Source organism: Phascolarctos cinereus, unplaced genomic scaffold (genome assembly GCF_003287225.1).
Source record: "Phascolarctos cinereus isolate Bilbo 61053 unplaced genomic scaffold, phaCin_HiC Scaffold_2;HRSCAF=192, whole genome shotgun sequence".
Taxonomy (NCBI): domain Eukaryota; kingdom Metazoa; phylum Chordata; class Mammalia; order Diprotodontia; family Phascolarctidae; genus Phascolarctos; species Phascolarctos cinereus.
This window is the reverse complement of record NW_027555625.1, coordinates 5,552,657-5,696,245: the sequence shown is the minus strand read 5'-3', so window position 1 is coordinate 5,696,245 and position 143,589 is coordinate 5,552,657. Positions and strand designations below refer to the sequence as shown.

General features: G+C 48.6%; 1 protein-coding gene across 1 annotated transcript; it reads left to right on the top strand.

Moving 5' to 3' along the window:
* Positions 1-61,897: 61,897 nt before the first annotated feature.
* Positions 61,898-142,947, top strand: VSNL1 (visinin like 1). Its single transcript, XM_020967471.2, has 4 exons — positions 61,898-62,234; positions 102,936-103,102; positions 140,176-140,391; positions 141,934-142,947. Exons 2-4 carry the CDS (start codon positions 102,941-102,943, stop codon positions 142,129-142,131), a joined length of 576 nt encoding a protein of 191 aa, XP_020823130.1. The 5' UTR covers positions 61,898-62,234; positions 102,936-102,940; the 3' UTR covers positions 142,132-142,947.
* The last annotated feature ends 642 nt before the right edge of the window (positions 142,948-143,589 follow it).

The following is a 143,589-nucleotide window of genomic DNA, read 5'->3' as shown; positions in this document are numbered from 1 at the left end:
AAGGAAGCTTGGAAGGATTCTGATCTCAACCACCATTCACTCTGATAAGTTTGATCCCCAGAACCTGGCTGTATCTCCCACTCAGGGTTTTAGGGTGTCAACAAGCAATCACAATGTCACAAGACTTATGTGAACACCAGGTTTATTACAAGAGAAATGAACATGGATGTGGAAACGAAAGGGTTCCCAGTCTTTACAGAAGCTTACATTTTTATAATAGCAGGACAAAGGGAGGAGGGGATACCAGGAAGGGGCATGACATGGGAGGAGGAATGGTGCAGCAAAGGAGAAGACCACTCCCCACCAGGAGGAGTAAGGTGATGACAAAAGCCACTTTCTTTTTCGTTGGGAAAAGACTGAGATTGGAGGGTCTGCTTATCTACAAAGAAGCCCTGGTGCCCAAGCATTATCCCAGCCTGGCATGGACTGGCTGGCATCTGTCTTGCCTTCCAAGGACACACAGTACAGCTGGGGTGCAATAACAAATTATATCAGCTCAGGGGGAGCATCATTCTTGACACATTCAGGGCCTCCTTCATACTCTGGGTCCAGCATCTCCGGAAAATGTAGCAACGCGAAAAGACAAGTTCAGGGGACCCCTTAACAGTCTTTAACAAGGGGTACCCCTGAGGAATCAGAGGTAATTGTCTAATATAATCAGCTTGAACCCCCATTGGTGTGCTTCCTGCTCTGTACTCAGTGGGCCTTACTAGCTTGGAGAAAGGGGTATTTACTAAGGAGGGACAGTAAGATGTCATTCAGTCATTTCATCCATGTCCTGCTCTTCGTGACTCCATTCAGGGCTTTCTTGGCAGAGATCCTGGAGGGTTTGCCATTTCCTTCTCCAGCTCATTTTACAGATGAGGAAACAGAGGCTAACTAAGGTTAAGTGACTTATCCAGGGTCAGTGTCTGAGGCCAGATTTGAACTCAGAGAGAGGAGTCTTCCTGACTCCAGGCCCAGCACTCTATGCACTGTGGCACCACTTTGCAGTCCCAGCACAACATGTTGGTACAAGACACCACCACCCTCTCCCTCCCCAAAAAAGTATGTGGCACAGTCTCCCCCAGCATCTAAGGAGTCCAAGGGAAAATGGCTTCCAGCTTGGAGGGTGTGTGTGGCAAAAGGCAGACTCAGCTTTTGGCTGCTGAACGTTCTTTTCTCCCTGTCCTGGGGCGCTCAGGGAGCCCCACTCAAGCACAATGAATCTGTCTTTGGCTCCCATGCAGACACAAAGTCAGCAGAGCCAGGACCGCTGCCATACTGAGAGACTGTGGAAGTGGACACACTCTATGGATCCTTCAAAGCTCCCAGGCCTCCCATCAGCCAAAGGGGGAGGGAGAAGATCCAGCCAAGGTCTCCCTTCCTTAGCCCATGCCCTCCAGGCTGCTGTTCCTTAGGAGGGTGCTGGACAACTGCTCTAACCTCTTAGAGATACCAACTCTAGACATCTGGTAATTTATCAAACCCTCCTGAGGGGTGGCCAAGATCACTTATTCTAAAGCCTATGATTGATTAACCAATGGATTAAATGAGCTATGTTCTCATCTAAGCAATGGATCCAGGCTAAAATGGGGTGTGGTGATTTTGACCTCACTTTTACTCCTAGGAACTCTCTCTCCTCACCTCCACCTCTTGCCTTCCCCATAGAGCTGAACACAAGTAGCACTTCTAGAAGAAGCCTTTCTGGATCTCTCTCCCCCCAGCTGTTTTCCTCTCCCCCATCCCTTCCAAAAAAGTTTGACCATGTTAACTTAACAGATATAGTGTGATGTAGTAGGTAGAGAGGTAGCTAGGTGGTCTCATCATGCACAGAGCACTGAACCTGGAGTAAGAAAGACTTCAATTCAAACGCAGCCTCAGACACTGGCTGTGTGACCCTGGGCAAGTCACTTAACTTCAGTCTGTCTCAGTTTCCTCATACATAAATGGGAATAATAATAGCACCTACATCCCAGTGAGAATAAAATGAGACATTTTAAGAGTTTTACAAACCTTAGTTTTATATACCTTATATATATAGATATATATCTATATATATCTATATATAGATATATATCTATATATATGAATGTTAGCTATTATTGTTATTATTATTATTAGAAAGCTGCCTCAGAGCCACAAAGACCTGCCTCTGACTCATACTGGCCATGTGACTCTGAACAAGTCACTTAACTTCTCAGATTTCTAGACAACCATTTAAGACTATATGTTGCAAAGGAGGTGTCAAGCTGAGTAAGTGAAGGGAGTTTGCTCCTATGGGAGTTCCCTATAGCAATGAAATCACTGGATCAGTCCCTATCCCCTTTTCACTAACTCCAGTGACTAGCACATAGTAGGTCTTTAATATTGTTGTAACTTGACTGCTGACTGAGAGGTAGATGCATGCAATAGGGCCAGAATTCAAAGCAATTGTGCCCTTCTAAAGGCAGCTGGCTCCAGCATATGCCCCAGGTAGAGAGCCAGCTGGGAGTGGAGGCTGGTTTCTCCTGTGAGGCCCCCATTGTGCCCTTAGCTGAAAATAAAGGGACACTCTGCAACAAGAGGACAGGGTTGACCAAAGGTATTTATGAGAAATAATATAAATTCCAGCAAATGGATTCCTTAACAGAATAACTTTAAGAAAAACACAAAGTGTGGTTGGCCTAAATCTGGGCCCACCCATTGTTCCTCTCTCCAAGGGATTGTATTCCTCTTCATTCCTGCTCCTACTCCCAGGTGACTGAGCACAGATGTCACAAAGTTGCAGGTGCCTCCCAGCTTTCTCATCCGTTCAGATGGGGTCACCTCTCTCAAGGTCTTATACAAAGGAACTGCAGATATGGTAGAGGCACCAGCTACTGCTCGGGCCTTCCACCATTGTGTGGTACTACCACCACCTCTCCCTTTCTTCCCTCCTCATTCTTTTTGAGAGTACCCACTAAAAGTGTGGGGGGAAAGCCCACCCTGTCCCCATTGCTACTTCAAATAGAATCAAGCACCTTGGGAAACAATGAGTTCCTTTTCAGTAAAGTTTAAATGTCATTTCACGTGCCTCCCAAACCCCCCCACCCAGCCTTGCCATTTGGGGATATTATAAAGGGCATTTGTGTGTGTTCCGGCACTGGTTGGAGGAATCACATGGCCTCTGAGGGCCCTTCCTGTTCTGCCATTCTATGATTTCTTGGGAAAAAAATACACATTTAATGAGAAACTGCACATCTTCCCCCCAACCTCCACCAAATACCCAATGGCAGATTTAACTGATGGTAAAGGAAAACCTACCCATTCCTTAAATGTTTCCAATGGCAATAGCTAAAAATATCACATTGCTAAAACATTATTTTTATCAGATGAGCGATGAGTACTGGGTAGGAAAACATTTTTATAAACTATGTTGATATACCTATCAGTACATGCAAGTGATACAATTTCAGTGATACAATGGAGAAGTGGTGAATAAAAATCAGCATCTACAATGTTTCTCCTTGATCAATAGTATTCTACAACAGAACTGATGGACGGATGGGCCAGTGACTGAGAATAAACCCGGACCACCCATCGAAAGTCAGAATTTAGAGAATAGTAGTGGTGAGCCTTACATAAGTCTTCTGAAATGATTCCCAAGTTTACAAGCTGCTCCTCTTCTGGACACCCACAGTCTGTCTGCTACTCAGCCTTTTTCTCCTGCTCAATCTACCTCATTAGTGTACTATTATTTGTCTCTGTGTATTAAGCCTGTCAGTCAAAACCACCTCCTAGGCTCGAAGTGTTAGAAAATCAGGTGGGATGCTCAGTTATTCACCACACCAATGGGGGTTCTAATAAATGCTTAGCATTCTACCACAGATTAAAAGATCCTTTGTCTTTGAAATCATAGCTACAGTTTGCATCCTATCAACATTCACCAGAATAGCTAAGAATACTTCTTCAAGAATCAATAATTGTGGACTCCCATTAATTAATCTTTCACAAGTAGCTGACATCTCAGAAACAGAAGAAAGAAAAAACTCAGCTCTGAAAGAACACTGCAATATCTTTAACCTTTGTGGAAAGATTTTGAGAGAAAGGAAAAACTAATCAATCTTTATTATGTATATTTATAGCTAATTTTGACTAGTTAGTACAAGATATAAATCAAAGACATGACTTGAAATTATGACAGCTCCAACCTGACATTCAAACAAGCTACTGATGCTTTAAAAAAAAAAACCGGAAATGGAATGAGGAAAAGTATCACCATCCTGACAAGGTATCACCATCTCCTAGAGAAGTTTTATTGTTCAATCGTTTCTCCATTGTGTCTGATTCTTTGTGACCCCATTTGGGGTTTTCTTGGCAGAGGTACAGAGGGTTTGCCATTTCCTTCTCCAGCTCATTTTACAGATGAGGAAACTGAGGCAAACAGGGTGAAGTAGCTTGCCCAGGGTCACACAGCTAGGAAGTGTCTGAGGCTGGATTTGAAGTCAGGGTGATGGGTCTTCCTGACTCCAGGCTCCATGTTCTATCCACTACATCACCTAGATGTCCCTAGAGAAGTTCAACCAAAGTGAGACAATCATCACAAGGAGGAAGCCAAAAAATCCTAGAAACTGCATTATGCTAAAAACTACTTGATGGACCTCTTTGCCAAATGAATTACATGGCAGTCCAGGGCAACAGCAGTTTAGAATGTAATTAATATGGAATATACTACATTGTAATCAAAACATAACATTATGTCATTTACATAATGTGAGGGAGGAGGGTGGCTGAGGTGTTCGGTTGGATGTTTGCTACCTATATGGCCTTGGGCAAGTCACTTGACCTTGGTGGGCCTCAGTTTCCTCATTTTAAAAATGCAAGGGTTGGGATAAATGGCGTCTGTGGGCCCATCCAGCTCCAGGTCTTCGATGCCATGATCCCGTGAGCACACAATGACGTCATGTCATAAAACAGCAAAGAAGCTGAAGGGGAAAATCAGTTTGCAGAGAGCTCAGCCTGATTTTGCCAACAGCATTTACAGATTTAACTGGAAGGAGAAAAACAAAGAGATGAAAAATAGAAAAGGCCTTCCAGGGCATCCGTAACCAATCTGTTTTCTTTTTTGATGACAGTGAAACCACCGCTAATGCATTAGTCCCTGATGTTCCACATGTAAAGATGCAAAAAAGGTGTGGAAGAAAATGGCGCTGGAGACAACAAGAGAAGCAAACCAATGACCACAGAAGAAATCTGAGCCATTTGTCAAAGTACTGAGGATCTGACTTCATAGAAACTGGAAAGAAGAATATAGAAAATGACTGGGGTGGGGGAACAGGGTGGTAAACAGCACCTCCAAAAAAGGCGACCAAGAATACAGTCACTACCAACATCAATACTTGCTTTCTCACTATCATAAAATCTTCATGAAAATAAGCTCTACATATATCTACATCAAGAGTACCCTTGAAGAATGAATGAAGAATGAACGAATGCCCAATTCTCCGTTTCTTCCCGCATGCCAGGCACTGTGAAAAAAAAAATATGAGAAAGGGACAGACAAGTTTGGCACCTGATCATACTTCACAGATCCAGGTGACCAAAAGATAGAAAGTGTGCATATCTATTATAAAACTCAGTAAACCATAAACTTTTTTGCATCTTAAACCTCTTTGGAAATCTGGTGAAGCCTGTGGACTCTTGAGAATGATGTTTTCAAATGCATAAAATAAAATGCATAAGAATAAAAAGGAAACCAATTACTTTGAAATGCAGTCATCAATTTTTTTTTTTTAGTTTCTGAGGTAGTAATATATCTAGTAATGGAGCCCATAACTAGCTCATGAATGTAAATGATATTTTGGGATATCTCTAGCAACAGTAATGAGATATGAAGAGATCTGGGATTTCTCTTGGTGACAAAGTCACAGGTTTGCAGTTTGTTGCCAGTGTTCATAACCAAAGGAACTATTACATTAGAATTAAAAGTCAGTGAAAATAAAAATGTAAAATTTTTGCCATCCGGTTTTATGGACCTTCTGCAAGCTTTCCACAGACAGCCCACCCCCAGGTTGAAGATCCCCTCATTTAAACACTCTACTAAAAAAAATTCCCAGGTGTATGTTAAGATCATACAAATTCCTTTGCTAAATGCAAGAACATGGGTAGATCTATCACTGGTCCTCTAATTGTCTATTTGAATCAGGGCTTCCAAGAAGTCAATGACTATTCCCCAGAGACACCCCCTCCCCACCATCTGCACCTGGGCTGCTCCAGGCCAAGGGAGAGAAGGACGTCCAGGTCTTGTTTGCAGATGACTTTGTGCTGATTGGGTAAAAGCCTGGAACACTGCCATAAGTCAGAGCAGACCAAAATCTCTGATGAATCCACATTGTGAGGGACCCAAAGGGTAATGAAGAGATAGTGCATGGGTGCAAGTCGGTTGAGGCACATTCCTCACATTCGAGGATGTCTTGCCTGCTCAAAATGAAGTGAAGAAAATGTTTGATTGGGAAAATCATATAGCGCCATCAAGAAGTATCACGGAAACAGAAAATCAGGAAAGAACAAAGCCCAGCTGTTATACTGGCAGCCAAGCCATGTTGAAAGGACAGGAGAAAGTCACTCTCTCCAAGGAGGATGAAGATGATAAATGCAGAGGATGAGCAGCAGAATGGACTGCAATCTGTACCACTGGAAGGAGTTTTCACTTCAGTGAGAACATAGATTCTTTGTTCTACAAGGTAAAGCATAAGGTACAATGGAGGCGAAAGTCATGGACCTGTTCTCATAGGATCATGAATTTTGACCTAGCTGTGGGATAGTTCAAACCCTTTGTTTTTTTTCAGATAGAGCAACTAAAGCTCACAGGTCCTTTAATAACGGCTAGGATGGGCCCTTCACATAGGGCATAGAATGGTGACCAAGGTGATGAGATCAACAAAATGGAATTGGACAGAGGGAGTGTTGGAGAGTAAGACTGTCACTTTTTTGAGGCACAGAAGCAGGTGAGTTATTGATGGAGCAGAAGGGGGCTCCTCAGTCCCTCAGTAAGGATGAGGTTGTCTCCCTCTCAGGCTCTGAGCACACATATAAGATGAGACATTAAAGAGTGGCTCATCAGGGTCCCTTAGGCATGCAGAAGAGCCCTCTGAACATCCAAGGGGATATTTAGGGTATCATATGATATGCCTGCACAGAGCTATGCTTAATACAGAAAAGGGAAACATGCATTGAAGAGCTGGAGGTAGTGAATAAACAGCCAAAGCCACCATCCGCATATGACATTTCTTAAAAGGCACCAGGTTTGGGATGAAAGGACAAGGAATTTGAGAGCTGCATATAGTCTGACTGCAGGGTCTGAGCTGTTACTAATTGGGTGTTAAGCCAGTTAAGGAGCCAGGCCTCCTGATGTCCATTTTAGCAAACATGGGGTAAAGAGACTTTATCACCTTCTGAGACTTGCTATATTCAGAGATCACCATCAGCCAATTCATACTTAATAACTTGATGAAGATTCCCAGCGCATTGCCTGGAACTCACATGGCAAACATATCAGGACAAGAGGGGGACTTTTCTGGAGCAGGTGGACACAGACAGGCTAGGATCTACCCTGTGGGCAACGAGATCGATAAACCCATTGGAGAATGGGTTTGAACTGGACCTGTAATTGCATCAGTAGAGGAAAGTATCCATGGAGAAATTTGATACAGATCTGCCCCTGGGACACATAATGATAATAATAATGATAACAGCAGTTAACATTTATATAGAGCTTACTGTGTGCCAGGCATTGTGCTAAGTGCTTTACAATTAGTATCTCTTTTTTTTTCCCTAACAACAATCCAGGGAGGTAGTTACTATTATTATCCCCAGGAAACTGAGTCAAACAGTGATGAAGTGACTTGCTCAGGATCACATATCAAGTAATTGTGAACTTGGGTCTTCCTGATTCCAGGCTTGGCCCTCTATCAGAGGCAGCACCACCTAGCTGCCAATGTACCTGGACCAGGGTCACACAGCTGGTTTATATCATAGGTGGGACTTGAAACCAGGTTTTAACTCCAAGGAAGCCTGGCTTTTTACTGACTCTGTGAAGCTGCCTTTCTTTGGAGGATAACAACACCTTCTATTAAGGCTAGGAAACATGGAGAGAGCGTTAGACCTGGAGTCAGGAAGTTGAGAGTTCAAATGTTACTGAAGTAGCTATTTGACTTTGGACAAATCACTTAACCTCGATCACCCTCAGTTTCCTCATCTGTAAAATGGGTTAGTAATGACACCTATCTCATAAGTTTATTGGGAGGATGAGATTAAATAATGTATGTAAAAGGGCTTTATAAACCTTAAAGTTCTATATAAATGTTAGCTATTTTTATATTATTCATTATAACCTTCAAAGCTCTTTCACAACTTATTTAACCATCATTTGATTTATTGCCCATCTCCTGTGGGCCCCGTCCTGCAATTAGAACCTTGGCCAATTCACTTAGGCTTCATGAGTCCCGGTGACCTCACCCGTCTTGAATTAATTAATCTCTAATGTCTCATCCCCTGCTATGTGTGTCAATGATTCTACTATTTTAATAAAAGTATAAGCCACCTGGTTACACAAGGTTACACTTGATTACAGGTGGAAAGATGTTCTCCTTTGGAGAAGCTCTCATGGTTAGGAAGTCTTTTTGGCATCCAGCCTGCTGACATCTTCCCCCTTGCTCCTGGTGCTACTCTCTAGGGTCCAAAAAGAGCAAAACTAGTCCCTCCAGTGGAGAAGTCCTTCAGATCCCGGAAGATAACTCTACTGTCCCCCGGAGTCTTCTGCCTGTTTCTTTCGCCTGAACTTTGTAGGATGGACCCAGGTCCTTTCCTGTCCTGGTTGCCCTCTGCTCTTCAGCTCATCAATGTCCTTCAACCATGGCATACCGAGGAGTCCTCCAAAAGAGGGCTGATGAGGGCAAAGTCCAGTGGGACCTTTACCTCCCCACAGCAGAAGGCTCTTGATGCAGTCCAAAATCCCGTTAGCTGTTTTGGCTCATACTCATATTGAGCTGACAGTCCACCAAAACCGCAGCCCCTTTCAGAATAGCTGCTCTCTCATCATGCCTCCTCTATCTTCTCCTTATGCAGTTGATTTTTTTTGTATGTCCACATTAGATATTTAACCCTAGTGAATTTCATCTTATTGGAGTCGACCCAATGTTCTAGTCTCTCCAGATCTTTTTGGATCCTGACTCTATCATCCAGTGTTAGCTCTCCCTGACAGCTTTTCATCTTCTCAAATTTGGTGAGCACATAAGCTATCCCTTTATCTAGGTTATGGCTGAAACTGCTAAATACCACAGACCAGACACAGATCCCTGAGACACTCCCCTGGAGACCTCCAGCCATGTTGACATTGAACTGCTAACAACTCCTCTGAGTCTGGGCATGCACCCAATTCTGAATCCATCTCATTGTATTAGTGGTTACTCTACATATCTCTGTCTTCTCCATAAGAACAACATACTTTATCCAAAGCCTTACTAAAATCTAGATAACCTTTGTCCACAGGACTTCCATCATTTGCTGGGTTAACCATCTTGTCAAAAAGGACATGCCATCACTCTGTCATGACCTGCTCTTGGTGGAGCCAGGATGGCTCTTGACAGTCACTGCTTCCCTTTCTAGAGGCTCCCTTTAATGAGCCTTTCTAGAATTTTTCCAGGATCAAAGTGTAACTTCTGGCCTAGAGTTTACAACCTCTGTTCTCTTCTCTTTTGTGAAAATCAGGAAAATGCCCTTCTCCAATCTTGTGGCATCTTCCTCTTTTCCCTTATCCCAGAAAGCTCCTGGTCTAGTCATCACATCTGGGAGTTCTTCAGTGGCCCAGGATGTGGTGCCTCGGGTCCTCTTGGGTTGAACTCCACCACGTTCCCTAGGGGCTCTCTTACTATCTCCTTCCTTTTCTGGTTGTCATTTCCTGGTAGTCATTTTTGTTCTGTACTTTCCAGTGTAAAGATCATTCTCCTTAGCAAAGGAACCAGAAAACAAACTCAGAATTGAGTGGCCCTGCCTTCTCCCTCTTGTCATCTGTCATGGTCTAATCCATCCCAAAGAATCAACAATGCTTTTAGCGCCCTAAGCTTCCTTCACTTTAGCACTCTTGATGCTATTTAGCAGGACCATCTATTATCTGGCCTTGCTTGCATCTTCTGTACATTTCTTTTCCAAATCAAAGTCAGTTGGTGAGTTGCCTGTGTGTTCACAGCAGTCTCTTCAGACAAATCCCATTTTTTTCCCTTCATTGGAATTGGTTCCCTTTAGGTCTTCAAAGTTTCATCCTGAAGCACTTTGGGAATGACTTCCCCTAGAGCATGTGAGTCCAAGGAATCCTCTCTTTCTTCTGACCCCTTTGAAATTTCCTTTCTCAAAGTAGTGCAGGTCAGATTGTGCCAGGGTTTCATTTCCTTCTGTATCATAAATTCTAAGAGAAGGTGGTCCCTTCCCCCCAGGGTTTCCCTCATTTACACCCCAGCAACCAGATTCATCCTATTAGTGAGAATCAGCTGGATCTAGAAGAGAGTTTCCACTTGTTGATCTCTCCACTTTTGGAAGTATCAAATTATGGCTAAGGCAAGTCAAGAAGTAATCAACTGCTCTACTTGGGGAAGGAGAAGGAGGACAGAGGGAAAGACAAAGAGAAGGAGAAGAGAGAGCAGAGAGGGAAGAGACAAAGAAAGATACAGAGTGAAAGACTGAGAGAGACACAGAGATGTCTAGATAATTGACGTCCCCATCACCACCATATTATGCCTCAGGGCCAGCTTGTGATCTGTTTCCCAAGCTCCTCTTCTATTTCTTCTTCCTGTCTGCATGGTCTATAGACTACTCAAACAATCAAAAACCATTAATTAAACTGTTACTATATTCCAGGTACTGTGTTAAGCACTAGGGATATAAAGAAAGGCAAAAACAGGGCCCCTGCCCTCAAGGAGTTCCCAGTCTAATGGAGAAGACAACATACAGATGACTAGGTACATAGAAGCATAAGGCTTCCTCTGAAAGGGCATGAATGGTCTGGACCTTCAGAGACAGCTGGGCTTTGACATTCTTGCTCATCTCTTCAAGCAAGGAAGTACTGTATGGCTTGGGGCTGGGAGCAAGATTTTAAAAGAGCCCTTGAAAAGAGAAGAAAAGGGTGCAGATAGGTGGTGTAGTGGATAGAACACTGGCCCTGGAGTCATAGAGGACCTGAGTTCAAATCTGGTCTCAGACCAGACACTTGACAGTTACTGTGTGACACTGGGCAAGTCACTTAACCCCAACTACCTAACAAAGAGAGAGAGAGAGAGAGAGATCAGAAGTGTCAAACTCTTGGCCACTCTCAACTGGGGCCTGAACCATATTAAAATGTAACTGGGAAATACCTAATCAAATAAATAAAAATGCTTTAAAATAAATTACATGACATTAAAAAAAGAAAGAAAGAAAAGAGAAGAAAAACACTGAGAAGGGGAGAGAAGAAACCCTTCTGCTTGCGGCGGCATGGGAGCAGATGGAGCAGCTAAATGCATGCTGTTTTGTGACATCAATTTCCCCTCCCCAGGTTAACAGGCAGAGGAAAAGGCTAAATGGGCAGGCAGTGAAGTCTAAGATTGCCGTCATCAGAACTGCTTGCTGGGCTGCTGGCGCTCCTGGAACAAGCAGGGGTGTTGCAGATCTGGATGTTCACTTACTCCACCAACAGTTAGCAGTTCTTGACTTCATCTTCTTTCTCTGGGTGCTTGGCCCAGATGTGCTTCCTGTGACGAGTGGTTCCCAAAAAGAAACAGCTCTGGCAGCGCACAGAACATCCCAGTCTCAGCCCACTGTCTCTGAATGGGAGCCATGACGGAGGCTTGTAATCATAAGCCAGTCTTATATTTCATAATGATGCTCCCAAGGGTAGACCTAACACAAACCTGGGCTGTTTATTTCTGTCTGCCCATGAGAGCAGGAGGTTGACTTTGTGTTTTCCTCTGTCTCTCAAGCTCTGGCTCACTAAGAGCAGGTGGGCTTGGGGGCAACATAGAGACAGCTAGCATTGCTCAGGGTACATCCAGAAGAGAGAGGAAAGCTTTAGCAGCTGTGGGAACCAGACAGAGCTTTTGCAGAAGACAGCATTTGAGCTGAGAAATGAAGGAAGCAGAGACTCTGAGGGGATAGAAGGCCTGGGAGACAGGCTGTTCAGAGACACAGCAGTGAGAGTTGGAGCATCACGTGTGAGGCATAGTAAGTAAGCCAGTGTGGCTGAACTGAGGTGGGTAAAGAGGAGTAAAGTGTAATAAGCCTGGAAAGGGAGGAAAGGTTGGGTTGGTTCTGACACATCAGGCAACCACCTGGGAAAGCGAATACCAGGGGCTAGTCTCCCATAGCTGGGCAGAGGAACTAGAGACTCTGGGATTACGAGAGCATTTCTAGGCTCAACTCAACAGAGTTGGTCTCTAGTTGGTCTAAAGCTGATTTTGTTTTGAGACTTCTCAGATTATGTGGATTTATAATTTAGGAAGATCTGGGGAAGTGAGTGTCCCTATTGTTTGGATGTGGGCACCCTTGGGCCATTCTTTGGCTATTAGTTGGAAATACCACGAATTCAGTTTGACTTTTTTAACACAGCTTCTAATTAAAGAAATAGGATTCTGTGGCATGAAGGCATTTCCAGGAGTTAACTAATCCATCCCCTCTTAAACCTTTTTTGAATATGGATTCCTATGTTTCTTTCAAGATAGGTATTCTTCAAACCCACTTGCCCTCTACTCTTGAATTCCCCATTCATTCCCTTCTTCCTCTCCTTAAAAGAAATCTTGCATACAATGACCCTCTTTCAGTAACATGTCATAAAAGGGGAAATCAAGGCCAGAAGACTAGATGTCAGTTGGGATCATCCTTGGAATCAGTATCTCCACTGGTGGTGACATGACTGTGCAAAACATTTTCCCTGCCTTCTCAGTAGATTATTCCTTCAACTTTTGCCCTGGTGGTACATCGACCACCTTAGTGACATTTATTAAGTCATGATTTAAGCTCAATTGAATTTTAGCAGTTCCCTTGAATGTAATCTGTGTGTCTCTGCCACCATTATCAGGTATGTAAAGCAATGGCCTTACTGAATAAATGCAACTAGGGCCTGGCTTTGGGGACATAACAGAAGAGGATGATTTTTTTTTAAATCTCACTTGGGAACACCAATATACAAGGAATTTTTTCTGGAAATCACAATTACATTTCTGTTCATTTCTTTTCCAATCAGTTCACAAATATTTATGACGCAGCTGGTATATCGATGGCACCCAGAACTGTGCCTTAGCATGTCTCTAGGTAGTGTACGGCCCGCATGATGTGGCTGGCATAGGCCCTCACAGTACATCCCCTTGCATGAGTATTTCTAACCACTCTTTCTCTAGAAAGAGAAGGGAAATGCTCCAGCTCTCTTTCACCAACTGAAATCCACGAGGCAAGCAAACCAGCCCAGATTAAGCAGCAAGGCATCCCAAGGGAGGACAAGAAGCTGCATGTGCCAGGCAGGCCAAACCACCCCCACCACTTTGATCGTCATCTTCCCTTATACCCCAGTGGAGACAGCCTGGAACCACGAACCTAACAGCCTTGGGAATAGAAGAGTCCCCAAAACCACTGGTACTGCTTCCAGCCCAGCCTCCATGGCCATGACTGAGGGAAGAAATCATTATGGAGAAGGGGCCCACCTTCCTTACTACCTTGTTCACCAACTGCCATCCACAAGCAGGTGAGCAAAGGAGACCTAAGAGTGGAAGAGCCCCCCAGACTACCAGCCCTGCTTCCAGCCAAACTTTTGCAGCCATTATCATCCACCCATCTATCCATCCATATATCCATTCATTCATTCATTCATCTATCATCCATCCATCCATTCATTCATTCATCCATCCATCCATCCATTCATTCATCCATCTATCATCCATCCATGCATTCATTCATCCATCCAGCCTTTCATTCATCCATCCATCCATCCATTCATTCATTCATTCATTCATATTGACAGGTATGAGGTCCCATAGAGAGACCACCACCAGCTGGCTAAAACCCAGATTCCCTCAGGGTCCTAGGGGTAATCCTGTTGTGGTTCTGGGGGTTGCACTGCACCTACTGAGTCCATAATGACCTTCCCATTTATCAATCACACTGATGCCACCATTAACTTTTTAAACAGAAGACATTTACTTAATGATAAGGCAAAACCCCTAATAGTCAGAACATCACAATTACTTAATAACTAGCACTTATATAGTGCTTTAAGATTTGCAGAGCAGCCTTCAGATGTTATTTCATCTGATCTTTATTACAACCCTGGGTGATAGGGGCTATTATTATTTCCATTTAACAGATGAAGAAACTGAGACAGATGTGAAGCAACTGGCCCAGGGACACACAGGTAGGAGTGTCTGAGGCAGGATTTGAACCTGGATCTTCCTGGTTCCAAGTCCAAGTCTACCTAACTATATATACACATATATAATCTTATATGTGCCTGGTTATTTACCTCCCCCTCCCATTAGAACATGGTTTCCTTTAGGACAGGGACCATTTTCCCCTTTTTTGCGCTCTCAGCACTTAGCACAGTGCCTAACACATAGTGGGAACTTTATAAATGCTTCTTGATTTAGTTCAACTCCTATAGTCTAGCTACTGGACCACACTGCCTCTACTCAGTGTCCCACTGGACTTTCAAGATATAGGAGCTGTGCTCAAAAAAAGCTAAATACCATAGCTGTCAAATTTGTTTAATTTTGACTAAATACTCATTTTTTTTAGAAGCTAAGGAGGAAACCAGGAAATCCCAGCATTTCCATATCCCAGTTTTGTGTTTCCATCAGAGTACCAGTATCATGTGATGGGCAGAATCTCCTGCTTGCTTCCTTTCCCACTGGCCCCACTATCAGCTGGTGTGTGTGCCCACAGAGCAGGGGGAATAGCCTCTTGACTCACTCTCCGCAAAGAGATGAAGCTGCCTTCCTTATCTCTCTCAGCCACAGCCATTGGCTCGGTTTCAAGAAAGAAAAAAGAAGCCAATTTTAGCCCTTAGTCTTCCAGCCCTAAGCAGAAATTCAATGTAACCTAAAACAGAGAGGCTCCTGTCTAGAGGGACCAATCTGGACAACTTGGCTTTGCTGAAAATGTCACTCTCAAGAATTTTGACAGGCTTGTTTGGCCTTGAATCAATCCACAAAAAACCAAAAAGGTTCTAGGGGTTGGCCCTCTCAGGCCTCACCTGAGCTGCCTCTTCCTCCACAGACATTCAGCTTTCCCTCCCTCCCAGGGATCCCTCACATTTCCATGTATGTGGGGCTGGCTTGAAAGTGCACAAAGTGCTTTACTGAGGACAGCCTGTGAAAGAGGTAACATGACGATGACCACCCGCATTTCACAGACCCCAGCTATAGGTGCCCCCTACCCAACCCCACAAAATAACCAAGCTACTTTGAATCGATTCTTCAGATAGTTCATATTTGTGCGTGCCCCCCCCCAGAATGCAAGCTCCATGAGGGCAGCTATGGTTTCATTCTTGTTTTGTATACTCCAGGCTTAGGACAGTGCCACATATATAACACAAGAGCTTAACAAATACTTAACTGATTGATCTATCCTCATTAGAAGTCATATCAAAAAGCATCCATGGAGTGTCAGGCGCTATACTAAGTACTGGGGATACGAAGAAAGGCAAGAAACCCAGCCCCTATTGGGGCATGCAACCCTGTGAGGCAGGATACAAATATCCCCATTTTACAGATGAGGAAACTGATGCTTGGTGAGATTAAGTGATTTTCCCAGGTATAGTTGGTGACATTTGAACCCAGGTCTTCCTGATTCCAAACCCAGAGTTCTGTCTACTCTGCCATACTTCCTCTTCTACAAGATAAGGGATTTGGATCTTTTCTGATCTCCACCTGGGAGCCTAGGAGCCTGCTCACTTCATACCTTCGTTCACTTGGATTCCCCTCCCTCAGATTCCCTTTGCCTTTCTCCATATCAATCATGCCACATCATATACTTCTGTCAAAGCTAAGGTCATGCGATAAGGCCCCTTAGCCCACTCCCACTCCAGCTCAAAACCCATTTCTTCCATGAAGCCTTCCTCGACTAATTCTAGGACTCACTTGCTCTGAATTTATACTGCACCTGCATGACTTTTTCAGATGTGCATTGCATCTCTCCCAAGCTTGATGGTTTGTGTGTCCACTATGAGATATAGCACACTGCTAGGCACACAAGAGGCAGATAAAAATGTTGATATAACAGTGATGCAGACGAGATGGTTACCCCAAGACATTCGAGGTGCTGAAGTAGCAATGATCGCCTACAACCAACCAACTCGTGCCATACTTTCCATAACCACTTAACTAACTCATTAATTAATTAACCAGCAAGGGAATATAATGTGTAATTGCTTCACCATGTGGCTCTGCACTCAGGCCACCAGCCAGTGGTTCTGTCAGTATCTGCCTGGGGTGTCTGCCTGACTCAAGTCTCTCCCTACTTTCCTCCATCTTCCATAAACTGTCAAATTCTTTCTCAAGACCATGTTACTCCCCTGACTCTAGTAGCTCCCTATTTCCTCTAGCATGGAATATCTATTCCTATTTAACTTTAAAACCCTTCATTACCTGGTTTCTTTCTACCTTTCCAAGCTTCTCCCTTGGCCAACCCAGTGACACCGGCCTCTTTGCTGCTCCCCCACTCCAACTGTTTTCACTGGCTGCCCCTCTCCCCAGAGCTCTCTCTTGCCTCATCTCCACCTCCTGGCTTCTCTGGCTCTTTAAATGCCAGATAGGGTCTCACCTTCTACAGGAGGCCTTTCCCAGTCCTCTTGATGTTAGAGCCTTTCCTCAAAGACGATCTCCAATTGATCTAGCGTATCTTGTAGGTACATAGCTGTTTGCATGCTGTCTCCCTATTAGAATGGGAACTCACGGACCGATTCTTGCCTTTCATTGTACTCCCAGCATTTAGGACAGTGCCTGAGATGTAGTGGATATGGATAAATGCTAGCTGACTGACTGAAAAAGAGTCAAGAGCTTATGCGGTCATGTGGTTGGCCACCTCCGCAGCACCACACATGCCATCTGAGTGTCCTCGGGGTGTACACAATGCAAAGGAATTTGTGTGGAGAGGCCCTAGAAATGAGGGAGATTCTGCTGGAGAAGGAAGGCCTTGAATTGAACTTTGAAAGAAAGAAACTAGGAATTCTAAGAGACAGAGATGAGGAGGGAGTTAATTCTGTCCACGGGTGCAGGACCAGGAGAGGGAGTGCTGTGTATCAGGAATATCAAAAAAGGCCACAGAGAGTGTGAAGGGGAATAATGGATGAGTCTGGAAAGGGAGCTCGTAGCCAAGGCATAAAGGTCTGCAAATGCCAAACAGGGAAGTTTCTGTTGGATTCCAGAAGCATCGGGAAGTCACTGGAGGGTATGGAGTAGGGGAGGGACACGGTCAGACCTTCACTTAAGGAAAATCACTTCTGTACAAAGGATGGATTGGAGAGGGGAAAAACGAGTCAGAGAAACCAATTAGGAGGCTATTGTAAGAGGTGATGAGGGGCTGAGGTAGGGTAGTGATTATGTGTAGAGAGAAGGGGATGAACATGAGTGCCCCTGGAGGAAGAATGAAGGATCAATTAGATTTAGAAATTGATTGGGTGGGGTGGGCCAGAAAGAGTCAGTGAAGTGAGGGGATGAGCCCGGGATACTGGAAGGATGGAGGTGCCATCACTAGAAATTAGGGAGGTTGCACGGGGTGGGTTTTGGTGGGAAAGATAATGAAAGATCAATTTTACAGTTTAACTTTCCTCTGAGCGAGCTGCCTGAGGCTGCTCCACACAGCTCACAGAACTGCAGAACATGGCAGAAGAAAGGGGTCTGCTGGCCATCTCAGCTGACCCAACCATGAGAGAAATCATCTCTGCCACATACTGGATGAGGGGAGAACCAGACTGAGAAGATCTCCAAGGAGAAGAGGAAGGCACCAACTCTGGAGCCAAGCTCTCTGAACAGCTCCCAGGGATAGGGTGTTTCCATGGAGCCTCAATCTGCCTGTTGGTTATTCCTGGCTCTGCCCTATGGGGCCAAACAGAGATAATGGAATGTCTCCTCCACATAAGGGCCTTCACTACTCGAGCCTATCTCTCATGTCCCCCATAAGTCTTCTCTTCTCCAGACTAGGCAGACCCACTTCCTATAACCCTGCGTCCTCTGAGAATGAAAAGAGAAAGCTTAGGGGCACATTCTAGCTCTCTCACAGAGATGAAATGTTCTGCACTCCCCTGCTATGGTCATTACAGACATTAATGGATTTTTAGCAAAAGCTCCGCAAATCTCACACTTTTCTAGCAAATGCTTATCTAACAAACCTGCATTATCTCGAGCTCCAGAAGAGGCTTGTGAAAATGCAGGGTTATCTGGCAGGGGCAGCACACAAGCTTTGCTACTCTTTTCCCTTGGGCATAGATGTGAGGATTAACTCGCTTTAGCTTCTGAAATTTTGAAAAATCAGCTGGAGGGGTGGATGAGAAAGTGGCTTGGCACTCTTTGGAGGGAGTGGGGCTGGGGGAGGAGAGATGAGAGAAAGAGGATGAGCCCTGCCTGATTGGGGATGTGAATACACTGCAATAGAGGTCAGGCTCCAAATACTGAAGCTTCCAGGGTAGTGCCTGGGGTGGGGGAGCACTAAAAGATGAGGAGGCCCCAACCAGGGCTTGCTGCAGAAAGGAGGAGGCCGGAGGCCAGCTGCTGTTTCCCTGCTGTGCCAAAGTGTTGAACCATCCTGTGTAACCTTGCTCTCTTCCCGGCCCTAATTCCTCCACCTTCATCTGGTCCTGCCCTCCTCCCCTGTGTGCAGGTGCATGGTCATAGCTTCCTATTCCCTTTGTTCTGGGCATCCTAGCTCTCTTCATGACCCTCCATTGACACAGTCACCCTAAGGGGAGGTATTCTCACTAAAAGACAGGAGGTGCTGAGGTTGGTGGAAAGATCCCCTCGGTGCATTGGAAGGCCTGAGTGTGAATGACCAATCTTGTCCCTTACAACCCCAAACAAGGATAGATCCCATTTCCCTAGAGCTTTGAGGTTCACAAAGGACTTTATAAATATGATCTCATTTTGGTCCTCACAACACTCTGGGAGGGAGGTGTTATTATTACCCATTTTTTACAAATAGGGAAACTGAGGCTGAAAACAGTGAAGTGACTTGCCCAGGGTAACACAGTCAGAAGTGTCTGAGGCAGGATTCAAACTCGGGTCTTTCTGACTCCCATCCAACACTCTCTGCATTGCTTCCTACACTCTCCTTACCTCTACCTTTAGACATTCTCTAGGCTCCTTTAAAATACAGCTCAGGTGCCTTGCCTACATAACATCCTCTCTGATCCCTTCTCCCTATCTGATAATGTTACTTTCATTTATATTATGTGTGTTTTGTCTATGCCTGGTACATAGAAAGAGCTTACTGAATGCTGCCTGGATTCCAGAGAATCCCCTTCTGCAAATAGAGCTCCCTAGTGATGTCCCTTAGGACTATGACCACCTGGAAGTGGTCCAGGCACGTGCAGTCATGTGGTCAGGCCTGATACTTCCCTCTCAATTGGCTTTTGGGAGACCCACAGCTTGGATGCCTCAGCATCTGCCATATTCCATGACTCACAGACATGCAACACCCCTGGAGATTATTAGTATTCAGAAGATGAGCCTTTTGATTCACAAAGAAGTTTGAGGTTCTTAAAAGTAAGTTCTTAAATACAATCTAACTGCTGCCCTCCTACTCAGTAGTAAGCTCTACTCATCTTCCATCCCCAGTATATTATACTCAACCCTCAGGATCACAGGCTCATGAGGTTTTGTGCTGGGAAGGAAGCCAGCCTGTCTAACCTCTTCCACACGGTCTTCCTTGATACCCAAACATTAGTTATTCCTCTCTTCTCGAAATTTCTTAGAGCTTTGTCTGATCTCTCCTTTACCACCAACCCCCTTCCTCTCTCCCAAGTATTAAAACGTTTTATTTATCTGTGTTCACATTTCATCCTTCAGGTAGAATATAAGCCTGTGGAAAGCCAGATTTGCCTTGTTGGTGTCTTGGTCTCCTCAGTGCCTGATATAGCCCCATGTATGGAATAAATGTTTAACAAATGCTTCTTGAATTGCAATCTACCCAAGGTAGATCAGGTGATTTGACCAAGATCACAGAAGCAGCAAGTCAGAGACCCAGGATTTGAAGCCAGTTGAAGTCTACCTTGAAGCAGGAATGGCCTCTATAAAATCCCCAGTAATACTTTCCGTGAAGCTTAAAGTTGCCCTTCAGCTTATTAGAGCCACCTGAAGCATTGAGACTTTAGGGAACATGCCTATCTTCCCAAAGCAGGTGTGTGCCAAAGACAGGACATGAACCCAGATACTCCAGTCTAAAAGGCCAACTCTTTCTCCATTCTGCTCAGCTGCATCTCTAGGGCCTTCCACCTCAAAGTGTTTCATGACATTGATCACATCTCATAATTCTCTTTTTCAGGCAAAACAATCAATTTGTAAACACTTAGTTGCACTAGACACTGTACTAAGCATTGCTTCTTTAAATAGAACTTGAATGGCAGAGTCATCGGGGTCCCACTTCTATGGACCCTCTCCTTAACACCCTTCCTGAAATGTGGTGTGTGGAAATAAAAAAATATATATATACTCAAAATGCGTGTGACAAGGGCAGAGCCAATCAATACTAAGAGAGTAAAACGATATCATCTAGCACAACTCTCCAAATATAGCTTAATTACATTAGGGTTCGCTTTTTTTCAATTTTACTCTCTCCAACCCAAATAGCCTATGAACTTGAGGGAGTTGTAATTGAAAGGTAATATAATCTACAGCAGTTTAAAAGACAGATTTGGCTTGAGAGATGCTACTATGAGTGTAACTCACTCAAGAGTTAAAATATCCTTGAGGCTATGGGCTAGCCTCAGAAAAGAGCTGTCAATACTTCACTGAAAAGAAGAGGCTGCTTAGCAACTAGAATTCAGCAGAAGACAAACTTGACAGCAACTGCTTAGAAGACACCAACAAACGTCAATAGCCAGCTCATCAGGAACCAGCACATGGCGGTGCAGCTGGGGAAGATACCCAATAGTTGACGGCATCAGGAACTCTGTGGGCAAGTAGCCAGGACTAGCTTTGAATGCAGAGAGATACAGGTATCCCAGTCTAGACACAACCCTAGGAGCATTCTTTGTCTGAGCTTCTTATATTCGCTGTGCGAGTTGCCTTTCCAACATGGATTCCTTTTCCCATTCAGGTTTCTTCTCCCACCAGTGGTATTAGAACTCTGAGAGTTTCTGTGTAGTGCGCATGTGTGTGTGTGTGTGTGTGTGTGTGTGTGTGTGTGTGTGTTGTGTGTACTATGTTCTTTGTACATGAGAATGGATTTTATTCAGCTCTTTTACTATGCTATTTAGTTGAATGTTTTGAGTTAATGTGTCCTCTACTGATAACATACAGCAATGAGAAGGCTGAACCACTTAACATTTATTTGGCTCCTGTTTTCTGTGGAGAACGATTGTGGCTCATGCCTTAAGTACAGTAATGATAGGTTTCTGGCTAAGAATGGAATATGCCTATCAAAGGATGGTAAAAATATATTTGGATAGAAACTTGTGTATCGAATCCAAATGGCTTTAAACTGAAAAGGAAAGGGAGAGGGAGATTATCAATGTATACCTACCAGACAAGAAATCATAATGCAATTAGAATCAATAGAGAAATGTTTCTATATTCATAGTAGATAAAATTTAAGAAAGGAGCTAGCAATAAAACTCATCACCTTGGTTATCTATAGGAAAACACACAAAGTGTAGGCTACAAGCAAAATGAAGTAGGAATTCTGCTTTTGAAGTCTTTGAATAGAGGCTAGCTGGATGGCCCTTTGTTGGGGATATTGGAGAGGGCACTATTGTTCAGATTTGGTTAGACTCAATAGTTCCTGAGATCTCTTCTAATGCTGATGCTTAAAAATTTTATCATTCTGTAGAACGTAAGTCCTACCAAATTGAAGAGATCATCTTACAGGCTGGCAATGAACTGTGAGTCAGGAAGAAAGGGCCAGCCTCAGAGAGGCTCATCAATAGTTTGGTTCCAATGTGATTAACTGTATGGCCACAGCCATGTACCAAGGTAAAGAGGAATTGTAACCTGTAAAATAATAGATTATTGAAGTTGAAAGCAAGACTGAAATCCAATTTCAATCACCAAACATTTTTTTAAGTTCTAATTCTGTGCCAATCACTGTGCTAAGTGCTGGGGATACAAAAAAAAGGCATTAGTATGTTTTTGTTTTGTGTGTGTGTGTGTGTGTGTGTGTGTGTGTGTGTAGTGATGCACCTTTATTATGTGGACACTATATTTACTGAAAGAGTAAGGGAAAAAAGAGATGTATGTGAGAAACCCAGAAAAAAACACTTAAGAAGAAACAAAGCTATTCCTGAGTGTTTGAGAGAAAAACATCCCCTCCAATAAAAGTACTTGAGAAGAGATAGAGATGAGGGAAGAACTGAAAGCATTTAATTTACATATGGCTGTTTTTAGAACTCTGAAGATTGCATCTGGAAAATTTTATATCATAGACTATGGCAAAATATTACAGTGACTATTTGTAACCACATATCATATAGAAATGTGAATTTTTGTTTCTCAGCCTAAGATAAAGACGGGTCAGCACACACAATGAAACCCTATTCTGAGGCATGAAAAGCCACAGAATTAGAAGGTGAATACTGGTGTTAGAAGTTGCACGTACAAGACAGAAGATGAAGGAGCTGAAAAGTACAACTGAGAGCTTCTGAATTGAGGATGACATCGGCAAATGATGTGGAGGGTTGATCTGATTGGAGGGTGTCACTGATGCTGAGAGCTTACTCCTCTCTCATTTGAAGAGTTACCTGGACAAGGATTGCTTTGTTCTCTATTGTTATCTACAATTTGAGAGAAAACCCTTAAGAGGCCAATCTTAATTGTCCTTTACTGTTGTCTGTGGTTCAAGAGGAAGAAAACCCTCAAAGTCCATGAAGATGACCCAAGTAGCTTTGCAGATCCCAGGCATAAGGGAACTGTTTTTCATGGAAAGAGTGTCACACTGCCTCAGCACCCAGCCAAGGAAGCAGGCAAAAGAAGCTCTGCAAATCCTAGGCTTAAGATTTCTGTTGCTAAAAATAGCATAACACTATTTCAACAACCTGAGAGTAGCACTTGCTTCTTCCAGCAAAAGGAGGGAAAGGTCCAGAAGAAAGGGTCTAAGGACAAAAATGCCTGTATTCAAGAGTTATGAGTCACCCTGAGCACATGGGTTTTCCTACACCTGTGCCTCCCTGCTAAGTTTCTGTAAGAGGATTCTCCCTTTTCCCCCATGGGTGCTGTGTACGCTGGTGGGAGAACACGACACATATTTACAGGTGGACCATTATGTTAGGATTATTATCACTTTGCCTCAGTAGATGTTTCATGTTTAAGAGCTAATGGTGTTTTGTTAGCTGATTTGTTTAAATGGGAAGCACACTGGTGAGGGCTCAAGAGTTCAGTTGTAATAGAGGTATAGTTTTGTCCCCTAGGACCCTGAGAGTGAGTTATAGATGTGTTCCTGTAATGACATGTCAAAACAAGCTCAAATTGGGTTGGTAAGCCAGTTCCAGACTAGGAAGAGAGTTAGGGGGAAGGGACAGTCAGTCCCATGCTTGCCTGCATTACTTCTGAATATATATGTATATAAATAATTTTATTAGTTTATATGATATTCCTATTTGTTGTTGTTTTTCAGTCATGTCCAACTCTTCATGACTCCATCTGGGGTTTTCTTGGAAAAGATATTGGAGAGGTTTGCCATTTCCTTCTCTAGTTCATTTTACAGATGAGGAAACTGAGTCAAACAGGATTAAGCAACTTGCCCAAGGTTGCATAGCTAGTAAGTATCTGAGGCCAGATTTGAACTCAGGAAGATTAGTCTTCCTAACTCCAGGACTAGTGCTCTATCCACCATCTATGCACCACCTAACTGCCCAATATTCCTATATAACATCTAACTGGTGGTTAACACACCTATGTTCCACAGCTTCCACAGAACCAGATACAACTACCACCCCAGTCATGGGGCCAATATGCATGCCTTTATCCTCTCCTGCTACAAAACCCAGTATGGGTCTCTGCGGGTTGCATGTTTGTTTTATTCATTCAGAAATCCCTGCATTTATTCATGCTGAAATCTAGTGCCTTATCTAGCTTGGAGAGTCCTAAAACAAAATGGGGTTCCTTTCAGCTGCAGTATTAAAACTATCAATGACCTAATGTTAAATGAACTAACAATATATATTCTCTCCAAGGGACTGATTTTAAACAAACTTAAAAAAACAGATCCATGAATATTATTCATTTTTCAGTTTAAAGAAACTGGCTTCACATCATCTTTGAGACAAGTTGGCAGTATTTTGAAATTTACTGTCCAGAGTAAAGATTTAGGATTCCCAGAATAAATGAGTGAAATTTGCTTTCTCAGATTCCAAAACCTTTGTTTGCATTTTAGACTCATAATGGCTGGAGGTGACCTTGGGCCATCTGCTTTTGCACCTAAATGGGGAAATTTAAAAACCATTGCAGGAAACTAGTCATTGTTGTTGTTTAGTAGATTCAATCATACCTGACGTTGCATGACCCCATTTGGGGTTTTCTTGGCAGAGATACTGGAGGGGTTTGCCATGTCCTTCTCCAGCCCAGTTTACAGATGAGGAAACTGAGGCAAACAGAGACAAGTGACTTGCCCAGGGTCACACAGCTAGTAAGGATCTGGACCAGATTTGAACTGAGGAAGCAGAGTTTTGCTGATTTCAGACCCAATGCTATATGCACTATGGTGCCACCCTAGCTGCCCATGATTCTTCCTCTTTGCAAATGCATCTATTTGTAATGTCTAATGTCAACTTGTCATAGAAACATGTCAACTCCTCTTGGGAGTGACTCCAGTGACACAGTACTAGGAAATTCTGTCTATCATAAAACCACAAACCCTTTGAGCTACAATGAACCAAGTCTCTGCCCATTAGTGAACTCTCTTCTACAATCACCAACAAGCTACTGTCTTGCCTAAGTTACTCTTATTGCACTTCAGGAGTCACCCAGATCATGGACCTAGTTAGCAATATGGCTGGAAGTAGGGGCCCAGCTTCCCCAGAGACCCTGGCCAATGTTCTGGCCTCCACATTCCACTGACTTTCTGTTCCTGAAGCTGGTATTTTTTAAAAAATAGCAATTTTTTTGGAGGGGGAGTCTTTGCAAGTACAGCTGCCAAGAACTAGATCGAGGATGGAATCTGAACCCCTAAAAGAAAAAGACCATGTCTTTGGGATCTGGACCCCAAAAAGGAAAACCCTAGACTTTCCCACCTGGCCAAACCTGGGGAGTTCACCTGAGGCTATAATCCTATCAGCTGGCTTTCATCATAGCTAAACCCAATCTCCAGATTCTGTTCTGTTACCTCCCTATTGCTCCTGGCCACTCCCATCCAGATCCTCCTTAGACCCCTCCTGCAGTCACCCCAGATCCCTCCTGGCCACACCTGGATCCCTCCCATAGTTTTTCTGTACATAAAGTCCCTCTTGTCTCCATTGAGGTGCTCAAATTCTTACAATCTAGCCAATAGCTCACAGATGCTCAGATTCCTTAAGAGTCTGGCTAATATGGCAGATCTTTATTAAACCTTGTCTCTGGCTGGGATAAAAAAAAATAAAAAACTAGACTGAGCAACTGTAACTACTTCCTGAAGTGAAATGAAATAATTCTGTCTCTAACACCACCAGTGGGAGATTGAGCAAATCACCTAACCTTTCTGGGCCTCAATTTCTTTGGCTGTATAAATGAGGGGGTTAGAAGTCAGTTAATAAACACTTAATAACTGCCTACCATGTGCCAGGCTCTATGCTAAGAGCTGGAGATACAAATGCAAAAAGGAGAGATAGTCCCTACCCTCAACAAGCTTACAATCTAATGAAAAATGACACCATACAAAAGAAACCTGCAGGGGTGGGGGTGGGGGGAGGGAAGGTACCCAGTTCAAACCATGATGTTGGTGTTAGTTGTTTATCAGTCTTACCCAGGGTCACACAGCTAGGAAGTGTCTGAGGTCATATTTGAACTCAAGTCCTCCCAACTCCAGGTCTGGCACTGTCACGCTATCCACTGTGCCACCCAGTCCCCCCAAAGCATGATGGAGGAGTTTAAAGTCATGCAGTCAGGTGGGAAATGAAGAGCTAGATGGCATGGGCAAGTGGGAGGCACCTCCACATCACCCTGCAATCAGAGGAACCCCATTGAGGATGTGACCTTGCAGGTTAATAAGGTCCCTGTGATGGGGTAGGGATCTGGACCCCAGAAAGGAAAAACCCTGGACTTTCTCACAAGGCCAAATCTCTGGCATTCGCCTGAGGCTATAATCCCATCAACTGGCCTTTCATTGTGGTTACATCCAATTTCCCAATTCTCAGTTACCTTTAACCTAGCCTAGCCCTCCATTGTCTTACCTCTTTATGTTCCCCCAGCTACTTTTTACCCTTAATCCTCCATTCTCCCTTGGCCCTGTGGTCCAGGTCCCTCATATTCTATTACCTCACTGTCCCCACAAACTATTTGGCCATTCCTAGATCCCTCCCACAGTCTTTCTGTATAGAAGGTCCATCTTGTCTCCATTATGGTGCCCGGATTCTTATAATCTAGCTACTGCTCAGATTTTTATAATCTAGCCAATAGCTCTCAGGTGTTCAGATTCCTTAAGAGTCTGGCCAATATGGCAGATCTTTAATAAACCTTGTCTTCAGCTGAAAGAAGGCTTGGGTCTAATTCTTTAAGGCAGGATCCGTGTGTTGTGATTTTGGGGTTCCAGCATGCCTAAACCTCTGGACCTCATCATACGGTTCTCTGCACTGGCAATAACTGCCAAATCCCAAATTCTTTTCCAGCCAAGACTGGAAGGTATTTAAGCCTTCCCTTCTCCCTAATCCCTTTCTTTCCCTGTGGTTGGGAGGATGATTTCCAAGCACCTAGCAAGACTTAGCTTTGAAGTATTTTTCAAACCTGACTTCTCAAGTCCCATTAGGTCAGACAGCTACAAAGCTGTCTCAGACTCAGCCTAATGCTCTCAGGCTCTGGGTCCAGTGATTCTGTTCGATAATGGACCTGGTCACACCTTCTGATTCCCTATCCAGAAGCATAGGCCCAATCCTCTCAATTCTCTCAGTGCTAGAGAATTGGGAAAACTTCAGGTACTTCTTTGGGCTTTTGGGTTTTTTGTTTGTTTCCCAAGGCTCATTCCCAAATCCTCCTTTAAGGAGGGAGAGACTTCAGCCCCCATGCCAGCAAAGGGTCAATCCTCTTCAATTCCCAAAGATTTGCCTTTGGGCTGTCTTTTACAAAATTGGAGAATATTTTGTTTCTCTAAAGAACTTGAAAAGAAAAGGCTGGTGTTCTTTTGCAACACTATTTGGCCTCAGTATCACCTGGAAAATTATGATGAGGCCCATTTTGGGGACATTATAGTCACGTACTCTCTCAGAGCTAGAAGGATATTGTAGCAGAGAAGGAAAATCAGTGGAGATTCTACATAATGACTTTTATTGAACTTTCTCATGACCCCATTCCCAGAAAAGATTGTAGGATGCTCATAACTGATTCCATACAAATGGGGAATGGGGGTAAAGTAGACTTTTTGGATGACCTTTTCATGGCCCCAAGAGCTAGAGCACTCCCCCTCTTCCCATCTTCCATTAACTCCACTGCCCCAGCTCCTGTCTCCACCACATTCTGCCCTGGCCACCTCTGTTGCCCATGCCCTCGCCTTCCCTTGGTTTACCTTCCCTTTTCCTCTAGCCCACCTCTCTTCCTATCCTGCCTTGTTCACCTTCTGTGTGTTCTAGCCTGCATTTTCTCCCTAGGCCTCTGCTCTGGAGGCAACCCCCACTCAGGCTTTGGACAAGGGCCTTGCCTCTGTACCTTCTCCCCAGGCCCTTTACCCTGAGGTGAGGACTACCCAGGCCCCAGTCTGGGTGGTATCTCCTCTCCTGACACCTTCCCCCTCCTCCAGTGCCAGTTGATTTTTCCCCTTGCCAGCTGGATCCCCTGGCTTTTCAGTCTAGTCCAGTTCAGCCAGCATTTCCAAGTCCCTCACTCAAAGAAGTGGGACTTCCTATCTCCCTTTCTTCCTAGCCCCACTGCCCACAATGCCTTCAGGGCTCTTTCCCCTAAGGGAAGTTCCTGCCTCCCTAATGGAACAATTAGGGTACATGTTCCATTCTCCATTTCAGACCTCATTCAGGTCAAAGAGAAACTGGGGCAATACTCAGAAGATCCCACTAAGTTTACTGAGGGTGTTAGGGATGTGTCCCTACAATTCAAACTTTCTTGGGCGATTTGTATATCCTCTTCACCTGTTGTGCCACTGAGGAGAAGAGGTGAATCTGGGAACAAGACCAAAAATTTGGGGACCATTTGGCTAGCAATGACCCCACAAAATACCCCCCAGGAACAGCTGCTGTTCCCACTACTGACCCAGAATGGGATTATCTGAAGAGTGAGGACAGAGCAAAGAAAGACTATATGGTAATTTGCCTGTTAGAAGGCCTAAGAACTGCATTTCAAAAGCAAGTAAATTTTCAAAAAATTAAGGAAATTACTCTGGGAGAAAAGGAAAACCCTGCCCTTTTCCAAGACAGGCTAGTAGAAGCTATTAAAAAGTATACGGAGTTACATCCTAACCCCATCACCTGGAGAGTTGGTGAAGAGTGAGATAACCAACCTCTCAGGCCTCTTCCAGCTTATAGCCTCTAGTTCCTGGAGCATTCTTGTCCTATGATCCCAGGCAACAATAAGCATTTATTAATCAATCAGCTATAGGAGTTCAGTAATCACACATGTGCCAGGCACTGTTTTCAGTGTTATAGATGCAAAAGTCAAAGTAAATGATCAAAAAGTCCCTCCTTTCCAAGAGCTCATTGTCCAATCAGAAAGCAACATGCAAACATGCCCCTGAAGACAAATAGTAGACAGATTGGAGGTAGTCTCCAAAGGAGGGCTCTATGATCAAGGAGAACTGCATTTTCTGCAGAAGGGGGACTCTAGTTGAGACCTGAAGAGAGCCAGGGAAGCCTGGAGGTACAAATGGGAAAGCAGAGAGTTTCTGGAATAGGAAACAGTCAATGAAAATGCCCAGTCAACAGATGTAAGTCCACATACCAGGAAGAGTGTGGAAGTCAGCAGCATGGTTGCAGATTATATGGAAGGAAGGAAGGCATAAGGACACTGGAAGTAGAAGGAGATCAGGTCATAGAGGGCTTTAAAAGCCAAACAGAGCATTTTTTATTTGATCCTGGAGGTAATATGCAGCCACTGAAATTTGTTGAGTAGAGGGCTCAAATGGTTAGGCTTGTGCTTTAAGAAGATGAATTTGACAGCAGCATGAAGGATGAACTGGAATGGGAGAGGCTTGAGGCAATGAAGCCAACTACAGGCTATTGCAGTGGTCAGGGTAAGAGATGATGAGGCTTTGCCCCAGAGAGGAAAGAAGGGGTCATATCCAGAAAATGCTGTGACCCTTGAATATACAGCCCTGGGCAGCAGATTAACACAGAGAGAGGGATGAGAAAGATTGAGAAGTCAAGGAGGGTGGCTCGGTTTGAGCCTGGGTGAGTAAGAAGAGCATGGTGCCCTCAGCAATAATCCAGAAGTTGGGAAGAGGACAGGGTTTGTGGGGAAAGATAACACTCTGTTTTAGAACTTTTGAGTTTAAGAGATGTACAACATGGCCAACTCAAGATTGCAGGGGATGGATGGATGTTTAAGATCAGAAGGGAGGTTAGGGCCAGATAAATAGATCCAAGAATCATTAGCATAAAGATGACCATTGAATCCCTGGGAGCTGATGGGATCACAGAGTGAAGAAGGCTAGAGGGAGAAGAGAAGAGAATCTCTAACAAGCTTGTGGGAAAGCCACAGTTAGGGGGTATCCTAAGGATTGAAAATTTAGGATGGTTTTCATCTTGTAGTTTACCAAGCACTAGCAATTTGGTCACACACAAACCTGACTTCTCAATGCTGATTCTCACTATTTTAGCATATCCTTCATCCAGTTATACCTTACCAGTGTTTGTGTCAGCACACAAAGTCAAAAAATCAGAAAATGTCAGAGCTGAGCCATCAAGCCAAACTCCAAACAAAAGAAGGCACTCCTTCAATACATCCTTGACAAGGAGTCACCATCCAGCCTATGCTTCAGGGTCTCCAGGGAGTGGGAACCCAACAACCACTACAGAGGCCCCTTCCTCTTTAGGACAGCTCCAAGGCTAGGTTGCTTTTCCTGAAATCAACTCTTTATGACTTCTCCCCCAGACCAGTCCCACTTGTTCCTGGCTCTGCCCCATGGAGCCAAACAGTACAAGTATTATCCCTCTTCCACGAGACACTCCTCCTGGTACTTGAACAGAGCTACTGGCTCTCCACACACATCACCCACACACCCACACATTGACCCTCCTCTTCCCCAGGTCAAACATGCCCAGGTCCTCAACCTGACCTTCATACAACATCATCTCAAGGCCCTTTGCTGTCTTGGTTTTCTTCCACTGCTCCAGCTTATCAATAACCCACCTAAACCAAGGTGCCCAGAACTGAACACAACACTCCAGATGAGGTCTGACCAGGGTGGATGGTGGGGCTCCCACCTCCCTGTTGTCCCATTCCATACTTGCTGCAGCCCAAGACCCCATTAGATTTCTTGGTTAGCAAATTTGTCCTAGCTGAGTTCAAGATACATAAAGTTATTCCCATCAGGGCTGTTGTTGTTTGTCCTTCATTCTGGAAGAGGACCATGACATCAGGAAGATGATGCTCTGACTTGCAAGTGAATTGTATTTCAGTGAGGGAGGGCTGTGCTTCTCCAGAGCCATCTGGGTCCAGTGGCCAAATATAGATCAGGTCAACTAGAGATAGAGATCTCCAATGAAAGAATTGTAATTTGTCTCTGGAATCCATTTCTTCTTCCCCATCTTCTCCACCCTCAGTAGTTCTAGGAACTGTTGAGGGTGATTTGAATAACTTCATGCAATTTCCAGAGAGATTTTCTGGAACTTAACTTGGGAGAAGTCACCAGTGATTTATCAACTCTGAGAAAGAGATGAGCATGAACTTGGGAAAGATGCAGGAGGGACAGAAGGATAGGGAGGGCTGTCCTCTACAAAAAGGATTAGGTCTGGTCTGCTTGGCCTCAGCAGACAAAACTAGAAACAACAGGCAGAAGCCATAGAGAGGCAGATGAGGCCAATGTCAGGAAAATCCTCCTAACCAAGAGAGTCCTCCCAGTGCAGAATGCCCCACCTTGGAGTACAAGGGCAGGCTAGATGTGTCCTGGTCCACCATGAGGCAAGATGAGACTTCTGACTGAAGGAGAAAGGACATTGAGAACCACAGTCACTGGATTTGAAGTCTATGTCAGTGATTAGGGCTCTCTTGGCAATGATCTGGTGATTTCCACTCCCTGGACAAGCTTTTGAGAATTCACAGTTGACACACATATCAACAAAAGGAAAGAGCCTCCTTCATCTGGTGTGGACTGACCAGAGCAAAGCTGCCTATTGGCCTGGGCATGCTCTGCAGAGAGCCCTTTTTGTGGTAGGTTAGCAGTGGCTGGAACTGACCAGTACCACCTGAGGCTGCCCACTGAAAGTGAGAACAGAAAGCATTGAAGGAAGGGGAGTCATAATGAGGGGAGGCGGGGCACTTCTTAATGGGACATGGGCAACACCTGATGGTCCCCAGGACTCCTGCTGGAAGCCTGACCTCCCCAGGACTAAGTGGCTAAGGCTGTCCACAGACCAGGGAAACGCTTACTCACTGGAAGGAGTCATTATTTCTCAGTAACATTGCTGTGACTTCTATTTTCTTCAAGCTTTCAATCACTCTTCTTTCTTTAATTTTATTAACTTCATGCTTGCAGGGGGAGCCAGCTTCAGCACACAACATGGTGACCAGGGATGATTTTCCAAGATCTTGTGGAGAAACGCTCTGGCGGGTCCTATCTGGTTGCCATGTCTTCAAGCAGGAGCCCAGTCAGTAACTGGTTGCGTGAGTGGTATCATGCAAACTGACTAAGAGTGGAGAGGCCCGCTCACCAGATGAATGCCAACTGAGGAAACTGAAGGGATTAGGACAGCAAGTGGATAATTTTGGTAATTGAGGGAACCATACTGGCTTCATCTTGTGCCTCAATTCTAGAGCTAGCTTAATTTTTTATTCAATTATGGGACTAGTCAAATTCTGTCTTGTGATAAAACTATTCAATTGTGGGAATTTTGTAAGAAAACTTTATTGCATCATTTGAACCTAGCTCTGCAAGGCTGGAAGCTGGACCGCCCCTACCTGCTGTTTAGAGACCCTTAATTCAGGACCTTAGCTATGCTGACTAGAAACCCAGTCAGATCCAAAGATTTATGCAAGAAGTTTTTTTTTTCTCAGTTAGACATCCCAAGCAGCCCATGTGGCTTATCTGAAAACTGGCCCCATACTGATTAGTTATTGTTTCCATGTTCCTTTTATTATTTACAGACACTTGGTAGGAGTGGGACACTTCTTTTTCTGAATTCAGGGAATTATACCTGTTCATTCTCCCCCTCATGACTTGGAAAATCTCTAATCTTTCCTCTAATTAGAAATCAGATTACCATTAGGTTATGTTGTTTCCTTTTATTTAATTGACCTTATTTGATTGTTTTTGGTGTATAAAAATCTGTCTCCCCCTGGATTTGAGGAAGTCTACCAGTCTCAATTCGTTGGACATTCGGCATGCATTGCTTAATACATCTATATGCTTGGAAGCACAAACATCTGTTTCCTCACTCATTTCACCTTTCACCCACCACACAACCCCATGATGAGGTTTTCTTGGCCAGGACCCCTAGTGAGGATCATCTCTTACATTACGGCAGACTTGCAATCTGCATCAGAAGGAGGAGAACCAATGAAGGCATGGACCTTCTGAAGTAGTGAGCTACAGATCCTGTTTTTAAGACTCCTGACTCAAGAAGACTGAGTCATTTCCACTGCCTAGAATCCAACTACATTGGCAGGTAAGACTTCTAAAGCAAAGGTCTTGAAAGAAGGCATGTTCCATAGCGCAGTTTAATTCAGGTAGAAGTATCAAGTTGATAAGCTCAAATCATTTCAGGTATTTTGTTAGCTAGTGTCACAGTCACACAGTCTCTGTTTGAATATGCTGCAAACTCTTCCCCAGAATCAACAACGACTCATGGAATTCGGTTAAACTCAATTAAAGAACTTTTTTATAAGGAACTACTATGTCCTAGAGTCTACGCTGGGTGAATCAGCAACACGGATGTGAACCATGATGACAGCGATGACATCTCACTGCTCACCATCACCTCAGAACTTCAAACAGAATCATGGGTCACACTCTCACACCGACGGCAACTTATAGAAAGGCCTCATTTTGTAAATTATTTTCCATAATATAGTATAATTGAAAAAAATGATTGCACATGAAACTGCAAATCTAGTATGTGTATAAATTTACTATTCTTTTAAATATACAACAGTTATCATGTAAATTTCCTTTTTTTCCTTTTTTTCTTCCTTCTCCCTTCCCCAGCCATGGAGATGGCCACTATTAGACACAAATAGGTGTCTAATATTATTCTATATGTACCTCTATTTATCAGTTCTTTCTCTAGATGCATATTATGTCTTTCTTCATATGTCCTTTACAGTTAGTTTGGGTATTTACAATAGTCAAAATTATTTATTTGCTCAAAATTGTCTTAAAACAATGTTGCTATTACTATATACAATGTTGTCTTAGTTCTGCTCATTTCACTCTTCATTATTTCACGTCTTTCCATGTTTTTCTAAGATCATTGAGCTCATCAGTTCTCATAGCACAGTAGTATTCCATCACATTCATATACCACAACTTGTTCAGCCATTTCCCAATTAATGGGCATCCTTGCAATTTCCAGTTCTTTGCCACCACAGACAGCTGCTACAAACATTTTAGAACATATAGGGTTTTTTTTCCTTTGTCCCTAAATCATCTTTAGAAATAGACCTAGCAGTGGTGTAGTTTCTACCAACTTGGTCCTAGTCCCACTTTTGTTCAGCATTGGGCCAGCTAACTAGGACAAAGATAGAGAAGATTGAAGGAAGGGCTCAGATGCTGAGGAGCCAAATCCAGATTTTGAAGCTCTTACCAGACCGGATCAGTGGGCCATGAGTGAGCAAAATGAAATGGGCAACTTCATTGTCTTTGACCTTCATGCACCATCTAACCCTGAAGACCAGCCACTGCTTCTTCTGCCCCAAGTCAGCATTTTTCATATCAGGAATCAACTAGAGTCCTTTCCAGTAAGAACAAGGGTGCCTGTTGTTGCCAGGGATGCAGTATCCGAAGAAGGGAATGCATATATATGATAGACAAAGGTAAAATTGACAGGTTTTTGTAAGCATTTGGATATGAAAGAGGGAGGTGATGGGAGAGGGTGAGAAATCAAGAATGACACTTGAATTGTGAACCTGAGCGAGCAGGACTATGGGGACATTAGGAAGAGGAGAGGATTTGAGGGTAGGGCAAGAGAATAAGTTCAGTTTGGGACATGTTGAATTTAAGATCTCTATGAGGCATCCAATTTAGGGTATCCAATAGGCAGTTGGAGCGGTCAAACAGGAAGACAAGAGAGAAGTTAGGGCTGAAAATCACATGTATTTATTGTTGCTATTTAGCCGTTTCAGTGATGTCCAATTCTTTGTGACCCCCTTTGGGGTTTTCTTGGCAAAGATAGTGGAGTGGTTTGACATTTCCTTTTCAGTTCATTTTACAGATGAGGAAACTGAGTCAAATAGGGTTAAGTGACTTGCCCAGGGTCACACAAGTAGTAAGTGTCTGAGGCCAGATATGAGCATAGGAAGATGAGTCTTCCTGACTCCATGTCTGGCATATGTATAGGGATAATAATTGAATCCATGAGAGCTGATGAGATTACCAAGGAAAATAGTATAGAGGGAGAAAAGAAGGCCCAGAGCAGAGCCTTAGGGGTTACCTACAGCTAGTGGATGTTGCTTAGATGAAGATCTAGCAACAGAGAAAGTGAAGGAACTGTCAGATAAGTAGGAGGTGAACCAGGGGAGAACAGTGTCATGAAAACCTAGAGAGAAGAAAATATCAAAGAGAGGAGTGTGAAGATTTGGCAACTGAGAGATCATTGGTAACTTTGGAGAGAGGAGTTTCACTTGAATGATGAGGCTGGAAGCCAGATTGTAGTCTACACAGATTTTCAATAAGTTTAGCCACAAAAGGAAGGAAAGATATAGGATGACAAGTAGTGGGGATGGATGGGTGGTACAAGCAACGGACTCTTGAGGATGATGGAGACATGGACACATTTGTGCAGAGTAAGGAAGCAATCAGCAGACAAGGAGAGAATGAAGATTAGTGAGAGAAAAGGCCTGTTAGAGGGGATAATCTGTTAGAGAAGAAAGGGTGGAATGGGATCACTTCTGCATGTAGAGGGAATAAGGACTTACTGTTTGGCAAAAATTTCTGGGGAAGCTGGACAGGAGTTTGGCAGAAATTAGGTTCAAACCAACGCTTCACATCAAAAACCAAGAAAAATAACAAATGAATACATTGTCCTTAGCACAATGTTGGGCACATAATAAGTACCTAAGAAATGCTTGTTAACTTGACATGAGATCACAGACAAATTAAAACAAGAAATTGCTTTTCAAACCTATTAATAGGGGAGGAGTTCATGACCAAACAAGAGATATAGGCCAAAAGATAAAATGGACAATTTGGATTACACAAAATTAGAAAGGTTTTGCACAAACAAATTCCATGTAGCTAAAATTGGGAAGGAAAAAATTAAATCAGAAAACTCTTTATAGCAAATTTCTCAGATAAAAGTCTCATTTCCAAGGGCACCTAGGTGACACAGTGCTGTCAGGAGGACCTGAGTTTAAATCTGGCCTCAAACACTTAACACTTACTAGCTGTGTGACCCTGGGCAAGTCACTTAACCCCAATTGCCTCTCTAGTCTTCTTGGAGTGTCAAACACCTGAAAACAAAGAGGGGTGCCTATCAAGGGGAGAAAGGCTGAACAAATTATAGGATGTGAATGGAATGAAATGCTATTGTGATATAAGAAATGAAAATTATTTCAGAGAAACATGGGAAGACTTGAATGAACTGATACAGAGTAAAGTGAGCAGAGCTAGAACAATTTATAACAAAAGCACCATAAAGACAAATGACTTACTGAGAGTTAAGGAAACTGATCAATGCAATGATCACGTATGGTTCCAGAGGATGTGTGATGAAGAAAGTTACTCACATTCTGACAGAGAGTTATTGGACTAATGTAGAGACAGAAACACATACAGGAAATGGTTAGGTTTGAGTACCTTATTTGGCACAGAAGCCTTGTTTGTATATTTCTTTATGTGCTCTTCGAGGGAAGTTGGAGTTAGGAGGGAAAAAATAGATGTTTGATCACTGGAGAAAATAATTTTTAAAAAGAGATGAGAGATCATTGCTTATTATCAGGAACAGAGAAGATGGAAAGGTACTTTATCCCTTCCCATCCCATCCCCATTTCTTCCATGAGAGAGAAAAAAGTACATATCATAATCCCATAAATGCAGAGAAACTAGAGCCACACCATGAAAGAGTTTGGAGGGGAGGGCTGCCTGCTGAGTTTTCAGGGTGTACCATTCCCACTACAGCTGCTAAAAGGCCCTGGGGTGGTTTGGTGGCCATTGCCGGGGGTGATCACTAACTGAGAGCCCTCCCAACTCCTGCACAGCGGCCCAGTTCCATACCTCACTTACACATATCCACCTTCCGCATGAAAGCTCATGCCAATGTGTTCCTGAGGGCATTTTATATATGCTGTACCAGATGCCTTCCTTTTGAATTACTTTGTATATATGGTGTCTAACTTTGTGCCTATGCATTTACAATATATTCTGTCAATATACATATGTATATATTCTTATATTTCTTCATACACATTTCATATGAAAAAGGGAGGCAGCTAGATGGCATGGTGGTTAGTCAGACTTAGAGCCAGGAAGTCCTGAGTTCAAATCATTGAATTGCCATCTGCCTCAGTTTCCTCATCTGTAAAATGAAGATAATAATAGCACCCACCTCCCAGGGTTGTTGTGAGGATCAGATCAGATAACATAGGTAAAGCATTTTGCGAAACTTAAAGTGCTATATTAATGTTATTATTATTATCATTCTCTTCCTATATAGATACATGTTGTTTCTAATAGAACATAAGCAGTTGGGTGGTGTGGATGGCTCATTCGTTATCTCTCTATCCCTGGCCTGTAACACAGCGTCTGGCACCCAGTAGATGCTTAGAAATTGCTAGCTCATCAGTTAATTGATTTGGCTGATCATTTCCCCCAGAACTAGCATACAGAATGTAAACTCGGAGGCATCCCTTGTGACGGCTCTGGCTCCCTGCAGCATTTTCCTAAATCCATCTCTAGAGTGTGATACACACTCAGAAAAGCCCAGCAGGCTCGTCAGCTTGGTTGACACTAAGACACCAGTATCTGCTCCCCCACAGTGCAGACACCTCATGCAAACAGAACACGCTTCAAGAAGAAAGCAAGGCACTAGCCCTTTCTTTCATACAGAAAGCAGAAAAGCCCTAAATTCACGTTAGTTTAGCAGTCAGTCAGTCACCAAGGATTTATTCAGCGTATAACAGGTTCCAGGCATCCTACTAAGCAGTAAGAACACAGAGACAAAAGGGAAATTGGTCCCTGCCCTCAGAAAGCTTATATTCTAAGGGATTAGACAACATGTACATATAGAAATTTATACAAGATTCATACTGAGTTAAGACAAGGACCCTGCTCTCCTGGAGCTTACTTTCCTGTATAGGGAGGCCACAGTAACCATTGATAGATACAGCAGAGAGGGACAAAAGCCTAGGTGAGCAGGAGGAAGATCAGCAACAGAGGCGATCAGGGCCGGCTTCATGGAGGAGGCAACATTTAAACTGAATAGAAATTTAATAGACAAAGAGGGAGACAGAAAAAGAAAGAGGCAGTAATATGAGAGGAAGGTTCTGCCCCTTTTGTCTGTGGACATTTTATATATTGAATGAGGCAGAAAAGGAAAATTTTGTTTGAAACAGAAAATTGGCTTGAGTGCTGAGGTCTAGAGAGAAAACAGTTCCTCACAGACAAAAAGACTGAGAAGAAGTGAGAGAAGGCAGCTCTGAGGCTAACACTGAGTGAAGCCAGAGATGGCTGCAGGGCATCCTTCCCTAGCAGCTCCTTGCAATGAGACTGCTTTCCGAACTTTGAAGTTGACTGCTGAGGAATCTGGAGTCAGAGAACTGTTTGCGGAGTGTGGCAAATTTATATGTTTCCTCTTGGTGTCATATATAACAGAAATGTGGATTGGGGGTTTTGGCCTGTCAAAGGTGGGTCACTACACATGAAGAGATCCTGGTTTGAGGCATGAGACCCTGGGTAAGTCACCGAGAAAATTCAGAGAAGCTGGGCTGGCCACCTGAGATTAACACCAATGCAGGTTGAGCTATTTTCCCTTAAAAAATAATGAGACCATTTCTGGGACTTGATTAGCTCTGGGAATGAAGGCTTTGAGTGGCTGACATTCCTTTCAGGTCACTCACCTGAGTAGAAATAGCCCCAACGGCTGGAGCCTGGCTCTGACCACTGGCAATTCCAAAGCACTTGGGCTGTCCTCGAGGCATATTGTTAACGGGATATCCTTCCATTGTTAGGACCAAGCAAATCTTAACTATGAGCAGCTTATCGAGGTCCAGTATTGAACCTAAACCACCAGAAGACTGGCCTAGATCAGGACCAGCCCAGGCCAGAAGATAAGCTACAGAAGGAAGTCTATGGAGAAAAGCTGATCGAAGAAGCCAAGAAACTTGGAGAAAAGGGGCTGAGAGGTGATAAAAAGCCTTTGCAGGCCTTTGAGGGCTGTAGAAAGGCCAGCTTTTAGTACCATGATTGATTGTTGCTATTGGTGTTTTTGTTATGCCAATGGAGCAGAGAAAATAACACAAGATGAGCTCAGTGAATATCCGACTGTTTAGAGAGTGAGGGCTCTGCAAATGACGTAGAGAACTGATCTGACTGAAGAAAACATTAGATGTTCAGAGCCGCTTGGGAAAAGCAGCATCCCATGGAGTTTGCCTTAGTTTCCTCATGTACAAAATGATCTGGAGAAGGAAATGTCAAACCAATCTAGCATCTTCATCAGGAAAATCCCAAATTAGCGTCACAGAGTCAGACAGAGCTGGAAAACAATTGAACAACAACAACGTGTAATGTGAAGATTTGGATAAAGGACATCTCACTCTCCAGCCCCATTTATAGCTTAAAAAAGGGGAAACCCTTCAAAACCTTGCTCCATGGGTCCAGAGGGGAGAACCCCTCAGTGCCTATAGAGAAAAGATAAGAAATGCTTGGCAGATTCCAGGATTAAAGGAGATTACTTTTCACTGAAAGATTATCACACTGCCTCAGTGCCTCATTCACAAAACAGATTTGGGAAACTCTGAAGCCCCTAGGCTTAAGGCTGATGTTAACTAATAGAGCTAAACATTGCTTGTTCAGCACAAGAAAGGATAAGTTCAGGAGAGGAGCAGGTGATGCATCATACTGATTGTTTCCTAAGATGAATACAACAATCCAGGTCTTTAGGTCCAAATTTGAGAGTTACCCTGAGCACATGACCATTTCTACTCATGTACCTCACTGTTAGTTTTTGGTAAGTGCATGTCCGCTCTCCACCAGGGACACTGTGTGTACTGGTGGAAGACTGTGACCTCAGTTTATGAGTTATCTGTTATGTTCTGATTATTCTTGTGTTTTTTCCTTTTTTTTAAGTAAATATTTCATTTTTAAGGGTTAATGGGGAGCCAAGATAGCAGAGAGAATCCAGGAAGTTGCCCAAGCTCTCCCCAGTTTCCTTCAGAAACAATGTTAAGTCAAGCCTCCAAATAGATTCTGGAGTGATAGAACCCACAAAAAGACAGAGTGAAACAATTTTCCCACTTAAGATGACTGAGAAGAACTTTAGGAAAGGCTTGTCTTACTTGGATGAAAGGGGAGCACAGCCCAGTGCAGTGGTGTCCACGCAAGCCAGGGGGAGGCTTTTAGCCACAAAACAGATAAGCAACTGAGGCCCCTCAGTCTTGGCTCAGCAGACCAATGGCACAGCAGGTCTGCTGTGAGGCCTCCAGCCACAGCCCCAGGCAACAGGGAACAACAGGTACAACTAGGCCAGGCCACCCCAGTGCAATGAGCAAGCCACCAGCACATGAGGATCCAGCATGGAAAGCCAGTGACCAGGGCCCTGGCCCCCAGCACAAGAAGTTTGGGACAGTGGCCCCCCTGTCCCAGGAGCAGAGCTCAACTTTAAAAGCCCTGAAATAAGCTTAAAAAGAAGCAAGAAACAAAAATGCCCTGACCATAGGAAGCTACTATGACAACAGAGAAGATCAAAACACAAACTCATAAGAGGACAACAATGTCAAAATGCCTACAGGCAAAATCTCAAACGAGAATACAAATTGGTCTCAAGCCCAAAAAGCCTTCTTGGAAGAGCTCAAAAGAGATTTTAAAAGTCAAATAAGAGAGGTAGAAGAAAAAATGGGAAAAGAAAAGAGAAGTGTGCAGGAGAGAGTCAACATCTTGGAAAAGGAAGGATAAAAACTGAATGTAGAAAACGATTCCTTAAAAAAATACAATTGGCCAAATGGGAAAAAAAATTCACTGAAGGAAATAACTCCTTAAAAATGGAATTGGCCAAATGGAAAAGGAGGCACAGAAACTCACTGAAGAGAAGAACACCGTAAAAAGTAGAATTGGCCAAATGAAAAAGGAAGTACAAAAGCTAAGTGAAGAAAATATTTCTCAAAAATTAGAATTGGGTAAAAGAGATCATACAAATGGGAAAAGGACCCACATGTACAAAAATATTCATAGCAGCTCTTTTTGTGGTGGCAAAGAATTGGAAATTGAGAGGATGCCCATCAATTGGGGAATGGCTGAGCAAGTTGTGGTATATGAATGTAACAGAATACTATTGTTCTATAAGAAATGATGAACAGGCTGACTTCAGAAAAACCTAGGAAGACCTATATGGTCTGATGCTGAGTGAAGTGAGCAGAACCCAGAGGACTTTGTATACAATAGCAGCCATGTTATGCAATGACTAAGAATGTTAAACTGAACCCTTCTCAGCATTATGAGGATCTAAGACATCTCCAGAGGCCTCGGGATGGAAAATGCTGTCCACATCCAAAGAAAGAACTATGGAAGTCGAATCGCTCTCACTTAATTTTACCTTAAGTTGAATTTTGTTTCATCTTTCTGATGGTTCCTCCTATTGGTTTTAATTTTTACTTACAACTTCACTAATGCGAAAATATGTTTAATGGGTATGTAAATGTAAAGCCTATGTCAGATTGTGTGCCGTCTTTGGGGGGGGAGGAAAAGGGAGAAAAAAATTTTCAACTCAAAAGCATATGGAAAAAAAATTAAAATAAAAATAAAATAAAATTAAGGAAAAAAATTTAAAAAAATTAGAGTTGGGTAAATGGAAGTTACTGACTCTATGTGACATCAAGAATCAGTCAAACAAAATCAAAAGAATGAAAAAAATAGAAGAACATGTAAAATACCTCATTGGGAAAACAACTGATCTGGAAAATAAATCCAGGATAGGTAATTTAAGAATTATTAGACTATCTGAAAGCCATGATCAAAAAAAGAGCCTAGACATGATCTTTCAAGAAATCATCAAGGAAAACTGCCCTAATATCCTAAAACCAGAAGGTAAAATAGTAATTGAAAAAATCCACTGATTGCCTCCTGAAGGAGATCCCAAAATGAAAACTCCAAGGAATATTATAGTCAAATTCCAGAATTAACAGGTCAAGGAGAAAATATTGCAAACAGCCAGAAAGAAACAATTCAAAAATCAAAGAGCTACAGTCAGGATTACACAGAACTTAGCAGCTTCTACATTAAAGGATTGGAGGGCTTGGAATATGATATTCTGGAAGTCAAAGGAGCTTGGATTAAAACAAAAAAAGCAACTACCCAAAAAAATTGACATAATCTTTCCAGGGCAAAGATGGACATTCAGTGAAATAGGGAACTTTTCAAACTTTCCTGAAGCCCAGAGCTGAACAGAAAAATATATATATATATTGATCTTCAAATGCAAGACTCAAGAGAAACATAAAAAGGTAAACAGGAAAGAAAAAAAATGTTATTCAACAAGATTAAACTGTTTACATCCCCATAGGGGAAGATGATACTTGTAACTCTTGAGATCTGTATCTTTGGTAGGGCAGTTAGAAGGGACATACATAGACAGAGGGTGTGGGGACAAGTTGACTTTAATGTGACAATGTAAAAAAATAAAGGGGTGGGAAAAAAAGGATTGTACTGGGAGAAGAGGAAAGTGAGAAGCAGAATTGAGTAAATTACATTACATGAAGAGGCTCAAAGGACTTTTTAGAGTAGAGGGAAAGAAGGGGAGGGTAAGCATTGTTTGAAACACCTCATCAGATTTGGCTCAAAGAAGGAATAACACATACACTCAGATGGATAGAGAAATTTACCTTATCCTATAGGAGAGAAAAGGGAGGGGAAGTAGATAGAAAGGAGGGCAGAAGTAGGAGGGGAAAGGGGAAAGAAAAGGGAGGGGGCTGATAGAAGGGAAGGCCGACTGAGGGAGGCAATGGTCAGAAGCAAAACAGTGGTGAGGAGGGATAGGGTGAACAGAGAGAGACAAGTATAAACAGGGGCAAAATAGGATGGAGGGAAATACCCAGATAGTAATCATAACTGTAAATGTGAATGGGAAGAACTCTCTCATAAAATGGAAAGCAAAAGCAGAGTGGATTAAAAACCAGAAACCTACAGTATGTTGTTTATAAGAAACACATCTGAAGCAGAGAGACACACAGAGTAAAGATTAAAAAGCTGGAGAAGAATATATTATGCTTCAATTGAAGTAAAAAAAAAAGGCAAGGAAGCAATCTTAATGTCAGATAAAGCAAAAGTAAAAATAGATCTAATTAAAAGAGGTAAAAAAAGAAACTACATCTTGCTAGACAGTGAAGTAATATCAATACTGAACATATATGCACCAAGTGGTATAGCATCCAGATCCTTAGAGGAGAAGTTAAGTGAGTCACAGGAAGCAATAGACAGAAAAATTATATTAGTGGGGGAGCCTCTCTCCCCTCTCAGAACTAGATAAATCTAACCACAAAATAAACAAGAAAGAAGTAAAGGAGGTGAATAGAATTTTAGAAAAGTTAGATATGATAGACCTCTGGGGAAAATGAATGGGAATAAAAAGGAATATACCCTTTTCTCAGTGGTACATGGCACCTAAACAAAAATTTACCGTGTATTAGGGCATACAAACCTCACAACCCAGTGCAGAAAGGCAGAAATATTAAATGCATCATTTTCAGATCATAACGCAATAAAAATTACATGTAATAAAGGGCCATGGAAAGATAGATTAAAAATTCATTGGAAACTAAATAATCTAATCCTAAAGAATGAATGGGTCAAACAACAAGTCATAGAAATGATCAATAATTTCATCAAAGAGAATGACAATAATGAGACAACACACCAAAATTTATGGTTTGGAGCCAAGGCAGCACTTGGGGGAAATTTTATATTTCTAATTGCTTACATGAATAAAATAGAGAAAGAGGAAATCAATGAATTGGGCACACAACTAAAAAAGCTAGAAAAAGAACAAATTTAAAATTCCCAATTAAATATAAAATTAAAAATTCTGAAAATCAAAGGGGAGATTAATAAAATTAAAAGTAGGAAAACTATTCAACTAACAAATAAAACTAAGATGATTTTATGAAAAAAAATAGATAAACTTTTAGTTATTTTAATTTTAAAAAAAAAGAAAGAAGGAAACCAAATTACCAGTATCAAAAATGAAGAGGGTGAATTCACCACCAATGAAGAGGAAATTAAAGCAATAATTAGGAACTATTTTTCCCCAGCTGTATGCCAATAAATCTGACAAACTAAGTGAAATGGATAGATATTTACAAAAATATAAATAGCCCAGATTAACAGAAGAGGAAATAAAATTCTTAAATAACTCTGTTTTAGAAAAAGAAATTGGACAAGCTATCATTGAACTCCTTAAGAAAAAAAATCTCCAGGGCCAGATGAATTTACAAGTGAATTCTACCAAATATTTAAAGAACAATTAATTCCAATACTATGCGAACTATTTGGAAAACTAGGCAAAGAAGGAGTCCTACAAAATTCTTTTTATGACACAAATATGGTGCTGTTACTTAAGCCAGGAAGAGCCAAAACAGAGAAAGAAAATTATAGAACAATTTCCCTAATAAATATTGATGCAAAAATTTTAAATAAAATATTAGCAAAGAGATTACAGCAATTTATCAGCAAGATAATACACTATGACCAGGTGGGATTTTATCAGGAATGCAGGGTTGGTTCAATATTAGGAAAACTATCAGCATAATGGACCATATCAATAACAAAACTAACAGAAATCAAATGATGACCTCAGAGATGCAGAAAAGGCTTTTGACAAAATACAACACCCATTCCTGTTAAAAACACCAGAGAGCATAGGAATAAATGGAGTTTTCCTTAAAAAGATAAGCAGTATCTATCTAAAACCACCAGCAAGCCTTATATGTAATAGGGATAAATTACAAGCTTTCCCAATAAGATCAGAGGTGAAATAAGGATGTCCATAATCACCACTATTATTCAATATTGCACTAGAATTGTTAGATTTAGCAATAAGAGAAGCAAGAGAAATTGAAGGAATTAGAATTGGCAATGAGGAAACAAAACCATCACTTTTTGCAGATGATATGATGGTATACTTACAGAATCCTAGAGAATCAACTAAAAAACTACTTGAGATAATTAACAACTTTAGCAAAGTTGCAGGATGTAAAATAAACTCACATAAATCATTGAAATTTCTATATATTACTAACAAAGCCCAGCAGCAAGAGACAGAAAGAAAAATTACATTTAAAGTAACTATAGACAATATAAAATATTTGGGAGCATACCTGCCAAGACAAACCCAGGAACTATATGAACACAATTACAAAACACTTTTCACACAAATAAAGTCAGATCCAAACAATTGGAAAAATATCAATTGCTCATGGATAGGCTGAGCTAATATAATAAAAATGACAATGTTACCTAAATTAATTTACTAATTCAGTGCAATACCAATCAAACTACCAAAAATTATTTTATAGAGCTAGAAAAAATAATAACAAAATTCATCTGGAAGATCAAAAGGTCAAGAATGTCAAGGAAATTATTGAAAAAAATGCTAAGGAAGGTGGACTAGCTGTACTGAATCTAAAACTATGTTATAAAGTGGCAATCATCAAAACTATTTGGTACTGGCTAAAAAACAGAGTTGTTGATCAGTGGAATAGGTTAGGTACATAAGACACTGTAGTCAATGACTGTAGTAATCTACAGTTTAATAAACCCAAAGACCCCAGCTTCAGGGATAAGAACTCAATATTTGACAAAAATTGCTGGAAAAACTGGAAAATAGTACAGCAGAAATGAGGCATAGACCAACATCGTACTTTGTACACCAAGATAAGCTTGGTATGGCTATATGATTTAGACATAAAGGGTGATACCATAAGCAAATTAGAGCAGCAAGAAATGGTTTATCTATGACAAAGGAAAGAATTTATGACCAAAAAAGAGATAGAGAATATTATGAAATGCAAAATGGATAATTTTGATTACATTATTTTTTTAAAATTGCACAAATAAAGCCAATGCAGCCAAGATTAAAAGGAAAGCAGAAAGCTGGGAAACAATCTTTACAGCCAGTGTCTCTGACAAATGCCTCATTTCTTAAATATATAGAGAACTAAGTCAAATTTGTAAGAATATATGTCATTCTACAATTGATAAATGGTCAAAGGATATGAACAGACAGTTTTCAGAGGAAGAAATTAAAGCTATCCATAGTCATATAAACAATGCTCAAAATCACTATTGATTAGAGAAATGAAAATTAAAACAGCTCTGAGGTATCACATCACACCTATCATATTGGCTACTATGACAGAAAAGTAAAATGATAAATGGATAAAATGTGAGAAAATTGCAACACTGATGAACAGTTGGTAGAGTTGTGAACTGATTCAATCATTCTGGAGAAAAATTTGGAACAATGCCTAAAGGGCTATAAAAATCATTCATACCCTTTGATCCAGTAAGAAATCCACTTCTAGGACTGTATCCCAAAAAGATCATAAAAAATGGAAAAGGATCTACATGTACAAAAATATTCATAGCAGCTCTTTCTGTGGTGCAAAGAATTGGAAATTGAGGGGATGCCCATCCATTGTGGAATGGCTGAACAAATTGTGGTATATGAATGTAATGGAATACTATTGTGCTATAAGAAATGATGAGCAGGCAGATTTCAGAAAAACTCAGAAAGACTTAGATGAACTAATGATGAGTGAAGTGAGCAAAACCAGAACATTGCACACAGTAACAGCAACATTGTGCAGTGATCAACTATGATAGACTTAACCCTTCTCAGCAACGCAACAATCCAAGATAATCCAAAAGACTCGTGATGGAAAATGCTATCAACATTCAGAGAAAGAACTACAGAGTCTGAATGCAGGTCAAAGCAGACTATATTCTCTTTTATTGGTTTTGTTTTTTCTTTCTTATGGTTTTTCCTTTTTGTTCTGATTCTTCTTTCACAACATGAGTGATGTGGAAATATGTTTAATATGATTGTACATGTATGACCTATATTGGATTGTTTGCTGTCTTTGGGAGGGAAGGAGGGAGGGAGGGAGAAAAAATTTGGAACTCAAAATCTTATGAGAGTAAATGTTGAAAACTATCTTTACATTTAATTGGGAAAAAATAAAATACTCTTGAGTGGGGAAAAAAGAGTTAATTGTGTCGGGGCAGCTAGGTGGCACAAAGGACAGAGCACTGGCCTGGAGTCAGGAGTTCAAATCGAGCCTCAGGGACTTACTAGATGTGTGACCCTGGGCAAGTCACTTAAACCTGATTGTCCCCAAAAGGGTAGAAAAGAGTTAATGATGTCTACCTATCCGTACAAAAATATTTCTAGCAGCTCTTTTTGTTGTGGCAAAGAATTGGAAATTAATAAGGGGATACCTATCAATTGGGGGATAACTGAACAAGTTGTGGCATATGATTGTGATGAAATACTATTGTGCTGCAAGCAATGATGAACAGGATGAATTCAGGGGGAAACATAACTAGAAAGATTGACATGAACTGATTCAGAGTAAAGTAAGTAGAACCAGGAGAATATTGTGCTCAGTAACTGCAATATTGTACAGTGATAAACTGTGAATGACTTGGCTATTTTTAGCAATATGCTGGCCTAAGACAATTACAAAGGATTCATGATGAAAGATGCTATCCACCTGCGAGAAAGAACTGATGGTGTCTGAATGCAGATCAAAGCGTAATAGTTTTCACTTTATTTTTTCCATGGCTTTTGTGGGGTGGCATCTGTCTTTTCTTTCACAACATGACTAATAAGGAAATGTGTTTTGCATGCTTGCACATGTATAGTCTGTATCAAATTGCTTACCATCTTAGGGAGGATAAAGGCGAGCAAGGGAAAGAATTTGGAACTCAAATTTTTTTTAAAAATGTTTAATATTGTTTTCACGTGTAATTGGCGGGGGGATAAAATGTTATTAAAAAAAGAGTTAATGGTGTCATCAGGAATGACTTGTGTAAATATTATGCACACCAATAGGGGTTCAGGAGCTATAGATGTGAGTACAGGCATGTTTTCTACGGCTACCCCTAGTGAGTGAATGTAGTCAAGTGACCACCTCTCTCATAAGCCATTCTAACTGGCCAGCAGGGTACAGGTGAGGGATGAGCACACCAGCCCCAACCTAGGAACAGAGAGACCCTTCCACACCCTGTGTACCCATTTTATAAGCAAAGGCAAACAGGTTGAAAGGTTGTTCAGGAGGGTTACAGTATGGTCAGGCCTGCACTTTGGGAAGATCCCTTTGGTGACTATGTGGAAGATACATTAAAATAGGTAGAAATAAGATGGAGAAATCGATTAGTCATTCAGTCCATGTTGCTGTCCATCCTTCATTCTGGAGAGGACCAATGGCATCACAGGGTGATGTCTTTTTTCTTTTTTTAGGTAATTGGGGTTAAGTGACTTGCCCAGGGTCACACAGCTAGTAAGTGTCAAGTGTTTGGTCTGAGGCCAGATTTGAGCTCAGGTCCTCCTGACTTCAGGGCCGGTACTCTATTCACTGCGCCACCTAGCTGCCCCCACAAGGTGATGTCTTAACTTGCATGTGACTTGGATTTAAGTGAGGCAGAGCCGCACAAAGTCATCAGCCTCACTCTCTTCCACAGCCATCAAAGTCCAGTGGCAGGATGACCGGTGATGGTAGGATACGATGGATGACCTGGGTGTCTGACCAGCTCTCAGTGCTCCATAGCACCTGTCTCAGCTGCCTTTGTGGCTTCTGGAACAAATTGTCCTCATCCATCTGTTCTGCAGGGTGGGGGGAAGGGGGCAGTCTTTACATGTTTTGGGTAGACATGCCCTAATTCAGTGATGTGTTTGCAGCCACTCAGTTACCCTCTGCCAAAATGGTTTTACTGGGGTGTGGACGCTGTACGTGCTACAGCTTCTTGGAGCCACAGGTGAGAGTTGGGTGACAGGCGGACACCAAAGAAGGATGAGCAGCCCTGAAAAGGGCTCAGCAGCACCCACACTGCAGGGGCTCATCTTCCATGAACACCCCATACATCCCAGTCAGTTAATAAACATTCATTAAGCAACATGTGCTGGGTGCCTGGGATAAAAATGCAAATAAAAAGAGATAGTCCCTGCCCTCAAGGAGTTTATAATCTAATGGGGGAAGCTAGCACACAAGAGAAAGCTGAAAAGTGAGTGGGGAAGAAGGTACCTGGAGTAGGGGCCTGGTGGAAAGCTCCAAAGGAGACAAAGGTGTGTAGTTGGGGGGAAGTAGGGAGGAAAACTGTGCTGAAAACCTCTTTAAATAAGGGCCCTGGAACCCCTGGCCTTGCCCTCAAGATAGAGGGTCCAATCAGAGAGGCAGAGGGACGGAGGAGATGTGAAGACCAGGCATATTCAATCTTGCAGTATGATGAGAGCTCTCAATAATAAGTTTCCTGGGGAAGGCAGGCATGGTAGAGGGATCCAGAGAAATTCAAAAGCAGGGGAGCTGATGCAAAATGGGGAAGGTATTGAAGCAAGAGGCCACGAGGACATGAAGTAGAAGAATGGCTATGTGCCTGGAAAGAAGGGATGTATGAGGCAGAGGCTGTGGAGATGAAAATATAAGACATGCCAGCGTCCTGGGCCTGTGGAATGAGGGGAAGGGAAAGTCAAGGATGACTCCAAGATGATAAACTTGGGGTGCTGGAAGGATGTCCAGGCCTTTAACCGAAACTGAGCCTTCAGAAGGGGGGGTCTGGGCAATGCTGCATGCAGGACAGACTGCAGAGCAGAAGAGGCAGGGCTGAGACAGCAGGAGGAGAGTCAGCGCAGAGGCTGAGTCTTTATTATGAAACAAGATTCAAATATAATACCCACAATCTAGTGGTTTAGAAGCATCTCAGGCATTCTTATTATCCATTCTCAAAAACTCCCTGTTCTCACGTGTGCCTGGAGAAAGAACCTGGGAAACACTGCACCGCAGGTGGATTCCCGCCTTCTTCTTCCCCTCCTCCTTCTGCCTCTCCTCCTCCCTCTGCATTCATTCTTACCCTGCTGCAGGCCACCTGTGCAGCAAATTCCATCACAGCACTGCAGTTGTGGACTTTAGAAAGCTCCCTGGGCCACTGAGGGCCAAGACTGTCGTGTGCTCCCACGCTGTTGGGAAGCTTGCCAAAGACCTCCAGCCTGGGCACAGAAAAAAAGAGAAAACCCATTAACTACTCACCATGGGAGGCAGAGACAGACAGACAGACCAGCAGCACAGCCCAGAGACAGACAGACAGACAGACCAGCAGCACAGCCTGGGGACAGACAGACAGACCAGCAACACTGCAGAGTAGAAAGTCTTTAGAGACAGATCATTGGTTCCTAGGACTCTAAGCTGGAGGAGACTTTTGAGATGTTCTAGTCTAAGCCCCTCATTTCACAAAAAAAATGAAACTGAGGTCTGGGAAGGTTAAGTCACCTGCCCCACACAGATTTTTGGTAGTAAGAGTAGGAATTTAAACCCCGCTTCTTTACCTCCAGAAAAGAGGCTGGGAGTTAACATACCTGCCCTGTTCACTGGGGGCCTCCACCCACTCCTGGAGCTATTTAGGCTCTGAAATCAAGAGGAGGCCATGGAGGCCAGGAAACCTCAAAGGCCTCCAGAGGCTGGCAGCCAGGAAGGTGAAGGCTCCTCCACAGTCGAGATCTGCAAGGCACTCTGGCTGCTGGAGTGCCAATGGAAAAGTTGGCTCCTACCTTGGGCATTACAGCTTTCTAATTGCCTTTGTCATCTACGAGAACCACTATTTCTAAGCCCATTCGACTGTGAATCCTTGGGGGCAGGAACTGATTTGTGCTTTGTTGTTTCCCCAGAGCTTAGCATAGTGCCCAGCACACAGTAGGTGTTCAATAAATCCTTGTTAAGCGCTTGTCCTTCTAATACTTTACAGTGTCTGAGCCAAAGCATGGACTATTTTGTATTTCATGGGGATTGGGTCCTAGGAACCAGCCACTGGGACCAGGGGCCACTTCCAGGAATGATGTGCTCAGTGCTAAAGGAATTATGCTTTGGGATGACTCAGCAGGTGGTTGGTGCAGTTGATAGAGCACCAGACCCGCAGTCAAATCTGGCCTCAGACACTTACTAGCTGTGTGATCCTGGGCCAGTCATTTAACCCTGCTTACCTCAGTTTCCTCATCTGTCAAATGAGAAGGAAATGGCAAACCACTCCAGCATCTTTCCCAAGAAAACCTCAAATGGGATAACAGAGAGTCTGACGCGTCTGAAACAACTGAACAGCTAGCTAAGCAGCCGTGATGACAGCCGGAGTTGAGTATTGACCACTGGTCCAGGAAGGGCCCCCCACTTGATAGACCAAAGGGAGGCCTAATCACCCCTGCTCCCTCTTCTTTCCCCTGGAACTCTCTGTGGACCTGCCTGGGGAGGGGGAGGGAGGCCCCGTCTCCATACCTGTCACCTCCTTGCAGGCACCCATACGGTAGCTACTCCGCATCACAGCTAGAGCATGCCCAATTGGTAAAGCCTGGCTGTCTCTTCTGCTGTGTGTTCCTTTTCCTGAGCACTGGGGCCCAAACAGCCATGCTGAGATGGATATGCCAACCTGAGAGGCAGCCTCCTGTTTGGTCCTGGTAGGTGGGTGCGATGCCGTCTCTGGAGCTACTGCAGTGATTCTTGGAGAAGACAGAGGGCAGATGCCAGCCAAGATCCCAATATACAGAAACTCTAAAGAAGACCTTTGTAGTGCAGGCCTTCACCCCCTGGTTCATGCCCTGGACCCCTCCGGCAGTCAGTCTGGTGAGCCGAGGGACTCCTCCCTGTCATGTTTTTAAATACAAGACGCCAAGAAGCCTAGAGTCAGGAAGACCTGAGTTCAAATCTGCCTTCAAGTCCCAACTAAAATACAGGAAGCATTTTCAGATTCCTCTCAATTCCAGTGTCTTTCCTCTGATGATCATTTTCTGTTTATCCTAGCTTGTTTGTACACAGCTGTTTGCATGTTATCTCCTCATTAGACTATGAAATCCCTGAGAGCAAGGACTTTTGCCTTTCTTTGTATGGGCAGCAGTTGGCACATAGTAGGAACTTTCATAAATGCTTGTTAACTGACTGGCTGAAATCTAGCCTCAGACACCTGATAGTTGTGGGACCCTGGGCAAAGTCATTCAACCTCTCCGCCTCAGTTTCTTTATCTGTAAAATGGGGGTGATAATAATAGTACCTACTACTCACAAGGTTTTTTTTTAATTTTATAACAAGCATTTATTCATGCTGGCCTACTATGTGCCAGAAGTTCTATAAATATTATCTCAACAACAGCCATGCCAGCTTGGCACTGTTATTCTTATCTTACAGTTGGGAGAACTAAAGCAGACAGAAAATAAGTGACTTGTCCTGGTTTACACAGCTAGCAAGCATCTGAAGCCAAATTTGAACTTGGGTTTTCCTGAATCCAGGCCCAGGGCTTTATCCACTGCTCCACCTAGCTGCCTCCTTTCCTTGTGAGGGAAAATGAGATACATTTGTATGGCACTTGTCAAATCTTAAAGCACTCTGTAAAGGGTAGCTTTAAAAATAAAAGACACAGGATCTCTAAGGAAACTGATCACATTGAAATAGTTATCGAAATGTAAAAACATAAGAGCAAGTTTATTTTATGGACCCCACGTTAAGAACCCCTGGTCTAGATCAAGAATCGATGATTTTCTCCTGATTTTCAGGAGGTTCTCTGGCTTCAGGCCAGTCAGGAGACAAAGTGGACATTACAAATGGCCAAGCTAAGTATGTATATAAATGCATCTGGGTTTAGAGATGACAGCTTCCTCTTGTCAGTTTGGACCACAACCATGCCCACCCTCACACACTCTCATAAATTTTTTTTCATCAGCCTCACAATATCATACCCTGGCTTTGGAGGTTACTGGCCACACAATTTATCAACAATGTAACAATTGACACATAGGCATATCTCAACACTGTATCAGCCATGACAGAAATCCTAGGCAGTGTTACATTTAATCATCGACTATAGCTACGGACTTCACCAACACTGGAACCTTAGTCCCACCATTCAGCTCTCAGGATGGTGGTTCAAAGTCTCTCAAGAAATATCTTCAGGGTGTTTTCTTAACTGCATATCTTCTCCACAGGATCAAAGCTAAATTCGGTTCTCTCAAAATGTTTCTTCAGTCTTTCTCAAATATGTTTCTTCAGTCTTTCTTACTCAATCTCTCAGGAAAGCAGTCTCTCTTAATTCTTCTCCTCTGAATCTCCCACAGACTTTCAGAGCTGGGGCAGCTAAGCCTTTCAGACTGTAAACTATGTCTCCATAAGATTTTATTCCATCTTAAAGATACAGTAATAGTATCCATAGCCTGTGAAGGAGGGGCCATGGAAGCTAGAATTACATAAGTAAAAACTTCCTAACAATTGGGGCTATCCAAAAGAAAAATGGACAGAAGTAGGAGGTAAGGGGGTCCTGGTCCCCAGAGTTCTTCAAGCAAAGGCTGAATAACCATTTTGCAGGGATATTAGAGAATTGGGGGGGGCTAGGCAATGGGGTTAAGTGACTTGCCTAGGGTCACACAGCTAGTAAGTGTCAAGTATCTGAGACTAGATTTGAACTCAGGTCCTCTTGATTCAAGGGCCAGTGCTCTAACCACTATCCCCCTAGCTGCCCCTAAAAAATATTCTTACTGAAATATGCATCAGAAAAATAACAGCAATCACAGCTCACATTTTATAGCAATTTAAGGTTTGCAAAGCACTTAATTTATATAATCAATCAATAAGCATTTATTAAACACCTACTATATACCAGACACTAAAGACAAAAATGAACAGGCCCTGCCCTCAAAGAGACTGCATTCTACCTGGAAAAACAAAGTGTATACTTATACTTAGAATCTCAGTGGATCTTCATAACCAAGCCATGGGGAGGGTGAAGTTGTTTCTATTATTATTATTCCCATTTTACTGACAAAGAAACTGAGGATAAGAGAAATTAAATAACTTGCTCTAAGTCATACCAGCTAGCCAGTGTCAGAGGCAGAACTCCAAATCTAGCCTTCTACCATCTGGTCTTCAGAGGAACTGTGCTCGGTGCTGCTTATACAAAAACAAAATAAACCCTGCCCTTAAGGGGCTCACCTTCCTTTGGGAGCATTTGAAATCCCGGTTCCAATGAGGAGCTTCTGTGAATTTTAACTATTGCCATGCTAATTACCCTTTCGAATTGAGAAGGTACTTCCCACCCAAATTCGTTATAATGTCCCTCCCTCTCCTTCTGGAGTAGCCATGGGCCTGATAACCAGATTAGTCACTGGGAGCTCAAAGCTGTGAGACCCTCCTGGTTCTTTATAGCCTCAGGGCTATACCATTTGCTTGGCCTTTCTGAGCCTGAATTAGCTCATGGAGGGTAAGGGGGTGTTAAAAGAATTGGAAAAGATACAACTGTTAATTCACCTTTTGCAGAGTAGGGATAATATCTGGGTTTTTTTTTTAAGGTGCTTAACACAACATCTTGCACGTAGTAGGTTCTTATATAAATGCTTATTCCCTTCCCCTAATTCCAAACAAAGAAACAATTCCCAAATCATGTGGATCAGGCTTTGGAATGGATGCTCTCAAGAAGCAGCTTGTTGAACCAATTTCTGCTTTCACTGCTTCAGGCCTCAGTTTCCCTTTCTTTGCATTAGCCAGCATCTAAGAGCCCATTCTGCCTTAATATTCCATGCAATACTCTTTGCCGGTGCCTGAGTCTGATGGCCCAGGCTGCAGGCCAAAGGAGTGCCTAAAGGTTGCCACTTGGCTCCCCATCTGGAATCCTAGGAGAGGATGACCCACTTGTCCATGACTAATCAGAGACACTGTACAGCTTGGAAAGACTTACACCCATCTGAGGGACCACAGATTTCCCAAAGCATTTTCATGCACACTTCAGTCACAGCCATAAGATTTGGAACTGGTCCATCTGTGGATACCATCTAGCCTGACCCCTTAGTGTATAAAGAAGGAAATGAAATGGAGGGAGGTCCAGAGAGGTGAACTTGTCCCAGGTGAACTTGATACACTTGTCCAAGGCCAAACAGTTTATAAGTGATAGAACTGGGATTCCAGTGCAGGTCTTCTGCATTTAAGCCACTTGGGTGGTGTTTCCACTGCACCGTGGGACATGCTGTAGCTCAGTGGTGTCTCTTAGCAATATTAAGAGCTAAGAAGCCCAGATCAGGGCTATTCAGTAAACATTATTAAGGGGCTGCTGTGTGCCAGGTACTGTGCTATAAGCTACAAAGGAAAAAGATAAAGCAGTTCCTGTTCTCAAGGGCCTTACCTTTTTCTTGGCAGAAACAACACATCTGCAGAAAAGTAAATGCAAACTAACCCAAAGGGAGAGAGACTAATTGCTGAGGAGGGGCTACGTGCTATTCCTGGGGGTACAGGAAAGTACCAATTACTGGGGTATGGAGAGGTGTTCAGGAAGGATTTGTGTAGGAGCTAGCCAGCACCTGAGCTGAGTCTGGAGGGAACCTAGAGAGTCTAAGAGGCAGAGGTGGAGGAGAGAGGCATGGGAGGCATTCTGGGTATGATAGGAGCTGTGAAAAATCATTAGTAATAACCAATATCTTGCAGATTCTGAGATTCCCCTGGCTCCCTTTTACCAAAGTCCTGACTTTAAATTCAGTGTTTCTTCAGAAGGACATTACTGATAATGAGATTGACAGACTCTCCTTAGCCTGGTCAGCCCCCCCACCCAAGCTTGCTAGTAATTTAATCTAAAGTAGGGAAGCCCATAGTGTTCTACTCAAACTTGGGTGGAGACAGATTCTTTTGTCTAAATAGCCCAAGCCGGGAGTGATCTGGTGTGGAAATATTTTCTCTGTCTGGGTGAAAAGATGATGGAATGACATCAGCCTCTTTTGGAAGGGTATATAAACTGTGCTGCACCCCAACCCCAAGGGGAGCTCAGTTCTAAACTGCCCCTCTCAGGCATGGACATATGCATGGTCCTACCCTGCTGGGGATAGGCTGGCTTTTCCATGAAAGGCACTGAAACTATACTGGAGACTTAATTGGCTTTCTAGTGTCTTGAGTTCCAAAAAGCCAGAGCACAAGACGTCAGCAGCTTCTCCCACCAGCAGACCAGAGTAGGCACCACAGACACAGGGAAGCTATGACCAAGCGCATCTATTCCCAGCCATGACTAAGTAAACTTCAGATGATTAACTGCCCCATGTTCAATGCATGTGTCATTCCATTCTAATCTTGAATCTGGACTGCCAGACTGGCCTGAGGGAGGCCTGCACTACCATGCTGGACAAAGTCATGGAAGAGAGAGACAGAATGCTGGGTACACGGATTAGTGGGTAAATCAGTTTGACTGCAGTATAATGTGCTGTGAGGTGGAAAACTGTGGGATAGTCTGGGGAAGGTGTGCTGGAGACATAGTGTAAAGTTGTTTGTTTGTTTGTTTAATGTCTAAAGAGCTTGTATTTTATCCTAGAGGAAAAGGAGAGCCATTGAAGGTTCTTGAGCAGGGGAGGAATATGACAAAAGCCTTGCTTTAGGAATATTCACTTGGAAACCACGTGAAGGGTGGATCCCAAAAGGGAAAGACTTAGAGGCAAGGAAAGCACTTAGAGGGGGAGAGGCAGAGAGCTATTTTAGGTGAGAGGTGATGAGGACCTGAACTTGGATGATGTCTGAGTGAGGGAGAGAAGGGGGTGGATGGAAGAGCTGTTGTGGAGGTAGAAATGGCTACATGTGAAAACTGATTTTCACGGAGCAAGGATTCAAGTGTGAGGACAAGTCCAGGCAATGCTGACATTTTGAACCAGGGAACCTGGGTGGATGGTAGTGCCCTCAACTAAAATAAAGACATTCAGAAGGGGAGGGGGGGACTGTGAGCCTCCCTGACTCAAAGGATGATGGTGGAGAATGGCCTCCTTCCTCTCATCCTCCTGGAAAATCTTCCAGGCACAGCTCTGGTGCCAGCTTCCTGGATCCCTGCAGCTGAAGAAGAACATTCCTCCTGCCTTACATCTCCATAGAGCCCTTTGGACAGTGCTTTTGCTACCATCACACACTGTCTGGCATCACCCCAGTCCACGAGTGTGAGATCCCCCATTGGACCATGAGTTCTTCCACTTGGACACTTGATGCTGAGTAAAGGCCATCCATTTGTAGCTGCCCTTTAGGGTAATTAGTTATCTACTGCTCAGCCAAATCTTCCCCCTGCCCCCACATTCTCCCCATCTAAAATATCCCCCTTGTCATAATAGGAAAGACTATTGGATTGGGAGTCCCATGCTCTGGCCTGGAAGCCCAGCCTTAACATTTACTACCAGATGGTCATGGTCAGGCCCATCATTTCCCTTCTCTGAGCTTCAGTTTCCTCATCCGAATGACCCCCAAGCCTCTTCCAGCCCCCAATGCTCCAATATCCCATAAGTTCCTGCTCAAGTTGACCAATGCCTTCAGGGCCTTGGTGTGAGGCTAGCTTACCTAACTGCTGGATTTCTCTCAAGGACAGAGCTTTCAGCCCATCTCTGAGCTGTTAGGAGGCAACCTGAGCCAGGGCTTCCCCTGCAGGACAGCTCCCGGCTGGCTGTGATGTTCCTTCCTCCTGAGCAGGCATGGCTGACCCAGCTGGCCTCTGACTGCTCAGGTCTGAGGGGCAGCTAGGTGGCACAGAGGACAAAGTGCTGGGCATGGAGTCACAAAGACTCCATGAGTTCAAATCTGGCCTCAGACATTTACTAGCCTCATGACCCTGGGCTAGTCACTTAACCCTGTTTGCCTCAGTTTCCTTATCTATAAAATGGGCTGGAGACAGAAATGACAAACCATTCCAAATGGGGTCACAGAGAATTAGACATGGCTCAACAACAACAACCACCCCTGAAAGTCTGGGAGAAGTGCCTGCCCATCATGCTCCAGTTCAGAGAGCACTTCTTTTCAGAATAGGCCTGTAGCCCTGGCAAATCCCAGAGGAGGCACAGCCCCTGCCCGCCCAGCTCATCCCTCCCAGAACACCCTCTGCCTTGGGAGGCTCGATTCCCAAGTGGCCTCAGGCCAGGCTTCATCTGACCAAGAAAATTAAAAATAAATCATGCAACTGCCTTGTTGTACACTCTAGGTGACTTTAAAAAAGAAAAAAGAAAGCTGAAACAAAGCCCTGTTTAAAGATGCCAAGCTGCCTCCTCCCTAGGATGGTTCCCATCTCAAACCTTGCCTGCTCCCAAACCTCCCCCTGCCATGGGCCATATCACACTTGGGCACCTTCCCTGGCAACTGCCCACTCTCCTCAGCAGGGCCCCTACTACCTAAATGTGCTCTCTGAGGCACTGGGCTGCACTGCTCAATGCCAGGTTCCCACAGTTAACAGAGCCCCAGGACAGCATGGGAGAAACTGAAGAAAGGAAAGGAGAACGAGCATCCCCAAGCTCCCGAGGGGCAAACATGTCATAGTGTACAGAAGTTCCTTGAGAGAGGCCTGGCTCTTCATCATTCCCACCCACTCCACCAGGGGCGGGCCTGGCAGGATGAAGGGCACTGCCCTTTCCAATTTCCCTGAAACCTCGAGGTGAATTTCCCCTCTCCCCACTTCTCCATCCAAAGAAGTCTCCCGGGGCTATTTTCCACTTTGTCAATGGCATGGGCAGATCGAGTCACTGGGGCAATCTTAAGGTGCTAGGGGTAACCCTGAGGAGTTGAAGATTCTAATGTCATTGTTCATGAGCTCTCATCTCTGTGCTCTCCACTGAATAATCAATGAGTGAACCAGAGTTTTAATTTGCTTTTATTAGCAGGTGTATGGGTGTTCAAGAAGGACTAGCTCCTCTGGGGTGAGGGCTGCTGAGCCTTTTTCAGCTCATCCACCTTGTCCACCTAGTCCCCAACTCTCACCTGGGGCTCCAGGAAGCGGTAGCAGGTGCAGCAGCCACACCCTGGTAAAACCATGGGCTAAACCGGGTTGCGTATAACAGACGGGCCTCAATTCTGTCTGTGAGTTAGGGGATGTCTACCCCAAGCATGTGAAGACTTCCCCTGGTGGAATGGGTGGATGAGAACAATTTGTTCCAACAGCCATGAAGCCCGCTGAAGCAGATGCTGTGGGGTACTTAGAGCTTGGTCAGACAGCAAAGATGCCAAGGTCACCACTGCATCCTCGGCCATCACCACTTGGCCTGTCACTGATTTTGGTGACTCTGGAAGAGAGAGTGAAGCTGATTTGTGCAACCTCTGCCTCACTTAAATCCAATTCACAGGCAAGTTAAGACCTCCCCCATGATGTCATTGGCCATCTTTGAAGACAAAGGACAAACATGAGCACGTGTTAACAAGAGTAGTAACAACAGTTGGTACAAAACATTCCCACTCCCAAATCTGTGACACACTCTCCCCTTGTATACTGAAAGGTCCTTGTGGAGGATGCGCTCAAGCTAAGAGATCATATGTGGCAAAGAGGTCACACAGTTCCTTTTTTCAGGGTCAAAGCTGGAGCTCCTTCACCACGAGGCCTGCCTGTGACTGAAATGATAGGTTCTGAACCAGCTCCCTAGGGTGGGACTGATTGTTTCCAACCAAAATGTTCCCTGTGTGGCATCTTCTGCTTTCCTTCGTTTATACTTGTGCTTTGTGGACTAGAATGACTGATAAGAGATGTCTAGGAGCTGTTCACACCTATTTTACACCTTTGATTGAGTCTGTAACTCAAACAAATGTCCTCCCCTGACAAAGTTATCAGAGTGCAGAACATCTTGCTAATTACACTCATTGGGGTTGAGGGGTATTCAAGGACACATTACTTCCATATCAAATGAGGGCATTGGGCTAGATGATCTCCAAGGTCCATACCAAGTCCAGATCTAAGATCCCATGATCTGAGAATCATGAAACCCAGAACTGGGTGGAGTGACCACAAAGACAGTCAAATCTTCAGTGAAAATCCAAGCTCTTTGAGCTTGAGTTTGTCACTTGCTAACTTTGGACCTCCATTTCCTTATCTGTAAAAGGGGAGAGGTAGACCACAGACCTCTAAACCCAGGAAGCTCCCAGCTGGGGAGTTATGAACAGAGCCAGGAGCCCAGCACAGTCATTGTCAACCAATAGCAGGAGTTTCTTAAGTATGAGGAAATAGGGGCTCAGAAAAGTTGAATGACTTGCCCAGGGTCAAATAAGCATCAGAGGCAGGACTTAAATGCAGGATTTATTGACTCCAAGTCCTGTGCCTCTGGCACCATCTTTCCCCTCAAGGTCATGGAATGGACAGCCTGGGTAGGTTCTAGCTCTGCCCTTGGTTGGCAGCTTGGCATACCCAGAGGTGTAAGGGATCCCTGAAGGGGTAGATGTTAATCTCTAACCACCAACCCACCATCATCATCATCACCACCATCACCACCATCATCATCATCACCACCATCACCCTCACCATTATCATCACCACCACCACCATCACAATCATCATCACTGCATCACCACCATCATCACCATCACCACCATAACCACCAACATCATCACCATCACCACCACCACCATTATCATCATCATCATCACCTCCACCACCATCACAATCATCATCACAATCATCACCACCATTACCCCCATCACAATCATCATCATCATCATCATCATCATCATCATCATCATCATCCCTGATAAGAGCTCCTTATATTTCTACAACACTTGGGATTAACAAAACATTTTCTCGCAACCTTGTGAGTTGGGTAGTATAGTAAAAAAGAGCATGGGCTCTGGACCTGGGTTCAGATGCCAACTTCTGACCCTTGGGCACTTAACCTTTGTGGACCTAAGCTAATCTTTCTATAAAGTGAGGCAACTGGACTAGATGACATCTGGGGTGTCTTTCAGCACTAAAGATCTAGGAGTACAAATGTGATTCATCCCCTTTCCCAAAAGAAAAACGGAGTCCCAGACAGGGGGCTGGCTGTAATCTAGCACTTTAGATATCATGTGGTGAGTAGGAGGCTAGGAGGTACTTAATCGATGCTTGTTGACTGACTGAGTTAGGGCCAGAACCTGAAGGATAAAATAAGGTGGAGAGGAAAGGGAAAGAGCCAGAGGCCTCAATCCCAGTGTTTGAAGGAGGAAAATGAATCCCACAGAGGCTGATTTCACAGGACTCTGGAATCACAGATCCACTGCTGGTGCCCATCCTCCCACGAGACCTTGGATTTCACAATATTGTATTCATTCTCTTCTTTGACCCTCATAGTGCTAGGAGAGAGAGACTATTGTGATCCTCACTTTATGTGACTTGCCTACCCTCACTGCTAGGAAGTATTTGAAGCTAGATTTGAACTCAGTCTTCTGCCTCCAGACCCAAAGCTCTATCCACTGCCCCAGCAAACTAGTTGACTTGAATTGAATGATTAGAAGTCTCAGTACATCATTTATTCAAACACCTTCATCTTACAAAAGAGGAAACTGAGGCCCGGGCCACTCGACTTGTGCCGGGTCATAGGTTTAGAGTTCTAAGGCCGATTAGAGGCCACCTACTCCAGAGAGGAGTGGACAGCGATCCATCCATGGACCCCTTCATATACTGACTACATCCTTTGCCTTCCTATGTCCTTTCTTCCAGGCATTTCACAGCATCATTTATTATGGGGGCTTCCAAGAAGGCCAAGGCATAAAAAGGGCTCAGAACTGCTGCTCTAATCCAACTTTCTTTTTTTACAGAGGACGAAGCTGAGGCCCAGAGAGGTCCTGTGACCTTCCCAAAGCTTCAGCAGCGAGATTTGAACCCTTGTTTCGGAAGGGAAAGCGGCCCGGGAGCCGACGCAGCAGCGACCCCTGGCGGCCCCAGCGGGGCCCTGCTTTTTCGGCGGGCGGGGCTGGGTCACGAGCTGGCGGCGCGGCAGCAGCGCCGGAGGCCTCTTCCCGCTCTGGGTGCGCAGGTGCGCTCGGCTGCAGAGGGGGCGGGGCGGGGGCGGAGGCTGAGGCTGGTGCGCCTGCGCACTGCGCCCAGCTCAGCCTGTCAGTGGTGTCTCGGAACCGAGCCGCTGCAGAGCCTGAGCGCGAGCCCTAGCCGGAGCGGGAGCGGGCGCGCGGGCGCGGGCGCGTGCTGCGGCGGTGGCGGCGGGGCCGGAGAGGCGCGCGCCGAGGGGGACTGAAGCGGCTGCCGCTGCTGCTGCTGCTGCAGAGAGCTAGCTGAGCCCGGGACGGACAGACAGGCGGCGGGACCGGCGCACGGACAAACGGGCGGGCGGACGCACGCACCATCTTTCGAATCACAGAGATCGCTTTGAAGCCGCCAAACCTCGAGCTGCGGAGTGCTTTTATTTGCATCGAGTGGCAGTCCGTGCGTTCCCAGCGCTCCCACCAGTAAGTGCCCGGAGCGAGCTAGCCTTCCTCCTTTCCTTCCTTCCTTCCTTCCTTCGTCCTCCTTCTCCTCCTTTTCTTCCTCCTCCGGGGTGCGTTTCTGCATGTGCGGTTCTGCGCAGCCTGGCTAGCCCAGGCTGGGGCGGGGGCGGGAGTGTGAGGCTTTCCGCCTCATCACCCCGGGGTTAGGAGGCTGGAGGATCGATTTGGAAAGCCCACCTGGAGCAGAAGGGATGGGGGGGGTGTTTACTACTGCAGGGTCCGTCTGGGAGTCAAGGCGAGAGGAGGAGGAGGCAGTGAGGGACCTCAGACAATTGGGGAGGAGAAAAGGGGGGGCTGCACCTTTTAGGGAGGGGGTTGTCGTAGGCGAGATCTCGGGATGCCTTTGTAGCCCGTTTATTAATAGCCCCATTTCTTCCGCACGTTGGATCCCCCGAATTAGGGATCGGCCAAGTTTCCCGGGGGCTAGGAGAACTAGCGAGCCCTCGATGGGGCGGACGGCTTGTGCTTGCCCGAGTTCTGGTGGCTGAGCTGCTGACCCCGGGGTCCGCCAAGCGAACCGGAATGGGCCAGACAGCAGGGGCGGGGGGAGGAGGAGCGGATTCCGGGGCTGGCTGTCAGGGATCGCCCGGGAGGGAGGGAGCATTCGGCTCTGGCCGCTCATCCTTCACCAGCCCTCCCAGATGACCGGGGCGGGGGGTTTCTGGGGGCTCGCGCGCGTGATGCCTGAGGGTCTGCTGTGTGGCTTTGTCAGGAGCAGGCTGCGGCGCGGGGGTCGCGGAAGCTGCGGGCTCGGACGGGGTGGGGGGGGCAGCCGCAGAGGCGAGCGCCTCGGAGAGCCCTAGGGGTTACCTGGCCGCCTGGTGAAGTGTTGTGGGCTCGCCGCCCGCCCGCCTTGTTGTTGTGGGCTCGCCTCCCGAAATGCGCTGCCCGCTCTCCCGCCCGACACCTAGCTGCAAGGTCATTTGGGCTTCGGATCCGGGGAGGTTCCTTGATGCCCAGCGAGAGCAGCCCTTTCTGGCAAGGTCAAAGGCAGCCGGGGTGGGAGAGCTCCTGCTAAAAACCGACCGGGCGATAGACGTGAGATGGGGGGGGGGGTTGGTGCAGACTCGAGCAGATGATGGGTTGAGATTGTTCTCTTTGCATGGGCGAGTTACCTGGAGGATGGTTGGGCGGGAACCTTGTCTTTTTCTGGGCTTCAAAGAGACCAGCGACCATCGCGGTGGTCCCTCTGGCCCCGGGGAGAAAACGCAAGTCTTGGGGAAGGAGGAGGAGGAGGAGGAAGAGGATGAAGAAAAGAGGGTTTCCTTGTCGGAGGCGTTTTAATCAAGTTGAGACAAATCCCCAGGGGAAAGGGAAGGGAGGGAATGCGTTTGAGAACCTGGCATTTTACTGCTTAAGCCTCTTACCTGGCTACCTGCCTGGCCCAACCCTGCGGGCAGTCCGAAGCCTCCGGGGTCTGCCCCGGGTGAAGTTCTCTCCACCCTGTGCCCTGGGAACTGACGGCGGCTCCCTGGGAGCATCTGGGAGAAGGTCCTAGGGCAGAGAAAGCCAGGGAACAACTCTGTGTGTGTGTGTGTGTGTGTGTGTGTGTGTGTACACGCACGTGTGTGCTTGTGCTCATGTGCCGAGGAGATAGTCTACCATTCGCGCACTGAGGGCTGCCAGGAACCTTAGAGGCCGCATCTTCTATTCCTCTTCCCCCATTTTACCCTGGGGGAAACAGGGAAGGGAGCAAGTGGAGGGAACGTGCCCCAATTGGGAGGGGGGGGACTTATATAACAATAACTTACATTTGCGAAGCACTTTAGGATTTACAAAACCCCTTGTGCCTGACAGGCCCTTGGGGTCCCTTCCAGCTCCTGGTCATCTCTGATTCTATTATCAGAGTGCCCTGAGGACTTAGTTCAGTCTTGGGGGTACCTTCCGGCCCTTGCCCTCCTCTAGTTTCACCCCCCATAGCCCTTAAAGGATCTGCCCAAGAATGTATTTAAATGGGTCCTCCCAAACTCAGAAATCCCTTTCTAGGAAACAAGGGTTAGTTGTTCTAAGTGTGAGCCTTTCTCCCTATGCCCTGGCAGCAGGATGGCGCAGGGAAGCCTGTGGGCAAGGGGCTTCTGTCACCACCACTAACACTGCGTCGTTGGCAGTGGAAGACAATGCTAACTGATAACAGACTATGGGCAATTTGGTCCTAAAGCCCAGGCATGCATTTAGCTGGTAGGGTTGGGGAAGAACTCTGTCGCTATGGACCACTGTATCTTCTTCTGTTCAAGAGGAGGTTGGAATAGATTAAAAATTCTTCACCTGGGGTCTGTGAATTTAATAAATAAATATTTCAATATAGTTGGTTTCCTTTGTAATTTTATGTATTTTATTTTATGCATTTAAAAACGTTTCTGAGCCTTCCCTAGACTGCAGAGGGAGGTCCAGGACAGGTAAAAGGTAAAGATCCCCTCAGTTGATTCTCTCTAAGGTCCTGGCCTCAGATGTTAGATCCTGACTTTCCTGTTTGTTTGGAACTCAGGACTCGGGTATTCAATATGATTTCTTAGTTCTATAAAGATACTGAGAGATTCATCTCTCCTGTTCTTCTCATGTCTTCAGCTCTTCTTGTCCCTCCAGATTGGTTTTCTTTCTGTCAGTCTATTCAAACAAGCCGGTGGGGGGGGCAGGGAGGTAGGGAGAAGGTGAAAAACCAATGAATCTGGAATCAGAGACCTGAGTTCAAATCCAGATTCTGCTGCTTTTCCATACAGCATGGGGGCAGGACCAAGAGATCGCTAAGGTCCCTTCAAATGGTGTAAGGGAAGGGGTGCGGGCTCCACCTTTGGAGGAATTCAATCTCCCCTCTGCAGCCTTCAGGATATGGGGCAAGGCACTTCCCAGTCCCTGGCCTCTGTCTCCTCCTCAGTACCATGGCCTGGGGGGGAGGCGGGGTTGGCCACATGGTCTTGGAGATACCTAGAGCTGGCTCTATGACCTGGGGCCTGTGATCTTGAGCCCTTACTAGACCCTTTCTTCTCCCTAGCCGCTTCAACCCATCCTCACCCAGCCCAGCCCCCTAACACCTGCTCCTAGCCCAGCTAGTCACATCTGTTTATTGGGGATTTTCTGAGAAAAGAGGAAAACTCAAAGCAACCATCAAGGCAAAACCAACAGTCCCTTTCCCTATCCGTCCCTGCTCCTCAATAAGGGGAGATAGTATGTCTTGCCCCAAAGCCTGGTGAATCACCCAGATGGAATGGGTTCACCTTGCAGAGGTGCAGGAGAGATGAGGGGCACCAGCATCCTGCCAAAGGCAGCCTCCAAGAACTGGCTGTCTGACTGCCCCCTCTCCACAGAGTGGGGGTGGGGTGGGAAGAAGGAGGAGGAAGAGGAAGAGGACAGAGGAGGAAGGGGAGGAGAGAGACAGAGAGAATGACTGCTGCTTTGGGTCCAGGAAGGTTGTTGTGCCTATCCCTTCCTCAGGGATAACCCAGCTTCCCAGGGATAGGAGCATTTAGAATGTGTATGTGGGGGGAGGGGGGAGGGTCATAGCCCTAAGGGGTTATAGGTATAGGTACTGAGGAGTAAAGTGAGTTGCAGCAAAGTTAAATACCTTGCCCAAGCAAAGCCAGTATTAGAACACAAATTCACTGGCTTCAAAAATGGTTCTCTCCCTCCCTCCCTCTCTCAAAAAAAGGAATATCTGTAAAGATATTTTTTAAACCTTAAAGCTGTATATAAATCTTAGCTATTAGTATTATCTGTCTCTCCCCCTTCCTCTTTTCCCCCTTCCCCTCCATCCTTTCCCTTTTCTTCTCTTAATTCCCACTTCTCTTTTCTCTCCTCCCTCTCTTTTCTTCTCTTCCCTCTCTCCCCCTCCCCCTTCCTCTCTCTCTTGAACCTTCCCCCACCTCTCCCAGTCTCACTACTAGTTACCCCCCCCATGCTTCCCATTAAGAAAATTCAATTAATCCCAAGAGGCTTGGGGGGGGGGATGTTTGCCTCGGTCTAATCTGAGCATGTGAGTGCAAAAATAGAGTCCCTAGTCTTTGATGAAACCAGAGAGATGGTAACAGTCAAGTTTCCCAACTCAACAGAGGCAGGAATTTGTAAACAGATTCCCCCCTTCCCTCCCCCCTCCCATATTAGGACTTGAAGGAATTCTGACAATTCCACATCTTTTCCCCCAGAATCCTGCTGCCTTCCTGCTCTTCTGGTCTTACCTAGATGCTCAGGAGTCAATGAGCCCATGCAGGGGAGGCTTTGGGGTGGGGGGAGGGAGAGATCCCTGGGCCTCTGGAAGGAAAGTGAGGGACCCAACCTTTCATGCCTGCCTCCCTCTGATTTCTGTTCCATGCTGCGTCTCCCATCAGTTATACACAATCTGGCTTCCTGTGTTTGGGGGAGGAGCAGAAGATGCTTTAGGTGGCTTGCATATTCAGCTCCAGTTCCCCTCCGGGAAGCCTTCCTAGAAGACTAGCCAGGGATCCTGGTGCCCCACTAGCCCCTCTGCCCTGCTGCAGTGATTGGCTAGAAGGAGATAGAAGGAGACTTTCTTTTCCCAAGGGCTTCCCTGTTTCCTCCCCCATCCTGGATACCTGGAAGGAAACAATAGGAACCTTGATGGTATCCTTAAAGAAGAGATGAAATCCCAGTCATCCAAGATTGGAATGGACCCAGAGTGTGGGGCTGTTGCTTCTCTCCAGCTGGCTGTGTGACCTTGGCCAAGTCACATACCCTCCCTCGGGCAGTTTCCTCACCAGTAAAACTGGGTGGGGGGGGCAGGGATGGACTAGATTATCTCTGAAGGTCCCTTCCAGCTCTAAGTTCTTTGGTCCTTCCCTCTGGCAGAGCAGTGCTAGCCAGGGCAAACATGCAGAATGGTAACAAATGGGAGCTTCCTTCAGGGAAGCTATTCAAGGGTTAACCTGGCCCAAGTATAAATAGTAAGTCATTGATCTTCCCAGCGCTCTAGCAGTTAACTGGCAGGAGATCATTAGTAAAATAATATAGTTTCCGAAGGAAAATGCCTTTCCTTAATCCTCTTTAATAAGAACCTGCCGTCCCTGTGGACAGAAGCCATCTTTCTTGCTCCCTCCTCTTTATGCCTCCTACCCTCTCCCTCTCCCATGGCCCAGGCCTAGCCTAGGACCCTGCACATAGTAGGGGCATCATAAAATATTCATTGGGTCTTTACAAGACCGCCAAGGGCTGTCATAAGGGAGGTGCTTTATAAATTTTAAAGGTGTGTAATCAACCAAACATGCATTTATTAGCACTTACTATGGGTCGAGCTATATGTGATAAACTGAGGCTACAAAGACCCAAAAAAAGTCATCCTTGCCCTCATGGAGTTCCCTTTCTACAGAAGGGTGGGGACAGCTGGAAGAGTCAGGAAAGGCTTCCAGAGTAGGTCAGGAGCAGGGTAGTGGCTACAAAGGCATGGATGCCAGGGACAGAATGCTGAGGCTGGGGAAGAAGAACTCACCTTCCTCTGGGGCTTGAAGATCTACAAAGTGCCTTCCTCCCAACAACATTCTGAGGCTGGTGATCTAAGAACTGTCATCCTTAGTCTGCAGATGGGGAACTGAGGGGAAGTCAAGGAACTGTCCAAGGTCCAGGAGCCAGTAAATGCCCTAGTGGGGTTAGGGCTGGCCAGGGTGCATGCTCTCCATTCTCAAAATGTTTGTGTCTAGACCACACTTACTGCACTGAGGGAGAGACAGTCAGACTCACAAAGAAAGACAATGACTTCTGCCCCTAGATCCTCTAAGACCTTTCTTCTCTGGTGCATCTCTGGCTTTTTGATTAAAGGTGGGGGGTTGGGAGCTATTTGGAGGATTAAATTTTCTTGATGTGCAGTTTCTAATATCCGTATAGAGGCATTCATTTTAATCCAGTTATAAAAGTTTCTCCTCCTTCCCCCTTCTTAACAAATAAAGACATAAGCGTCATTTATATTTTTATAAGCGTTGATGTCACTAAGCCAGTCATAGGAAAACACCAGCTTCTGCTTTCACTTGAGATCATAGATCTAGAATGGGAAGAGATATCCAGCCCAATGCCTTCATTTTTCAGATGAGTAAACTGAGGCCCAAAGAGCTTGATGACTTGCCCAAGGTCATCAAGGTGATAAGTAATGGTGGCATGATTTAAGTCCAGTCCTCTGACCCCAGAGGTTCCATACCAGTCCAAAGGGACATTCCAGGTTACCTAGTCCACCTTTAGCATTTTACAGATGGGAAAACTTGAGTCCCAGAGAAGAAAAAAGACTTACCCATAGGCATTCACATGGAAAATAGCAGAGCTGGGAGTCATCCCTATGGCCCAGGGCTCTTCTTTGGCACCAACTGCCCTGAAGTCTCCCCCGTCCTTAGGTCATTGTGTCCAGAGCCAAGGTGGGGATTGGAAAGCACCTACACTGTGACAACCACACGGCCATGCTCCATGCTTTACAGTTCGTTTCTACAGATAACAGCCATTCCCTCACGTGAATCAGAATAGGAATGTCTCTTTGCCTGGGGCCTGCACAGCACTCATTGAGAATTACATAAATGGAAAGATCCCATGGATGCTCCAGGAACTCTCGGAATGAATGAGCCAGGGAAGGAATAGTAAATTGCCAAAGACTCCTCCACAAAGCTTGGCACTAATAACCAGGTGTCTGCAGATATGTTCAAAAGAAGTTCTGGGCCCTTCTATGATAATGCACCGCTCCAAAGTGGAGTCCTTGATTGAGGGCCCGAAGTCTTCTGTGCACTGGTCGGACCTCACCCAGAAGCCCCCAGGCCTGACCCAGATCAGGGCCTCCCAGCATGGTGGCTGGCACCTGAAGGCAGCCTTGTACCTTGCCTTAGAGCTAGGAGCTCCTGCCCATGCTCTGAGATTAGTAAACAGGATGTTCTGAGGAGAAGGATGGTAGGGATGGTTGTGATAAGGAAGACAACTCCCATTTCTCTAGCATGTTAACATTTTACCAAGCACTCTTCACACAATGACCCCAGGACAGGGAGCACAAGAATTATGCCCATTTTGCAGAAAAGGAAAGTGAGGTTCAAAAGGAAGGGATTTGCCTATGGTCACACAGCCAGTCCATGTCTGAGGGGGGCATTTGAGCCACACCTCTGGTGGCCCTTGGAGCACTTATATCTGTTTTCTTCTCCCCACCCTCAAGCTGTCTTCCTAATACAGTCACAGGAGAGAGCCCTGCCCATCCCTTAGAATCTCCGGCTACCTTTGCCATAGCTCCTGTATCTCCTCCTCCACGAAGCCTTTCTTGATTCCCTCATTCCCAGATTCCTTTGTGTTCAATGGGTATGTTCTGTTTATGCTGACAGATGCGCATCTTGCTCTCATTAGAATGGAAGCTCCTTGAAGGAGGACTGTTTCTCTTGTTGTCTTTGTATGCCCTGCACACAGAGCAGGGGCTTAATAGATGCTTGTGGTCTAGTCTAGATCCCTAGCCCTGATATAGGGGATTCTCAACTAGATGGCCAGTGAAATCCCTGCCTTCCACCTCTGGGATCCTGGGCTTCCCCCTCAGAGACAGAGGTTTAGGGGCCATACACCCACCCTCACTGTGCCCCTGCCCAGCTGAGAGAACCTCATAGAGTATGAAGTTTAGAAGTCTCTTTTGTTCCCATCACCCCCTACCATAGACTACACTTATCTTGAGGCTGATCGCAAGCCCCTGGAAGGGAGGCCTGTCCCTCCAAGGTCTAGGACACATTAAAGCAGGTACTTTCTGGCCAGTTGGGGTCCAAGTCACTGCTACTGATGGGGTATGGGCCCAAGCCAAGACCTTTGCCCCTTACCCCAAAAAGAATTTGGGTCCCATTTGTCTAAGGCATTCTCCTAGAATTCTCCCACTTGATCAAGGAGGTCTCTGGCCTTCCCCTGAGGCCATAATTCCAACAACTGGCCTTTCATTGTGGCTAAGCCCAATCTTCATCAAAATTGGGCACAGGGCTGTCGTGAAGCTCCCATGCTTAGTACTTAGAAACTTTAAAGCACCACGTAAGTGTCTGCTCTAAGTAGAGGGAAGCTTCCTTGGTGGCCTTAATATACTGTTGACTAAATGAATGAGTAGTGGTCCACTTAAACCCCCAGATCATTCTCGGAACTGCTATTTATCTGTATTTGCCTCCTCCCCATATTTGTATATACAGATCCCATGGGACTGTCCCACACAACTCTTGTAGCCTCAGTTTCCCCATTTCTAAGATGGGGATAAGATTAGCGCCTCACTGGCAGGATTGTTGTGAAGACCAAATGAGGTGATGTCTGTAATAGAGGATTTTGCAAACTTTAAAGTGTGTTATAAATATCAGTCCTTATTTTAAATATATGAGGGACACTATAAAAGTGTCACCAGCAACCTGGGAGATGTGACTGTCCACTGGGAAAGATAGAAGATGCAGGATGACTTGGGGTGGCCTTGAAGGAGTGATGAAGCTATGGAAAGAGACTGGGCCAGACTGTCTCAGGACACTTGACCTTCTCAGGCCTCAGTTTCCTTGTGAAGTTAAATGAAGGGGTTGGACCAGATGGCCTGAGAGGTCTTCCAGCTCTGTTTCTGTGATCCCATAGTGCTCCTATCTTTTTTTTTTTGGCTAGGCAATGGGGTTAAGTGACTCTCCCAGAGTCACACAGATAGTGTTATGTGTCTGAGGCTGGATTTGAACTCAGGTCCTCCTGAATCCAGAGCCAGTGCTCTATGCACTGCACCACTTAGCTGCCCTGCCCCTGTCTTTTGAAGGAGAGCCTGGCACCTGTGGCATCCACTTTTCTTATCTTTTTTTGTCCTCTCTCTGGTCTCTCTGGCCTTTCCCTCTTTGCCCAAGGCTGCATTCCAGAAAATTGTTTGCCAATGGAATTTTGACCCTTCAATCCCATATCCTAGTATATGTGCAAATGATCCTAGGGAATCCTTTGGGAATACAAATTATCCTCCTGCCTCTATCTCTTGGGGGTATTTTAGGTTTCCTGGTTCACACCTGTCCTGGAGGGTACTACCAGGCAGTTTGGGAGGGCTTCCTTTGGGCCCCAGTGTTGACATCAGACGAGAAATCCATGAGTGAAGGCTGCCTTTTGAGTAGGAATGGTAGTGATGAAGTCTAGAGGTTTAGGGGTGCTGGAACCCCAAAATCAGTCCTTCCTGAAAGAATTTAACCCAAGCCTTCTTTTAGCCAAAGACAAGGCTTATTAAAGATCTGCCATATTGGCCAGACTCTTAAGGAATCTGAGCACACGTGAGCTAGTAGCCTGATTGTAAAAATCAGAGCAGTGGCTAGATTATAAGAATCTGAGCATCTTAATGGAGATAAGATGGACCTTATATGCAGAAAGACTGTGGGAGGGATCTAGGAGTGGCCAAGTAGTCTATGAGGTAATAGAACTCTAGGGACCTGGACCACTTGGCCAAGGGAGAATGGAGCCTAGCTAGGAGTAAGGGTGGGAAGTGGTCTGGAGCTATAGAGAGGTAAGACAGTGGAGGGCTAGGCCAGGTTTAGGGTAACAGAATTGGGAGATTGGGCTTATCCACAATGAAAGGCCAGTTGTTGGAATTATGGCCTCAGGGGAAGGCCAGAGACCTCCTTGATCAAGTGGGAGAATTCTAGGAGAATGCCTTAGACAAATGGGACCCAAATTCTTTTTGGGGTAAGGGGCAAAGGTCTTGGCTTGGGCCCATACCCCATCAGTAGCAGTGACTTGGACCCCAACTGGCCAGAAAGTACCTGCTTTAATGTGTCCTAGACCTTGGCCTCCCTTCCAGGGGCTTGCGATCAGCCTCAAGATAAGTGTAGTCTATGGTAGGGGGTGATGGGAACAAAAGAGACTTCTAAACTTCATACTCTACGAGGTTCTCTCAGCTGGGCAGGGGCACAGTATGGCCCCTAAACCTCTGTCTCTGAGGGGGAAGCCCAGGATCCCAGAGGTGGAAGGCAGGGATTTCACTGGCCATCTAGTTGAGAATCCCCTATATCAGACCTAAGTAGCGCCTTGATCTGGCCTTGCCCTCCCCTGAGCAGGAGCCAGCCCATTCCTCTGGGAGATAGCCCCCACTCCAGAAAGTTTTCCTGACAGTGTCTCGAGTTGTCTCTGCAAATTGTCCCCAGTTCTGTCCGTTCTCCCCTGTGAGGTCAAGGAGAGCAAGGCTCTCCCCTCCTCCACATCCCAGGGAACTAGTTGAGCAGATATCTCTCTCTTTCGCCGGGTCTTCTCTTCCCTGACTGAACACCCTCAGTGAATACCACTCTGCAAATGGCATGAACCTCTGGCCTTCTCCTGTGGACATTCTTTGGTTAACCACTGCCCTTCTTAAGACATAGGGCCCAGTAGTGAACACACAGCTACAATGTGTGGTCCAATCAGGGCAGAGCACCCAGGGATTCTCACCTCCTTATTCCTGAAAGCCATGCCTCTCCCATATAGATGGATAGATAGTTCATAGGGGGCTGGGCTTGGAGCCAAGGAGACCTGGATGCCAATCCTGCTCCAGACACTTAGTAGCTGTGTAACTCTGGGCAAGTCACTCAGGCTTAGTTTCTTCATCAAAATTGGGCACAGGGTTGTTGTGAAGCTCCCATGCTTAGCACTTTGAAACTTTAAAGCACCATGTAAGTGTCTCCTCTAAGTAGAGGGAAGCTTCTTTGGTGGCCTTAATATACTGTTGACTAAATGAATGAGTAGTGGTCCACTTAAACCCCCAGATCATTCTCGGAACTGCTATTTATCTGTATTTGCCTCCTCCCCATATTTGTATATACAATGTTGATTTTTTCCCCAAATTTAAAACTTTTTCACTTATCCTTTTTGAATTTCATCTCGTCAGATTCAGCCTCATGCTCTGGCCTGTCAGATCTTTTTGTATCCTAGCTCTTCCCTCCACTGTGTTAGCTCTCCTTCCCAGCCTGGCGTCATCTACAGAGTTGATAAAGAAGGTGTCTGTGCCATTATCCCAGGAACAGAGCCAAGCATGGAACTCTGGGGCTCTTGGCTCTTGCTTCCAAGCTGAGACTGAACCATTCCTGCACACTCTTTGAATAGGGCTCCGGCTCCATCATACTCTTTTCTAGCCTGGGTCTCTATATATCTTTTCCAGAACAGTAACAGGAAAGATTGTAGCAAGTCCTTTGCTGAATAGAATCTGGACAAACTGCATCTGCAGAATTCCTCTGATTTACCCAGTTCAGTAATCCTGTCCAAAATGGAAAATATGGTTAGATTGGTGTGACCTGTTCTTGATGAAGCTATGTTAGCTCTTTGTGATCACCAGTTCATTTTCTAGGTTAGGACCTCCAAGGATAGAAAGCTCACTACTTTCCAAGGCAGCCAATACCAATTTTTTTAATGTTCAGTGATAAGGAGCTCTCTACTTTTTTTTTTTACATTTTTATTTAAAGTTTTGAGTTACAAAATGTATCCCTCCTCCTCTTCCTTGCCCCCTTTCTGGGACAGTAAGCAGATATAGGTTATACACATGCAATTATGTAAAACATTTCCATATTAGTCATTTTGTACAAGACTCAAATAAAAGAAAAACATGAAAGTGAAAAATAGCCTGCTTCAATCTTTATTCAAACAATATCAGTTCTTTCTCTGGAGGTGGGTAGTATGCTTCGTCATTAGTCCTTTGGGATTGTCTTGAATCATTGTATTGCTGAGAAGAGCTAAGTCATTCACAGTTCTTTGTGGAACAGTGTTGCTGTTACTGTGTACAGTGTTCTCCGGGTTCTGCTCACTTCATTTAGCATCAGTTCATGTAAGTCTTTCAAGGTTTTTCTGAGATCATTCTGCTTGCCATTTCTTAGGCAACAATAATATTCCATTAGAATCATATACCACAGGTTGGGTAGCCATTCCCCCAATTGATGCTGATTTCTAATTCTTAGCCACCACAAAAAGAATTACTAGAAATGTTTTATACAAATAGGTCCTTTACCCTTTTTTTTTTGATGTCTTTGGAATATAGACCTTCAATCCCACTGCTCAAGGTGTTAGGAAATTTTTCCTTCTATTTCCAAGTCAAAATCTTCCTCCTGACAATTTTCCCCCAGTCGCCTTGCTCCTAGTGCACCCTTTGGTGCAGAAGACAGTGAGCAGAATCTTCCTTCCACACGACAGCCCTTCAGAGTGCCCCAGAACATGAAGGCTTTGGAGGGCTCTCTTTGAGCCTCTATTTGCTGCTCTGTGAAATGAGAGGTTTGGACTCACTGGCCCCCTCCAGCTCTGCCATTCTGATATTGCACCATCCGGTCCAACCCTGGCGGGCTAGGACACAGCCCTAGAGAGTGGGAGGGCTGGGGCCTCAAACCCAGATCTCCTGCCTTCACTTGCACCATTGGAAGGCTGCTGCTGGCCAGGAGCAGTAGTGGCTCAGGAGTCAGAAGACACAGATTCCAATGCGTCCTCAGTTCCTTGCTCATGTTGCTGAGGAGAGCGAAGTCATTCCCAGGTCTTCATCACACATTGTTGCTGTTACTGTGTACAGTGTTCTCCCGGTTCTGCCTTCTTCATTCAGCATCAGTTCATGCAGGTCTTGAACTCTTGATCATGTAATCTTGAACTTGCTTCCAACTCCCTGCTCCTCATCTGTAAAATGTGGGTAGATAGGTAGGTGCAGTGGCTAGAGCCCTGGGCCTGAAGTCAGGAAGACCCAAGTTCATGTCCAGCCTCACACCCTTACTAAATGTGTGGCTTTGGCTAAGTTGCTTAACCTCTGTCTGCCTCAGTTTCTTCATTTGTAAAATAATAGCACCTACCCTCAGGGTTGTTGTGAGGTTCACATGAGATAATGTTCATAAAGCACTTCACAGGCTTTGAAATCCTCTATGCATGCCAGCAATCATGAGCAATTCTCAATAAAAGGAGGATTTTGAAGCAGAGAGCCTTTAAGGTCCCTCTCTGCTCTGACGTTTGGGCTTTACGTGTGCCCTTTGTCACAGATTTTCAAGTTGGGTCCCCAAAGGGGTAACTTCTCAGGTTTAAGAGTGTACTTTTGGGGTCCAGGCTCCTAAGACTATAGCTCACTGGATTATTTCCAATAAACATGTTTAGCTCAAAACAAAGAACTTGCAGACCTGTAATCATGAAGCCTTCGCTCCACAGAGCTGGGGCCCACACTCCATGAACAGCCACAGTGTCTGTGGGAATAACATGTATGAACTCAGTGCACACACCCAATGAGGCAAGCAGGTCGGGTTAAGGAAACTCACACCTCCGTTGCTGCTGAGCCTCCGTGGACTTTCTCCCTGTGGAGTCCTCACGGCTCCGTCAGGCTCAGTGTCTTTGCTAGCACGGTAGCTGGGCTCTAACAGCCTGCTCCTCTGCACTGCCAGAGCTATGTCTTCCCGAAATCCACTATCAGCTCTCTTCTCTGCTGCCAAGGGTCATGCTTCTTGAAAAAAGGTTTCCAGTTCCCGGAGATTACCTGAATGTGTCTGTGTCTGTCTGCAGAATGTGTGTCTGTATCCCCCTTCCCTGGGGGATCTCCAGACTGTAGCAGGGACTGTGTCAGGTACTGGGGATACAGAGATAAAAATGAAACCATTCCTCATCTCTTGGAAAAGCATCATATAAGTAAATACAAAATCATTTCCAGGGGCATGAGCAGTGAGAGACACTAAGAAAAGCCTGGTGTAGGAGATGGCCTCGTGCCAGAGCTCGGGATTTTCAGATGTGGAGGTGAGGAGGAAAGGCATTCCAATTATGGGGGAGATGGAATGTTATGGACAAGGAATAGACATAAGCCGGCTTGGCTGGCAGATAGGTGTCTGCTGGGGAGCGATGTGTCAAAAGCCTGTAATGGTCAGTGGCGGCAGACTGTCAAGGGCTCTCACTGTCCAACAAAGGAGCTTGGTTTTATCCTCGGGTCAGTAAAAGGCACTGGAGTCTCTTGTGTCGGGGAGTGAGCGGGTCAGCTTTGTGCTCCAGGAATAATGATGTGTAGACACTAAGCCTGGAGAGGCAGGGAGGCCAGGGAAGCTGCTGAGATAGCCCTGGGCAGCTGTGACTGAAGGGAAGATTTGTATCCACATCTGACTCAAAATGCTTCTGCAGAAGGTTCTGCTGCTGGTCAGTATTTTGTCTGGGGCTTTAAAGTTGGTGAAACCTTTATATATGTTACCCTATCTAGTCCTCACAACAACCCAGAGAGGGAGGATGACTGTTATTATGCCTGTTTTAGAGATGAGGTAACTGAGGCTGGGCAGTGATATAACCACTCCGTGTCTGAGGTGGAGAGGTGAACTCAGGTGTTCCTTTCCCCAAGCCCTACCCACTGCACCACTGGTAGGAGGAAGGTATTTGTGATTTGGGGGGAGGCCAAACAAAGGCTGCACTTAAAGTCCTTCTGTGGCCCTTCCCATCACCTCCTCACCTCCTCACTGGGTAGGACTCCCAGGGAGCCTGGGCCCTCTTCCTTCAAGTCAGGAAGCCTGAGGCTGAGCCCAGGGCCCCCTTCCCCAGCAGCCCCCAGCTGCTCTGGGGCTCCTATCACCGGAGGGCCCGCCACTCAGCAGCTGACAGGTGAGGACACTTTTATAGGACAGTTGATGAAGCCTTGCAGGGAAGGCTGGAGTGGGTGGGCCTGGAAGGATTCACAGATTCAGAGCTGAAAGGGCTGTTCCAAGGCATGAGTCCAACCTGCCTATTTTATGGAGGAGGCCCAGAGAAGTCACCCTTTCCATCTCCGAGATGCTGGGATTAGAAAGTGGGTCCCCTCCCCTTTCCCACCCCACCCTTTGCAGGGTGTAGTCTGTGAACCTGGCCTCCAGCCCTGCTTGCCTTTCTGCTTCTTCTCCCCCTCCCTCCGTACACACCATCATTTATATAGCACATATGGGTCATTAACCGAGAGGTCACTCCTTCCAGCTTCCTGGTGGTTCTGTGGGATGTAGGTGGGAAGAGCCCCTGTGCGTCAGGATGAGGAAGCCCAGGCCCAGGGAGTGCCAGCAGGGACCCAGGGTCACCAGCAGCGCCAGGATATCAGCCTGCAGCTCTGGATGGCAGCGGGATGCAGTGGTGAGAGAGCGCCCAGTCTGGACTCAGGCACTGCCCTGTCCATCCTGCTCTTCCCGCCTGGGGGTGCTGGGATGAGCCGCGTCACCTGCGTCTCGTTTCCTCAGCTCTGGATTGAGGAGCCTGGACCAAGTGATTTCTGAAGACCTCTCCCTTGGTGCTCTTATGATTCCCATGTGCAAAATGAGGAGGTGGATTATATGATCTCAAAGGTGTGCCATTTTACAGATGAGGAAGACTGAAGCTCCCAATCCTACAATTCAGTCAGTCAGTCAGTAAACATTTATGAAGCCCTTGCTATGTGCCAGGCACTGTGGGGTGATTTATGAGGCACTTACTGTGGACAAGCCTACCATAAAAATAATAGTCCCTGGATGCTGCCTCTGAGCCCTTCTCAGGTTCTCCCTCCTCCCCACCTGCCTCCTCCTTCCTTAACCTCCCTCCCCCCATATGCTGAAGCAATCAGGAGCTGGGACCCTGTAGGCTTACTGTTACTGTTTTTCATTTTTGAGTTTAGTATTTTTTTGAATACAAATTTTCTGTTTCCTGTTTTTCATTTGAAAAGCAAGGCATTTAGAGATTTTATGTTTTTCTAACAGAAGAAAAGGTACTAATTCCCAGAGCTTCCATACAGTGGCCCTAAGTGGCCTTGTCCTCCTGGGGACAGTGGCCCCAGCCTAAGCCCAAGGTTTCTCCCTCCAGCCTTCTGCCCTCCGGCCTCTTTCCTGGGCAAGCCAGTGACTTCTCTGCCTGTCCTCTGCCAGCGCCTTCCTCTCCTGGGCCCGGCCCATTTTATGACTAATCTGCCTTCTGCACTTGGACGTAGGAAGGAGGGAGAGTCATTCATTGCCTCCTCTCCAGGGTTTTCATAGGCTTCTGGAAGGCTAACACCTGAGCCATCCTTACACCTCATACCCTCATTTTACAGATGAGAAAACTGAGGCAAAGAGGGTTAAATGACTTGCCCAGAGTTGCCCAGCTAGGAAGTGTCTGAGTCTGGATTTGAACTGGGGAGGTGAGTCTCCCAGCATCTGTTCACTGCTCCACTTAGCTGCCCTTAATCCTTCTCAGGAAGACCCTTGAGCAGGTCCTGCCAAGAAGGGCGTGTCTACTCTTGGTCTCTTTAGGTAAAATAAATAAAAAACTGTACATTTCTGTCCTTTCATTGCTATCAAATTCCTTTCTCTTTTGTCTCACACTTCCTGTAAATGTGAGTTGGAAATTTCTTCAGTGAAAGTGAATTCTCTGATTATCAGCAGCACCTGTCAGCCAGAACCTCTCTCCAGGCAAATTGCTCACAAAGGTGCCTCTGCTAAGACGTTAGCTCAGTGAAGTGTGTGGACAGTTTTTCTTACATGTTTCCCATGTTGAGAGGAGCAGCCTCCTGGACAGAGCATTCTATTTGGAGTCCTGGGTTGGAATGGAACCCCTATCCCTTCCTAGCTCTGTGTCCCTGGGGAAATTGCTTCTTCTCAGCCTCAATTTTTGCTTCTGTACTATGGGGATAACAATCGCACCTACCTCAAGGTAGTTGGGATAGGATTGCTGGGAGGATCTTCCAAAATTTTGTGTGTAAAATGTTTCACCAACCCTAGAGAGCCATGGATTTTATTGTTGTCATTGTTTTCATCTGCTTTCCTCTTTTTTAATGGAGTTCAGATGGAAATAATTTGGGAAATAATTCCCAAAAGGAGTCACTTGTCAGCTCTCCTTTTATGTCTCATGTTCTGATGGATCAAATAGATAGATGTTATGTATAAGATATGGATAGCCATAGATGGATACAATAATCTCTTTCTGTACTTGAATGAAAGTGACGGGGGCTGAGCTCTGCCTCCACAGCTCCATCTCAGCATCTCCATCCTCAGGATGACTCCAGTGACCGACAGAGCCCTGGGGGGATGGGATGGCCCCCTCATCCAGCACCCCAGGATCCTGACTTCTCGCGCTTCAGAAAGTTCTCTGTTCCGTATAGCTCAGAGATCAGTCAGCTGGTTGGCTGGCTGTTGTCCTTCACTGGAAGAGTAGCGAAATGACATCATGGTATCGGGGTTGAGGTACAGCGTGTCCGACTGTGGTTGCTCCGATCAATATGAGCTGGGGAGACTCTAACACAGGCCGGGCACAAAGAGCCTCTATCACTTTATGGATGTCGATGTTAGAATTTCACAATGTTGTTGTGACTGTTGCTGCTGCTTCTGTGGTTACATAGAATGAATGAACAAGAATTTCTTTATTCTGTGCCAGGCCCCTGTGCTCAGTGGAACCGGAGGGCATGGAGGGGCCAGAGTGCTGCCACCTTGGGCAGGGCACTGCTCTGGCATCAGAACTTTTGGGTTAAAGCTGTGGCTTTGATATTTGCTCGTCGTGCAGCCCTGGACAAGACAGTTTCTATGAGTCTTTCTTTCCTGTAGAAGGGAGTGTAAGCTACCTCCCCTCCATGGCTGTTTTATGGAAGGCACCTCAGAGCAGGACAGAACAGGAGTTTTTATGCTTTGGCACTGGACTTGTGACTTCACTGGTACCTGTAGACAACTTCCAGATGAAGAAGGCCCCTCTACCGACACAAGTTAGCGCCCACTCTCTAATTCTCTGAGCTGCCTGTGGTGCTACCAGCTCTAGTGATGTGCCAGGATCACACCACCAGCATCTGTCAGAGTGCAGCTCTTCGGGTTTCCAGGCCACTACACCATGTCTTTGCTCGAAACGGTCATTATTCTTCCTCTCCCTCACCTTCGGCCACTTGCTAGAATCAGGTGGTCCCTTTCGGGTGGCGGGGATCCAGTCTCCATGTAGACGCCAGAGCAGCGAGGGGAAGTGGCTGCTCCTGTCTTCTCGAAAGTGAGCTTTGCTTTTTTCCATTCAGCCAGAGAGTGTGTGGAGGGATGAGCCCAGCCACTCCAGGAAGCTTTGGCTCCAGAGCGCTTGAAGGGCTGCTTGGCTGGGGCCGTGCTTCATCTGCCCAGGAACCCTGACTAGGAGAACCTTTCTGCCTGCTGTGGTTTCCCCACAGATGACACCTGGCCTGGTGGAATAGCCAGTGGGCAGAGAGACAGAGAGAGAGCGTGCACACTGGGTTTAAAATCAGGGCACCTGGGCTTGAATCCCCTCTCTGCTACTTACCCTCCTGGCTCTGTGCCTCAGTTTTCTGCTTTGCAAAATGAGCCAGTGGAGCTAAGTGACCACTGAGCTCCTTCTAGCTCTAAATCTCTGGTCCTGTGCTGTTTGCAGCATTGTAGAGACCACTGTCTCCATTTCTGGTCATTAGGCAAGTACTAAGATCCTCCTTACGGAGAGCCCTGGGCCCAGCACTGGGGGAGAGGCCAGGGTTACTTAAAACCCAGTCAGTGTACTGGGACCCAGGTCATTCATTGAGTTGGGCTTGAGCTTTGCCTGGAGTAAGAATAACGGAGCCTACGGGGAGGGTGATAGAGCTGGGGGAGGGGTGACCGAGCCTAAAGAGAGGGTGATGTATCCCCAAGTATGTGCTGGATGAGATAAGATGCATCAGCTTCCTAGTGGGAAAACCCCAGCAAACCCCCCAGGTACTAAGACTGCCCAACAGAGCGATCCCAGTGGCTGCTCCTTACAGATTGGCCACCGCAGAGTCACCTGGGTATGAGTTTTGTTCTCATCACAAAAGCTCAGAGATTTAAATCATAAATGTCCTTTCGCAAGGCTGGCAAGGGAGGTGACCCATGACCTCCAGAGACTTTGGGAGCTCCCCAGGGGTTCACCGGCCCCTCCCTGAGCCCAGCGTTTCTGGGGAGGCTGTTGGAAGCCGCTGACCTGTGGCACCTGGCCCAGGGTCCCTCTCATTCCAGAGCAGTGACAATCAGCGAACTATTAGAACTTTAAGGCTTTCCATCCCATTTTTTGTTTTGTTTTGTTCTGGTGAGGTAATTGGGGTGAAGTGACTTGCCCAGGGTCACACAGCTAGTGGATATTCTGCGTCTGAGGCCAGATTTCAACTCAGGTCCTCCTGATTCCGGGGCCGGTGCTCTATCCACCGCGCCATCTAGCTGCCCCTTCCCACCCTGTTTTACGCTGCTGATCTCATCTGATTAGGGGCAGGATTCAGAGGTGCTTAGATGCCGCTCTCTACATAAGGCCTTTCCTAGTGTTTCGCTATACTGACTTCTGGAGAACATAAGCACCCTGAGGTCAGGCCGCTGTTGAGGTTTCTGTCAGATGCCGCTTCCTACACAAAACCTTTCCTTATCTCCCCATTTTGTTTATTTCCTTTTAAAATTTTTAAAGTAATATTTATTTTTCCCCGACTACACGTAAAAAGAGTCTTTCTAAAGTTTCGAGTTCCAAATTCTATCCCTCCCTCCCTTACGTGAAACAGTAAGCTGTCCGATACAGGCTGTACAGTAGCAGTCGTGTGGGACGTTTCCCTATTTGGTCTCATCACTTGTTGAAGCTTCTCCCCCTCGCCACTGCCCAGCCTTTCACTTCGTACACAGCTTGTGTTTTCTTAGCTGATCGCTTAATGTTTCTCCTCATTAGAATTTGCATTCCCTGAAGACAAGCGCTCTTTTTGCTTCTTTCTGCCCGTTCCCTGCCGGATGCCTGGCACGTATCAGGGCTAAATTACTCACTGCTATTGAATTGGATCGATGGCGACTGCAGTCGAGCAGGGGCACGTGATGTGTGCCCAAGTATCTTTGCACGGAACAAAGTGCAAGGTGGACACGCTGCTTAGACATTTTCAGGCGTGTCTGACTCTCTGTGACCCGTTTGGGGTTTTCTTGGCAGAGATACTGGAGCGGTGTGCCGTTTCCTTTTCCAGCTCGTTTTACAGATGAGGAAACTGAGGCAAACGGTGAAGTGACTTGCCCAGAGTCACACAGCTGGTAGACGTCTGGGGACAAATTGGGACTCAGGTCTTCCCCACTCTAGATCCGGTGCTCTTATCTACTGCGCCACCTAACTACTCCAAGGTGAGCATAATTAGCTATTAATTAGTCAATCGATAAGCATTGCTTAAGCCAGGCACTGGGGCTAAGCCCCAGAATACAAAGGTAGGAATGAAGCAGTCCAGTCCTTCAAAGGCACACGTACAACTGCTAAATAAATGCAGAGTATCGGGGGATGGGGGTGCAGGGGGCAGTCAGTGTAGGCCTCCCACAGGAGGTGGCCGTGAGCTGAACCTCGAAGGAGATGGGGAAGTCTAGGAGGCTGAAAGGAGAGGAAGCTCATCCTAGGCATGGTGGGTGGCCCGTGCAAAGGCCTGGAGATCAGAGATGAGCTTTCCTGTGCAGGAAACAGCCAGCAGGATAGTTTGACCAGCTTGTAGAGCCCGCTGGAAGGAGCCATCTACAAAACTGACAGCTAGATCAAGAAGGATGAAGGCGCAGCGAGGCCCTGGTGGAATCGGGCTGTACACTGGGACCCCGGCAGCCGTGGGGAAGACTCGAAAGAGGACGGATTGCATCCCAGGAAACCTCTCCTGAGGCTGTTCCGGTTCTCCAAGGGAGGGGGATGGGGTGGGGAGCAGTGGGGGGTCATGAGAGAGCTGCTGAGGCAGTGGAATCCACAAGGCTTGACATGGGGACGAGGAAGAGAGGGTGACTGGTGAACCCCATGATGGCATAGGCAGTGGTGAATCTTGGCAGACATTGGCAAGGCCAAGCAGGGTAGATGCATGATCATAGAGTGCCCCAGCTCATCCACCCCGCGTTATACAGATGAGGAAACTGAGGTGCAGAGCGGGGAGACTCTTGACTCACATCACAGGGCTGATAGATGGGAGGGCCAGATCTCTGAGTCCACCTTCAAGGGCGTTTCCCTGGTCCCTCAGGATTAGGTGAGGCCTGCCAGCCCCACAAGAGCTTGCTAAGGAGGCACAGTGAAGCCATCATGGCACGATCAGCCCTGTTCCCTGGTGAGGGCTCACGGACCAGGCCTGGCTTGTTAGATCAATAAAGAGGCTTTCTGAACCCAAAGCGTCGCCCTCAGGAGCATCCGGTGTTTAGGAGTTGACTTCATTTCACCCAGAGTTTTCAAATTCAGTTTGGTTTGATTTAAAATTTATTCAAAACCTCCATAAAAGGAGGTGATTTTGAGAGATTGTGAGACTTTCATTGCAGAGAAATCGACTGGCCACATAAGCAGAGTCCACGGAGAACGCCATCCTGTGTAGCCAGTACAGAGAAGAGGCCTGGGCACTTGCCAGGGTGGCTCACCTCCTGCCCTCCCCAAGGCCCTACAGAGTCAGCGGGCTGCCCCTGCCTGCTTTTACCCGATTGCCTTTGAGAAAGAGGGGGTGGCCTTGGGCAGGAATTCCATAGGAGTACTGTTCTCCATGTTGGACTCTGCCCTGCTTGGTGCAGTAAAGGTGGGATGCCAGGAGCAGAGATTCAGAGCCGGCAGGAACTTGGGGGTTCATCCAGTCCCAACCCCCCTTTGAAACAGATAAGCAGACCGAGGCCAGAGACTTGCCCAAGTGGCTGAGCTCAAGCTTCAAGTCAGAATATCCGACTCCAAGATCAGTGCTCTGCCTTCTTATTCTTACCCCCTGCATCGCTGGGCCAGGGAACTCCTGCTCCCCATTTCCATCCTTTGTCCCGATGCTCTCTGGATCCCGACTCTAGCGTTTGCTCTGAAATAAAGTGGTGCAGTGGATAGAGCCCATCTTCCTGAGTTCAAATCCAGCCCCAGACACTTACTATCTATGTGACTGTGGGCAAGTCACTTCACCCTGTTTGCTTCAGTTTCCTCATCTGTAAAATGAGCTTGAGAAGGAAATGACAAACCAATCCAGTATCTCTGGGTCACGGAGAGCTGGGCATGATTCAACAACAACTAAGTCTAAATGGCGCCTCCCAGATCGAGTGTAAACCCCTCGACACCGGGGCTCATTTCGTTTTTGTCTTTGCATTGGCAGAGCCCAACACGATGCTGCCACGTGGAGGTGCTTGCTGATCAACCAACTGATTGGCTGTCCCCTCCTTCCCAGCTCTCGGACCCCTCTCCAAAGGAGCCCTGCCTCCTAACAAGGAAAAGCAGGCAAGCAAAGGCAGCTGACACAATGACCTGAGATGACTGTCTTCACCACTCCAGACTCAGGCAGGGACCTCAGAACGTAGAACACGGTAGGAAGGAGCTTAGAATGTGGAACACCATGGTAGGTCAGAACAAGAAGGGAGCTTAGAACATAGAGTAGGGAATGTCAGAGTTTGGAGAGATCTTGAATGTAGAACAGAGAAGTTCAGATCTGAAAGTAAGCTTAGAACATAGAACAGGGAATGTCATAGATGGGAGGAACTGTGAGGATGATCTAGTCCAATTCCTCCTTTGTTTAGAGGAGGAAACTGAGACCAGAGGAGGTTAGCTGACTTTCCTAAGGCGCAGAGTGGCCAAGCGCAGACCAGAGCCCAAACTTCCAGCATGGCACTCTTCCTCCCACCACCCTAGAGCCTCTGGGGCTTTGAACTGGCCCCATCCACAGCTCTTGAGGGGCCAGATGTCAGCCTGCCCAGATTCTGCACCTTGGCTTTTGCTTTGCCTGCGGGATACTTAATTAGCACTTTGGAGGAGGCACAATTAGGTCATCAAGGTTTTTCAAAGTGAAATTAAACCTATTAAATTTGATGGAGGTAAAGCTGAGGAGAAGGGGAGTTGGAACACAACTTGGGCAGATGCTAGAAATCAGTCCATGTAATGTGCTGAGCAGCCACAGCCCAGAGGAAATGGTTCTGCTGGCTTTCTCCCCCAAGTCCTGCCATCCCCTGTGCTAAGGCCATCCGAGCTCTGCCATCCCCCTGTGCTAAGGCCGTCCCAGCTCTGCCGTCTTTTGTTCCAAGGGCCCTTCCAGCTCTGCCATCCCCTGTGCTAAGGCCATCCGAGCTCTGCCATCCCCCTGTGCTAAGGCCATCCCAGCTTTGCCATCTCTTGTTCCAAGGGCCTTTCCAGCTCTGCCATCCCCTGTGCTAAGGCCATCCGAGCTCTGCCATCCCCTGTGCTAAGGGCTCTCCTATCTGTATATCCCATGACACAAGACTACAGTTTGCTTTGGTGCACACTCAGGATGGCAGTGTTTAGTTTCTGAGTCTCCAGAGACCTAGAACACGAGCTCTTTGTCCCGATCTGAAGCAGCAGGAGAACGCGGGCATCAGCAAGGCTTCCCCTTGATCTTTCCATGTCCTTGAGGCTGCTCCTCCTCTGGTGCAGATCCCAGCTTCTCTGCATTCTAACTCTCTGATCCTCATCCAAGTCTTCCCTAGAGTCTTCCAGAAGATCTAGCCCACCCCCTCGAGACCTTCCTGCATCCAGCTGTTCTCATGCTGTGGCTCTGCTTCTCTTCTCATTGGCCCTCTGGAGGGAACTCAGAGTTTACTGACTAGAGCCCCCCTCTTCTTTCCAGGACCCCCAACAAGGGCCTTCCAGCCACTGCTGGATTGCCCTGAGGCAGCGCTTGTCACATGGCACCCCACCCTGCTTTGGAGTGGTTCTTACCATTAGACACCTTTCCCTCTAGCACAGTGGCTAGAGTTCTGGGCCTGGAGTCAGGAAGACCTGAGTTCAAATCCAGCCTCAGGCACTTATTAGCCCTATTACCCTGGGCAAGTCATTTAACTTCTGTCTGCCTCAGTTTTCTCAGTTGTAAAATGGGGATAACAACAGCATCTTTCTTGTACGGTTGTTGTGAGGATCAGATGAGACAATGTTTGTAAAGTGCTTGGTACAGTGCCTGGCCCATTGCAGGTGCGGAACGAATACTTCCTTCCTTCCTGATTGTACCTCTTTGAGAGCCCCTGCCAGGCTTTGCCCCTGTCTCTTCCTAGTCTGTCCCATGGCTCTTCCCATCCCCCGCCATCTTGACTGACTTTGTTACATCCAGCATTCCCTGGAGCGTCTGGACAGTTGCAGGGAGGGAGCCAAGAAAGCAGGGCCCAGTCGTCTTGTCCAGTTGGGCTTTAGACCTTTCTCGCTGTCCACCTGCAGTTTCTATGCGAGCTGGATGCCCTGAGTAAACAACCCATTGGCCTTCCCATACAGCTTTGACAGGTGCCCAGAGTCATGCCAGAACTGTCCCTTTCCTTGTATGCGTTTGTTCAGCAGCAGTCTTGTTCCGAGAGGATCTCTGGATTTGGAGCTGGAATCAGCCTTGGAGGGCACGTCATCTTACCCCATTCCCTGGAGACTGTGTCATTCTGCTCCTCCCATTCTATCGACGAGCACAGAGAGGTCAGAGAGATGAAGCATCTGGGCCGAGGCAACATGGGTACCAGGAGGCAGGCTTTCCAGCCCCAGACCCTGTGTTCTTTCCTCCAACCCACACTGCTGAGGTGCCAGAGCCATCTGACGTGCCCTCTTCTGAGCTCGCTGCTGCCTGAGCCTTCTCAGCAATATTGTAGAGAGAATCTGGTTCTGGGTAGGGCTGTGGATGGCGGGGCTCGCGACACAGTGAGCTGGATGAGCTGACCTCGAAGGTGGCTACCAGCGCCGAGGGTCTAGGGCGAGGCAGGAGGCCTCATCAGCTTAGCAGGCTGAATCCCAGCTCCCAGGACCAGGCACATCCGTGGTTCCCAGGGATTCTGTCCAGAACAATCAATACAGCCAGCCACAGGAAAGCTCTGATGAATTCAATGTGCTCTCTGCCATCTACGTGGAGGGCTTCCTCCCGGGAGCAGAGCCCAGCCTGCCTGCCTTCTCCCCCCATCCAGAAACCCTCGATGGGTCCACCCAGCGTGCCATGGCCTGCCTGCCTCCTGGTCTGACCAGCAGTCCCCTCTTGTTTGCACTGTTTCACTGGCCCACTGCCCTTTCTGGACACATCTCTGTTTCTTTTATATGTGCTATTATTCATCAGCTTCAGCCTACACCTGCCCAGCATCACATCCTCATTGCTCTTTGAGTTGGCCAACACAAATAGGGAGATGTCCAAGGTCCTGAAAAGAGCGCTGGCCTTGGTGGCAGATGACTCCAACCTCAATCCAGGCTTTGCCACTAGTTTACCGTGGTGTGACAGATGGGTGACAGGTCAGCTGCTGAGCAGTTGTGGGGAGGATAGTATGAGGGGCATAGCAAAGAGGTCAGTTTAGTCTCGACTTCAAGAGAAGCTTACTCAGCACAAGAGCTGTCCAAACCTGGAAGGGTACAGGGTGGTGAGCTCCCTTCACTGAGTGAAGAGGCAGGGGGACCGCTTGTCAGGGATCTTAAAGTGGGGGGTCCTTGTGTGATTTGGACTAGATTGTCACTGAGATCCCTTCCAATTCTGATTCCATGATTGTTTGAAGTCACTTCCTCTGTTTGTGACTCAGTTTCTCCAGCTGTAAAGTAGCATTGGATGCTGTCATGGGGAAATCCTTTGAGTAGTGTCACAGAAGTGTAAGTTTCTACCCAAGCAAGAGGTTTGTTTCTGGGCTGGGGATGTTGCAGGAATCTTCCTGGGAAGGGAAGATGATCACAGGAGGCCAGATTCTCGACTTCTCCTTGCCCTCCTCCTGCCTCTCGCAGGGTCTCAGAAGACTCCAGGGACAGCGGCTTTCTCCTTCCTGGGTTTCACCCATCCCTCCGCCTCAGCTGAGTTTGAGGGTTGTGTTTTCTAGTGATTTGAGGCCTTCATCAGACACATTGTTTCAAGAGGATTTCCCAAATTCCATGATGCAACAATGAATCTGATTTTCCCATAAGGCAGCAGGAGTTGCTTGTTCTCTCTCTTTTCCCCATAATTAGTTGCTAATATCAGTGAAATGGATTTATCCTCCTCACATACAAAATAGATTTTGACTGTTTGGGACAGTGAAAAACAAACAGAAAAAAAATGCCTGAAAAGATGACTGCACAGTGCACCGAGGGAGAGCTGGGCTTGGAGTCAGGAAGCCCTGAGTTCAGATCCTACTTTAGGCACTTACTAGATGTGTTACCCTGGACAAGTCACTTCCCCTCTGCCTGCCTCAGTTTCCTCATCTGTGCAATGAGGGGGTTGAACTCATTGGTCTACAGTCTCCGGGGTTGGTCTTGTACCTCTGACATCTTCTCCAGCTCTAATGAACTTTTAGCTACCCCATTTCAGCATCAGAAAAACCACTAGGTTTCTAAGCCTAGCCAGATTTTTCCATAGGAGGCTGTTTGGCTCTAATCTAATTTGACAAATTGTGATTTCTTAATTAACATCATAGTGACTGAGGCACTTCTGAATTTGGGTATTGGAGTCAGGTGGCCTGAGGATGGGTCCTGGCTCTTCTACTTCTTCTGTGTCTAAGTCCCCTCCATGGGGCTCAGCATCCTCATCTGTGAAATGGGAATAATGAGTTTGCACTCCAGCACCCCCTCCCTAGGCTGTGAGGATCCTTGGAGGACCAGAACGGTAGAATGTGCTTTGCCAGCTGTAAACAGCTCGGAAACGTCAGCTCTCTCTTCTCGGTCTCAGTGGCCACATTCATGTTTGACATTCATGGCTCTCCTTGGTTTGAAGAAGTATCTGTGAAATGAGGGGGCTGCCTGGAGGCCCTCTTGTCCATCTCTGTTTCCACTCACTCGTCTGGTGCTGGCCTGGGGAGGGCTGTGTCCTGCGGCTGGGACAGCTGTGAGGGCCAGGCCGAGGACTGCCTCTGCTTCAGAAGAAAACCAAGAAAACCAGAAAAAGGTTGGCCAGGGGCAGCTAGGTGGCCCAGTGGATAGAGTACCAGCCCTGGAGTCAGGAGGACCTGAGTTCAAATTCAGTCTCAGACACAGAACACTTACTAACTGTGTGACCCTGGGCAAATCACTTAACCCCATTGCCTAGCCAAAAACAAAGAAAAGGTTTGGCCAGCTTCTGCCATCACTAGTGCCAGCTGACATTGAGAGAGTGCTGGGAGATATGACATCCATCCCCTCCCTTGTCCCTCACCTCAGAGGGTACTAGAAAAGTCACCTGAATAGAACTCAAACTCCCACCCAATTTGCAGATGGGACCCCAGGCCCAGAGAGGTTAAATGCTTCCGCTGGAGTCACACAGCAAAGAAGGTGGGGTGAAGAGAGGGAGGGCTGACTTATGTCCAACAGTTTTTTCCCTTGCAAACCAAGTGCCAAGCAAATTCCTGAAGGGGATCAAAACTAGGAGTAGGATTTAGAGTGCAGGATTTAGGGTGCGACAGGCCCTTTAGGATCCTGCATTTTATGGATGAGGAAACTGAGGAGCAGAGAAAGGGAGAGACATCCCAAGGTCACTTAGTAAGGTGGAGGTAGGGCCAAGGTCAGAGCCATCATCAAGCCTGGCCTCTGCCCTCAAGGGGCTTCCACTCCAATGTGCACATAGGAGGGAGAGAAGTGAAAACAGACCACCACCTCTGGAGAGAAGGGGAAGCAGGAAGGGCCTCAAGTAGGGGAGATTTGAGCTGGGCTCAGAAGGAAGCTAGAAAGGAGAACGTACACAGGGGCACAGGCAGGGAAAGTGGAGACACTGAGTGTCTTGGGAGAGGCCAGTGGGGCTACAGGGTAGAGAACATGGAGAGGAGGACGGTGGGAAGGGGCCAGGCTGTGGGGGCTTTGAAAACCAGCCAGATGACTGAGATATAAATGAGAGCTGGTCCGATCTGGGTGTGAGGAGGAAGGAGGGGACACCAAAGCTCCTGGACTCTGCTACTTCCTGGCTGGGTGACCTCGGGCAAGTCATTCATCCGACCTGTCTTCCTGTGCCTCAGTTTCCTTATCTGTACATGAGGGGTTGGTGGGACCGGACAGCCTCTGAGGTTTCTCCCTAGCTAAATCCTGTCCTTCTGGGTGTCTGCCCCCAGAACAAGAGGAGCTAGCCAGGAAATCCTTCCTAAGCAAAAGCTTTATAAAGCTGTCCCCTGTCACCAGATACAAAGCAGCCTGTCTTCTCTGCTCAATCTCTAATTAATTGGATGGATTTTCTCAGTTAATTAAACAGGATGCAGGCAAACCTTAGAAAACGGCTCAGAAAGTTAGGAAAGCAGACTGTGATGGAGAAGGCTTTCTCTCTCTCACAGTTAGGGAAGGAAGCATTTCTGCTGAGAACAGCAGCCCTCCCTGACACCTCCAGATGTGTGAGGGGCTCCCCCTGCCACGCCCTACACTCTGGAGCTGAGAGGGCATGGCCGAGCTCTGGTGTTTGGGGGGGTGTAGCAGATGCCTCCTCCTGGTAGCCCTCGACACACCCCTTCTTTCCCATCCTATAGAGCCTGGCTGAAATACCAGCTTCTCTAACCCTGATTTGTTACCCCTAGTCTGTCCCCTCCCCCACCCCACGATCTCATACTGTGCTTTGGGACTCTTTCCACCCCTCCCCCCACCAGGGTCTTAGTACTTTGGGCCTCTCTCCCACCCTCTCCCCAAGGTTGTGAAGATCAAATGAGCTAATATTTGTAAAATGCTCAGCGCAGTGCCTGGCACACAGTAGGTGCTGTATAAATGAGTATTCCCTTCCCCCTCCTTCACCATGCACAGACTTAGTCCGTCTCCTTATCATTTTCTACCAGAATGTAAGCTTCTTGAGGGCAGGGACCCTGGTTTTTGTTTCCACCTTTCTGCTGTGGTGAAGGGTCCTGAGTCCATACCTTGTGATGGTCAGGGTCAGGTATTGAATGATCCAGGGAGGTTTACCTTTGAGGAGGGCATGGGGGGAAGGGGTCCCATTCGTAGGTATTTGAGGGTTGCCACAAGGGATTGTCTGCTCAACCCCAAACCTTGGGGGAACGGGAGGCAATGGAGGAGAATTACCAAGAGACTGATTTAGGCTTGAGGTTTGGAGAGCCTTCCTAGCTCTGAGAGCTCTCCCGGCAAGGAGTGGCTGCCTGCAGAGGGGGCAGGCTGTATCTCATGAGAGGATCCAAGCCAAGACTGCAAGGGGGATCCAGGTGGTCTGTGTAGAGCTTGAGTGGACCACTGAGGTGCTTTCTAACTGAAAAAATGATGAGGATTCGGGGTTCTTAGCATAAATCTTTGGTTCCCACTAAGCACACCTGGACCCTGGTGTGTATCTTCCTACTTGACTGAGGTGAGCCACCCTGAGGGCAAAGACTTCATCACCCCTGCCCCTTAAAGATAGCTGCCAGAGGGGAGGGAGGCAATCACAGGGGGCAAAAGGGAACTGTATTTGGAAAGCCTTGCCCCCAGGGACTCCTGCTGAGTCCAGCTCTTCCCAGAACAGGAAGGAGGATGCTCCTGTATTCCCCTAGTCTTTTTAAGGTTTACAAATTCCTTCCCTCCCAAGGAGCCCTGTGAAGGGATTAGTGTTTGTGTGTGTTTTCAACCTCCTCTTACAGAGTCTTACAGATAATAACTCATGAGGCTCAAGATTTGGTGGAGGAAAAGTCCTCTGGGAGGCAGGAGGCCTGGGTTCAAATGCTCCATCTGCTGCTGACTATAAGTTCCACCTTAGACCAGCCTTTTCCCCAGTTTGAGCCTCTCTTTTCTCCTTTGTAAATGGAGTTGGCCAAGCATTCTCCTGATTCCAGAGCTGGTGCTCTATCCACTGTGCCACCTAGCGGCCCCTCTTCAAAGAAGGGAAGCAGTCACATCCTCCTGTCTCTTTTGGGGAAGTATCTTTCACCCCTTTCCTTTAGTCCTGGTTGGAGCTGTTGTGTCTTGCTTCCTCATTCTTCCACTCTCCTGTCCTGTCTCTGGACTCCCCTTAGAGAAGCCCTGGAAGGAACACCTGGGACCTTTTCCTCATCAGTCAGTTCTGCTATGCCAGTGCCCTCCCCTCTGACTCCCGTCTTTCTCTGATGAGTTCTCCAGCCTTGGGCTGACAGCGGCTCATTTCTCAGCCTTTCCAAGCAACATCCCTTTATTCTAGGCCTTACACTCAGACTGGGCAGTTCACCTGATGCCCCAATTCACTTCCTCAGTGAGATCATGGTGCTCAGTTCCATTCAACAAACATTTACTAAAAGCCAGGGGCTTCCTGGAGATATAAAGACTGGGGAAATGAGGCTCTTCCTGCCCTCTCAGAGTTTACAGTCTCAGTTTCCTCATCTGTAAAATGGATATCCTAATGTTTGTATCACATTCCTTGCAAGGCTGTTGTGGGGGAAATGTTTGGCGAACCTGAAAGCCCTCAGGGAGGTCCATCCAGGTGCCAAAGGGATTTGAAGAGGGTGCTATGCGAATCAGGGCTTGGAAGGAAGACAGGAATTTCAACAGGGAAAGATAGGAGGAGGCTTCAGAGAACTAGGTTTAGAGATAGAAGGGCCTTTCGAGGCTCATCTAGTCCAGCTGGAGTTGAGTGAATGGCCCAGGATCACACAGCTAAGTGGCCAAGACAGGATTTGAACTCAGATCTTCTCATTCCAAATTCAGGATGAGGAGTCTGTTTCAGGGACAGGCCAGGCTCAGAGGATTGCCAGAACAGCAATGGGGCTGGACTGTATGAGGGAAGAGTGGGGAGAAGGCTGGAAAGGTGGGTGAGAGCCTCGAATGCCAGGGTAAGTCATCTGGAGTGTGTGCTCTAGGCAGCAGGTATTGGAGAATGGGGTGGCATAATGAGTCTGCCCAGAGGGGACCCTGGAGTGAAGGGAGATGGTTGGAAGGAGGTAAGGGATGAATGGAGGGGGGGATGTTGTGGAATTGGCAGGCTGGGCTGCTGACTGATCCCCACTAAAGAGTCACTGAAAGATGAGTCTTGTTTTCACTCTTTTTTGTCCATAATGTGATAACTGGTCTCTAGGAGGCCTTAAATTATAAAATGTCAGAACTCGCTGGACCCTCAGAGGCGTGACTGCTTGATCCCCTCATTGTCCAGCTGTGAACCGCAGGGTCAGAGAGGGCAAGGCAGGGGTCCTGCTTGGGTACTCAGTCGGCTGGAGTACACTGGGAGGTTTGGTGTTGGACATCAGCTTAGGAGGAACGAGGGACTCTGTGGTGTCATTGCTGGGGGCCTAGGAGGGTGGGCATGGAAGGCCAGGCTGAGGCCCTGAGGCAGTGCCCTCTCCACCCAGGAGGAGCCTGCAGACCGAGGGAGTGGAGGATGGCCCAGCACAGCTTCGCTCCCGATGCTAACACAGGCAGAACCGGAAGGTCTAATTTTAGCCCTCGTATCCTTGGCATTGTCCCTCTCTGCTCCGAGATGTTTCAGGAGACACAATAAAGTGCTTTGTTCCCACGTGCCCAGATGCCTTGCCAAAGGGATGATAAAGACGTGACTCAGGGCTCGGTGCCCATCCGGGGCAGAGGCTGATGTTCCTGGAGGAGCTGAGCAAGGCCGGGACACTGTGAACTCCACCCTGGCCAGGGAGCCTTTAGACAGCTGTGCTCATGCAGTGGGGCTGGCCTTGCCTTGCTCCTGGCCCTGACCCCTCATGTGGAGCCAAGGGATCTTGGGGGTATTTTTATTAAGGGGTCTCAGAGAAGTGCTTTGACAGCCCGCATACTACGCCCTCTTCCTTGCTTGGCAGAGGTGGCCGATCTGTCCTGTCCCCAGTGCTCTTCTCCCGTCCCCCTCTGGCAGAGGGGAAAAGCCCTCCATGACTACCTCCCTTCTCTCAGACTCAGTTTCCCCAGCTGAACAATAAGAGACTAGGCCTCCAGGGAACCTTCCGGCTCTAGGAGGCACGCCTTCTGTATGTCTCTGTCCATCCCTCTGTTGCCACCATGGAGAAGCCACTCAGGAAGTGTCACTCTGCCCTCCAGCTTGGGAAGCGCCCAAGAGCTCAGAAGACTGGGCTGCTGCGATCTTTATAGTCGCCATCGCTAACATTCACACAATCACCCTGCTTTCCTCCCGGGAGCACGCACGCCCTCATGGATCTCTGTTCATTGCCCCCAGAAGGCTTCACTGCTACCGTTTTACATAGGAGGAAGCTGAGGTTTAGGGAGGGGTCGTGGGGTGGTCTAAGGTTTGTCCAGGGAGGATCAGAGCTAAGGACCAGACCTGGCGCTCACTTCACCGGTATGAGAATGTTCTGTGTCCGTGCAGGTCAGCACCTGGCTGTGACTTAGAGTCCGTCTGTCTCAGAGAGATGCCTGCCTCACCAAGAGGTGAGTGACTTCCCAGGTCACACAGCCAGGAGGGCTGGGGGTCAGACGTAAACCCAGGATTATGGTCCCCTTGTTACAGACCAGTAAACTGAGGTCAGAACCACACCAGTAGTAAGCATCTGAGGCAGGGTCTGTGAACCCAAGTCCGCCTGACTCCAGGGCCGACGCTGTCCGCTGTCAGACGCCCAGCCTCCAGCCCTCCACCCTTAGATTTCATCTTGTTCAGTCCCGCCTTTTCACATAAAGCGAGGACAGACCCAGAGCCTCACGGCCTGTCCCAGCATGTACAGTCAGGCCTGGACCCCAGGCCCTCTGAGCCTCGCCCCGGCGCTATCAGCTCTGCCGAGTTGTGCTCACATCCACTGGGGAGTGGAACAGAAGGCATTTGCCGAGGGCGTCCTGTGGGCCAAGCGCTGTGCCGATCGCCAGGGACAAGACCGAGCAAGCCAGAGACGCTCCCTGGTCCCTTGTGTTCTGCATCGTAATGAGGGGAGACAATCCCAACTTTATCAATAAGTCACACCTTGAGGTAGCCAGGCCAGGAGTCTGGAGACCTGGGCTTTCATCCTGGTGACCCTGTCACTGCCTAGGTCCATGGCTCTGTGAGATACATATTGTAAACTTAAGCACCCCCATTGTCAGGTAAGGAAACTGAGGCACAGAGGGAGCAGTAGCAAGTAGGGGTCAGAATCAGAATTAGAACCCAGGTCTCCTGACTCGAAGCCCAAACTGCCTCTCTCCAGACCTCAGTTTCCCCATCTTTGAAATGAGGAGGTTAGACCAGATGGTCCGTAAGGCCCTTTCCAGCTGCAATGGTGTACGTGCCGAGAGAGCGGGCGCCTTGGCAGGACAGACTGCTGGACAGAAGGCTTGTTTGTAATTATGAATGAGAGCATTTCCTCCTCAAGCCTTCCAGATTAGTGGCGTTCGATGTTCTCAGCTGACAGCCTGCTTCCTTTCATAGAAATCTCTTGGAAATAAATAGGAAGGCTGGAAACAGCATACACAGGGAGGGAGGTAAAAATAAAATGCAGAGAAGTGGGGGGAGGGGGAGAAGGCTTAATGCCCCTGCAGATAAAAGGTGATCCTCCTCCTTCTGTGCAGTGGGCACAAGGGCCCCTTAAAAGGCAGCCTAGAGTCAAGAAGATGACTTAGACTCTGGCCTCAGGCACTTCAGAGCTGCCTGACCCTGGGCAAGTCACAGTACCTCTGCCTCAGTTTTATCATCTGTGAAATGGGGATAGAAAAGGTACCTACCTCCCAGGATTGTCTCTGCTCCCTATTCCCAGACCTTCATAACCTGCCCTCTCCACCTTTGTAGGATCCCTCCTCCCACCCCATGCTCTTCTGTCCGTGGACCCTGGCTTCCTGGCTGCTCCTGACGTGCAATGAGCCGTCTCTGGATGCTGGACATTTTCACTGGCTGTTGTCCCCTCAGCCCTGGATTCTCTCCCTGCTTACCTTTGCTTCCTGGCATCTCTGCTTGCTTCCAATTGAAGCTAAAGCCTCACCTTGCACAGAAAATCTCTCCCACTCCCTCTTACTTTGGGAATGTTCTCTCTGCGATTATCTTCCTTACCCTTTTATGTGTCTTATCTGCAACATGGGTGTTTGCATGTGGCCTCTCCCTTTAGATGAGGAGCTCCTGAGGGCAGGGACTGGCTTTTGCCTTTCTTGTCTCCCCAGAGCTTAGCTCAGCACCTGGCACATAGTACGCACTTGATACATGTCTGCTGAGTTAACCCTAGAAGTGAGTGGCAGAAAGGACATTGGCACCCAGGTCTTCTGACGGCACCTCCCAGGGCTCAACCCTTCTCCCCCATCAGGCGTCTGCAAAGTCTCTCTGGCCCTGCCTCCCTCCTTCACGGGGCTGGCTGGGTCATTCCTGGAGTGTCTGGGACAAAGGAATGGTGTCTTTGTAGAATTACAGAGAGGCAAGCCTCTGGCAACCCAGTCCAGATGTCCATCTCTCTGGGTGACCCTACCACCCTCCCCCTCATTTGTGCATTTCTTTCCTCATCACACCCTATACTTAGGACCTTCTTTGGAACCAATTTCTTTTGCAGGTGTGAGAGTCTGTTCCGGAGCTCCCTGGGGCTGGGGCTGGCCCAAGAGGTGGAATTCCAAACTAGGGCTCTTCTTGCCTAGTTCCAGGACTTCTCCCGTCTTCCCTTCTCAGCTCCCACTTAGGCCTTGTTGTCTCCTCCATTAGAATGAAAGGTCCTTGAAGAGAAGGATGAAGCTTTTTGCTTGTATCTGTACTCTCAGAGCTTAGCCCAGTGCCTGGCACACAGTGGGTGCTTAATAACTGCTCTGTCTGGCAGTTTTCAAATGAAGAAATTAAAGCTGTCTATAATCATATGAAAAAATGCTCTAAATCACTCTTGATTAGAGAAGTGCAAATCAAAATGCCTCTGAGGTACCACAGCACACCTATTGGATTGGCTGACATGACGAAACAGGAAAATGACAAATATTTGAGAAGATGTGGGAAAATTGCAACACTAATACATTGTTGGTGGAGTTGCAACCTGATCCAACTATTCTAGAGAGCAATTTGGAACTATACCCAAAGGGCTATAAAACTGTGCATGCCCTTTGACCCAGCAATAGCAGTTCTAGGGCTGTATCCCAAAGAGATCACAAAAACAGGAAAAGGACCCACATGTACAAAAATATTGATAGCAGCTCTTTTTGTGGTGGCCAAGCATTGGAAATTGAGAGGATGCCCCATCCATTGGGGAATGGCTGAGCAAATTGTGGTATATGAATGTAATGGAATGCTATTATTCCATCAGAAATGATGAGCAGGCAGACTTCAGAAAAACCTGGAAAGACTTGTATGCTCTGATACGGAGTGAAGTGAGCAGCACCAGGAGAACATTGTACACAGTAAAAACCATATTGTGTGATGATCAGCTGAGAGGTTCTAAGACATCTCCAAAAGACTCGGGATGGAAAATGCTATCCACATCCAGAAAAAAAGAACTATGGAGTCTGAATGCAGACGGAAGCAAACGATTTGCTCGCTCTCTCTCTCTCTCTCTCTCTCTCTCTTTTTTTTGTTTCTTCTTTCTTGTGGTTTCTTCCATTGGCTCTAATTCTTCTTTACAACATGACTAATGTGGAAATCCATTCAACACGATTGCATGTGGAGAGCCCATATCAGATTGCACGTCATCTTGCTGAGGGTGGATGGGAAGGAGGTGGAGAAAATTTAGAACTCAAAATCTTAAGGAAGTGAATGCTGAAAACTAAAACCAAACATGAATACGTGTTCTATCTGTCTGGACTCTGGGGCCTCTTGTCAGGAAAGCTCTTTGTCGGGTCTGGGGCTGCTGGGCTCACCTTTGTCCCCATGAGGGTCCCCGGGCTTCAGGCCTTGGGCGGGGGCTGAACCAGCCTTTTGAGTCAGGTTCAGCATTGTCAGGAAGCTCAGGTGAATGTGGACGATGCCGCTCTTGACGTGATCTCTGGGCCTGGGATCCTGCCCCATCTCTTCCCTTCTAGCCACAAGACCTCAGGCAAATGCCCACTGGCTAGGTGAGTGTGTGGCCTGAGGCTGTCCCCCGGGCTTCTCCCTGCTGAGATCTCTGGGGTTCTTCCGGACTGATCCGCAACTCCCGTTCACCAGACCACACATAATGGAGCTGGTGGCGCCTCCCACCCATTTGAAGACCAGACAACTGCATGGAAATCTTTGGTTGTGACCCCACCTTCATCTCTCTCTCTCCCCTCCATTGACCTTCGTACAGAATAAAAATGAGAGAGCACTAAAGCAGATGGGTAAAACCAACCAACCAACCAACTGTTCAGAGAATGTTCTGTACCCAGAGCGCCCCTCCCCCACCACCCCCTGCCCGGGGTGGGGGGTTAGGGGGGTGCGGCTCAGCTCCAGGGAGTCTGGGTGTCATTCCTCTGTGTCTGTCACCAGTCACTCCTTGTCAGCAGCCCCAAGGCAGAGGAATCAACTCTCCGGGTGGATCTCTGTCTTTCTCCTCCTCTCTCTGTCTCTGTCACTGTGTGTGTCTCTGTCTCTGTCATTCTCTTTCTCACACACACACACACACACACACACACACACACACACACACACACACACATCTTTAAGACCTGGGCAGGGTTGTTTCTCTCCTTTGGCCCGGGGCCATAGCTGTAGCCCCAACTCAAGTTTCCCGGCACCTCCCTTCTGGGGAAATAGAGTTCAAGTCCTGACAGCTGTGCCTTGATTAAAGAATCCACTTATGCAGGCTCTGCTGGGACAAGCCGGCTGCCATGAGTAGCTTTTTTCTTCCTCCTAGGAGAGCCTTGTGAGGGCACAGAGTGTCAGAGCTAGGCAGGACCTGCAGACTAGGTCTAGTCTGCTAGAGTCTCTGAGCCTGGGGTCTGTGGCCTTTTTTAAAAGAGTATTTTGACAACTGTATTTTAATATAATTTGTTTCTTTTGTAATTTTCTGTATTTTATTTTTGTTAATTTAAGAACATGATTCTGAGAAGGGGTCCATAGGCGTCACCAGAGTGCAGGTCCAATGACTTCACCTTATTTGGGGAAACCAATGTCTGAAGAGTATACTGGGAGAAAAAAAAAAAACACTGCCCTGGGAGGCAGGAGACTAGGGTTCCCAGCCTGCTTTTATCACTGGCTTACCACGTGACTCTGGGCAAGATAGTTCCTTTCTCTAGACCTCAGTTTCCCCATTTATGAGGCAAAAGAATTGGTCAAGAAGAGAGACAGAGATAGAGAGAGGGTAGCTAGATGGATAAAGATAGATGATAGAGATAGGTAGATAGATAAGTGGATAGACAGATAGATAGAGATGATAGAAATGAGAGCAAACTGGTAGATAAGAGACACAGAGTGCCTGAGCTTTCATTAAGCACCGTGCTATGTCAGTGGATACAAATACGTGCCTGCTAGACTATGTCTGCCCTCAGAGAGCTTACACTCTAATCGGGGCAGAGAGTGCGTAAAGGGGCACTGGGACGGCAGTGGAGGGGGTGAGGGCTCGCTCTGAACTGGGGATGGAGTGACAGAAGGCCAGACAAAGCTAGCCCATCCAAGTCCGGGGAGCTTCCGGGGCAGAGTCCACACTTCTTCGGGGAGGTGACAGCTCTTCTGGAGAAGACAATAACTGTGGCTATTCAGAGATTGCCTCAGAACCATCCTATGAGGCAGGTAATACAAGGAGAGCATGGGCTCTGAAGCTGGAAGAGATGCTGGACCCTGCAGAGCTCTCTCATTTCACTTCTGAGGCCATTGGAGCCCAGAGAGAGAAGGAAGCAGCCTATAGGCCCCTGGCCCCCAGCAGTGCTAGAGGAGTCTGGAACCCAGGCCCGTTTCCCCAGACCCAGCTTTCTGTCCATTATTCAGCATTCTGATGCGTGTCTTGGTTCCTGTGATTTTCTCTAACTTCTAATTCTTTGAGAGTTGACTGTTCGAGGCTCAGAGAGCTCTGGTGATTTGCCCAGGGTCACACAGCTAATAAGTTGTCAGAGTCAGGATCTGCACCCAGCTCTCTCTATCTCTGAGTCCAGCTTCCTCCCATAGCCCATACTTTCTGGGCATCGGAGGACCTCCCCAAAGGCTCCAGAGGGGTGGCATCCAAGAGGCCGAGGACCTCACAGCAGCCGACAGCAGCCCCAGCCCCTGCTCCATTTCACCAGAGCCAGCTTTTCCAAACACTTTCAAGTTTAGAAAGCTCCTTCCTCCCCGATCACTCTATTTGCACAAGGGCAGATATGGTTAGCATAGTTTCCCGTCTGTGAGAGCCAGACTGGGGCTATGCCCCCACCCTGCACACCCATACCACCAGTACCTGGGGAAGGTCCCCTGCTCAAGAGTGGCGGCCTTTGGGAAGGAGCCCTCAGGAAGAGGGGGAAGAGCCATGGGCTTAGAGGTGGGAAGGAGGCTCGGGCGCCAGCTTGGACTCTGGGGCTTTGTCCGGGGCCTCCCTCTCTGGGTATTAGTTTCATCACCTGTACCAGAGGCCTAGGTAATGTCTGTTCCCTGCCCCCTCCCCTGACATTCTCTGCTCTGTGTTCTGACATCCCTCCTGTGCTCTACCCTACAGCATCAGTGCCGATGCAGCAGCCCCCTCCTGCTGACCATCCATCCCCCTTTATTTCTGACCAGGGAACCGTTGACAAATTGGTGTGTCAATGAATGGCCTCTGAGAGGGACTCGGGGATCCTCGTCCCAGCTCCGTAAGGCAGCTCTGAGGTCTGCCGGTTCAAGCCCCCTCATTTTACAGATGAGGAAACTGAGTCCTAAAGAGGGGGAGTTACTTGTCTTACTGGGCTCATCCAAGATGTTCATGCCAGAACCAAGGATCCTACCCAGATCTCTGATTCCCAGAGCAATGTTCTTCCTCCTGCCCCCAGGCTTGACGTCAAAAGCCTCGGTGGGTCCATTCTTTATATGCCAAGAGTTGACTTCGTTGCATCATCAGTCAGTTAGGATCTGGACCCTATCTGTGTGCGCTCCTGTGGGTTTGAAATTAGAGGGACTCATGCTATGACTCCAAGCTGTCTGTGTGTACATGCATGTACATGTGTGCACACGTGTGTGTGCATGCATGTGTGTGTATACGTGTGGGAGTAGGAAAGGCCAAAATGAGAAGATGGCAGCTGCTCACTCCAATCAATTACAATCTCTGCAAAGTCAAGTCCGCATGAAGGGAAATCATATCATGTCACCACGAGGCCTGTGTTTTGGAGAGCTTTCTCTAGTCTTTGGGTGAAAGCGTGGGGGCAAGACATGAGCAGATTTTGAGTGGCATACTTTGATTTGGAAAACAGAAAAAGATGATGGTGATAGTAATGAATAATCGCTCATGAAGTTTACCTTGAAATCAAGCTGATTTTTAACAGTGTAATGGGATCAGGCCCAGCCAGTCCCCTCTCACAAGCTAGTCTGATTCTCTAGCCCCAGGCATACACCAAATCCCTGAAGGCTTGGGTGATAAAAACAATTTCATCTCTGAATTATTGTTTTCTTCCCCTAATTAATTAGTTCTGTGGCAACCAGACCCCTGGGTGGCTACCTGGCCTCCACTACAGGCGTTGGAGCCCCCTGCAGTGACTTTGTGAATAAGGGGCTGGCAGCCAGAAGCCAAGGTGGGGGATGGGGACAGGGAGCGCAAGGGTGTTGGGGAGAGAATGAGTGGAGAAAACTGTCATCACTGATGCTGCTGACGGGCCTTTCAGGCTGGTCGAGACTTCTTTGTCCATTCAGAAAAACTGAGCAGAATACTGGCTGCCTTGTCAGAGAAGGATGATGCCTAGGACTGAGGGAATTGTCAGCATCCAGTCTGAGAAGTCAGGTTAAACTACAGGCTGGGCTTAAAGCTGCACTAAGAATTGGGGGACCCCCTGATTTTGGCTGATCAGTGGGCTCTGTAAAGAGGCCTTTGCTGAGAGGGGAAGAAAGAGAAAGACAGACAGACAGACAGACAGATGGACGGACAGTTCTGAGGCCGGCCTGGAGAGGACTTTGGGGACATGGCAGGTGTCTTCCAGTATCCTGAGGGCCATCATATGGAAGGGGGATTCACTTTGTTCTGCTTGGCCCCAGAGGGCAGAACCAGCAGCAAAGGCAGAATGTTCTGGCTCTGTCGATGGTCCAGCGGGCTGGATGGAGACCCAACTCTGAGGCTGCTCAGCCTCCTGTCAGGGATGTCTTGCTGGAGAATCAGGCGTGGGAATAGGTTGGCCCAGTGGCCGCTGAGGTCCCTGGCGGCTCAGAGGCTAATGAGAAACTGGCCTTCTTGGGAAGAACGAATGTGGTTGGAAGAATGAGAGGATCAAGGAGCAGTGGATCTGGAATCAGGAAGACATGAATTCAAATCCAGCCTTAGCTGTGTGACCCTGGTCAAGTCATTTAACCTTCATCCACCTCAGTTTGCTCCTCTGGTAAAATGGGAATAATGATAGAACCTGCCTCTGAGGGTTTTGTGAGGATTAATTATGTGTGTAAAGTGCTTTGTGAATCTTAACATGCCAGAGAAATGTCCCTTGCGTCACCATCCCTTGTAACCTCGGGGGTCTCCATTTGCTGCTCTGTCATTTAGACCCCTTCATGTGTGACCCTTCTCTGGGTCTGATAGCATCTTCTTTGATAGCCCCGCGGGGAGCACGGGACAGGGGGGGAGTCTGGGGCGAGCACCCAGCACGGGGTGGAGGCAGGGTCTGGGGTGGGGAGTCCTCACTGGCGGATCCCTGGGCGAGAGGCAGAGCACAGCTAAGCTGTCCTCCCGTCTGAGGTGAGGAAGCTGAGGCTGCCTCAGTGTATCCGGGTTACCTAGGTGCTTAGACTGAAGGGAGGATGCCCGGGCCCCTCTTTCGCTGAAAGGGCCCTGAGGGATCCCCTCGATTTTAAAACGTGCCTCTGGGTCAGTCATTTGGGTGCCTTGGGAACCGAGAGTGGAGGCTAAGTCTGGTGGAAGGCAGGGGGCGTGCATTGTTCAGGACCCCTGACTCCCCGCTTCACCACCCAGAAGAGGGAAGGGCGTTTCATCATTCGTTTGGCATTTGTTACCTGCAGTTCGGGTAACCGCTGAGAGCGGTGTTCTTTAATGGAAAGAATGCCAGGTTTGGCCTTTCGGCCCTGGGTTCAAATCCCGGCTCTGTCCTTTATTACCAGGTTGCCGCTGGGGCTTGGTTTCCCTTCCTTACAATGGGAGACGTGGTTCAGCGGCGTCCAGGGCCCCTCCCCACTCGAGTCCAGGACTCTGGGCCGCTCATTGTCCCCGTCCTTCTCAGGCACCATGGGGAAGCAGAACAGCAAGCTGGCCCCGGAGGTGATGGAGGACCTGGTCAAGAGCACGGAGTTCAACGAACATGAGCTCAAGCAGTGGTACAAGGGCTTCCTCAAGGACTGTCCCAGTGGCCGCCTCAACCTTGAAGAGTTCCAGCAGCTCTATGTGAAGGTACCTGTGCGCCGGGGTGGGGGGAGGCAGGGGGCCAGGAGAGGGGACGGGGGGTGGGAGGGTGGGGAGCACCGGGAGGGGGGTAGGGGGGTAGGGGGTGGTCTGGGGGGGAGCGCCTGGCACAGGGTGGGGGGAGGGGGTGCCGTCTTCGGGGAAGACCATGCCAGCGCTGATTCACTCTAGACACAAACGTCCTCCTGCACAGGTTATCAAACAATCTCCCAGAGGCAGAGGGGTCAGGCACGCCCCAGCTCCCAAATGCCTGTGGCTCCCTAAGGGCCCATAAGAAGCACTGAACAATTCAATGAGCATTTTTGAGGGGCTCCTCGGGGCAAGGCCCTAGGCTGGGTACTCAGGGTATAAGCTCAAAAAGAAGTTGCTGCCCTCAAGAAGCTTACCTTCTGGGGGCGGGGTACAATGCAAATTCATCAGTGTACGTCACAGTATCCTAGTTTGAGCTGGCCTACATCTTCAAGACTAAACCTCTCATTTTACAGCAGAGGAAACTGAGGCCGAGTGGAAGAGACTTGGCCCGATAGTCAGTGTCTAAGGCAGGATTCAAACCCGGCACTCTCCACTGCAGCATGCTGCCCTCTCTTTACTGCCTGCCACAAGCTGTCCATGAAAAAACCACTTGGGGGGCAGCCAGGTGGCTTAGTGATAGAGCACCGGCCCTGAAGTCAGGAGGACCTGAGTTCAAATCCGGCCTCAGACCAAACACTTGACACTTACTAGCTGTGTGACCCTGGTGGGCAAGTCACTTAACCCCAACTGCCTAAAACCCACTTGGAACCTTAGCCATTAGGCTCAGTACAAAGTGCCGGATGTGTCTGTTTCAGAGTGCAACCTTTTGGGCTCCCCCACACACCACCCCCAGAATTCCCTTCTTTCTCACTCCCCTCTGGGATGTGATTGTGGTATTGGCTTCCTTTTCCTTTGGGGGGGGGTCAGGGCTTTCCACATTGCCTCTGCCCCTTCACTCTTCACCTGCTCCCAGGTCTAGATCACCCACCCCATGCCTGGAATCTTTGCCTTCCAGGCTGTGTTCGGATGCTGCCTCCTCTCCCATGAAGTCCTCCCTGATTTCCCCAGCTGAAAAAGATCTCTCTCCCTCCTGGAACTTGGCTGTAGGGTCCGTCCTTGGGTCTCCAGCTACTGTGCATCGTGCATAACACACACATAGCCTAATCTCACGGTCCCCCTTAGCAGATCAGAAGGTATTTGAAGGCAAAGACCACATTGTTTCTCAGGAGCAGTAGGAAGGAGGTTTCAAAGAGGTTGATCTAGGGAAAGCTTCCTAACAGTGAAAGGAGAGAAAGGGGCTGTCTGGGGAGCTGGTGGGTTCCTCCTCCTTGGTGATCCTCCAGCACTTGGGAGTCTTTGTGGGAATTCCAATTGTGTATAGGCTGGCTGCTCTCAGACCATGTGATTGATTCATCTTTGGCTCCCCAGTGCCTCTCTCTCAGAGAGGTGAAGTCACAGAGCTGGTCAGTGGCTGAGCCAGGACCTCAACTCTGAGCTCCTCCTTCTAAGTCCATTACAGACTGACCCAGAGCTCGAGAGCCCTAGACCTCGCTCAGCCGCTGACTCCCTCTGTGGCCTCAGACGTTGTCCTCCCTTCGTGTGCCTCAGTTTCGTCTTCTGTAAAATGAGGGGGTTAGATTCGAAGGCGCCTGAGGTTCCCTCCAGCTGGTCCTTTCTCTCATCCCAATAAGTTTCTGCCATTGAACTGAAGGAAAGGAAGGTGGATGGACCTGTCCTGAAATGTGGCACGACTTCTCTGAATGTGTGGACAGATCAGATGCCCCCTGCCCGGGGGGGGGGGGGATGGGGAGGGGGTTGTCAGAGCATCGAGACCTGCACAGGAGGAGGAATGGGGAGGTCGCCTCTAGAAAATGATCTCACAGCTGAGGCTGGAGCCTTCAGAATGTCTTCAGACGGAAGGTCGCGGTTGCTTGTGGCCCAGGCAGCCCCCCTCAACCCATCAGGCTTGGCCTCCGTGGCTAGAGGGGAGGTGAGAGTGACCCACCAGGACAGGGAGAGTCTTAGATGAGCTCCTACTGCCCATCTACAGTCAGCAGGGACTTACTGGGTCTGCTTCAGTCAGCCGTCAATCACTGAGATACTGCTACTGAGGAGGCGGGCAGAGCTCTGTGGGTGATGGGCAGGCTGCTAGGGCAATGCTCTCTGTCTAGGAGAAGCCGCCCCCTCCCCCGTGCCCCTGGCCCATAAGTGTCAGAGGCAGCTGCCTCCCTGCTCCATCTCTTTCCAGGGCAGCCCCCCTCTCCTGAGTTCTACTTTGTCTGTACCATAGAGATCCGAGCCATGGAGAAGGGACAGCCTTCATGGCAAAGGAAGCCAGCAGGAGAGGGTATCCAGACTGGCTGGCCGTTTGCTCCCTCCTGTCAGCCTCTGATCGGCCCATTCAGATCTTGTCATCTTGTGGCGTCCCTCTGAAGAGCCATCCCAGGGTGGGGCTGGGGCCTCCAGATACAGCAAGGAGAGGTCAGGGGAAGCACTGAGCTTCACCTACAGAAGTAGGGTGAGCGGAAAGGACAGGGACGTTAGCTGACAACAGAGAGGCGAGGGAGGGATTATGTAACAGAACCTGAGAGGAGTCGGAACTAGATGAGATGAGGAGGAATGGAATGTTTACAGAAACTTCCATTAGCGTGCTGGGAAGATGCCAATATTGCCACCAGCTGAGGTCCCCCGCTGTGGGCCTCGGGGAGGGGCTGAGCACTGTGGCCTGGCCTGGACTGGTGGGGGGCCGCTCCCTCAGGGGAGCCCCCAGCTTCAGGCCACTGACATCCCTGCCTCTGCAGTGGGTAGCCAGAACCTGGATCCACACCTGAGAGGAGGCACAAGAAGCTTTGACCTGGGAGTCAGGAGAGGAGAGAAGGCCCAGGATGGCTCTCTTACCTGCTGAAGCCGTGGGACACGGCCCGTCACTCAGCGGCTCGGAGGCTGTTTCCGCTCAAATGAGGAAGGGGCTACCCCATCCCAAGGTGACATGGGGAAAGCGCTTTGCAAACCCTGAATCATGCTGGACAGTAGCCAGTCAACAAACTTTTGTCATGTGTTTGACCCTGTGCCAGACACCAGACGGAGATCTTAGGGCCAAACCTGCAGCATTGTCTACCTTCAAATGCACTAATACTTACAAAGCGCCTGGCACACGGCAGGTGCTTAATAAATGCTTCTTCCTTTCCCCCCTCCTTCTAGAAAATTAGATTCCACTGGGAGGAAGGCCAGGCACAGATAAGTAAATAAAAGATGCATAAAAACCAACTCCAGAGTCATTTTGGAGAGGCATTAACAACAGAAGGTATTCAGAAAGGCCTCTCTTCAAGGAGAGGCCCTGGAAGCAAAGGCTCAAGAAGGGGCGATGAGAAGAAAAAGGCATTCCAGGGCTAGAGACTGGCCCCTGCAAAGAAAGGCCTGGAGGCAGGAAATGAAAATGGGGCAGAATAGCTGTAACAAACCAGGAAGGCTCAATCGATCAACCAACATTTATTAATCACCTACTGTGTACCGGGCACTGGGGATATGAGTCCCTGGCCTCCAGGAGCTTGCAGTCTAAGGGGGAGACCGCATGCATAGCCACGTGCCAGAGCTACACGGTGAAGGCTTTGAGGGCCCAACCAGGGAGACAAAGAAAGGAGCCATCAAGAGGCTGGGTGCTAGACGGCCCTTGGGCATCGTCTGGGCCAATCCATGCTGGTAGACCGTCAGAAGAAGGAGTGGAGTGGGTCTTCGGAGGGCCTCCGGCCATCTTTCCTGGTGCTGCACCATGTCACCTTCCCAGACAGTGACAATAGTGGGAGCCTGGCCCCTGAGTCAAGGATGGACCCCTCTGCCTGCCTCAGTTTCCTTAGTTGCCAAATGAGAAGGTTAGACTCCATGGCCCCTTCAGGCTCTAACCCTCTCATCCGTGCCCTTCTCACTTTCTTCCCTGCCCCCAAAATGGTGTAATTAAATCTCTTGCAAATTGTCTGTTTTCCACAATCGTATTCATTGCTGGGCTGAGATAAATGAATCTGGAGAGGTCTGTCTGATTGCCCATTCAGGGGGACAAAACCAGCTTCAAGCGGATGCTCACGCTGGGGGCAGGGCTGACCACTGCAGGGGAATTGAGTTAGGGAGGAAATGACTGAAACCCCCAGGCCTTCCCCGGCCCCCGAGAGCTGGGCTCGGGGGCTGGCTTCTCTAGGGCCAGGATCAAGATTGAGGCCTGGAAGCCGATGACCAGCGCTCAGTCAGTGTTTGTCGAATGAATGCAGGAAGACACGAAGAAGGGAACAGAGCAGAGCCTCTTGTCGCCGGGTCTACTGCTCATGGGCCACGCTTGCTGAGGATGTGGCCCTTCCACCTTGGAGGGTAGCCAGTGAAAGGTTGGTAAGCCCATTTTACAGATCAATCAGTCAGCAAACATTGGCTGAGGCCTACTAGGTTCGAAGAATCAAGCTTATGTTCTACAGACGAACAGACCCCTACACCAGGAATTTCGCCACCCAGTTGGAACAGCCAGGCCCACCATGCTTGTCACATGGAGGCTCTTGGCCCAAGGGGACATTGGCCAAGCCCCTTCCCCTCCCAGGCCTCTGCTCCCTCCTGAGATCACTTCGTCTGACTCAGAAATCCTGGGATCGAAACAGAACATCCACCTGCCCAACCTCCCGATGACGCAGCATTTAATAAATGGTTAGGGGACTGAATCAAATGGGAAAACCTGCCAGTGACCAGCTGTGCACCCATGGGCAAGCCGTGAGCCCCTTGAGTTTCCTGTTCTGTAAAATGGGAATGATGAACCCTACCCTGTCTCCTTCCTGGAGCCATTTGGGGCATGAAATCAGCAAATACTTCTAAAATCACTTTGTAACCATTAAGTTCTGGCTTTGGAGGCTCATTCAACCCCAAAGCCATCATCCTGAGACAGGGATGGACGAGACTGTGGCGGGGGAGCCCTTACCCCCATCTGTCGCCCCTGCTGGAACTTTGATGCTAACGAGGCCATCCTTGGCCCCCCAGTCATTGTCCCTGCCAGCAAATGATGATGTCGAGATGTGAGGCTACTTATCTAGACAAGCTGTGATGCTGTTAGGCCTGGGGAGCCTCAGCCTCACCATCGGCCCAGATGTCATGTGCCAGGTCCACTCTCCTGTCCGGGCTTTCCCCGTGGGAGATGCTAACCGAGTTCTTTTCTCCACCATCACTGAGGGAGGAAAGGACAGGGCATCCTGAAGAGTCTGACCGATGTCTGAAAACAGCCAGTCTGGTCCCGACTCCAAGGGACGGCCAGGTATTGAAGATGTGCAAAGATGGTGTTCAACGGAGACAAATGTAAAGCCCTGGACCTGGGTTAAAACAATCAGCCTTGGGAGGGAAGGATGGAAGAGACGTGCCTACTGTGGATACTGTGGAGAGCCTCTAGGGATCTGTGAGTGCACACTAATGGGGTGCTGTGCCACATTCCTAGAAAAGCTCCTGGAAACCAGTGAAGTTGAGGATGCCCCAGTGCAGAGAAGAGAAGGGAGAGCATTCCAGGCATGGGGCAGAGCCTATGCAGAAGCATGGAGCGGGGAGATTCCGAGTCACATAGGGGGACGCACATGTCGAGTGTGCAAAGGGCTACGATAGGAAAGAAAACCTGGAGACAGATTGGGAAGCAACAGGAAAGCGCTGGAGCCTTGAGTCGGGCTAACAAGGTTGGTCTGGCTCCACGGGAGGGCTATTCTGCCAGCTGTGTGGACGATGGGTTGGAGGCAGATGAGACTGGATGCGGGGAGCCTCGGGAAAAGGTGATAGCAGTAGCAGAGGGTGGGGAGGGCCCAGCAGGGGAGAGCGGGGGCCGAGCTAGAACCCACAGTCTTTGTCACCTGCTTGGCTGTGAGGGATTCTGATGGTGCAGAGGCATAGCTGGGGTCGAGAAGCATTTATGAAGTATTTACTGTGTGCAAGGCAAGTATCTTTGAGGAGAGGAGAGCCCTGCTGGGGTTTGTCCTGATCAGACCATATCTGCATGGTTACATGTGGCTCTGGGCAGAGAAGAGCACTCTGGTTGGGAAAGGGCCAGAAAGATCAGTTGGAGAAACTGAGGACATTCGCCTGGCTGTGCCAGCAGTCACCGGTCAGAGGGATTTGACTTGCTCTGTGTGACCCCTGTGGGCAGACCCTGGCCAGGCGGGGTCAGCCTCTGGCCAGGTGGGTCGGTGTGAAGAGCTAAGGTTAGGTTTGTTCCTGCCAGTGGGACTGATCCAGATGTGGTTAGATGGGCCTCTGTGAGCTTGGGCTTTCTTCTCATTAAGGGCGTCCAGCTGAGCCCAGATGACCACCCGTCTTATGGTATATGTAGCAGGGCATGGATTGAACCAGGTTGCTGCTGAGGTTTTTCCAACTCCGAAATTCTCTGATGCTGTAGCTAAGAATGTCCAAAAAGGAAAGGAACTTCTACATGCTACCCCCACCCCCACCTCACACTGCACGCATATACACATGACACTCCATTTCCTACCTCCCTGTCTTTATACAGGCTGTCCCCACTGCCTGGAAAGGTGGTGAGTTTCCCATCTTTGGAAGTGTGAAAACAGACTGAATGATTACTTATCACTTATAGGCTGGTCCTGCAGTTCTGCATCAGCTGAAAGGGTATTCCCAGCTTTAGTGCGAGCCTGGGAATGGCCTGGATATCAGGTGTTTGGACATGCTCTAGGCAGGGTTTCCACTTGAGTTAATGGGAAGCAAAGAGCTGGTGCCTGAAATCCCCAGAAGAGGTGATAAGGTAACAGCCTGCCTCCCCTTAACTCCTCTCCACAAGCACTGGGTCATGGAGCTGGCCGAGATCCAGCCTGGCTGGGCTGGTATGAAGCTCCAGGGGCCGGCCCCTTCTGTCTGGAGCTCAAGAAGAGATGGCAGCAGGCCCCCGGGAAAGGCCCACTTCTTCTCCACCTCAGGGAGTATCCCAGCCCCAGAGACCAACCCCACAAATCCCAGAATCCCTGAGCAGAAGGGACCTCCCCCCTGTGCAGCCCAACCTCTCTCTGACCAAGGATCCCCCCCCCCCGCCCCGACAGAACGGCCAATTTCATCCCAAAAGCACCTTGCTAGGAGCTGGGTACAAAGATGCCCACAAAACAGTTCCTGCCCTCAGGGGGCTTACATTCTGTGAGGGCACCACAGTAACAGTGGTAATATAATTAGCATCTCTATGGCCCTTTAAGGTTTGCCCAGCCCTGTTACCTGTGCTATCCCACTTGGTTCTCACAACAAGCCTGTGAAGTAGGTATGTTTTACAGATGAGGAAACTGAGGCAGATAGGGGAAGTAACTTGTCCAAGGGTCACAGAGCTAGTAAGTATCTGAGATTTGAACTCAGGTCTTCCTGACTGTAAATCTAGCTCTAATCTGTGTAAATGGATAAGTAAACATACATACGTACATACATGGCTAGAAATCCATCCATCCATCCATCTGTATACCTCTCTCTCTCTCTCTCTCTCTGTGTACACACACACACACACACACACACACACTCCCACCGTAATTCCGTGAGAGTGTCCCCACAGTGGCGGAGTGGGCTGGGGATTGGCTGAGCCTCCTGTTGGTGGACCGTGGGTCTTCAGCTTGTGTTTGAAGTCCTCTTAGAGGGAGTCTGCCCAGTACGACGCAGAGCCACAGACTCGGAGACAAGTCCCAGCTCTGGTCCTTTAGCTCTGTGACCTTGGACGAGTCATTTCCCCTCCAAAGGTCGTCAAATTAAAGGAAGCACAAGAAGGTGCATTGTGTGGGTCCTCTTGGAAAGATGGAGTGGACAAGAGTGATTGTGGAGGAGGAGGTTTTGGGGAAGCCACAGCCCAATGAAGGGAGCAGCCCCAGAGACACTGAAATGTCCAAGTGACAAAGGGACGATGTCAGAGTCACAGGCTGTTGGTGAAGACAAATGAGACGATGGTGGATACGAATGGGAGGTGGAGGGATCTAAGGGAAAGACATCCCAGGCCCCACCCTCACTGCCTTAGAAGCAGCTCACTACTCCCCAGGCCTCAGTTTCTTCATCTGTAAAATGAGGTGTTTGGACTCAATGGCCTTTGAGATGCTTCCAGGTCTAGGTCCAGAATCCCAGGGTCCCTTTGTGACCATGAGATGCTTTATAAACGCCAGGGAATCATTCCTCAGCCAGCTAGCTGTGTGACTTTGGGGAAGTGACTGCCTTTCTCCTTGGCTTCCTCATCTTTAAAACGGGGGGAGCAGTCCCTGTGCTGCCGACCGCCGGCGTGATGCGGTGACAAAAGGGCTGGCAGACCCTTGAGCAGCCCGCAAGTGTAGGCCGTGATGGTGATGACTAATTAAAGTACCGGGTGGGGGAGTGGCTGTGTCATTGTTATTTGGATTGTAACAAATTAAGATTGTGTGATTCATTTCAGCCAACACTGAGCTGATTTTATGTCATGGATGCATTCATTCATTGATTCACTTTATGCATCTTGGCCTACTCCCCCACCCCCGGGAAGCCAGAACATGCAGTGGCACCTGGAATGGGCTTTTCAAGTTTCGGCAGGTGGTTTGAGAGGTTTGACAGGGGCTGAGGAGGGAGGCTGAGGGGAAACTGAGGCACATCTGGGCAAGAGAGGACAGAGGAAGGCGTGGGGTGAAGTCACCAAGAGAGAGACAGAGATGGTGAGACACAAAAGGAGACAGAGAGACAGGTTCAAATCCAGCCTCACACACTAGCTGTGCGACCCTGGGCTTGCCTCAGTTTCTTCATCTGAAAAATGGAGATAATAAGAGCACCTACCTCCTGGGTTGTTGTGGGGATCACACACTTAGGGCAGTGTCTGACATGTGGTAGGTGCTATGTAGATGTTAGCTATTGTATTAGTATTGACTGACCTTTTCCCCTGGGTCCCCCTGAGCTGTAATAGCAGCCCTACAGAAAAAGAGACATGAATAAACTCCAGTTTGGTTTTAAAATGAAAGACAAAGGGCTTCTTTTATCAGGATAGATCCTGCCTCTCTGTCCTGCTTAGGAGGGAAGGCGCCTCTGAGAGGTGGGCTTCTGCCCCTCCCACTCTGTTGCCTGAGTACTCTAACAGGGACGTGGAAGGCTGAGGGTCCATTGGGGAGTCAGGGAGAGAGGTAGCTTAGAGCCAGGGTTCTTAAACTGGGGTCCATGGACAGATTTGGGGAGCCCACGAACTTGGATGGGAAAAGTCCATCTTTATTTCAAGATGATGGTTTTTTTATGTGTTTTGTGTTGTGCATTTGGAAACATGATTCTGAGAAGGGGTCCCTGGGATTCACGCGGCTGCCCGAGGGGTCCGGGCTACATCAAAAGTTCAGACCCCCGGTGCAGAGCCAGGAGCACTGGACCGGGACCCCGCAGGCTGGAGCTCAGCTTCCCCTCTGCCAACATCTTGCTGTGTGTCCCTGGGCCAGTTTCCTGACCTCTCTGAGCCTCAGGGGTGGGGTGGGCTAGGTGACCTCTGCAGCCCCTTCCAGCTCCAGAGTTATCCTCCTGTGACATGGGCTGTCCTGCTGCTCTGATCCACGGGGCCCCTCCTCATTCTGACTCAGAGGTTTCATTTCTGAGTAGGTAGGGTTGTGAAGAGGCAGGTCTTCCTAGGCCAGTAAAGGCTTGTTTAGAGCACAGACAAATGCTCTGAGGTAGATACAAGAAGACTTAGAGGAAACACTTCCAATCTTCACTTCAGGAGAAGGCACTGTCTTAGAGGGTCATGAGTCTAGAGCCATCTAATCCTTCCTCCCAATTTTACAGAGAAAACTGAAGCCCAGGTGGGTGACTGACTTGTCCAAGGTCACACAGGTAGTGAGTAGGGGGAGTAGGTATAACTGATTGAGCAAAGGCACAGAATCAGGAGGGCACACAATATGTTTGGGGGGCACAGAGTCCCCGAGTTTGGCTGGGGTGTAGAATGTGAGGCTAGTACAGTGTTGTGTGTTGTGTGTGTGTGTGTGTGTGTGTGTGTGTGCATGCACACACGCACGCATGTAGTGGGGGGCAGCTGGAGGGAGGGGAGTGTATTGGACTGTATGGGACTTTGAACGTCCAGCAGAGAAGAGGGCACTTTATTTAACAGGCCATAGGGAGCCATTGAAGATTTTTGAGTAGGGGAGTGACATGGTCAGATCTATACTTCAGGAAAAAATATCCTGGAAGTATCTGACAGATGGAGGTGGTGCAGCAGGTGAGAGGAGGCAGCATTATTGGCCTGTCCTGGGGGGTGGTCCCAGGAACAGAGAGCGGGTCAGACAGGAAAGCTGCAGACGCTGGACTGTGTACTGGGGGAGGGAGAGGGAAGAGCCACAGGATGTGAATGTGAGATACCCAGCGCGTGCTGGTGCCACAGATGGAACCCGTGAGGTCAGGACAGGTGTGTTTAGCAAGGAAGAGAGGGAGTGAGACAACTCCACGCTGAAGAGAAGCTTCTCAATTCAGAGGGAGCTTGGTCACTGTCACTGGACCGGTTTCAAATCTCTCCTCAGACACGTATCAGGTGTGTGATCCCACGTCACTTAACCTTTCTGGGGCTCAGTTTCCCCATCTGAAAAATGGGGGGATAGGTTTGGTGCTTCCAGCGCTGAATCTGTGACCCTGTGATCCAGACAGAGAAGGCGGCTGCATTGAAGGCAGAATTGTCTGTTCTTTCCCTTGGGACAAGTACAACAAAATGATCCCAACTCCCTGGGAGGCAGTGACTGCGTCAGCTGGGGCATCAGAGGAGACCTTGAGCCTCTAGACAGAGAAGCAATGGAGACACCCCTCTAGGCTGGGAGACAGACCCTGGAGAGCCAGGAGGCCATCCCTAGCGGAGAGAGAAGGGCCCTGCAGCTATCTGCGGAAATGCAGGTGTTTCTGCTGGAGGATTAAAAGTGCTACAGAAAACCTCTGAAGTCTGATGCCCTGGGCCAAGACCCCAGGTGTTCAGCCCTAGTTATTGGTGGGAGGTACAGGTCTGGAGCTTAACTTGGTAAGAGCCAAGATATAGTTGGGAATCATGGGATAAAGGTGATAGTTGGAACCACTGGAGTAAATGAGGAGAGAGAGACAGAGAGAGAGGAGGGAGAGAGAGACAGACAGAGGGAATGAGAGAGAGAGAGAGAGAGAGAGAGAGAGAGAGAGAGAGAGAGAGAGAGAGGAGGAAGAGGGAGAGACAGAGAGAGTGGGCAAGCAGCTGGGTAGAATAGTAGCGAGACACACCAGTGAGACAAAGAAGGGGAGTTGAGCCGGTGAGGTCCGTGAAGGTCAGCCTCCGCGGTGAGCAGGGAGGTCAAAGGGAAAGGGCTGAATAAAGACCGTGGATGCCATGATGAGGTCCTGGATGACCTTCAGGGCAGCAGTTTCAGTTCTTAGTTCAGTTTTGGTCATTTTTATTTATTTCTTCCGCTTTATGTCCCCTCGCTTCCCGAAGGATCCCCGCCCCATCCCTATCCAGAGAACATCCCTTATATTATTAATAATAATAACTCAGGCAGCTAGGTGGCACTGGTCAGAGCTCCAGGCCTAGAGTCAGGAAGACTTGAGTTTGACTCCAACTGCAGACGCCTACTAGCATGTGACCCTGGGCAAGTCAATGAACTTCTGCTTGCCTCAGTTCCCCCATCTGTAAATTGGGGATGATGGTGATAACAGCCTTACTCCCCGGGCTGTAGTGTGTGTCTCCAATGAGATGACGACGGTGAAGTGCCTGGTGCAGAGGAGGCGCTATGTGAATGGTGGTGGTGGTTTTCCTGGCTTTGCTCCCTTCGCTTTGCATCGGGCCAGTGAAGTCTCCCTAGGCTAGCCTTGGGGCCTCCCATTCTGGCCACGGCCACCTGCCACAGCCGGGGTAGCCATTCAGTGGGTGGCCACACAGAGTGACCAGTGATTGCCGAAAGGCCTTTTCTCCATCCTCTCTGCGGCCTTTGACACTGTTGGTGACCCCTGCTAGGGTTCTGTGACACCCCCTGCCCTGGCTCCCCTCCTCCCCGTCCGAATGTTCCTACTCAGTCTCCTTGGCCTCTTATGACGGCTAACAGCCGGTGTCCTTCAGGGTTCTGCCGTGGGCCCTCTTCTCCTTCTGTACTGTTATACTATTGTGTGTGTGTGTGTGTGTGTGTGTGTGAACACACACACGCACACATGTACACACATATGCACACACTACACTGTTATACTTGGGGATCTACTATTATATATACTGTACATATACACACACACAGACACACACATGCACACACTGTTATACTTGGGCATCCATCCCATCCACTCCCGTGGATTCCACCATCATCCCTCTGCATATGATTCTTCATGCCGCTTGGCCAGCCCCAGCCTGTCTCCTACCCTCCGGCCTCGCATCTCCAGCTGCTTGTTGGCTGTCTCACACTGGATGTCCACTAGACGTCTTAAACTCGCCTCGTCCAAAGCAGAACTCACGATCCCTCCCCCAACGACCGTCCTCCCTGTTGAGGACACCAGCATCCTCCCAGTAGCCCAGACGGCCACAATGTCATCGTACTCTCCTTCCTGTTCCTCGTCCCCTCTATCCGATCATCAGTGGCCAGTTCCCACCAGTCCTCCCTTTTGTGGTACCTCTCACACACACACACACACACACACACACCCCCTTCTTTCCCCTGATGCTGCCTTCACCCTGACATAGTTGTAGAGTGCTTAGCCCAGTACCTGGCACACAAGTGCCGTAGAAATGTGGGCTGCTATCATTAGCCGCTAAACTGCCCGAGCCTCCAGCTTCTGCGTGTGATGCTCCATGTCTTCTCGGTGACCAGCCCTGCTCTGGGGCTCCTGCCTGGATAACACCGACTCTCGCCTTCTACCCAGTTGGAATGAACTGGGGTAACTTGTGCCTCACCCCAGCCAGGGCTGCTATCCCTCCACCCCTTCAGGGAAAGAAGGTGGGACACCCCTCCCAAAGGGCCTCGCCTCAACTTTCCAGGACAATTGAAACCAAGCCACTTCAGCTGCTACTGAATCCTTTCCCGTGGAGCTCTGGCTCGTGCTACACAGATTAATCACCAGAAGCATAGCACTCCCAGGAACGACTTTACGTGGAATTCGTGGAAAGCGGAGGGCTTGGTCTGCCTTAACTCTGAGCCCCCTCCTGGGCTAGCAGCCTATGCTTCGTGTGCCGAGGTCCTTTCCACCTCTGACATTCCCTGATCCATCTTCTAAGACAGAGGTAATTTCTTAAAAGTACATGATAAATTTACATGTTACTTTCAAAACCGTCCTACTTGTATATGCTTCCTTCCATTTTTCCTGTGCATTTCATTTATATATTTTTACTTTCTTCTCTCTCTTCCCCAATTAATATTTATTTTCTGTTGTTCCTCTTTCCTCCAATGACTGATTTTCAAAAGAAAAATGAAACTCCTAACAAATGTGCACAATCAGACAAAAGAGACTCCCATGTTGCGTGCGCCTCATTCTGCATCCCTGGGAGGAGGCGGGGAGTGTCCTTCATCCTCCGTCCCCATGCTTGTTCATGGAAGCAGTCCGTGTTTTTTTCTTCATAACTTTGTCACATCGTGTGAATCGTTGTCCTGTTTTTCTCACTTGGCTCTGCTTCAGCTCACTGAGTCTCCATCTTCCCAAAGACTCAGACTTCCATGCCCGTCATAGACTTGAGCAGAGCCACGTCGTGGGGCCCCTTGTTAGCGCCTGGCTCTCTCCCATCACAAACAGAGTGGATGCGATTATATTTGTAGATAGGGAAGCCTGTGGGTGGGCGAGGGGGTGTCACTGGGCCAAAGGTCACGCCCTGGATCGTGACATTTGGGGTGTAACATTTTCCGGCGTGTCTGGGCCACGACACAGCCCCACCAGCAACGTGCCTGTTTTCCCACAGCCCCTCCAGCACTTGTCATTGTCCTCGTCCTTGTAAGTCAGGAGCTCGTAACCTCGAAGGATTCATGGATAGATTTAATTTTTTTTTTTTACTAACTTTTGGTCTCCTTTCTAGTCCTATGTATTTTACCTTAGGTATTTAAAAACATTCTTCTGAGAAGGGCTCCCTAGGCATCACCTAGCAGCCCAGTGAAGGAGCCCAGGACACAAGAAAGGCGAAGGACCCCTGCTCTAAGGTCCCGTCTGCTTCTGCCATCCCAAAGTTCCTCTGTCCTACGGCCCCTCCCAACCCTGACATCCTGGGTAGAGCCTTCTGGGCCGGAATGGAGGGGTGGGGGAGGTGCAACCTGCCAGGACTGAATGGGAGGGGGCAGGGTGCATCCTTCTGGGCCCGAGTGGGCGGGAGGCGCCCCAGGATGTCCAGGGCAGGGCCATCAGCTGGCTTGGGGCACCAGGGCTAGAATCAGGCCCCCTCCAGTCACCTGCCCTTGGGCACCTTGGCCATCGGCCAGCCCCAATCCCTCATAGAGATCTCTGAGTCTTTATTTGGACCCTGGGCGCCCCCACACCTGGGCACACACCTGCGAGGCTTCCTATTCTCACCGCACCGGTTCCAAGCGGTGGTGACTGAGCCTGTTGTCACCCGTCCAAGGAGCCGCATTGCTCTGATAGTAGATGGGAGCCAGGAGGGCCCCCTCCCCAGGCGACAGGGTCCAGGCCCTTCGTTTTTGCAGATGAGGAAAATGAGGCTGGGTGACGTGACGTAGGTGCCGACCCACGGTGGGGTTTCATCAGTGCTGTTGATTGATTGTCACAGAAGGTCACACAGAAAGGAAGGGGATAAGCATTTATTAAGCACCACTGTGTGCCAGGCACTGTGCCAGATGCTTTACATGTATTACCTCGTGTGATCCCCACGGCAGCCGTGAGAGGTAAATGCTATCGTTAGCCCCATGTTGCAGATGAGGGGACTGAGGCAGAGAGGAGTGACTTGCCCAGGATCACGTGGAGATTTGGAGAAATTCGAACTCAGGTCTTCTGACTCCAAGCTCTATCCACTGGGCCCCTTAGTTGCTTGATTGGAGAAGGAGAGGCAGGATTTGAACCCAGCTCATCTCGCGGGCTCTTTCTGCCCAGTCTCCACTGCCCTGCCCCTGTCATAGACCCGTAGATCCTGAGCTGGGAGCTTACCCGAGGCGCCCAACTGCATGGCTTCTGTGAGCCCCAGTGTCCTGTGAAGAGTGGGGATCACGTTCCTGCCCTCCCAGTGCCTCTGGGCTTCCGGGAGGATTCAGTGGGCACTCGAGCTGTTCTGAGAACCCCGTGGGAGCCCTGAGGTGGGATCATCTGTGGACGAGGATTTGGCAAAATTCTGTCAAATTACCGAGTTGAACTGGGGGCTCTTATCCCTTTCTGATCCCTAGAATCCTGCTTTGGACGCTTGGTAGCCATGTGACCCTGGGTGAGTCACTTAACTTTTGTGCGTCAGTTTCTTCCCCTGTAAAACAAGGAGGTTGGGCTTGATGACCTTCCCACTTGGAATCAGGGATCCTGTGGGAGCTTTCACTCTGTCCTGGAGGTGCCCCAAATCCCCTTCCCAGGGCCTGGAGCTTTCCTTTTACTGGGTTAGAATCACTGGAGCCGGAAGCCGTCCCAAGGCTTCCCTGAAAGGTGGCTGCATTCCTGGCAGGGAAGGCAGACCCTGGAGGAGCAGGCTGAGCTGAGTCCCCAGTGGCATCCAGCCCTGAAGCCGGGGTGTGATGGCAGCCTTATGTAAGCTGCCCTGCCAGCCCAGACCCCTTCCCATACCCTGAGAATCTCCTTTTCTATCATCATGAGTCAGGCTTTTTAGCCAAAATCAGAGGCTCCAGAAATAGCATTTTATTTGATTTCTTCATCTAAAATGTGAAATGTAAAAAGCCTTGAGTATAATGGATAGAGGGAGCCCCACACAAAGTTGAGGAGCCTGCATACAAGGTCCCAGGCAGCCCCCCTACCCCCCATTTGCTGTTTGACCTCGGCCAAGTCACATCTCTCTGAGTTTTCCTCACTTCTGGATTTAGGCCCCTCCCAGCTCTGATACCCTCTATTTGATTGTCTAAGAGCCCTCCTAGCTCAGACATTCCAAAAGTCCTTCCCTTAAGAGCATCCTCATATAAGACATGAAGCCCCAGGCCCAGCCTCCACTTTGCACATTTCCTAGCCATGTGACCCTGGGCAGGTCATTTGACATTTCTCAGCCTCAGTTTCTCCATTTGTTAAATAGAAATAGTAACCATCTCTTCCCTCAAAGCTTTTTTGTGAGGACCCAGTGAGGTGAGTGATTACTCTCGCCTCCTACCGCCGCGTCTCAGACCAACTGTACCACTGCCACGGAGGCCAGAGTCACACACCTAGGCACCCTGACCCCTCGCCAGCAATAGTTCTGGAAACAGTCTCCAAATCAGCACTACCATTCCTAGAAAGGATGCGCCAGCCCTTTGCCCTGGTTCCAGGTGTTTTCACTGGCTGTCCCCATGCCTGGGGCTCTCCCCCTCCTGCAGCCGGCTTCCTGGCTTCCTCAGTCCCAGCTTCTTCAAAGCTTCCCCGATCTTAAAGCCGTCCCGTTCACCCCGTGTGCATCTGGCGTGTACCAAGTCTCACCCGTTAGGCTGGCAATGGCTCTGGAGCAGGGGCAGGCTCTTTTGTCTCTTTGTAGCCTCAGTGGTCGGCACGGTGCCCAGCACACAGGACGTGCTCGACTTGGCGGCTTACCCACTGTGGACTGGCACGCACTTCTGCTAATTTTTTTAACAGCTCTTTATACACTTTACCTGCTGGATTCTTATATTTACATTTGCCATAAATATTTTCCTTTTCCTGTAATTTTTCTTTTACTTAGATTCTTTATTGCATAGAAATTGTGTATGAGTTTTATGAAGTCATGTGTAGTTCTCTTGTCCCCAGTAATCACTTCAATGTATTGGAGAGTAAAAAAAGCTACCCTCCCTCCTCAGTTTACGTGAGCGCATTATTCCAGTCCTTTCAAGCTTCTAAGTACTTCATCTTGAAATGTTTGGCTCTATCTTCCAGATGGAATTTACTGACATAGAGGGTGTGGGGTGTGCATATAAATCCATTCCCCCCAAAAGTAGTACCCAGTTTTCCAAGTATATTTGTGAAATAATCATTCCCTTTTTTTAATCTTCCCAACAAATTAGTACCCAATTTTCCAAGTATATTTGTTAATTATTTTTTTCAAAATCTCCCCAGCAAATTAGTAACCAATTTTCTAAGTACATTTGTGAAATAATTATTTTTTCTTTTTTAGAATCTCCCCGACAAATCAGTACCCAGTTTTCCAAGTACATTTGTGAAATAATTTTTCTTTTTAAAAATCTGCTGTGTGTGAACCTGGCTTCTAACCCTCCTTCACAGAGAAAATAGTTACTGTTACTTCATATTAAACACCAAATGCAGGGCTGAGAAAAGCAGTTTGTGATTAGAGTTTTGGGGGCTGGGTCTTGCTCTGAGGGGTTTTTCTCTGTGGAGTCAGTCTGTGTTCTGTCTGTAGTTTAAGGGCTTGGGGAGGCATGTGGAGAGAAGACAAGAAGGTTGGGAAAGGCTTCTTCCTTGTCAGAAGCGATCTGCCTGTTCTGTTATTAAGAAACTCTTAGAAAGAGAGTTCCCTGGGGAGTCTGTGGGAGCTGGGAAGTTCAGCGCATTCTGAAAAAGACTTTGCTGTCATGACTAATAAGAGGGCAAGGAAAAGGGTCTAAGCCAGCTGATTGCCTGAGAGTCGGAATTTAACTATTCTCGTGAAAGTGAAAATACATACAGCCGCTTAAAAGTCAGTGCCGGGAGTGAATGGAGGGGGGAAGCCGAGTTTCTGGGAGGGAGATGGGCTGTTTTCTGGGCAGTCTGAGGCATCTGGAACGTTGTAAAGAATCCTCGTCTTGGCATTTCTGTTGACTTCCCTTGTTAACACGTTGTAATGACTGTTGGGAAAGAAGGGTTCTCCAGGGTGTGAGATACATTACATTCAGATCTGGAGGCTGGGGAGGCCAACCACCTCATCTGGAGCTCAGAGAGGGCAAGGAACTGGCCCGAGGTCACACAGTAAGTAGCAGAGCGAAGATTCGAACCCAGGTTTCTCTGACTTCAAATCCAGTGCTCTCTGCACAGTGGCAAAACAACCTTTTCTTCTGAGGCAGCTGTTGGTATGGCGGATAGAGCTCTGAGCCTGAAGTCAGAAAGACTCGAGGTCAAATCCTACCTCAGCACCTGCTAGCTGTGTGATCCTGGACCAGTCACTTCACCTCTGACTGCCTCAGTTTCCTCATCTGTAAAATGGAGGTAATGATAGTACCTACTCCACCCCCAACCAGGGTTGTTGTGAGGATCGAATGAGGTGATATTTGTAAAGTGCTTAGCCTGGCATACAGTCGGTGTTTAATAAATGCTTGCTTCTTTCCTTCCTCCCCAAGTACAATTTAAAGTAGCAATGTCTTTAATTAAGTGAAATCTCGTCTTCCCCAGTGGGAGGGTGGCTCATTACTGTTCCGTAAGAACGGACAATGGGTGGTAAACATCCTTACGTGTTTTCCTGAGATGAAAAGAGGTCCGATGTTTGCCAAGAACCATGAAGGGAAACGCACAGACACCTGGCGGGAGGCTGGGGCTCGGGGCAGCTTCTCATCTACATCCTTAAAGAGGCTGGTGGAAGGCAGATGGGAACAGGGGAGAACACACACACACACACACACACACACACACACACACTCTCTCTCTCTCTCTCTCTCTCTCTTTCTCTCTCTCTCTCTCTCTCTCTCTCTCTCTATATATATATATATATATATATATATATATATATATATATTTTTTTTTTTTTTTCCCTGAGAAATAGAGCGGAGAGCAGGACAGGCTGGGGAATGCTTCTGAAAATAGCCAAGTGAGTGTACCTTCGAAGTTTATTTTTATCCCTGCTCCTTCTAGTCCAACGGGGGAATGGCCGGTGAAGACAGTGATGTCAGTGCTGAGGCTGGACTGGGCCACACAAGAGGTCAACGTCCCCTCACACTTGACATGAATAATTCACAGCTCTGTGATGGCGGGCACTGATACTGGCCCTCCCTTGGCAGACATCCCTTCCTGTCTGAGCCTCTGGTCCTTGGGAACTGTTGAGGCCGCCCCTCCGGGGCTCTCCAGGGCCCCCTACGGGCTGCTTTCCCGGGTCCATCTCCTGTACACTTATTTCATATATAATTTTGTGGGGGATACCGTCTCCAACAGCAGACTGTAAACGCCCTGCAGTCAAGAGCAGTTTTATATTTGTCCGTGCTTAGCCCCTTGCCTGGCACATGGTAGGTCCTTCATGAAGAAATTAATTATTTGAAGAATTTGAATTATTTGAAATTAATTAATTGAAGAAATGAACAAAAGAAAGGGAGAACTCAGTGGACCAGAATGAAAGCAATGGGTGTAAAAAGCTTTATGATGGTAAAAATTGGTAAAATGTCTTTATTTGAAGGGAAAGAAATTGAAAAGCCTTTCACAGAAAACGTTCTGAACACAGAGATTCTGTGGCCCTCCCCTGATGTCCTGCCCTAAGGCACGGCATGTTCCTGGACCGGGAGCCTCCTGCGAGGCGTTGGTGTGTTGACAGCAGGGTCCAGGGATGCTGGGCCTTTTCCTTCCTTCCTGAGAGATGCCATGTTAGGGACCCAGCCCCTGTTTGGAGGTGACCTCCATTGGGCCCTCTGATGAGCTGTGACTCACCAGTCCAGTGTCTTATAGAATCAGGCTGAGAACACGGGGCATCTTCTGAGGTGCCACAGTCAGGTTGCCAGGGTGACTCTCCAGAGCAGAGCGCCAGCCGCCAGGGGGGGTTGTTACGTAAGAAACGCCCAGCAGCAGATGGGACGTGCAAAGGGATGCCCTGGCGGAGGAGGCAGAGCTGGGCTGGCCCTGCAGCCTGAGGCGGAGGGGGGTGGCATTTTGGAAGGCACTCCGGAGGCTGCTCGGCTACTCGGCTACTCGGGACGAGAATCCAGCATTCTCATTAACTGAGAAATGAAGCGTGCCAGGCAGGGACTGCCAGTGACCTCTCAGTGAGAATGCACAGGATGCAAACTCTTCCTTAGCATAATTTAGATCTGCCTTGCCAGGTGACCTTGGGCCAGGTCCTCTGTGGAAGCCCTTCACAATCTGGCCTCAACTTACCTTTCCAGCCTGGCTGCTCCCTTTCCCTCATCCTGTGGCTCGGCCAAGCTGGCTTTTTCCCTCTTCCTTGCATAAGATACTCCAGTTCCCATCTCTGGGGCTCTTCATTGGCCGTAAGCCATGCCTGGAATGCACACCTTTACTTCTGCCACAGCTCAAACAGTAGTCAGGCAAGGACCGTTTATTAAGTGCTTACTGTGTGCCAGGCCCTGGAGATGCAAAGAAAGACAAACATGAAACTTTTCCTGCCCCCCCCGCCACCTTATTGCTGCTGCCCACCTCCCAAACTACTCTGGATTTAGGGACAGAGTAGGACGGGACTTGGGATGGTGCTGGCCCAGGAAGCCCTTGGTGTGCCGAGGTGGGCTGGCATCTTCTCTGTGACTGGTGGTCACAGAGGTGCCCAGGGGCAGGATTCCAACTCGGCTCTGCCTGGCTCTCTGGACCCCAGGCCACATACTCCTCATGTGCTATATTTAGATAGGGCCGTGTTGTGTGGCCTTTTGGATGTAACTCTTGAGAGGGAGATGGTGTCATGCTTTGTGGGCAGTGCCCGGGACATGGCCGAAATGTTGGTTGACTGAGCTGATTGATGGAAGGCCCTGTCACTGGAGTAGGGCTGGCTTCCTTCAAGACACAACCCAAGCAACAGTCAGTTGATAAGCACCTTTCAAGTGCTTTGAGATCCCTCCGAGGTGGGGAGATGCCAAGTGTGAGCTGGGCACCAGATGGGTAAGCTGGTCTTTAGATGACAGAGAGGCCTCGACCGGTCAGGGTGGATCATTTGGCCACAGCAGCACGAGACCACCACATAAACTTCCCTTCCACAAACACTGATTGAGCAGCTCTGTGCCAGGCTGGTGCTTGGCACCGGGGGTTCGGAGGCACTCCTGAGAGGGTCCCTGCACTCTGCTGGGTGGACACAAGCTGACTTAAGAGGCACAGTGGGTCACTAACTGGGTGGGGCAGAGGGGAGTCCAAGTGAGAGAGGCCCCATCCAGAAAAAAGGCACTGTTGCTCCTGCCTGCTACACCCTGGCTGTGTGCCAATTGTTATTCCCATTTTCAAGATAAACAAATTGAGGTCGATTGAGCATAAGTGAGTCGCCAAGGTCGTGAGGTGGGTAAGTCTGAGAGCCCGACCGGGGGCTTCCTCCCAGGCCCCCTGCTCTTCCTGGCTCTGAGACTCGAGGATGCTTTAGCTTGCCTCCGAAGCTGGCACTCTGTCCTCTCAGCTCCCCAGTTCTCAGAGCTAGAATTCCGGGGTTGGGCCACGTAGTCCAGAAATCCATGGTAGACAGTGGTCATTGCCAGCCCCCTTCTCCCGATGCTCTGGCTTCTTCTGAGCCCTCAGCCACTGGACAGACCCCAGGGTGCTTGAGGACACCGTCATAGCCTGTGTCTTCCTGCCAAAGCCTCTATTTTCCAAGCTAGACACCTTTGACAGATCATCTCATGGCATTTACTGTAGATTTAGATCTCCAATGGACGTGGGAGGTAACCAAGTCCAACCTCCCCATTTTACAAATGAGGAAACTGAGGCAAAGGCTGTGCCTAGCCCAAGTCCACACACTGACTGTTGTTATTCAAGCCCCTGCCCCACTCCTGGCCCTTTGTTCCCATCCCCTTCCCAGGCTCCTTCCCTAGGAGTCATGGTGAGCTCATCCCTCCCTTTGTCCCTTAGCCCCATGTCTAATCAGTGGCCAAGCCTCGTCCAATCTGCCTTCATAAGGATCTCTCCTCTGTGACCCCCTGATGCTTTCATCCCCTCTGGACCAGGCCCTCAGCACTTCCTGCCGAGTCAGGCTCCCTGGCTCCAGGCTCTGCTTCCTCCAGGCCCCTGTCCACTTACTAGAACACATCTGACCACGTCACCCCTCACCCCATTCGGTCAACTTCACTGGCTCCCTGTTGCCCCTGGATGAAATATAAAATGCATAAAATACGTAGTCTTCTGGCTTTTAAAACATCTGCTTACGCCTCCCACCCCGACACATACCTGATGGGACACTGTTCTTTGACCCTCTCCTGTCTCAGGGGCTTTGCCAAGGCTGTGCCCCATGCCTGGAACACCATCCCTCCTCAGCTCCACCTCTGGACCCCCCGGGCCCTCCTGAGACGTCAGGCTTAGCTCCAGGAAGCCTTTCCTGATCTCCCTTAACCTTAGTGCCTTCACTTGGGATCGTCTCTAACTATTGGGCTTATTGTAAATGATAATTTACACGTGGTTTCTCCCGGTAAGATGTGAGCTCCTCCAGGGCAGCAACTGTCTTTTGCCTTTCTTTGTGTCCCAGTTCTTAACATGATGCCGGGCACATAGTAGGTGCTCAATATTTGCTAGTTTAAAAAAAACAATGGAAAAGCACCACCCTGCTGCTGGTCCCTGAGCTTTTCAGCTCTCCTCCCCACCCCGGGCCCTGGACCCCCAGGCCTCCCAGCACTGATCCCTCCCCCCTAGCCTGCCAGCACTGACCCCCCCCCCCACACTGCCCCAGGCCTCCCAACACTGACCCTCCCTTTCCTCCACCCTGGGCCCTGGACCCCCAGGCCTCCCAGCACCAGGCCTCTGGGGCCACCATCTGGGGAAGGGCAGCTGTCGGCCCAAACACACCCAAAGCTCATGAACAGCAGCAACGATCACCCATCTCAGCAGCACTTGGAGGTCAGTGGGGGGCAGGGTCTGTCCTGGGGGCTCCGCTCTCTGAAGCCAGGGATGGGCCTCCTGGGGCGGGCCAGAGCAGCGGTCACAGCCCCAGCAGCCGCTGAGCCTTTTTTGCAGAACTGGAAGGGGCCTGGAAGGCCAGCCAGGCGAAGCCGCTCATTTTACATTTGAGGCAGCTGAGGCCCAGAGGGATTAAAAGGCCTGTCCAGAATCACAGAGGGAGAAAGTGGCAGGTCGATCAGCAGGACTTAGCTAATAACAACAAGAAGAACAAGCATTTATGTAGCTCATTAAGGTTGAGTGATTTGCCCAGGGTCACACAATTAGGTCGCCCGAGGTTAGGTTTGAACCCGGGCCTCCCTGACTCCAGTTCTAGGGCTCTATCCACTGAGCTGTCTGTCTGCCTCCAGTCAGCAGTTCTCTTTGCCAGGCATTTTGCAGGGTACGGGGCCTGCTTTCTTCCCAGACATGGATTTCTCTACTTCTGTCCCTTATGGCGCTCCTTGCACACAGGTCACCTCGTGGTTCTGGGCCACACACAGCCTGTCTGTGTCTCCCCATCACCCTGTCACCAACAGTGCTGACTGCAGAACCCTCCTGTTTTGTGGAAGGGTAACCCGAGGGCCAGAGAAGGGGTCATAGCCTCTGTTCTCAGATCCTACCAGCCGGTCTTTAGTGGCCAAGCAGGACCGGGAGTCCTGGCCCATCACTCCCATCCCATTGATCAGGGCACCCTAGGCAGTTCCTAGCAGGGCTGGAGCTCCGAAGCCAAAGGCAGGCTAGGCCTCCCCACTGAATCCTGGCCAGCTTTTGTTCCTAAGGGAAGGTGCCCTGGCTCAGACGCAGCTCTGCGGCCCCTGGGGGAGGTGGGCGGGTGAAGGGGAGTAAAACTTTCCCCAGGAAAGACTCTCACTCCCACACTTTCCACTATCTGGTGATCTTATAATAGATGTTGGCTTGCATGGAGGATGGCCAGGGTGCCAGGCGCTCCCCGAGGCCAGGCTAGAACACACTCCGGGCCTCTCCTAAGCGGCCTAGAGATGTGCAAATGGAAATGTGCCCCGGGGTGAGCCTGCGAGCGTGGCACAGGGACTCAGGGACGCCGGTGACAACAGTCATCCAAAATAGCCCTTGTCTCTCGGGAGCTACAGGTGTGCCAAGGGCGTTCTTACCAATGCCTCTGCGCTGTTAGGAGAGAGAGAGAGCGTCCATCCCCTTTTTACAGATGAGAAAACCCAGGTGCTCAGGGGGAGGAGCTTAACGGAGCTGATGGACAGTTTGGGATGCCAGGACTTGACCGTCACCTTCTCACTATAAGACCTGGCTTTCTTCGAATGCATTTCCCTTCTTTCACCCACACTGGAGATTACAATTGGCAATGCCTATGTAAAAATCAACAAGCCCAAAACAGAGAACGATCTGAGCCTTCCTGTTCCTGTCCAGGGTACCACCACCTTCCCAGTGACCCAGAGGCAACCTCCGCGTCATCCCCCCCTCCTCCTCATGGCTGTTCAGCGGCCAAAGCCTGCTCTGTCTACCTCCGCCTCTCCCATGCACCCCCTTCCCTCGACTCACATAGCCACCGCCCCAATGGACGCCACCCTCACCTCTCCTCTATTGGAGAGCAGCCTCTCACGGGGTCTGGGGTCTCCGAGCTGCCAAAGTGAGCATCCCAGCTTTCAGGCCTGACTATATCATCTCCTCGCTCTGTAAACTATAGCGCCTCTATTACCTGTGGGAACAAATACCAGCTCTCCCTTGGGCATTCAGAGCCCCTTCCTCATTCCCTGGCCCCTTCCGACCTTTCCAGTGCTTTCTTTGTTTCTTTGCTCCCTCCCTCAAACAATAACGACCAAACAAGACAGATGGCATACACTGGGGGTCGTCTCAGAGGGAAGGCCGGATTGAGGAGTCCTGGAGGTTTCCTGCTGCAGGCAGGTGATCCCCATCTCATAATGTACCCCTTCCATCCTCACCCTGACTCCCAGGGAATATTCCTCCACAAGGACTGACCTTCTCCCCCCTCCCAGCAGTGGGAGCACACCTGGATGGTGCTGTGTGCTACAGCTGGCTGCTCTGCCTCTTATACTTGCTGTGACACCCAGGCCTCAGTTTCCTTCTCTGTCAAATGGCCCTAAATGGCCTCCCCTGTCAAGCAACCCCCAGCGCTCTCATGGGCAAAGTGCTAAGGGGAGGGAAGCTGGCATTCCCTGCCCGGCTGCCCTCTGAGGACTTCCTGTCCTGCCCCAGGGACCTCATCCCCTCAACCGTCCCTTCAGCGGTTCGGCCGTGCAGACTCTGGACTTCTCCCTCCCCCTCGCCTGCACTTTTCGGCCCCTTTCTGTGTGTGGTCTTCCCTGTGCTTAGCACAGCGCCTGGCACACAGCAAGAGCTTAATAAATGTTTACTGATGATTATGTCCTTTGAAAAATAGGACCCACATCTTGCTCCTCCCTCAGGCCTTCAAAGATCCCGAGGACTCAAGCTGGTAAAAGTGCCGTGTAAACAGCACAGGGGTGGATTCTGGTTATTTACCCTCAGAGTTGAGGCTCAGGTATGGGATCAGCTCCTGGGAACCCTCCTGAGGCCTCTCCAGTGCATTCTGTGCACTCTGGAGTATACTGACTGCGTGCGCGCACGCGCGCGAGAGAGAGAGAGAGAGAGAGAGAGAGAGAGAGAGAGAGAGAGAGAGAGAAGGAAGGAAAATCATTTATTAAGCACTTACTGCATGCCAGACACTGTACTGGGATTCAGGTACAAAAAGAGTCCCTGCTTTCAAGGAAAGCTCTCTCCAAGACTACTTGAATAGGAGACAAAACCCCAGCATGGGACTTGAACTCGCCGTCCCCCATCTAGGGACTCACCTGCCTCTTCTTTCAGCTGGTGCTCGGAACCCCTGGCCCAGCAGGAAGGGTGTGAAGGCCCACATTTCAGCCTGGCCTGGCCACTGACCTCTGGGTGATTTTGGCCATGATCTTCTCTGCTTCTCCTCCTTTGGGAGGTCCTGGAGCTGCTGGTGCAAAGGGACGTGCCCAGGGGCTCTTGGTCCGAGCTTTTGCATCTGGCCTCTCTTTGCGCCTCCTCCTCCAGGGAGGCTGCCCGATGACATTACTTGTTCCATGGAAAGAGCCTGGTTTGGCTCCCAGCCCCCCAAGCCCTCGAGGTTTAGCTCCCCAGGCGGGGATGTGAAGCCTTTTTTAGAAAGCTCAGCTCCTCCTCAGCTGTCACCCAGAGGTGCCTAGGCTGGGCCCCTTGTCCCCCCCCAGCCCTTACCCCCAAGACTCAGATTATAGACTAGCACAGGAAAGCGAGGTCCTCCAGAGAGTAGTTTGAGACTCAGCTGAGGTCACAAAGGAAGTCAGCCGGAGAGCAAGGATTCGAACATTCATCCTTCAAGGTGAGGGAGGCAAAGTGGGAGGGCTGAACTTGGCAGCGGCCCTGACTCTTCCTGCCTCTGTGACCACGGGGAGGTGCATTCTTTGCCTCAGTTTCCTCATCTGTATCATGAGAGGGTTGGTGTGGTGACATCTAGGCTTTCTGACCTGTGTTTCCATCATACTCTGTTCACAACAGCCTGGTGAGGGAGGGCTTTCCCACCATGCCCATATTACAGAAGAGGAGCTGAGGGTCATAGAGTTAGGGGACATACATCCCCATGGTTATGTAGCCAGGAAGTGCTGGATCCAATTGAATCCAGGGAGCGTCGCTTCTTCCGGGCACTGCCCTGCAAGGGACCTTCCTGAGACATCATCTGGGGTGCCTCCCTCCCCACCCCCACCATCCTATAGGTGAGCAAACAGGCCCAGAGGGGGACCAGTGAGTGAGAACCGAGATCTGAACCCAGATCAGCTTTTCTGGAAAGTGAAACATGATTTCGTTTTATTTCTCCTTAGTAACTGAGTAACATCCATATAGAAAGAAAATGAGATTTCATAGTTTTCAATATAAAAAGAAAATGAGAAAGGCTTCTATATAAACTGTGGACTGTTACACGCGCATATGGACTCAGGGCTGAAAGGGATTCTGAGGCCATCTCTTCCAACTCCCTTCCTGGCTTCTACTTGTATTCCTCCTGTGATGGGGAGCTCATTAGCTCCTGAGATCGCCCCATCCCATGGCTGGACGGCCAACAGTCCAAGTCCTGCTGACCCCTTTTCGTGTGGACTTAGCAAGTGTTATTTATCATGTGTGATGGTGACAGGGGCCTCTCCTTGTGGGTGACCCCCTGTGGGGATTCTTCAGAGACGGCAGTGCTGTGTAGCTCACCTTCTTGGAAGGATGCTGGCGTCCCAGCAACGAGCCTTTGTTTTAAGGCGATGTCCTGCCTGTTGTCTCCAGGCAGACTAGCCCGCCCTCCTTGTGTGCAGCCTCGACCCCAGACCGTATGCTGTTGGAGCCACACTCTGGCACACCCACCTAATGGGCCTCGGTTTGCCCATCTGTCAAATGGGGGCTGGACTTCAGATGACCTGAAGCCTGCTTTTGGGCTCTGGGACCAGGATCACCCATCATCCCATGGTCTGGGTGATAGCCATCCTTCATCCCTTGGGTGTGGACTGCCGGTGGAGAACCTAGCAGGAGATGGGTCACCAGGGTGGAGCCCCCGGATGCAGAGATCCAGAGGGAAGCCCCCAGCCCCCTGAGGGGCCCGAGAATGAAAAGGCCGCCCGGCTTGGGTTAAGGACTCCTCACAGCTCTGAGGTCACCAAGTCCACAGGATTCCATTCAAAAAGCATGGTGGACTGCAGATGGGGCCAGACTTGGAGCCTGGAAGACAGCAAGTCCCATCCCCCTCCTGACACCCCTAACTAGGTGACCCTAGACAAGTCACTTCACCCCTGTTTGCCTTAGTTTTCTCATCTCTGAAATGAGGGTATTAATAGCACCAACCTCCCAGGGTTGTCGTGAAGATGAGATGCAACTTGTAAAATGCTTTTCATCTCTCAAAGCCCGACACCAATGCTGGCTGTAATTATCAGTATTATTATTATTATAGTTCTCCCCCCCCACCCCCATTCCCATAAGGCCCAACACTCTACGGTTTGGGAACCTGAGAGGTCTGAGGCCTTTCCTGAGGCAGCCCCTGGCCAGTGAACTGAGAGATGGCGCTGATGGGCAGACACCCTCCTCACTCCCAGTAAGGTCTCCTCCAACGCCCACATTCTCTGAGTTTTCTCTAAAGCCCCTGTCTGCTTCTGGCCCAGTCCGTGCCTCCATTGCTCTTGGGAGCTCCAGGTAAAGGCACTCTGTCCACCAAAGCAGATTGGCCGCCCAGCCAGGATGGGCCAGGGGCAGGGCAGGCAGGGGCAGGAGCTCAGGCCAGCGGCTGCACCATGGGCCAGGGATGGAATGGGCCCCGGGGACGGTGCCGATGCATCTCCCTTGCAGGTGGACCCAGTTTGCAAAGGTTGCCAGGTGACTTACAAAGGTTTGCTGACTGGCCTTTCTGATAAACAGAGCAGCTCAGTATCCAACATTTAAGAAATGTGCAGGGATTTTCGGGACCGAGGGAGGATGGGACTGTTCCCTGGAGTAGGAGGGCTCGGGAATCCCCCCCCCCCGCATGTCGGAAGGGAAGTTTCTGTTCATCTGAGTCAAAGGAATTGTGGTGAGTGGGATGGTAAGATCCAGCCCGGAAGTTCAGCCGCCTTCTTTTACAGGTGAGGAAACTGAGGCTGGGGAGGGTCAGGGACTTTCCCCCTCCCAATCTAGTTCTGTTTCTACAGTCCTGTTGAAGGGTGAGCTCTGCCACCCGAGAGGTGAGGAGCCAAAGGAGAGTGTGGTCCTCTCTCAGGGCCCTGCCAGTTCTGACCCCCCAGAGTCGCCTGGGTCTGCTACCTTCTTGGCCTCAGTTCTCCCCTCTGTGTGAAAGTCAGGGGTCGGGCAGCGTAGGGCAGTGGAAAGAGCTGAATTTATAATCAGGAGCTGGGTTCTCAGGGCTTTCCTCCTCTATTGAGAGGCAGCTTCTCTAGACACGTCGAAGGGCCCTTTCAGCACCAAAGTCTGAGGATCCAGAAGTGGGAGGAACGGGGCCACGGGGGCCCGAACCACAGCATCTCATACAGAGCAGTCTGCAGGATGCTTTCCATGTTCCTTCCACGAAGCTCATTTTGTAGCATCTTTCCTGTGGACAATTAATCTCTAATCATCTATTTGTGTATAAAGCATAAGGAACATTTGGTTAACAAAAGGCAGCTAGCACTCTATCAACACTGTGAGAAGCCTTAGAACCCGGGATGTCAGGGCTGGGAGGGGCCTTAGAACAGGGGATGTCAGGGGCTTTAGAACGGGGGATGTCAGAGCTGAGAGGGGCATTAGAACAGGGGATGTCAGGGGCTTTAGAACAGGGGATGTCAGGGCTGGGAGGGGCCTTAGAACAGGGGGTGTCAGCTGAGAGGGGCCTTAGAACAGGGGATATCAGGGGCTTTAGAACAGGGGATGTCAGAGCCGAGAGGGGCCTTAGAACAGGGGATGTCAGGGGCCTTAGAACAGGGATGTCAGAACTGGGAGGGGCCTTAGAACAGGGGGTGTCAGAGCTGAGAGGGGCCTTAGAACAGGGGATGTCAGAACTGGGAGGGGCCTTAGAACAGGGGATGTCAGGGGCTTTAGAACAGGGGATGTCAGAGCCGAGAGGGCCTTAGAACAGGGGATGTCAGGGGCCTTAGAACAGGGATGTCAGAACTGGGAGGGGCCTTAGAACAGGGGGTGTCAGAGCTGAGAGGGGCCTTAGAACAGGGGATGTCAGAACTGGGAGGGGCCTTAGAACAGGGGATGACAGAGCTGAGAGGGGCCTTCGAACAGGGGGTGTCAGGGGCTTTAGAACAGGGGATGTCAGAGCTGAGAGGGGCTTTAGAACAGGGGATGTCAGAGCTGAGAGGGGCCTTAGAACAGGGGATTACAGAGTCTGTAGGAACCGTAGAGGCCACCATTGAATCTAGTCCCCTCAAATTATGGAGGAGGAATGAGTCCGGCCGTGTCCCCCAGCTAGCCAGTGATGGGACCTGGACTGAGGCCGTGCGTCCTGCCCCAGCCTGTGAGATGGTGGACGATCCTGCTCACGATGCCTGCAGCTGCTGTCATGCTGCGGTCTCCAAGGAGCCCCTATCGCAAGATCACCGAGGGAGCTCTCAGGGGCCCCCCCCCAACAGACCACACTGCCAGCCTTTCCTGCTCTCTATGCAGAATTCCCTTTAACGATGAGGAGCCTGAAGCCCAGAGTGGGGCGGGATGTGCCCAGGGCCCATGAGGAGGTGAATGAGTGGCCCCCCCAGCACTCTCAGGCTGCCGCCTCCCCCAGTGAAAGCCCTTGGATGGGGGATGGGGGTGGGGCAGGATCTCTAGTCTTCAGCCTGGGAAGGCACCTCTGCCAGAGAGCTTCCCCTGGGAGAGGAGGGGTGGTGCCTTCGGGCTGTGGGAACCCCTGTGTAATACACAAACAAGCAGAAACCTCAGCCTCACCCACCTGGGACAGGTAGCTCAGGCTCCACCCACCAGGCATAGGTAGCTGCTGTCCTTCCAGCCCTGCGTAGTGGCCAGAGAGGGCAGCTCCTTAGCACCCACCGACCCAAAGGGCTCTGTTTGAGCCTCACCATGACCCTGCAGCGGCAGGGGTCCAATTGTGCCCATTTTACAGATAAGGAAACTGAGGCTTGGAAAGGTTCAAATAACCTGCTTGTGGTCACACAACTAGCAGGGGTTAGAGAGGGGAGATCCGAACTCAGGCCTGGCTGATCCCATGTCCAGAGTGCAACGCGCGGCTCAGAATTTCCCGATTTTAAAGGACCTTTGAGGCCATCTGCTGAAGCATGAGTGAATGACAGCGCACTGGTGCTCAGTCCTTCTGGGATGGCGTGGGGAGGGGGTCCCTTACCTTTCCCAGGCTTCTGTTACCTCATGCATAAAATGCAGGGCTTAGCCCCAACGGCCTCTGAGGTCTGTAAGCTCCAGGCAGCATCCCTGGCCAGGAAGCAGCCATCAGCCTCCACAACCTCCAGTGATGGGGAACTCACCACCCCAAAAGAGAACAATCCATTTTGAAGGAGCTCTTACTGCTGGGGGGTGTCTCCGAATGCTGAGCCCGAGTCTGCTGGCAGAAACACCCCCATTCCTCCTGGTTCCGCCCCCTCAGGGAACACCTCCTAAGGTGCTCAGAGAGGTCCACCATGATGGCCATGCCCAGTCACTCCTCCCAGGCCCCCCGGGCAGTCTGGATGCCTTCCCTGCCCTGGCGGCCTGTTCGGGACACTCCCCATCTTACATCCTTCCTAAATCAGGGTACCCAGAAATGAACGCAACGCTCCAAGTGAGTGGCAGAGGACAGTGGGACGGGATGTCGCCTCCCTCGGTCCTCTCTGCTGAGCCCCCGGCCCAGTGGCCATGTGGCGGGTCTCGGCTCAGCTCACTCTGGCCCAGCCCCTGGGTGCTGTCCTCCTCCATCTGAACGGAAGCTCCTGGAGGGCAGGGCCATCTCCATGTCTTCTGTCCGTCCATCTCTCAGATGGCGTCCAGCTCTTGACTCACACGCGGAGAGTCTCACACCTCAAAGTGCCCCAGGATCCAGCCTGCTTTCCCACTGTCCCTCTGTCCAACCCCCACCCCCACCCCAACATCCACTGCCTCCATCTTTTTCCCCCCTTTCAGGCAATTCATTTTTCAAGAGTTAAGTCAGCGTGATGGAGTGGAAAGAGTCGGGAGATCTAGGCTGAGCTGTATGCCCTAAGGGACATTGCTTGCCTTCTCTGGCTGCTTTCCTCTCGAGAACAGCAGAACACGAGGCGGGTGGGGGTGCTCTGGACCAGCAGGGTTCCTCCAGGAGTGAGCCTGAGGGACGTACAGTCTATACCTCTCTGGTTATCAGTAAACCTGGGGCCTCGGGAGGAGTTTCTGGGCTGGCACCAGACTCCCTCCTTTTCTTCGAGGAAGTTCAACCTCCTGCTTTTGGGGCCGCTGTTGCAGATGGAGCTCAGGATGTGCCCAGGGCTGTCACTCAAAGTCCCTGAGCCTGGGCATCGCTGCCCTGCTCTCCGGGCCTCAGTAAGACCTGGGAAGCCACAAGACGTCCAAGGGCGGCCTCTCAGGCTGGGCACCCAGGCAGCTAAACCGGGGCTGGAGGAGAAGGGGGACCGAGGCACCTGCCCTACGAGCCTCAGTTTCCTTATCTAGAGAAGGGGATAACATGGGCACCTACTTAACGAAGTTGGCAGGTGACTACACTTGACTAACAGCCGTCATTCCTGGGTGATTTTTCCGGGAGCCATCCCTCTTCCCTCCTTTCTGGCACGCCCAGGAGAAGGCCCCGAGCCTCTGCCTCATCGGGCTCCTGGACCCTCGGGAGAAATCGAGGCAATTTCCCAGGAACATTCCATGTTGGTGGTGAGTGGGTGGGAACCCAGCCTTGGGAGTTAATGGGGAAGGCAGGGAACGTAATTCTCCTCTGGCATCAATGAAGCGGGGGGAGCCTGGGGGAGCTGAGCAGAGGGGGAGGAGGCTGGTCCTTCCAGGGCCCTCCCAAGAGGTTTCTGCATTCACATGCAGCCCCAGAGGCCGGTGGTGGGCGCTGCCTCTGAGGGCCAGAGGTGCCCTGCGAGCTTGGCCTGTCAAAGCTGGGAGGGATGCTAAAGTCCCAGCCCCTCCTCGTTGGCACTGAGGAGGGGAAGGGGCTTCCCACAGCCACCCACAGGCTCCCTCCACCCAGCCGAGCTCTTTGCTGCCACCAGGAGGTGCTCTGGCCACTTACCCCAGAGTCTCAAATCGTAAGAGCTTTGGGCAACCAGCCATGGACGTGGATTCAGAGCTGTAAGGAGCCTGAGGAGCCATGTGGTCTACATCCCTCCCATCCATTTTACAGATGGGGAAGCTGAGGCACAGAGTGAACCAGGTGGTGCCACAGTGGATAGTGTGCTGGACATGGAGTCAGGAAGACCTGACTTTGAATCCTACCTCAGATTCTTATTAGCTCTGTGATCCCTGGGCAAGTCACTGACACCCCCCCTTGTTGTGAGGAGATAATGAGATAGCATGTGTACAGCGCTTTGTAAACCTTAAAATGTCTAAGCAATTTTTTTTATCTCAGTGTGCCTAAGGTTGCCTAGGTAATAATTGGCAGAGATGGGATTCAAACCCAGGCCCTCTGAATCCAAACCAAAGCCCCTTTCTTCTCACCATCTACAATGGTTTAGTCATCATTGGTTGCCTGTAAGTGACAAGACTCTACTAACCAGAGTTCAGTGATCTCTAGGACCGCATCGTCCAACCCTCCAATTTTATAGAGGGGAAAACTGAGGCCCAGAGTGGTCCAGTGACATGACTAAGGTCACACTGATGGTTAGCACCAGAGTTAGAATTTGAATTCAGGTCCTCTGACTCCAAAGCCAAAGAGAGAGAGAGATCCTTGGAAAGACCAGCCCAGAACCTCGTGGGACTCCTTGGCCATTCTTAATTGGACAAGGAAGCTAGGTCTGGGTTCCAGGGCTAGAACAGGAATCCAGGGCCTCCATTCAGGATGGGACCTGGGACCTTCTAAGCAACATTTCCCACTTGAGTGAATGGCTTGGTATCAATGTGTTTCATCTCTCACACAGCCCTGCTTGTAGTCCAAAGTTAGGCTCAGGAAGGGGAATGGCATGACACCCAATGGTCCAGGGGTTTTTCTTAGACTTTTTACCGCTTCCTGACACCAGAACGTGCTCAGCTTTCCACCTGCTTTGGGCCTCCAGGGAGAATTTCACTAGCCTGATTTGTGTTTCTGACTTTGTCTAATGCCATTGATGCTACTCGGAGCACAAGGCTGCCTTCTCCTCTTCCCCACTCTGAGCTGAGTCACCATCTCTGTTTTCAAGGGACAACAGAAGTCGGGAATCTGCGTGTTCTTAAAGGGAAGCTACCCATGTGGCATCCAGAGGCTCCCCCCGTTCCCTCTCTGTGGGGAGGGCTGGGGGGATGGGGAATTCTCTGGGCAGTTAGAAGAGAAAGTGAAATTACCTGACTCCACTAAGAGCAGGTCGCTGTGACTGATGTCATTCCTTTTTGGATAGGGTTATGAAATTGGTAGATCAGAGGACTGCTTTCAATACAGTGATATTGTCTGTCATGTAAACCAGATGGGTCACAGTATCATTGATGGCCAGATTCAAAGAGTAGTCATTGGTGGTTGAATGTGAGGATGGCCAGAAGTCCCCAGTGGAGTGCCACAGGGATCTTGGGTCCATGGATAGAAGCACCGATCTCATACTTACCAGCCTTACAAGTGATCCCAAACTGGGAGGCAGTTAAACCCAAAAAGTTAGAGGCCAGCAGTGAATGTCAGCCTCTGGCTGGGAAAAGCCTGCCTCCTAGTGTCCTGTCCATGTCCCACTGAGTCCTCCAGGGGATGCCGGGGAAACTGCCTTGTCCGCCAGCGGGTCTGCGGTGGCCAGTCCAGGGTAATGGGAGAGTCCCGGCTCTGCTCCTGACCAGCTTGGATTGAAAGATCAAATCACTTCCTGTCCATTGATGACTAATTCCCCGAGAGGCCAAGGCAGACACGGGCTCTCCAGGTCTCCCCTTGGCCCTCAGACAGGGGTCATGGAGCCACCCTCCGATTGCTCATCCTGGGGGCTCAAGCCCACAGCGTAGAGCTGGAAGGCACTGAGAGAGACCTTCTGGGCTGGTCCCCTCACTTAACAAAGGAGGGAACAGTCCCAGACCTATGCCCAACTCCTACATGTAAGGTGCTCGCAGCCTCAAACCCTGGTCCTCTGATGCCCTCCAGGGCACCTGCAGTGTACTGCCCCCATTCCTCCTACAAGCCTGGTCATGTTACCAAGGAGGGAACCCCTCCAGGACCACTGGGCTGGGCCTCAATTCAGAGAACAATGCGATCAACTGTTGTTGTTAGTGTTTTAAGGTTTTCAGATCACTTGGCAGGCTTTTCTTCAAGCCTCATGACCCTGGAAAGTCTACATACTACAGCTATCACCCCCATTTTACAGATGAGAAACTGAGATTCAGAGAGGTTAATTAACTTTCCCAGGGCCACAAAGTTGGTAGGTGATGGAGCTGAATTTGAACCCAGGTCCCCAACCCCAAGCCACCAGCTCTTTCCCACACCTGCCTTCCAGTAATAGTAACGACGCTCCTTTCTAACACATTTTTTCCCCACACCCATTAGAGGTGGGTTGTGGGATCACATCCTCCCTTTGCAGACAAAGAATCTTGATCAGCAAAGTCCAGTGACTTGTCCAAAGGGCTTCTCAGTAGCAGGGCCCCAGCTTGAATCCAAACCGCTAGAAATTGGCAGGTCTACACAGCCAGTCAGCAGTGATGCAAAGACGAAAGTAAGCTGCCTGCCCTTACAGAGCCTCTGTTCTCTCTGGGGACATGGGAATGTTCATGGATCATTCTGCAGAGGTTTCTTTTGCTCTGTGCAGGGAGGTTGCTGTCGGTTCTGCACGGAATTGGGCCAGTTCTGAAGGAGGAAGTGGCGATCCGTTCCCCTGGAGGGGGCAGGCAGGTCCAGTCCCTGCAGCGGGGTCAGTGGTTGGAGGAGTGAGGAGGAGGGGCTGGGTCTACAGGCCAGCTTGGCCACAGCGCAAGAGTGGGCAGAGAATGCATCCTCCTGGAAAGGTCTCAAGCCCCTTGCGAAGGGCTTTAAATGCTAACTAGAGGAGTGGGCATTTTAATCCCAAGATCTTTGGCAACCAGAGCAGAAGAGGGACCTTGAGGGATTTGTACTTTAGGAAGGTGACTTTGGTGCCAGAGTAGAGGTCGGATCAAGGGGGAGAAATGTGGGCAGAGACACCAGCCAAGGTAGTCCTCGGGGGAGGGGATGTGGTTCCTAACGATGGTGACAGCTGGGCGAGAGGAGAGGAAGGGACAAATGGAGAGACGCTGAGGAGGGAGAGTTGGCAGGGCTGGCAACTGCCGGGATATGGGAGGTGAGAGGGAGGGAGGAGTCAAGAATGCCTCTGTGGCCGGCACCCCTGGGCGCCCAGAAAGATGGCAGTGCCCTGGACGGTAACCAGGAAGTCACGAAGTGGGAGGGGGTGACGAGGTCTGCTTGGGGCATGATGACTTTGAGCTGCCCATGAGACATGCAGCTTGAAATGTCCCATTGGCATGGGTGACCGGGGATGGTGACATGGGAGATAAATAGTCACATGCATAGAGATCTGCAATGATTCCATGGAAGCTGGTGAGAGAGAGACAGAGGGAGAGGGAGAGAGAGAGAGAAGAGAGAAAGATGAGGGAGGGATGGATGGATGGATGGACGGACAGGTGGGTAGACAGACAGAGCGAGCACTTCCTAAGCCTCACTCTGTGCCAGCCAGGCACTGTACTAGGTACTGGGGATACAGACCCAAGGAACAAGGTGTCCCTGCCCTCAGGGAGCTGACATTCTAGAAGGGAACACAACGTACAAGCAGAGCTGGAAAGGGGGCGGGGAAGGTAAATGGCAGATGGGGAGGAGAAGTCCAGGCCCCAGGAGGCAGACATTACCCTCACTCTTGGCAATGGACAGTTAACCTCTGAACAGGCCTGGGGCACCGAGTGGTGTGGTCAGTTGCCTTCGTGATCTAACATTTACCTGAAATCAGCGGCCGGGTTGTTGGAGTGCTGGCCCCTGACCTGGCCTTCCAGGCGTGGCGACAAAGCCTCCATCTCCAGAAGGCCTGCCCTGGATGCTCTCAGCCCATTTTCCCGCTTCTTCCTGGAAATGTTGGCTTTAATCTGATCTCGGAGTGCTCGGTGCTCTCGCTAGTCTGTTCCCGTGGTCTGATTTGCAGTCTCTGTGATTCAGCCCCCCTTCCCACTAAACCATGAGGGCAGGGCAGGGCAGAGGCTTCCCTTCTCTGGGCCCCGGGCACCTTTGGCAGTCCAGCGAAGCCTAAGGACCCTTCTCAGACGTCCCGGGGCCTTCCATGAGGCCCTGGCATCGCCCTGTGGAGGCCGCCGTCCATTCTGCCCATTCCAGCCTGGCAGGTGGTTCTGGGAAGGAGCAGAAGCCAAAGAGATGATTTGGGGCAGATGTCTCTTGGAGGGATCCTGGGAAGAGGGTGAGAAAAGTCAGTCTTTTAAAAGTTTCTCATGTTTTTAAATGCATGCGATAAAATGCAGGGGATTGCCAAGGAAACCGGTTGTCTTGGAATAAAAACGCACAGGTTTCCCATTGAGGTCCACAGACTCAGGCCAAGAGCCCTCTGGTGGAGAAAGCCGGTAGCACAGGCTCCGACGTTTACCGTCCGCACCGGCCATCACCTCTGCCTCCAGCCAGCCCTGCTTTTCACTCAACTGTGGAAGTCCCCGGGAGCCCTCCCTCCCCCTCCCCCACCCCTTCTGTCCTGACTCTATCTTTCCATCCTCCCTTGTAGTTTTTCCCCTATGGAGATGCTTCCAAGTTCGCCCAGCATGCCTTCCGAACCTTCGACAAGAATGGGGACGGCACCATCGACTTCCGAGAGTTCATCTGTGCCCTCTCCATCACCTCCAGAGGCAGCTTCGAGCAGAAGCTGAACTGGGCTTTCAACATGTATGACCTGGATGGTGACGGCAAGATCACCAGGGTGGAGATGCTAGAGATCATTGAGGTGAGGCCGATGTGGAGGAGACTCTTCCTCTACTCCTTGGGTCACCGGTCATAGACCTAGAGTCCAGTCCTGTTTTACAGAGGAGGAGACTAGGGCAGACTGAGGTGGAGTGACTTAGGGTCATGTGGCTGGTAGGTGTCTGAGGCAGGATTTGAACCCAGGTCTGCCCGACATCGTGGGGGTTCATACTTGTAATCCCAGTTATCAGCGGGGCCAAGCTGCCGTGGGTGACGCCCATCAAGGTAAGTTCAGCACTGACAGGGTGGGAGCCACCATGCTGCCTAAGAAAGTGGGAACCAGCTCGAGTCAGACACAGAGCAGGTCAGAGCCCCCGTGCCTCCTGCTCTGGCAGCCTGCGCAAGGTGGGTACCCCGGTCTTAGGAGAAAATAAATATTTAACTTTAAAAAACATACAGAAAATGGGGAGGGTTGTACTCAATGACCCTATAAACTCCTCTGATGCGGACCCCAGGCCTCTCCCTTTCCCTGGGTCCACTTTAATCCCTGTACATTTCTTAGATGTCACCTGACAGATGGTGTGGGCCTAGAGGTGGGAGAGCTGGGTTCGAATCCTACCTCAGACACTTGCTAGCTGTGGGACCTGGGCCAAGTTTCTTAAGCTCATGAGCCTCCCTTTCCTCACCTGGGAAGTTGTCAGTAACCTTTGAACTCCTGCCATCTCAGAGATGCTGGGACAGAATCCTGAAAGTCTGTGGAGTTGGGAATTGTTGTTACTACTGCATGCAGGGCCATGTGCAGGAGACTGGAGGAGGGGCACAAAGATGAAATAACAGGATAGCCCACCGTGGCTGCTTTCGGGGCCGCCAGGCTTAAGAAGTCACCTGGTGTGAGAGGAGATTGGACTGTGAGCCAGGGAGACTTGAATTTAGACACCTGCTGTGTGATCCTGGGCAGGTCTGCCTCAGTTTCCTCAACTGTGAAATGGGGATACTAATAGCACCTGCTTCCTTGGGTTGTGGGAAGGACCCAATGAGATGTGAAGTGCTTTGTAAACGTTGCTCTAAAAGGCTAGCTATCACCATCACCACTGCTATCACTACTACTCTGCTAGGAGAGATTCACCTGTACATGAATAAGGATGACCCAAGGTAGGCTGCCAAGAGATCCAGGCGGAGTACTTTGGGAAGGTGAGAGCCCAACCCGTGGGGGAAATCTGGGTGAGCTCCACAGTGGAGCCAGCCCCCGGCTGAGCCCTGGAGGAAGAGGAGGAGGATTTCAGAGGGTGCTGAGGAGAAGAAGGAGGAAGAAAAAGAAGGGGGGGGGGATGAGAAGGAGGAAGGGAGTTCCAGGTAGAGAGGTAAGAATAATCAGGGTGGGCATGCCCAGGAGAGAACTCCCTTCTCTGCAGTTCACAGTCTCGATTCTTGCCTCAGGCACTGAGAGCTCGAGGCTTGTCCAGGGTCACTTGGCCAGGACCCCTGGCTCCTAGGCCGGCCCCGCCTTCCCTGAGCCCTCTGGCTGCCTCTCACAGTGACCCTGCCCCTGGAGCCACGCTAGGTTCTGACCTTTTCCCCTCTGCAGGCGATCTACAAGATGGTGGGCACCGTCATCATGATGAAGATGAATGAGGACGGGCTGACGCCGGAGCAGCGAGTGGACAAGATCTTCAGCAAGATGGACAAGAACAAGGATGACCAGATCACGCTGGATGAGTTCAAAGAAGCGGCCAAGAGCGACCCTTCCATCGTGTTACTGCTGCAGTGTGACATTCAGAAATGAGGCCAGGCGGACCAGGACGTGCCCATTTCAGTCTGCAGTCACACACACACACACACACACACACACACACACACACACACACACACAACATTGCTTGGGTTACCTGTATCAATGGATTTGCTTTCTGTGTTTGAAACACTTGTGTGCATGAGAATTTTACTTGCTAAAGAATTTTAAAAGTCTCTATATTATAAAAAGAAAAAAAAAAGAGGACCCAAACAGCAACCATGTGATGTGTACAATGTCATTCCATGCCCCTGCCCTCCCTGCCTCCTCCGCAGGGCAGCCCCCCATTCATGTTCTCCCCCGCCCATCATGCTCATCCCTCTGTGTCAGTGATGAATCCCCCCGATTCTGTAACTAATTGTTTGATCTAAGCTGTGTTGCCATCCCTGCTGCCGGACAGACAGACAGACAGCCGTCGGTCCATCCCCAGCTTCCTCCACTCTCTTGCTCACTGGGGGGAGCCTGGCCCCCTCTCAGAGCTTGTGCTATCAGTGAATGTCGATATGTCTCATCTGCATGTATGCCTCTTAGTCAGGTCTGCCTTCGATCTGGTCTCATCTGCATCTTTTCCATCCGAAAGACCTATGTACGAGGAATGCAGTATCACATGTAACAAACCCCCTGCTCAAATGCTCTCTTAATTAAGACATCTATCTTGTCTATCTATCTATCTATACACAATCACACAAAAGTCTAATTATTTATTGGAAGTTTAAAAAAGGTTATTGGAAGTGTATGGATTTCTGTTTGGTTTTCAGAAGCTTCCAAAGAGGTTGCAATATATGTCCCAAATAAATTTATAATATTTGACTTTTCCCTTAATTCTTATTTCCGGGCCTTCCCTGTTGGGTCACTAAGTGTCGCCGTACCTGACCACTGAGCATAGGGCCATCACCTTCACATAAGCAAAGGTCTTCAACAAATCCTTCAAACCTCATCCACCAAAAAGGGTCAGTTCTGTGGCCAGTGAGGTGTAGAGATGGGAGGTGAGGTGATCAGTGATGTCAAACCTCAGAAGCGGGTCGGGGGACCACGGGACCAACACGGGGAGGGAGAGAGAAACCAAACCACGCCAGGGTCACTCGAATCAGCCTGAAGAGGAAGAGCCTTGGAGGGGACACAGCTGCTGTTCCTAAGTTTTGCAGGATTATCCTGGGGAAGCAGGATCAGCCTACTGGTCCAGGTGGTGATGGTGGCGGTGGCAGTGGTGGTGGTGGCAGTGATGGTGGTGGTGATGGTGGCAGTGATGGTGGCAGTAGCGGCGGTGATGGTGGTGGCAGAGGCAGTGGCGGTGTTGGTGATGGTGGTGATGGTGGCAGTGGTGAGGTGGTGGTGGTGGTGGTGATGGTGGCAGAGGCGGTGGCGGCAGCGGTGGTGGGGACAGGGCACAAGCAGGATCAGTGGGGGAAGTTGGGAGGAGGATATTTTAGGTTTGACGTCAGTAGTGAGAAC

Coding starts and splice junctions, on each gene's coding strand:
- VSNL1 (XM_020967471.2), top strand. CDS start 102,941: ATGGGGAAGCAGAACAGCAAGCTGGCCCCGGAGGTGATGGAGGACCTG. Junction 103,103..140,175: donor TCCAGCAGCTCTATGTGAAG/GTACCTGTGCGC, acceptor CCTCCCTTGTAG/TTTTTCCCCTATGGAGATGC. Junction 140,392..141,933: donor AGATGCTAGAGATCATTGAG/GTGAGGCCGATG, acceptor TCCCCTCTGCAG/GCGATCTACAAGATGGTGGG.